Raw genomic sequence first — 144,179 nt, 5'->3', positions numbered from 1 at the left:
ATTGTGCAGTTGTGAATGCCAGATCTCTCCATGCCTACTAGCCAGATATGGCTTTGGGTGGTGGGTCACTTAACAGCTCTGTTCCTCAGTTCCTTCATCTGTAGAATGGGGATATTATTCATGCCTACTTCCTAAGGTTGTTGTAAGATTAAATGCTATTAAATTGTGACTGACATTTGTAACTATTCTCTTAACGTTAGCCGTTGATGTGACTGTGGTTGTAGTTGTGACCTGCCACCACAGCTGATCTCTAAGTTGTGGGTCTGGGCACCACATCCCCCACATCGTACTGTAGCTATAAACTGGCTCTCTGAGCAAACTTTCATGGGTGCCTTATACAGACTTCGCCAGTTCTGAGCACATTCTTTCTTTAGCCCAAGTCCCATGAAATATAAACAGTTTAAGCTTTCTCAGTTACACCCACAATTAAATTGGTTCTCTCGAAGTCACCCTCCACCCACCCCTAGGTTATTTTGATTGGATTTTGGGTGTGTGTTCACAAATTCTCTTGGTTTTTTTTTTTTTTTTTTAAGAGCAGTTTTGGGTTCACAACAAAACTAAGAGGAAAGTACAGAGAATCTCTATATATTCCCTACCCCCCACATGCACAGCCTTCCCCAATGTCAATATTCTACACCAGCCCCCAGAGTGGTGCTTTTGTTCCTAGTGATATATACATTGACACAATCACCTCAGTCCCTAGTTTGCATTATGGTTCGTCCTTGGTGGTGTACATCCCATGGGCTTGGGCAAGTGCGTGATGGTGTGCGTCCACCATTTTAGTATCCCACAGAGTATTTTCACTGGCCCCAAAGTCCTCTGTGCTCTGCCTCTTCATACCTCCTACCCTCTTGGAGGAGCATCTTAAAAACAGCAACTCTCATTCCTAAAAACTAGATCCAGTCCTTTTTCATTCTCAGAGTGTGAGTTTTGTTTTCATTCTCTGAGTACACATCCTCTCACCATCCCAGAGTCCTGGTTCATCCCCAGGGGACTGCGAGTCCCCCGACAGTTAAAGGTGTGAATTGAGTGTATGTGGGTTTGGACCCATAGACAATGTAAGGTATAGTTCGGGCCGAGGCAGAAAGAGGAAAGACGACCTCAACAGAAGTAGGTTACCTTTGTTTAGGCAAGGAGGGGCGAGGAGAGCGTGGAGAGGGATCAGGGAGGCTCCATATTTATAGGGAGGCTTGTGTAAGGGATAAGGGAAACATTAATCAGGCGGGATGTTTTGGGTATTCTTTAGTTGAGATGGCATTTGTAGTTGGGCAGGGGATGATACGTCTTCTGTACAGGTGTAGGGGGTGGAAGGTTTCTGGACAGGGGGTGAAAAGTCCCAGGTAGATGCAACCGGCCTGGAGCATCAGGGCGGGACCTAAAGTTCTGTTTTGTTTTCTCTGAAGTTAGATGATTCAGCAAGGGCCTTTGAAACTGTTGTTTTCTTTTCTAGGCCCCAAAGACTCCTTCAGATAACAGATGTGTACTTTTTGGCCATAGCCACTCAAAGGTTGGTCCACCTGGGCTCCAGGCGGGCGCTGGGACTGGTGAGACTAAGGTGTCCCTGGACAGGTAGGACCAGGCTCTCTGGTCTCCACGAGGGCCTGCCCTTGTCCTGGACTCTGACAACCGCAGTTCTCCCGGCGTGTCTGCAGCAGGACCCAGGTGTTGGGCTGAGTGTGGTCTGCGGCAGGCTTGTTGAGACTTGAAAGAGCTGGAGACTTGTCCCTTCCCTCACCTGGACCTCACTGTGGGCCTTGGAGGGCTTGATGTGGTGCTGTTTTCATTCCTGTCCTTTATTCCAAGACAATGGCTTTCTTGTCAACAAGAGAAATTCTTCGTTATTGGAAGACATGTCTCAGATAAGAATGTTTCCATGAAAGCCTTCTCGTCCACCTCTGACCTCCCAAACAAAGGACACTGTCCACCCCCTCCCACTGTACCCTCGGGGTACACCCAGGCTGCCATCACCATGTTGGCTATATCCAAGACCCATCCATTTCCTTAACATTTTGCTTTAAATGTGCTCTCTTTTTTCTTACGTAAATTAACTTTTCCAGGAACTTTATATCAGAAATGTCTGTGAAATTGCAGATTTAATGAGTTGTGTTTTTCTTAATATACATTAAAGTAAACACATAAGTATTAAATATTAATAATTTTTCCGTGGATCACCTAAAACTAACCCTCCCAACCCTGCCCTGGAAAACCCCAGCAGGGTCTGTGAACTCTTCAGGAGATCCCTTAGGTCTCCTGTGTTGGCACTGTTGACTTCCCTCCCTAGGACCCCTGGGTCTGTGCCCTCATGGGCAGGTGCCGCAGGAAGGAATGGGTCTGCTCCACTTGGATGCCCCACCTCAGAAGTGGTGAGTTCCACGGCCAGATGCCCTCCTCCACTCAAATTTGGATCTCCTTCCTGTCTGGTAGAGAGAGACTCATTCTTTTCTCCATCAGTGGTAAAAATAGGGTGTGGGTTCTAATCATCTCTCTTTTCTGGGGATAGATGAGGCCAGACACGGCCCTGGGAAAGGGGGCTTCAAAGGCAGGTGGAAGCTGGTGGCAGCTGTGGGTAGAGGATGGCAGCTGTGGGTAGAGGATGGCAGCTGTGGGTAGAGGATGGCAGCTGTGGAGGACTGGTGGACTGAGGACATTTGCCTCTTTTCACAAAGAATTTGAGGCGGCGGATGGATGTGGAAACAGGGCTGTGTGGGTCCTGACTCCGTCAATTACCAGATATATCTGTTGTTTAGTCATTAAGTCATGTCTGACTTTTTGAGACCCCATGGGTTGCAGCATGACAGGCTTTCCTGTCCTTCAGTATCTCCTGGAGTTTGCTCAAACTCATGTCCATTGAGTTAGTGATACTATCCAACATCTCATCCTCTGCCACCCATTTCTCCAGCTATATAACCTGGGGCAAATCCACATACCTTCCTGCACCTCAGTTACTTCCAGTAGAATGAGAGTGATGATGTTTAGTAACACTGTCTTATCTGCTGTCTAGGCTGTGATAAGAATTGAATGGAAAATATTGCTTCTCTGAAAACTTTAAGGCGAGGTCTTCAACGCTGGATGCACTTAGGAATAACCTAGGGGAACTTTAAAAAACAAGAGTAGGGACTTTCCTGGTGGTTCAGTGAGTAAGACTCTGCACTTCCATTGCAGAGGACATGGGTTCGATCCTTGGTCAGGGAGCTAAGATCTCGAATGCCATGTAGCATGGACAAAAGAAAAAAAAGAGTAAGAACTAATGCAGTGAGAGCCAAACCCAGAGCTACTGACTTAATTTAATTTAACTTGTCTTGGTTAGGTCTGGAACTTCTGTATTTTAAAATGCGTTTCTTGTGATTCTTATGTGTAGCCAAGATTGAGAACCACTTCCCTAGGGTTGTGATGTTCAAATAGGTGTACCATTTAAACTTAATTAGAACTGAGGAAAATTAAGTAAAATTTTTAATTAAGTGAAATTCCTTAGTGACACCAGCCACATTTTAAGTACTCCAAAACCACACGTGGCCAGTACCTGCCATATTGGAGAGTGTAGATTTCCATCATCACAGAGAATTCCACTGCCTCCTAAAGTGTGGTCTGTGAACCAGCAGCTTCAGCATCACTGAGAGCTTGTCAGAAATGCCAATCTCATGTCCATGCCCAGCCTACAGATTCACAATCTGGATTTTAACAAAATGGAACAAAATCTTTAGGGTTTCATTAAAGTTTGTGAAACACTGCTCTGAAGCATACATTCTACTTGTTCATTTATTCAATCAATATTTATTAAATGCTGAGCTTGTCCCAGGTACATTCAGGTGATGGCAAATGATTAGGGAAAAACACAGCAATGTCTCTTATTCTAGCTGAAAGAAACAGACATTAAGCAAGAAAACAATTAGGCAAACTCATTTGAAATAATACAGGGGAATATGCTAGAAAAGCACTATGTGGGGAGTGCAGCTAATCTGTATGAAAGGGGAGCATCAAAGAGTGTCACTTGAAGGAGGGGACACTTGAGTGGAACTTGAATGACATAGACCTAGCCAAGGAAAGATGTGGGGGTGGTGTATTCTGGACAGAGATGAAACAAATAAAAAATGCTTTGAAAATGGTAGCATTTAGCATATGAAAATATACAAACTCCTACTATAAAGCACAGGGAACTCTGCTCAGTGCTATGTGGCAGCCTGGATGGTAGGGGAGTTTGAGGGAGAATGGGTATATGTATACATGCTGCTGCTAAGTCGCTTCAGTCGTGTCCCACTCTGTGCAACCCTATAGACGGCAGCCCACCAGGCTCCGCTGCCCCTGGGATTCTCCAGGCAAGAACACTGGAGTGGGTTGCCATTTCCTTCTCCAGTGCATGAAAGTGAAAAGTGAAAGTGAAGTCACTCAGTCGTGTGTGACTCTTCTTGACCCTATGGACAGCAGCCCACCAGGCTCCTCCGTCCCTGGGATTTGCCAGGCAAGAGTATTGGAGTGGGGTGCCATTGCCTTCTCCAATATGTATACATACATAGGACCTAATCCCTTAGCTGAAACTATCACAACATTGTTAATTGGCTATGAGTGAATCAGTGACAGTCGCTCAGTTGTGTCCAACTCTTTGCGACCCCACAGACCATACAGCCCATGGAATTCTCCAGGCCAGAATATTGGAGTGGGCAGCCATCCCTTCTCCAAGGGATCTTCCCAACCCAAGGATCGAACCCAGGTCTCCCGCATTGCAAGCAGATTCTTTACCAGCTGAGCCGCAAAGAAAGCTATATCTTAATACAAAATAAAAGATTAAAAAAAAACCATAAATGCCTACTTATACTTAAATTTCAGTTAAACCATGGCTAGTTTTTAGTATGAGTATATCCCAAATATTCCATGGGACAAACTTACACTAAAAAAAAATTGTGATTTAGCTGAAATTATTTTTTTAAAAATAAAACTGCACTTTGGACTGCTGGTTGACCTGGTCTTTTGAATAATTTGTATTTAGTTAGTTACTTTTGGCTGTGCTGGCTCTTCTTTGCTGCGTGGGCTTTACTTGTGGTACGCTTGCTTCTCATTGCGGTGGCTTCTCTTATTGTGGAGCAGGGACTCTAGGGTACATGGGCTTCGGCTTAGTAGATGTGAGGGATGTAGGATCTTCCCAGCCCAGGGATTGAACCCGTGTCTCTTACATTACCACGGAGGCACCAGGGAAGCCCGGCATCCTGCATTTTACGGAGGCTCTTCCTGAGAGAGGACCAAGAGGGCAGCAGAGCCGGCGGGACGTGAGGAGGTGCAGGGTGATGAGTAGCTGGGGAGCAGGGCACCACGAGGCGGGGTAGGACAGACAGCAGGGCCAATTCTTGGGCTACACAAAGGCAAGTTTAAAAAAAATGGACACTGAAGGACGTACTGACCACTGCCGTTTCTTCCCCTCAGTGACGTCATTGGTTTTACCTTCCTGCGACCCTGTGGTTTCTGGGAAGGTTTCTTGGAAGATGAACAATTGTCTGGGCTGTTATACTTGGGTGGTGCCTGGGGAGACCTCAGACCACTGGTTGACCTGCCTGAGCATAGCGTGAGGTATATATATTGTTTGGTCTGAGCTGTTAAGTGCTCTTTCCCTGTTTGTTTGTTTAATTCCTGTGCTTTTGTATGTGATCTCCTATAAATCTCCCTCTCCTTAAGGGTTGTGTTTGACAACTTCATTTCCCCCCAACTGGAGACATTTCCCCTGCTAAGGGTCAAAAAGACTAATTACTCTAAACTGAGTATTGAAGACACCCTCAGGCTCACACATGACCCAGAAGTGCAGGATCTTGGACGTGTTAATAGAAGAATGTGATGAGAGCAGAATTGTGCACAGGAGCAGTGACGTTCTCCAAGTCCGACTCTGTTCCTATTTGAAAATAAACTCCTGACCTCTGTAGCCACAAATTTGTGGCACCTCATGGTAGAAGAGGCCGTGAGAGAGATTCTCTTCAGACAGAAATCTAGGCTCTGGGAAGAGCATGATTTGCCAAGTGACCCAAAATTGATGATGGAGCTTGGACCAGAACTTACAGCCCCTAATTCCCTATTCAGTGCTCCTTCCACCCAAGTTGGGCTTGATGTCAAAGGATGGGGGGTGGGAAAGGGAGAACTGTGGAAAGAGATAAGAAGGGCAGCACAGCATCAACTGAGTCTCATAAAGTTCTTCAATGCTTACAAAATACTTCCCTACGTGATCTCATTTGAGGTAGCTATCATTTCCATTTTGCAAGTGAGGCACCTGGAGCTCAGAGAGGTTAAGTGACTTCTCCAAGGTCACACAGCTTTTAAATGGCAGAACCAGGAATCAGACCCAGATCTTCAGGCTCTGTGGTCTGTTTCCACCATAACCTGGGAAAAATGGACGAGGAGAAAGTAACACACTAGGAACTGTTGCTTTCAGAGATGAAGGGCAGGCAGGTGGGAGGGGAAAGCATCCTAAGAAATTGGGAAGAAGACTGCCTGGAGCCAGATTGGGCATTTTCCATGCATAAGCTCCTTCCATCATCAGTCACCAAAAGCAGGGCACAGGGTCAAAATGTTGGCAGTTACTGGGTCTGACCATTCTTTAGCTTCAGCCTTGGGAACTTGGGAAGCACTCAGGGTAGCCAGTAGTGTAAAGCTAATCAAATTCACGAGAAGGTATCACCACCTGCACTTTACAGATGAGAAACTTAGATTCAGAGAGGTTAGTTAAGTGGCCATCCAGCTGGCTAGTGACAGAGTTAGTGACATGAATCCAGACCTGCCTGACCTCAGAGCCTCAGCAGGTCCCCTCTGGGGTTTTCAGTCAGTAGAAGTCTGCAGGATGAAACTGGACATGCGGGAGGCATGGGGAAGATGCAAGGAAAAAGGACGAAGAAGGCTTATAGGTCCAGTGAATGACCTGGGGGGTAAGGGTGCTCCCTGTGACTCTCCTCTCTGCTCTGTAGGCAGATATTGTCCCAGAAGCATTAGCCAAATCCTCTCATCTTTTTATAGCCTATAGGTTTGCTTGGGGACTCTACCTGTATTTCTCTGCCCTTAAAACTGCAGCATTTGGCCCCCTCCCTTCTCTGGCCACCTCTCATAGGGCCTGCCTCCCTCTGAGCTGCACCCCACCCTCAGCGCAGGACCACCAGCATTAGGCAGGAAGCAGAGCTGGATTACCTTGTTTTCATGCAGGAACTTGTCCCATCTTCTCTTGCCCCTCTCCCCCACCCCTAGTCTCCTAATTTTGTTTCCAAAATAATTTGAGGTTTTTCCCTAACTGAGGGTCCCTGATCGAATACCTGTGGGGAAATTCCTACCAAGGCTCCCCTGTCTTTTCTATTTAACCATCTCGTTTTTTTCTGAGGCAGCATCACTGACAAGGTTATCATTTTCCCCAGTACTTAATTCAGTGCCTGACACATAGTAGGTTCACAGTAAATCTTTCTGCCCTGAACTGACAGCAAAAGGAAGAGGTGGAATTATTACGAGGGGCCATCATTGCAAATGTTTCCCTTGTTTAGATATCTTTTGCGGCTAATGAATCTCTCAAGCGTGGCATCTGGGACATTCCTCAGGAGCCTCACCATTAGAAGAGTCACTGGATGACCCCGCTGTCCTCTGGGGGAATGCTGGGAGTCGGCGCATCTGTTCTGGGGGAATCAGGGTTCCCATGTGGTCAGTGCAGCGTCCTCCCCATCAGCCAGCTGCCACATTGCTTCTTCTCCTCACCTTCAGCCAGGATCTACAATCCCCACCGCCCCCCCCCCCAAATCGATGGAGGTTTAAGTCCAACGGGACATAAAAATGTACTCAGAAAATGAAAGCAATACTTACTCCTGGCAATAAAAGACCAACATTTAGGATGTGTGGGTGGTGGCTATGGGAGGATTATTTGTATTGTTTTTGCAAAATTTCTGTTCATCTGAAAATATATCAAGATAAAATGTTAAGGAGATAGGTAAACAAAATGATTTGCAACCCGGTTGAGTAAGTGAGTTGGAACATGGAGCCAATAGAGGCCAGAAGTGGGATGGTTAAGGTTAGAGCTTCGGGGTTGGGGACTTTCCCGATAGCTCAGTTGGTAAAGAATCCACCTGCCACGCAAGAGACACTGGCTGGATTCCTGGGTGGGGAAGATCCGCTGGAGAAGGGATAGTCTACCCACTCCAATATTCTTGGCTCAGCTGATAAAGAATCTGCCTGCAATGCGAGAGACCCGGGTTCGATCCCTGGGTCGGGAAGATCCCCTGGAGAAGGGAAAGGCTATCCACTCCAGTATTCTGGCCAGGAGAATTCCACGGTCTGTGTAGTCCACGGGGTTGCAGAGTCGCAACTTTCACTTTCGGGTCAGGGAGAGTTGGGTAGGTATCTTGCTTTCCCATTTAAGAGCTCTCATTCCTCGAATAGGTTACTTAACCTCTTTTAGTTCCAGTTTCTTCATCTGAAGAATGGGGATTGTTAATGTTGACCTCTGTAGACTATCAGAAGATTAAATGAGATAATACATGTACAGCATTTAAGATGATACCTGAGATTTAGTTGTGTTAGTCACACAGTCATGTCCGACTCTTTGCGACCCCATGGACTGTTACCTGCCAGGCTTCTCTGTCCATGGAATTTCCAGGCAAGAATACTGGAGTGGGTTGCCATTTCCTTCTCCAGGGGAATCTTCCTGACCCAGGGATGGAATGCCAGTCTTCTGCACTGCAGGCAGATTCTTTACAGTCTGAGCCACCAAGGAAGGCCTGAGACTTAATAAGGGGTCAATAAATGGTAGGAAGAGGGCAAATGAGACAGAAAGGATGAAGTATTCCCCTTATCCAATCTCAGATATTTCTCAGTCATTGCCATTTAAAGGCCCCACACCAGAGACCCACCATATCGTTGAAACCAGCCCCTGGCTTCAGCCAGCACTTTGCCCATGTGATGAAGTTGGCCAGGGCCTCCTCCCATAGAATGTTTCCTGACATTCCCAACTGGTCACCTTAAATGGCCAGCAGGAAGTTGCTTATAGACCCTCCTTAGCTTGTGACCTCTGCTAAGAAGTTGTTCACTTGTTCATTTAACAAAACTTCACTGGGTAAGGGTAGTGGGAACGATGGACTAGACCGTGTACTTGGCCTAAGGATATAGATGGAAGAAAACAGACCTGGTCCTTGCCCTCCAGCTGCTTACCTTCTGGGAACTAGCCTTTCCCTTTGATTTCCTCTGGCTCCTCTCCCTTGGCAGCGCCTAGACTCTGTCATTCCTTTGGAATGCAACCCCACCTATACTGTAGCCTGCAGACAACTCCGGCTCACACAGTCACCAAAAGCAGGGCACAGGGTCGAAATGTTGGCAGTTACTGGGTCTGACCATTCTTTAGCTTCAGTCCTTGAATATAATTCGGCCTTGGGAACTTGGGAAGCACCCCAGGTAGCCAGTGGTGTAAAGCTAAAACTGCCTATCTGTAAGTAGTTAAACTCCATTTGGCCTCCTCGACCCCATTCCCTGTCCACAGTATTTTTAAAAGTAGTCTCTGCGTTATGCTCTCTCTTCCTTCTCCGTCTGCAATCCTTCTCAGTCTGAAAAAACTTTTCCAAACAGCTTTCCTTCTGTAATCAAATATGCCCTCTGCCCCCTACCATCCTGCCTCACCCTCGCCCTGCCTTCCCAACTAGGGCTATGAAAGCCATCCAGCTCCACCAAAAGTTCACCCTCCTAGCATCTCAGATTCCAGTCAGTCACCAAATCAGCCTTAGCAAACCTGCCTACCCTGTCTATGAGGCAGTTCCCCATTCATTTGTTTTCTAGGTAAACCAGAGTGACGATTTGAAACACAATACAAATTGAAGGAGGAAGAATTTCCCCTTTCTTACCCTCTTTCACATTCACAACTATTTCAGTAGACATCTCACTTGTGAAAACTGTTTAACTTAAACGTTCTACAAAATTAATTGCTATTTTTCTCTATAGAACTTTACTTCAATATTATTTTTTGAGACCCACTTGTGTTTTACAACCTACAGAGAAAATCTTATATATTCTTCATGAATAAGACCTACAGTATAAAAACGTAGCTAACCTCATATGAAAGAAGGGGCTCCCGACAGTTCTGTGTGGTGAAATACAACTTCAGAGTCTATAAGACTCAATCTCTGAAATGAGAAGTGTGTGTGTTTGGTCAAGAAAAAAAATTATCAGACTTTCCTGGTGGTACAGTGGGTAAGAATCCTCCTGCCGATGCAGGGAACACAGCTTTGACCCCTGGTTCAGGAAGATTCCACATGCCTTGCATCAGCTAAGCCCGAGAGCCACAACTACTGAGCCTGCTGCTGCCACTACTGCAGCCCGCAAGCACGAGCTCTTGAGCCTGTGCTCCACAAGAAAGGAGGCCACCGCAGTGAGAAACCCAAGCACTGCCGACAGAGTAGCCCCTGTGCACCGCAACTAGAGAAAGCGCTCACACAGTAACGAAGACCATGCACAGTCAAAAAAAAATTATCCATTATTTTGTGATTTTTTAATATCATGAAACATAAATTTCCACGAAGCCTAAAAACATTTTCAAAAAAGAACCCAGGCTCTGGACTCAAACACAGTCCAGGTCTTACTCTCCTTTCCACTATGTACTTGCTCAGAGAAAATGTATAAAAATTAAAAGAGATGATAGATATAAATTTATTAGGCTAGTGCCATAATAGCTGGCAGCACAGGCTGCTAGCTGTATGCCCCCACATCCATTCTTCTCTTTGGTTAGTAATGTAATTCTGATTTTTACCTGGGCATATAGACTCCCTTACAGCTAGGTGAAGCCATGGGACTAGGCCAATGAGTTCTGAGCAAAAGCATTGCCTGTGACTTCCAGGAACTCTCCCTAAACAAAGCCACTCTTCATCATCTTTATGCCTGTTATTGTCTGGACTCTTGATGTGATGGTTGGTGCCCCAAATACTATATAGGAGCATGAGGAGGAGGGCCATACTCTAGGGAGGGCACTGCAGACAGCTAAAGAGTCCTTGATGAGCAGAGAGCTACCATTCCAGCAGTGGACTTCCTGAAGATTTCTTTCCATAAAATATAAATTAATTTTCTCATACTGACCATTATTTTTCAAAGCGAAGCTAATCCTAATTATGACCGTCATCATCATTTTATTAGCCCTAGCCCATAATCCTGTTCTCTCACAGATCCCCTCTTTAGGCCATTAGAAATGGCCTAAATGTCATCAGTACTACAAAGAATTTTGCCTTCATTCTGATCTCTGTTGCCAACCCATTCATTCATGACTTTAATGAGAGGGCGCTTGTGTCCTGGCCCCTGATGGCACACCTACCATCACCACTGCGTTCCTTCCCTTGATTCCCCCTCTTTCTGCATTCCTGATTCTAGGTCTTTCCCCACTTTCCATGACTTTTCTTGCAGAATTCTCACCTGACTGGGTGAGACTGAAAGCAGAGGATTTGAACTAGGTAGAAAGGATGGGGAAGCATTCCAGGTGGCAGAAAACATAAGCAAAAGGGGAAAGCAGATGGAGCATAATTGGGGGATTAGAAGGGGAGTGGCTAAAAGTTTCTGCTGAGGTTGGTAGGAGATCCGATTGAATTGGGAAGGGAGGTGGGACCCCAGGAGGGTCTTTAAGGCCCAATAGAAGAGTTTGGATTTGATCCTGGAGAAAATAGAGTCACTCCAAGTTATTGAGCAGGCAGTGACACAAGGCAAGTGATGTTTCCATAGGAATTAATCTGGCTGCCGTGAGCAAAACAGATTGAAGGCAGGAAGAGCCTGGAGACAGGGAGACCGCTATAAATCTTCCACCCAGTAATCAGTTGGTCAAACGCTGTCAACAAACTTTGAAAGGGGCCGTATGAAACAGCAAAATGAAAGTGTAGTGATTTCAGTTAAGCAGAATAAGAAATCTTAAACAAAATCTTTCCCCAGAACTTCCCACACAGAGAAAGTAGCCAGTTTCCAAGTAACAAAAGTGGGTTCAGTCCTTCTGGAAAACAATTAGGCACTATGGATCAAGAAGAGCCTTAAGAATGTTCACACCCTTTGACCTAATAATTCCACTTCTGGGAATGCTAGGGAAATAATCCAAATGAGAGAAAGGGGGAAAAAAATTCCTGGAGATCTTAATCACAGCACACTTGATATTAGCAAATAACTAGAAACGATCTAAATGTTCAGCCGTAGGGGGATGTTTAAGTAAACTGTGGCTCTCAATTAAATGTTACCTAGCAAAAAGACCAGGCAGATGACACAGAAAATGCCCGTGACATAATTTGAGGAAAGCAGGATACAAAATCCAAATGTATGTCACAAAACAGATGCAGAAAAAAACAAACATCAGACCAAAAAGTAATATTCTCATCACTCCCAGTTGCTTCATGAAAGTGGAGGGACTGTAGATTTTGTTTCTCTCTTCAAAAAATTTTTCTCCAATATGCTTTTGTGTTTATAGCTATTTAATTATAGGAATATCAGAGGATTCTTATTTTTTGGGCTTTCATGAGAATGTGTTAAATATGTATGACTTGTATTTTTAAAATAAGTGATTTTTCCAAAAAGACATATGCAGGAAGTATATGTAAATGCAGGAAAACCTTAAGAAATGATCATGTCATCACAGGCAGTTACTTATATTTATCTTCTGTATGATGTGGTTTTTAAAAAATACTATACTCTTTAGAAGGGGGGGCAGGTGCTGAGTTTAAATCCCCCCTAAGCTAGATTATGTGTGAAGTAGGGAATAATGCATTCTTTGCAAATTTATTGGAGAAATCAAGTGAGAAAATGTACAGAAGTCTCTGAGCACAGTGTTCTGCATTTAGGAAACACAGAGCCATGGTGGCTGTAACTATCCGTAGCTGTGATTTTCTCTGCTCTCTTGTGTTTTCTGCCTTTTGCAGGCAGGTAGCTGTGCATTTAAGGGGTGACCTCCAGAGGGAAGGACAGGATCCCTGAGCAGTTCCCTCAGCCTCAGCCACCTCCTGTCCCGTGCAGCCACTCTGGCTCCTCCCCACTCTCAACCCATGTGCAATTTCTGCTCCTTCCTCTGCATTTGCAATGCCTTCCCCTCTGCCTGGACCACACTTTTGTGATGGTATATAATGAACCGATTGTAGAAGACAAAGTTTATTTTCAGAAGGAAGTTTTATTCTCCATATACTCAGCCAGCATGTCTTAAGAATGGTTTTATGCTTTTAACACTTAGCTTGGAACATAAAATGGCCTTAGTTTGCTTAAATCATTCTGTTATAGCACCCTTGACCCCTGTTTTTATGCAAGTCCCAGTTTACAACCTTGTTCAAAGCTGCACACGTCCCTTTGAAGGGTCACTGGGATCAGGAAAGAGACAGAGGGGGGATACGACAAGTGTGGCTCAGAGACCACCTAGGGCAAAGCAAATCAATGCCAAAAATGATTTTGGGGGATGCTAAATGATACTGCTAATTTCCCCAACATCCTGCTTAATAAAACTTTCACACTGAGCCATATTTTCCAAGTTTCTCAAGGACTGCTTAAGTGGGAACCCATTCAAAATGTTATTAAAGTCCAAGGAGACTATGTTTATTGGCTCTGCATGGACTGCTAAGCCTGCTGATCTGTCAGGGGAGGCCTCGTACAGACTTCACTGTTTCCAGCACACGGGCACTGATGCTGTGGGACGGAGGAAGAGCCCCCTTCCTTCCCCACCCTGACTTCCGTTCTTGAACCCAGGATATAGCCGGTCTGGGACCAGAAACACCATATGTGAGTCTTGGACCACAGATTCTGTTGCTCCAACAAGAGGGAAGCCAAGGGGGATGGTCACAGGAGAGAACAAAGCTGGCCTGGGACCATGTTCTTTTTCCCTTGGGGCTGCCACTGGCCCTTTTGGCCAGCGCTTGCTCTTTAGTCTTCCGGTTTCATTTTCCAGTTCGAGTCTTGCTGTGACGTGAACTGAATTAGAACAAAGGCAGGGGCCCTGTCTTAGGGGCTGTTGTACTCCCAGCACCAGGCCCACCACTGGATGGGCAGTGATGGTTTGATGAATAAAGGATCAAATGCATAAGCCTGCTTTCCATTTGCTTCTACTCTGTCCATGTCTGAAGCCTTCCGGGCAGATGAAACATTATGTTCATTGCTATGTGTCAAACCATCTTTCCTCGTTACTGATTTTAGAAAGAATTAGGACTTTAAAAGAAAAAAACGCATGAGAAATCTGAATTGTATAACTAGGTGGGGAGCAAAGCTGCCCAGTGAACTGGAACCTCTGTGCTGACCTGTGCGTAGTAAAAGAGAAAAACTCTACAGTCTTGAAATAAAGGGAGACAAGAGGAAGGGAAGGAGGGAGGGAGGGGAAAGAGGAGAAAGAAGCAGAGAGAGATTGAGAAAGAAATTTGTATTCTGGTTGTATGGCTTTGTAATCATAAGCCTCAGTTTTCCCATCTGTAAATTGAGAGGTTGGACTGGATCAGTTTTCAGACTTTATGAGACATCATAATCACTTGGGGTGTGGCGAGTGATGGTGGATGCTGTTAAACGTGCAGATTCCTGAGCCATACCTCCAAAGGCTTTGACTGGGGCCCTGGGAACATGCATATGTAACAAGCCAAGCTGCAATTGTTTCAAGAGCTCACTTGGAAAACACAAGACCCGATCTCCTCAGAGAGCATGTGGTTCTGACACTTCAAGGTGGACTCTGGTAGGTGTACCAGTAACCCTCATCTCTTGTGGTAATAGGCGACCACTTTGGGGCATGCTCTGGTTTAGGTGGGAATGACTCAAGAGTAAGTGCTGGAGGTAAAGGGGATGGTACATTAGCATCTTAGAAACCAGACGATTCTCTCAAGGTGACCTTTGCCTTGGTTGTTAGACTTGTTAAACGGGACCAGAGTTAATGCAGGTGTACTGTCTCCCTGACTTAAAAAAAAAAAAAAAACATACAAAGTGAGAGTTGAGAGTTAGGTTTTATTTGGGGCAAAAGGAGGACTGTAGCCTGGGATATAGCATCTCAGATAGCTCTGAGAAGCTGCTCCAAAGAGGTAGAGGCGGAAGGTCAATATATATGTGATTTTGGTGAAGGGGAAGTGCATGTAATCAAACACATATTTTTTTGCAAAAGGTTTCTACTAGTCTCATGAAGGTTATTGCTAGTCACAAGCAATAGATGTCACCATGAAGGATTTTGGTGCTTTTCCAGATGTGAGGAGATACAAGAATTGGGTGCATAACATTGACTCCTGAAAGATTCTAGCTGTCCGAAGACTCATTCTGCTAGTTTTCCCAGAGCACAGAGTGCCTCATTTCTGCTCTCCACCCTGAACTCCTTCCAGGGGATGTTAAAAGTCAGCAGCTACAGAAGCACATGATTTAAGAGGTGCCCACAGCAAGTGCCCATGGTAACTGCATATTTGTAGTGAATACATGTGTGTGCCTTGCGCTTTCCCCACCCCCATCTCTGGTGTTGGGTCATAGTTGTCACTGCAATTTGTGGAAGGTGGTCTGAGAATCAGGTGAGCCAGGCAGAAGATAAAGCAGAGATTTCAGGATTTAGCCAGGTGCAAAATTAAATTCACATATTCCAAAGCAAGAACCATCTCAGTTCACAATTACTTATGTAATTATATAGGTTAGAAAAATTTCACTAAGCAGCTCATGGTCCTGAAAGAGAGAGGATTTGAGGGGAGGAGGGGAAGACACCTCAAACTCGAGAACTTGTTGCTTGTATGAGCTGCAATTGGCTGATGGCTGCAGGGCTGGGGAGTGGGAGTTGATTTTGAGGGACTGGCAGGAGTATCTGCTGGACGAGGGGTAGGACCATGCTTCCCCAGGGATCTCCTCCTTGCTTTTTCTGATCCTAAGCAAGCACCAGCATTTTGTTAGCTTTCCTAACACTCTACCCTGTCATGAAGATATAATGGTGACCTTGAGACCTTGCCCTCACTCTGTCCGAACTTTATCTTGTTGCACAAGCTGACCTAATGCAGATCGAATGTGTTGTCCACCTCCTGGAAAGCCAGGCCCTGTCTGAGTCAGGAGTGGGACAAACAGAGAGTGTTTAATGTCTTCTAAAAGATGGGGGAGGTGATGGGAGGGCTTGTCCCCTCGCCCTCCCCTCTACTTCCACTCCTTGGGCTCTTTGTCCCAGCAGACCAGACTTGGCTGAGTGACCCTGAACAAGCTGAATTACTGGTAAATTAATGCCAGGAATTAGTGTATTTAGCTGAAGTGGGCAGCAGATCTAGGCTAAAGTGTTGTTTTGGTGTTTTACACCAGAGGTCTCTGTTACACTGTACCTGTGAAATCAGGATCCAAAGGGCTGGCTGACAGTCCTTGGCTATGTGGCTGTGAGCAAATGCTTTTAACCTTTCTCAGCATCTGTTTTCTCACCTGCAAAATAGGGATAATCATTCCTGCACTTCTAACACACAGGATTCTTATGCGACTCACATTTGAGCAAGTCTACAACACATGGTATCAAGTGGTAGAAGGTACACGGCTTCTCCTATATTTCCCTCAGACGTGATTGTGAGGTTCACCTGAGCAGTTAACCCAATGGCTGTTTGAAAAATTCTGTATGCTTAAATGTGATCTTAGACCACAGAGCCATATAAAATGTAACTTCTTAATTTCATATTTTATCAATCTGCTAGGAGGTAGGGTGAACAGATGGTCCCACTGCCATCTGCCTGAACCTATGCAAATATCTCCCATCCAGGTGATTTCAGAAATCTCCTGCCATCCTCCTTGCATTTGGTGGGTCCCCAGTTCAGACCTGCACACAGCCTTTCCATAGAACATCTCTTTCATGGCATTGTCCCTTTTGAAGCACAATGCCTTTAATGGGCATATGACTTCAGCACCCTCCTATTTGGTCTTTGAAGCAACCTCCCTTCTCTGCCCTCAGGACCAGCCACCTCTTCTCCATACCTCGGCTTATTCCTTGAGCCATCACTGCTGGGTGGAAAACTCTTGTCTCTTCTTTCTTCAGACTCAGCCTTTCTTCAGACTCAGCCTTTCTTCAAAGTTTGTATCAACTCCTTCCTATAAAGGAATGTCCTCTGATGTCCCCACTCCATAGATCACTCAGCTTGTATGGGCTCAGTTTGTGTTGTGTGACTTTGCTTTTGCCTAAACATGACTTTCTAAACATTCTGTGAGCCACGTGGCAGGGACCAAGTTTTCTGTTTCTTTTGGATTCCTAGCCAGCACGTGGTGGGATGTGCTATGCGGAGGAGACCCTCCAGGGAGACTGTACTTGACCGTGAGGCCCTCACTTCACTATTGACCTTCTTAGGCTCCTCTTTAGGAGCAGAGGCTCCCTGAGGAGTGGTGCTGTCCTTCAATGACACATCCTGTGTCAGATGCCAGAGTAGGTTCCTACCTCCCAGGGAAAGCTTTCAGCTCCTGCTTGCAAGGGGCAAACCCTGCACAACACACAGCTTCCCTACTCAGGTGTAATAGCTCTGGTTCTCCACTTGTTCAGAGACCTTGTGGCCAAAAGAAACCCATGTAAGGAGAACATCAGAGTCTCGGGTCAGTGTCTCAGGAGCAAGCTAGATTTTCCTCCTAGTTTACCCTTCTTTGTACACCTGTAGACAAATGCTCAGGCTGTCTTTCCCCTGCACATACACATTTCCAGCATTGGTTTGTTTCTAGGCCTCCCTGGGAGTCCCAGAATCTAAGACATCTGACTTAATGCTATGCTGCCATAGGTGGGCAGGCCCTTAGGAGGAAAGAGCAACTCTGAGCTAGCCTCAGTGTGCAAACAGCCCATAGGCAAGTTCCCATGTGTGTGTATGCGTGCTCGGTAGCTCAGTTGTGTCTGATTTTTTGTGACTCCGTGGACTGTAGCCTGTCAGGTTCCTCTGTCCTTGGGATCATCCTGTCAAGAATACTGGAGTAGGAAGCCATGTCCTCCTCTAGGGGATCTTCTTGACCCAGGGATCAAACTTGCGTCTCCTGCATCGGCAGCTGGAGTCTTTACTACTTTACCAGTCTTTGCGACCTGGGAAGCCCTAAGTTCCCACATGATTGTCTAAACCATCATCAATCCTCTTTCATCTTCCAGTAACAATATTTTGGAGGGTCCCCTTTTCTAATGGTGACAACAGGCCCTCACCTGAAGTCCCTGTCTCTAGTGCCACCGCCCCCCCCCCCCACTCCAGGTCATCCCCTATCTGGACTGTTACTTGAAAGCACCCTGACATTGCTTTAGCCCTGTCCCTCCCTGCTTAAGAACCATGAGAACTCCTCATTAGCTGCCAAGTCAAGTCTAGACTCCTTCACCTCACTTTCAGGCTCTCCAGAATCTGACCCTCCCTGGGTGACATGACAGCTATCTTAATATTTTTGAGGGGCTGTCAGAGAGAATAAGGATTAGTCTGAATCTGTGCTGCTCCAGCAGTAGAGAGAGATCACAGGTAGAAATTACAGGAAGACCCAAGTGCCTCAATAGAAAGAATTGTTCTTCTTTCTTTTCAGTGTGTGAGTGTGGATGGTAGGGGTGGTCGTGGTAGAGAGCTTGCATTTATAGAGCCCCTGACAATGCAGGAATACTGTGTGTGATGCTCATAGACTGGTTCTCTGCTCACCAGTGTAAGGCAGCAGGAGGTAACAGGTACTGCACATCCAAGCTGAACAGTGATCATGTGAGGTTTCTGATAGTTTTAGACAGAATATTGTTTGTCTCCTAAATCCGTGACTGAAGACAACAGAAGGGATATTTTAGATTATCAGGAAAATATGTGTTTGTTTTGAATGTCTCGTGTTCAAGTTGTGGGTTTGGATTGGAGAGACAGGCAGAGGCCAAATTATGTAAAGCCCCGCTGGCCATGGTGAGGAATTTGGCCTCAAAAGCAGGAGAGTGACATGACTCTAGAATGGAAGCAGAAGAACAAAGAATGGACTTTCTAACCAATGAAATTTGCAGCAAGTGAACACGGTTGGCCTCGGGTAGCAGTGAGCACCCAAGCCCTGGAGTGGGTCTGCCAGGGGTGCTGTAGAGTGGGGCAGGGCTCCAGGAGGGATTACTTCTCAGAACCCTGTTACCTCTGACCTCACTGGTCAGCCTCACCCCCTCCAACCACTACCCTACGCCTGGTCTCCCTTTAGGATCTCTGAAGCTTCTGCTGGGAGGCAGCACCAAACTGTCTCACCACCCTGCACCTTCTCTCCATAGCTGCCCTGCTCCAATTTTGTTGTTCAGTTTTGACCTCCCGCAGCAATGCTCTTGAGAATAAATTATAAAGGTGCACCAAGAGACTGACCAGATAAGCTATTATACCTTTGAACAATGGGATATTATGTGGCCATTTACACTGAAGTGATGGAAGAAAATTTAATAACATAGAAGGATGGGCACCATATATGGTTATATGAAATAAGCTGTTGACAATGTGGTCTGATTTTTGAAAATTAACAAGAAATACACATAGAAAAAATACTAGATGATGTGCATATCAAAATGTTGCCATATTCTCTGAGTAAGAGGAATAGAGGTATTTTCTTTCCATGTTTTCTAAATTTTATAAAATTAGCACTTATTTGGCTTTTGCAAAAATTTTTTTTCACTTTACTGTTAATCAAAGCCACTTCTTTCTCATTAACTCTGGGCTACTGTAATCTTTTCTGTCTCTCAATCTCATTGTTGGTTTCATGTAGCCTAGTACATGACTATACACTGCTTTGTATTAATATAAGATTGTTTCATTCACACTGGTCATGCATGTCAGATTAAGACATTTTTCTCTGGCTAAATCGTGACTTATTTTCTCATTTTCCCCATCAGTAAACACTGTGCAGGAATTGACCCCTTGATGGTGGCTTGGTGCTGTGTCCTCACAGTGCCACATAACCTACCTGACTTTCCAGGCAGACTCTGAGCTGGGGGTTACCTTCAAAATCCACAGTTCCCACGGGTGTGGTGAGCCCCGTGAAAGTGAGGCTTAGTTTCTGACCCAGGTACCCAGTCACTGGCATCTAGACTCTCACCCCATCACCCTGTTCTGCCTCTGTCTTCTCTAGTGATTGGACCCAGAGACCTGGGAACCTGAGGCTGGGTCCAAACTCCAAACCAACTGTCCTCTAGTAGCTGAACACTGTTAAATACTGAAAGGTCACTTTGCTATCTTTTCTCATTATTTGTGAATGTCATTAGAACTGAGGGGGTCTTTAGTGTGGAGAAGGAAATGGCAACCCACTCCAGTATTCTTGCCTGGAGAATCCCATGGACGGAAGAGCCTGGTGGGCTACTGTCCATGGGGTCGCAGAGTTGGACACGACTGAGTGACTTCACTTCACTTAGTGACTTCCATTCTTTCTGAAGTTATCCCATGTCCTTTTCTTGAAGAGTGGATCTTATTGCCCCGTGTCTGCTGTGGTCTGGGTACCGTGCCAGGCAGTAGCTTGGAAAGCTGACAACAGGGCCCAGGTTTGGGAGACATCCCTTCGTTCTTGTGCTTAGCTGGTGCTGGGAAGCAGCTGTTCTCTTGCGCTTGAAAAGCGAACCCCCTGAAATGACCTCTGCAATGACTTCATCATGCTCTTTTCACTCCACAGGCCATTCAGGCTTCAGCGATCACTGTGTGTGTGGCTCTGTTAACATCTCTCTCCCATCACTAAATCAGAGGGGCGGCAGAGCTTACTTAAGGCTCAGAACAGGAGACCCTGCTGTTTCCTTGACAGTTTGTTTCAAGTGCATTCAGACAGGATTCTCCATAGATCCTTGAAGGGCTGTCAGGTGGAAGGAGAACAAGATTTACTCTGTAACCAAATCCTGCTGATCTGCAGCCCTAACTCTGCTCCAGTCTGCCACTTTCCTGTCTCCCTCACCACAGTCCCTGCGCAGACCTCAGTGCAGCCTTGCCCAGATGATTTCGGCAGCCTTTTCCCAGGTCTGCCTGCCTGTCCAGTCTTGCTCCTCTAATTCCTCCTTAGAGAGCCTAAGTGATCTGTTTCAGTTGCAGATCTCATCACACCATTCCTCTGCTTAAAACCCTGTAATACTTCTGCACTGCCTGCGGGATAAACTCTAAACTCCTTAGTGTTGCTTTTAAGACCCAGTCCCTGCTTGGCTCTCCAGCTGCATGCCTTACCCAGGCTGTCTGCCACCATGGAACCCCTTGCAAACTGAACCCCAGATGCTCCAGGTCTTTGCTGAGAACATTTCCCCTTGTCACAGCTGGGGCCTCCCTTGTGGCTCAGTGGTAAAGAATCTGCCTGCTAGGCAGGAGATGCAGGTTCAATCCCTGGGTCAGGAAGATTCCCTGGAGAAGAAAATGGCAACCCACTCCAGTATTCTTGCTTGGGAAATCCCATGGACAGAGGAGCCTGATGGGCTACAGTCCATGGGGTTGCAAAAAAGTTGGACACGACTTAGCGACTAAACAAAACAACCTCACAGCTCATTTGCCTTCCAGGTATTCCTTCAGATATCACTTCCTTCTACCCCATCACCCAAGACCAGGTTTGGTATTCTGTCCCCTCAAGTGTCTAGTTTTACTTATCACATTTCTTGTCATCTTCTCTTATAATCACCTGTTTACATGTATCTGCCTCTCCAGACAAGCTCCTTGAGGGCTGGGATAATTTTTTAATCTTTTTTTTTTGGAGGGGGGGATGGTTTTATTTATCATCATGTCCCCAACACCAGTGCCCAACACAGATGCTCAATAGTTAATGAACGAATGACAGACGACATAGCAAAGATGACAGATGGAAGTTTTAGGGGGTTAAATCTCCACTTTGTGTACTGAACAACTTGCTAACAACTGGTTCAGGTTCAAAAAAAAAAAAAAAAAAAGGAACAGACTGGCCCACCAAACCCACCAGTGAAAATCCTGTCCCTCAAGTCTCCCAGAGCCCTAGTGGTCCTGGGCAGGGAGCTCCTTCAGGTGGAGGTGGAGGACATCCCCTCTGCTCTTTCCCTATCTGTAGGAGGGCACAATTAGATTCACTTCTAAGGATAAATGCTCTGAGTTGGGGTCCCAGTTCTACAGTTACTATGAGACCTCGAGCAAGTCACACCCTCTCTGAGCTTTCCTTGCCTGTAAAACAGAGATGATACCTGCACTGCCTACTTCAGACTTTAGGAGAATCAAATGAGATCACCTATGCTAAAGTACCTTGTAAAAGCCTTAACATCAAATGAAAAGTATTACTATTTACCATGTAATCTTCAGGACTTGAAGCTTCACTGACTAATTTTAGCTTTGCAACCACATAAAAAACCAGCGCCATGTGGAAAGGTGTACTGCTGCAGGCAGAGCTGAGAACCAGAGCAGAGATCTACCTGCCTGAGCCACGCCACTGCCCTAGGGGAGAGGCGACAGTGAGGATCAAGAGCACCTTTTTAGTTAGGGTCTACACTTTTACTTTCACAAAGACACACTGTTCCTGCCATCAGAGATTCCTTCGAGCCTATTACTAACCCAGGGGGAGTATGACCCCAGAGTCTTAAATCACCACGAAAACAGCAGAAACAAAAACTACAAATGCAATCGACCTTCCCTCTGGGCCCCTTAATTCACGCTTCAAGTCAAGAACAGTTGATAGCATTTCACTTCCCCTTTGGCAATACAAACCCAATGAAACCATTTCATTTAAAGGCTTTTTATTAGGAACCAGGGGAATGAGCTGCGTATCCCTCTGTAACAGTCTAGAGCAGGTCATCAGGCCCAGGAAGGAGAGTGTCAGAGATGCTGTGGTGTGACTCACTGCACTTGCTTAAGGCCCGGAAGGAAAGGCGGTGGCGACAGAGGGCGGCAGGAACTGGTGTCAGCCAGACACCCAGAGCCTGGGGAGAGCGAGCCCTCTGCCTTCCTTCCTCCACTCGAGGCTGGGGTGCGTCCCAAGGCGGAGAACATGGCTGGGGTGGGCAGGGCATCAGTGCTGGCTGAACCCTGGTTCCACTTGGTGCTGCTTCACTTGCCTGCCCTCCACTCTTCTTGCCTTTTAGTGATCAGGTATTTGAAGAACTCATACACAGACCAAGCGATGGCTGTGGAGGGGATCTGGTAAATGACCCTAGCCTGCACCCCTCGGAAGTAGGCAGTCACCCCGCCTACTTGATACACCGTCCTGAAGGCACTAGCCATGCCTGTGATATGTCCTGTAAGGTTGGAGTTCAAGGCCAGGGATTCCTGGGTGTTGAGCAGTGTTTTGCAAACGTCCAGTGGGGTTGTGGCAGCGGCAGCTACAGCTCCTGCACAGGCTCCGGAGAGGACGTGGGAGCTGGGGTTGTACCGTCTCTGGGGGTTAAAGTGCTCCTGCAGGAACTCGTAGGTCATGAAGTGGATGGCTTGGAAGGGCACGTTCATAGTGAGCTGGGTGGTGTAGCTGCGGTAGAAGGCCCCGGCCCCCTCGTTCCGCCACACTGCCCGGACACAGTCTGCCACCCGGCGGTAGGGAGAGTTGTACACTTGCATCCTCTGTTTGACCACTGGCGGCGCCGTCGGTGAGCAGGGAATGGCGACAGCGTTCAGCCGGCGAGCAGGAGCGTCCAGGAGCAGAGCCCCAAGTCAGCGGATCAGCCAATGGATTGGAGAGAGACAAAAGTATGTGAGTCGTCAGTCGGCCTGCTCAGTGAAAGTTCCCCTTTCTGAGAGGAGGGGATAGGAGAGAGTTGATAAAGGGCTAAAAAATAATGGAACCACTGCCAGTAGGATTTCTTTAAGACCAACCAATTAATATACAAGATATATCTACCATTGAGACTCCATAGGGTTTCCTTGAAATAAGTACCTATTATTACTACCATCTTACTCTTTCATTAAGTCCCAAGGCAAGAAAAGATTCAGTGGCAGTAAACATAATAACAAACACACAGCCCTAACAATCCCAATCCTTGGTACACAGAATGCCAACTCTTACAATATGAGGACACCATCCTTCCACAGGAGGAAGAGCTGGAGAAGGGCGACCAAACCAAAAGTCTTAGCCAAGAAGAGTGTGACTTTAGTTTCCAAACATCTCCCACCCCCTCAAGTGGATTCATGGTATGAGTTCGAGATCTTCAGCTTAGCTTTGGCCCTTTCCTTGCCATGGTCTTGCCCAGACAGGTAAAGAACTGGAACTTTAAGGAACATGGCAACTGTGCTATCCTTTCATATTTGTTTGGGGACCTCATTCTACAACTGAAAAGCCAAGATCCAAGCAGCACTGCAGGGACTAAGCTCTGCTAACATTACCCTTTCATTTCTATCTCAACCATTATTCATTCCAATAAGAAAGGCAGTATTTTCAAATGGCAAAATCCATTTTCATCTCTTTGAAGAGAACTGAAATAATCTGCTAAATTTTTTAGATCAAATCCACTACAAAGTGGACTTTCAGGAAGGCCCAGGAAAAGGCCACAGACAGTCTGATGTTTTTCTAGGGAACCCCCAGATGAATTAAATCTCAGTGAATATGCTTCCGGCCTAAGGGAATCTTCCTAAGCACTGACAGCATGGAGGGAGTGCCCTCTACTGGTAAGACAATATAACACAGCAGGGTTTCCCACCAAAACTGATGGGGTGCTCCCTGGCTCTCTTCTGCAAACCCCAAATTAAGGAAAAGCCTAGAGATGTAGATGAAGCTACCCAGAGGGAAAGGGTGAGGAATCATTACCTTCCACTGGATTCATGGCAGCATCATGAAGTAATGTTGCCACACACCCAGCTGCACCTGCAAAGGAAAAAACAACTGCCACATGTAAGGCCAGGAGGGGGTGAATGACTCAGGGAGACCCGAGTGAAGGGGAGTGGCTGTGATAAACCACAGCAGGGACAGGGGATACTAATAGCCAGTTTAAAAGATGGGAACCCACTGCTTCTAGATGCCTGTTGAGAGAAACGAGGCTATTTGTTCCCCCTAACTTACTATGGCCATCAGTCTGCCTTCCACAGCTACCATATGAAGGCCAGGAAGAGTCTGAGAGAACAGCCCAGATTTCATCAACAAAGATGGCTCTAAGGACAGATGCAGCTCATGCCCCATATAGGAAGCTAGTTCACTGTGGCCAGGGGATGCCAGCAGATCAGCCCCCTGGAGGGAGCACATGAGGGGCAGGTGGCTGGGTCTCCACCACAGAGCCCCACCTTCTGCCCTGCTGCCCCATGCTGCCCGCCTGTCTCCAGAGCCTAACAGCTGTCCATCTAGACTTTCCTCTCTGGGCCTGAACTACCCTGTCCCTCCTCCTCTCCTCTCCCCTTTCACTTTGGTTTTCTCCAGGCTGCTATCCCTTCCCTCACTCCCACACAACCATCAACCTCCGGTTTCTTAGGACAAAAGACCCAGGCCCCACCCCCATTCTCTTGTCAAGCTCCTGTTTTGTCCTCTGTGACACAAACTGCCTCCGGGCAATTGGGATCCTGAAAATGTGAGGCGAAGAATTGAGGCTCCAGGATTAACACCTGACTACCAAGAAATACATAGAGTGGGCAGCTCAGTGTGTGTCTCTACATTGTCAGGGCATTAGAAGTTGACGCCAGGGAGAAGATAAAGGAGTCAAGCAGGTACATAAGGAAGGATACTGTAACCATTTGCTGAGGCGCCTGGAAGAAGGCGTGAGATGGAAGCAGCTCATTCTTAGAACATCAGGTTTGGAAGTCCCCCCTCTATAATCTGGCCTACCCCAGCCCAAAGCTGCAGCTTCAAACCATGCTGAGACTGGAAAGCACTGACAGCAGCAAAGCCCAAAGAGCTGGGAAAGTGGGAGAACCAGCACAGGAAGGCTCAATACCATTGGCAATATGGCTATTGCCCCCAGGGTGGATTACATCACTCAGTGTCTTTTTTAACTTTTCATAGCAGGCAAAATAGAGGGCGTGGGCAGGCCCTGCGCCTGTTGCTGTGACGTTCAGGCCGCGCATGGGCCTCCACAGGCCCTCCGTTCTTATAATCCTCCAGAGGGCCTCCAACACATTGCGGTAGCGGGCGGCTGGATCCGGCTGTAGGCTCTGCATCCGGGTCTGAAAGTACAGAAGGGGGAAGTGCAGTGTCAGGGATCTGACGTCTCCCAGTCTCAGCACCCAAGCCTGAGCTCTGGGCAGACCTTCTATGTGAAACCGCGTCAATATGCAGAAGTGATACCTGGCATCCAGTTTTACTGCCTTCCAAATCTACATCCAATCTTTCCAAGCCTTGGATGTTTTGTTGTTTTTTTTTTCCCCTGGTCATCTATGACTCTACAGGCTTCCTTGGTGGCTCAGCAGTAAAGAACCCACCTGCCAATGCAGGAGAGGTGGGTTCAGTCCTTAGGTTGGAAAAGATCCCTGGAGAAGGAAATGGCAACCCACTCCAGTATTCTTGCCTGGGAAATCCCATGGACAGAAGGAACCTTCAGGCAACAGTCCACAGGGCTTCAAAAGAGTTGAACATAACTTAATGACTAAACAATAACACATGACTCTATGAGTAGAACACCATTATTTTCCCTCAAAAAATTACTCCTTGGTAAGTGTTCTTGAACTCCAAAGTGATTCACAGCCTCAGCAACAAATATTAAGCCTGTGTTTCAGGAGAAGTTGCTTTGGTATCTTAATAAACTCAGGCTAAGAGCTCTTTACAAGTGGATTCTAAAGTTAGCTATTTACAATATACTTTATTATTACTGAAAAGTGATCCTGGGCCTGCTTCCTGATCACATACTAATGAAATGAGGACTCAACCTCTGATATAAGCTTGATGATAATCTGACTTCTTCAGAATATTTGGCATTGGCAGCTGGGCCTGTATATTACACTTTTGGCAGAAATAACATTCCTAATAGATACTGGTCCAGTTTCCTGGGAAAGAAAGTTTACCCTCAAACTATGAAGGTGGAAACCAATCTTGTCTCTAAAAGTGAGGGAGATTCCAAATTTCTAATCTAAACTGACTCAATTCCAAAACTGGCATCAATGAATAAAAATTAGTGAAACATAACCCTTGGAATCTCCAGAGGATTCAATGACTGGAATGAATGTATATAGTAGATATTCTGTATGACGTTCCTGGACAAAGTTTTATTGAAATTTGGGAAATTAATCTTATAGTTCACAAATCACTGACGACCTTCTCTGAAAGATGAGTCTACAGGGCAGATCTCTTATTTACAGACCCATTTCAAGGCTAAGGTGGCTTGGACACTATCAGATAGTATAAAATCAATATCCAGCGCCTGCAATACAGTAGGCACTTGAGATTTGTTTGTTGAATGAATGAATGGAAGAATGAAGAATCTTAGCTTTGTCTACACCACTTCAAAAACACCATTAGTGAATCAATAGGGGCAACTAATGCCCAAGTACAGTTTAAATTCCTACTTCATTCCTGTCACTGATTCAATCTGGATTGAACAGCTGGAACCTTCCTGTTGTCCATCTGGAATCCAAGACTAATGTCTCTCCTCAAAAGTATGGGAGAAAACACTCTAACCATATTAACAAGTCCTAGTTAGCCGCAAGCAATCCACATTCCTCTACAGTTATTTTCTCCTTCCTGCTACCAATAAAGAACTGGATAAAAGGTTAATTATTTGAAGTTCAATCAGAAATACACAGGATCACTTACCACAATGTGATACATTCTCTTTTACTTCTCAATAAAAAACACAAACCAAAACAACCAAAAAACGTCAATTTCCAATAAAGAATGTGTTTACTGATCTTTCACATCACCTGGGAGGATAAGACAGGCCTTGGCTGGGTAGGGACACTAATAGATAAACTGGTAGCTTAACAACTGTGTGTTTCCATAGGTTTGTTCAAAAACTAATCTTGTACTGAGGGAATGTTTAGAAATCCCAGTGTTCTGCTGGAGTCAATGTCATATTTGGGTAACCAGACTTGAAGGTCTGGCCTCAGAGGCCTGGAACCGTTTACCCACAAGAGAAACAAGAGATGGTGGTAAGTTACACTGAACATTTTACACACACGTCTAAACCTAACTCACAATTCTAACTCAATGAAGATGCACCCTCATGGAGAGGACCCAGGCCTAAGCCACACCAAATATAAAAACAAATATGGCTTCCCGAAGAGAAAGATGAAATCTCTAAAGTATTAATGAATAGTCTTCGATATTAAAAAAAACCACTGCCTGGCTTTGAAGAAGTCATACTAATAGGGAAGGAAGCAATGCGGTACACCAAGCCACATTTCAGTATGAAAGCCTGAGTAGGAGCCCCAGCTTTGCTGGCTGTGTAGTCTCAGGTATGTCACTTAACCTCTGAGCTTCAGGCCATCATCTATAACATGAGACCAAGGATGGCTAGTGGGGATTCAGAGTTAAAGCATGCAAAAGCCATTGCTAATTTATGAGGTGTCAGAAATACAAGGCTTTTTATTGTATTCAAATATGGTTCTCAGAAATATTAGTTCATACCTTAGAGTTTACAGATCATGGCAGCATTGTCTTGTGTTACCAGTTTTTGAAGATATGGATAGGCAACTAACTGCTCTTTAACCACTAATAGATCAGGTCTGATTTTTCATTTTTTGTTTTCACTCTAAAGTTCCTCTGTGGCTGCAATGATCGATATGTCCAGCTGTTCATCTGCAGGTCATATTTAGGAAGAAGCACTATTGTGAAATTCTGTGCCTCGCTTGGTTCTGGAAATCTGCTTTTCGGAGGCTGTATGGAAGGCTGGGGAGTCAGACTTGGTTTAAATCATGGCTCTGCCACTAACTGTGTGACTGTGGAAAGTTACTTAACTTGCCTCTTTCTTCATCTATAAAATAATGAAAATGGTGTTTACTTCATGAAGCTGTTCCAAGGATTAAATCAATAACTGCAAAGCACATCAAACAGGGCATGACAAACATGAGCAATTGCCATTTACTGAATACTTATTATTAGATACAAGAAAATCAAAGAAGCCAATGTTTCCATCTCCTAATCTTCCATTGGTTTGAAAATATCTATTTCCCTTTGTTCTTTTTCTCCTTAACTTATAGATGTATTTGCTTCACCATTGCAAAGCCAAAAAGCAGCACCTTGGTGACAGGTGCTTAACAAGATATTGAGAAGAGTTCTGACTGCTTTAGGCTGCAGAACCCACCCTTTTAAATAAAGTCTGGTGCTTGCCTCTGAAGCACAGAAAAGGAAAACTGGACTTCCAAACTGGACTTCACTTGCACTTCCAAACCTATTATGACCATGGAAATAGCTGGTTGAATAACTGTAGCCTAGCCAGGCTATGCTGACTTCCCATGGTCCCTCCCAAGGATATTTAACTCGACTAACTAAGATCATGGCATCCAGTCCCATCACTCCATGGCAAATAGATGCAGCAACAGTGGAAAAAGTGTCTGACTTTATTTTTCTGGGCTCCAAAATCACTGCAGATGGTGACTGAAGCCATGAAATTAAAAGATGCTTACTCCTTGGAAGAAAAGTTATGACCAACCTAGACAGCATATTAAAAAGCAAAAAAAAAAAAAAAAGGCAGAGACATTATTTTGCCAACAAAGGCCCATCTAGTCAAGGCTATGGTTTTTCCAGTGGTCATGTATGGATGTGAAAGTTGGACTGTGAAGAAAGCTGAGCACCGAACAACCGATGCTTTTGAACTTTGGTGTTGGAGAAGACTCTTGAGAGTTCCTTGGACTGCAAAGAGATCCAACCAGTCCATCCTAAAGGAGATCAGTCCTGGGTGTTCGTTGGAAGGACTGATGTTGAAGCTGAAACTCCAATACTTTGGCCACCTGATATGAAGAGCTGACTCACTGGAAAAGACCCTGATGCTGGGAAAGATTGAGGGCAGGGGGAAAAGGGGATGACAGAGGATGAGATGGTTGGATGGCATCACCTACTCGATGGACATGGGTTTGGGTGGACTCCGGGAGTTGGTGATGGACAGGGAGGCCTGGCATGCTGCGGTTCATGAGGTTGCAAAAGAGTCAGACATAACTGAGTGACTGAACTGAACTGACCCTGATAAGTGGCCTGGGGATGCACAGTCCTGCATGCCAGAGGCACTGTCAGCTTTCACTAGCAAACACTGTGATTGGCCTTTAGGCTCCAACACAGATACCTGCCTCTAGTCTTAGGGACTTTGGGCTGCTCTTCCTCTCTGCCACCTATTTATGGTAAAAGAGGAAGAAGGGCTGCCTAGGGACAAGTAAACTGGGACGCCCCTTCTGAAGAAAGAGATCTGAATGTTACTTTCAAATCTGTACAACAGTATCTACTGCTGTAAACCCTTCTGAAGGAAGAGATTTGAATTTTACTTTCAAGTCTGCACAACAGTATCTACTGCTATAATCAGTATTAACTGACCCTGAGTCGTAATGGTCTCACAGAGTTTTTTCCTCTAGTCATTTAAATCCCAGCATCTATGGCAAATGAAAATGATTCTTCTAAAATACGCTTTTGTATTTTTGAAAACTCCTGAGCATTTTTTTCCCTCCAGATGAAATAATTATTTAATGGAGTGCTTTGAGGCATGACTGTAATGTTGTATTACTAATCAAAAAAAAAAAAATTTCAACGCTTATGTAAATGAATAAGAACTGTTCTTCAAAACAGTTACCTCGGAAGGCTGCAAGTGACTTATTTCAGCAATTCTGCTGCATTTATGCAAAACATTTCTGGAACTTCTCTTTCCAAGTGTTCCCTCAGTGGGTTTATCAGCTCAGGAGGAAATCAGTCTCCCTGCTTTCCTGTCCTACCTTATCTTTGACCCCCATCAGCATTACCCATTTTATTCTCCCACCTGAACTACCACATTTGATTCTGAATGGCTTCAATGACTAAAACATCAACTCCATCTTGTCAGAGGACAAAGACTTGCCCCATTTAAGGATATGCAGCCAAGTATTCTAGAGCAGCAGTCCCCAACCTTTTTGGCACCAGGGACCAGTTTCATGGAAGGCAGTTTTTTGTTTTTTTTTTTTTTTTTTCACAGACGGCACAGAGGAAGGGTGTTTTGGGATGATATGAGCACATTCCATTTATTGCGTACTTTATTTCTAATCTAATGCCGCCGCTGATCCAACAGGATCAGTACCAGTCCATGGCCTGGAAGTTAGGGACCCCTCTTCTAGAAGCATTTCTAACAGAGGAAGTTACAGATTGTTTACAACAAAAACAGTATTTATGTAAATATATGGAGTAAGGAGATAGCTGCCCAAGGTAGTGGGACAACACTTAAATTGAATAGCTGTGGTAATATTTCTAAGTCAGTCACATTATTACCTTGTATTTTTCAAGCCATTACTCTCCTTGATCCAGTTTTCATTTGCTACCCATCCTGAAAGACAGCACCCTAGACTATCTACTCTTAGACTCTACTCACAGTTCAAGTATAGTGAGGTTTACTTTGCAGTTAGATGTTAACTTTTGGATACACAGCATCAACAACTCATAGTCATTCAATCTAGATTCTATATAAATGTCTGAGGAATCTTTTTAATTTGTACTTATCTGACATTTCAATGTTGTTAGAGCACTAGCCATCCTCTTACTCCTCTCTCATGGATTTTACTATTTATTTCTATTCCTCCCAAGTTAATACTCTCCTCCTGAACATGTAACCTTTCCCTAGTTTGAGAAGAAGACATCCATTCAAGAGCTGTGAGAATATTTTTCGACTCTTACTCTTAACATGTAAAGGAAGAACCAGTCTCTGTCAGTATATTTATTTCAACAGTCCCCTTGAGTTTACTTCTCACTCAGCTTATTTAGTGGTGGCTCCTTTGCCAATGCACAAGAATAAGAACTGTAAAGAACAATGCATTCCCCCTCGTTACCCAGCTTTCTTCAGAAACACCTAGTCACCACCTAGTCTTGTCCCCACTCAAGAGCCTGCTTGGTGTGGATGAAATTACTTTCACTTTCCCAGGAATCATGCCCTCAGGTTGGTCCCGTTTCATTTTCTTTACACTAACATCTACTTTCTTCACACTAACATCTATTTTCCAATACTGTCATGCCTCCCTTATATGCAACTTTTCCCTTTTTTGTCAACTTCAAGTGGCTAAAGATACACACTATGAGGTCCATCCCTCCTAGGAGGGGTGATGTGCTCCCTGCACACACACAACCCCAATCCCAGCTAAATTTTCATGTTCAGGAAATAGGTGGGGTATCAGGCCTGCTGCACTGAGAAACCGAAACTTTTCCCTGGTCTTTCTCGTATTATTTCCAGTCAGGAACTGTGAATTCTGACTGTACAAAGATTTCCACTCACTCATTGATTAAGATTTAAGAAGTAAATCTTTCATCTAGCTGAGAGATCCCAGACTCTGGTTCCCGCCCTGTCACTTGTAAACACACAAGATTAGTTTGTAAAAGCAATCGGAACATCTCTAACTTTTAAGATCCTGTTCTGGGTCTTCAATAAGCGTTACCTTAATGAAGTTAGTGGCACTTACCTGTTCCTTTCCCATCCCACCCTATTCCTGTTTAGTCCCAGATGGGATCCAGGGTTTTGGCTGACAGATTTTCTTCCCAGAGTCCCGATTCAGATCTCACTGACGGTTAGAAATGGGTCCCGATTCCTGACTGGGATCAATTCCCGGCTGGGACCTTGCTTGCATGGAGTATCGGTCGAATAGTGTGGTGGTGGTAGGAGCCAAGAAAGGAAACCCTGTCGGCTCCGGCTCTCGGCTGGGATCCTGGCTCCAGGCATGACCCAGGGGGTCGGGTCAGCCCCAGGTCGGGTTCGGAGCAGGTCCAGGTCTCACCTTGACGCAGTCGACGGGGTACATCACGCAGTGCTCCAGGATCCCTGCCACGGCGCCCGCCACCATGTGCGTGGTGACAGTGGTTCCAGCCGGCAGCGCCTCGTAGTCCGGGCCGGAGTCCGGATCCTGTCGTACAGGGGGCCTGCAGGCCCCGGCCTCCCCGCCGCTGGCCCCCCGGCCCACGCCCCGCTGCAGCCACCCGTCCAGCAGCGCCGACTCCCCGGGGCTCCGCCCCGGCCCAGCCGCCGGCCCCCCCGCCACACCGCCAGCACCCCGCCCCTCCAACTCCATCCACCCGGGCCAGCTGCGGCGCCCACCCTCGCCACCGCCGCCACTGCCGCCGCCGCCCCCCAACCCCGTCGCGTCTGCCTCAGGCGCGGCCCAGAGAGCCCGGGGCCTCCGGCTCCCGCTTGGCCCCGAGGACACGCCCCTCAGTCAGCCATTGGTGCAGCCGCCAAGTTAGCTCCGCCCCTTAGTTTACGTAAAAAAATATGTCTGTGGTATTAGTGAAGTTGCCTGTCATTCCTTCGCCCCGCGGCGTTGCTACCGCTTAGATCCCACCCCTTCCCCTTTGATCTTGGAAGCTTCTTGTTTATTGGCCATTTGATTGGCTAGCATGTAAGATCAACCCGCCTTCCGACTTTTCTGGAGGGCGGGAGAAACTTAAGGCCGAACTTTGATAGGCTCAACCACCCTTGATGCTTTGACCCCGGCCATTGGCTAGCATCACGTCGGGATCTGATTGGCTACAGGAAGAGGGTGAAGCGCCCAGGGGCTATGGAGGCGGCATTTGGGCCCCAGACTGGCGCCGGTGGAGCTGTGTGCGCTGAAGGCGACATCGCTTTGGGGGGTAGGGAGGGGGAGGGGGAGAGGGGGAGGGCGGTACTCGGCCTTCAAGGTCAAACCGCTGACTGGTGCCGTTAAGATCCGCGCTCAAGCGCCTGCCCCGAACCCCTAGACTCGCAGGTTGCGTGCGGGCTGGTGGCCCTGGCGCGAGAGCTCTATTCCCGCGGGATGTCGGGCTGACGTGGGGCGGAGCCGGCCTGGGCTTGGCATCCCCTGGCGTGGCCCACCGGCCTGTCACGAAAGCTGTTGCGACATGCAGGCGGCGGCCGGTTAAACTCTTGTCAGGTCGGGAGTGTTGTTCCCTGTGGGCCATGTGCGGGCACACTCCTGAGGGCTCGGTGCTCCTCAGGCCCCAGAGTCACCCAGTAAACCCCCCAGTTCTTGAGTGAATGAGTTGGGAGACCTGCTGACGTTAGACCCTGAGCCTAGCCGAGAACTGAGGCCGGGAAGAGAGCTGTCGACGTCGGGGCGGGAAGATTCAGAGACAATGACAGCTGGGGAGGCTGGGCAGGAGGCAGCTGCTGCCCAAACACAGCAGGAAAGTGCGTCAAATAGGGGAAGCTTGTCCCTAAACTGACTCACTGATGAGCCCCCTTCCCGGTGACGATTCCTTTGTTTTAAGACGGCTCTCCCTCGCAGACAGGTGGGCTGGAGTCTCAGAGGGACGCTTATGGTTAAAGAACAATGTCAGCAGCCCCCAGCCTGAGCATCACCTGGGCCGTGAGGGTACACAGGTGGTGCTTTGCTATGGCTTCAGGCTGGGGTGATGAACACAGGCTTTCCGCACTCCGTCTGCCCGGCTTCAGTAACCCTTCACTGGATCGTGTTTGCACAAGTTTCTCCAGCGTTTCCAGATAGGTCTCTAGTCCCACGTTTACTGAAATGATGACGTAATTGTGAACTTAAAAAAAAAAAAAATCTGTTTCTAGCTTTTGCTTAGATAAGCAGTTTTTCTTTTTCTCTTTAAAGCTTAGCCCTTTTCTGGGCCTCCGAGTTTTTCATTTTTTAATTAACAAACTCACTTATTTTCTTCCTATTCAGCAATAGCTGTTTACCGTTTGGGTCTTGACCTTTTGAAAAATAATGAAACTACAAATCCTCATCCCCGCACCTCTGACCCTGTGCACACAAAATTTTGCCTATAATTTCTGAGTTTGCAGAGTCCCTAAAAGTGACTTGTGGACCCCCTAGGGGTCCATTAACTTCCAGTTAAGAAGCCTGGGTTTCGGAAAAAAGAAACTCACTCAATCCTGCTAGAGTACTAATTTCCCTTAACTGCCAAACTGCTCTACTAATGAGCTATACCTGCCAAGTCCTTTCTCTTAAGCCCTACATTTTTGCTCTTTTAATCTGTGGTCACAAATGACCTTTCCAAATCCAATGGTCTTTTTCTTATTCCCATTTTTCACTAAGAGGTAACACTTGCCCATCATTGACCCATCACTCACTGAAACCTTGTCCTTGTTTCAGGAGACACTACCCTTTAGACTTCTGAATCTCCTACACTTTTCTACCCACTAAGGGGGAACATTCCTGAAGGTTTAAATACTTCCTGTTCATCTAATAGTTTACAGAACTTCACTATTCCAAGTCTGTTTTTCTCATTGGAGACCTATCTATAGTTCCCTTATTGCATATCTTGTAAGTGAAAGTTCCATGTGAACATTCAGTAAATATTTATTGGGTACCAACTCTGCCTGGCACTGTATTTGAAACTGGTGATACAAGATAGAGTCCATGCCTTCATGGAGCTTACTTTTTAATGGAGAGGGAGGGATAAGCCGTTAAAAATATTGGTTAGCCCTAGATACTACGCTGATAACTAAAGTAGGGAATTAGGATAATGTGTGACTGGGTGGCTACATTTGTATGACTAGGAAAGGCCTTTCTGAGGAGGTAACACTATGGCATTCCCTGATGGCTCAGTGGTAAAGAATATGCCTGCAATGCAGGAGATCCAGGTTCTATCCTTGGGTCAGGAAGATTCCCTGGAGAAGGGAATGGCAACCCACTCCAGTATTCTTGCCTGGAGAATCCCATGGACAGAAGAGCCTAGCAGGCTACAGTCCATAGGGTCGCAAAGAGTTGGACATGACTGAGTGACTAACACTGTGGTAAGTTCTGAATAACAGGCAGGAGCTCATGATGGGCTCAGAGAAGGGCATTCCAGAAGAAACTATAGGTGCAACAATCCTAAGGTGAGAACAAGGTTGGTATACAAAGGAACAGAAAGGTCAGTGTGGCTGGAGCATGGTTGGGGATGGGAGAGAGTGATAGAAGATGAGGTTGGAAAGATAGGTGGAGGGTGAATATCCACTTTAATTTCTGATTTAACATATCCAAAGAATTGATGCTTTTGAACTGTGGTGTTGGAGAAGACTCTTGAGAGTCCTTTGGACTACAAGGAGATCCAACCAGTCCATCCTAAAGGAAATCAGTCCTGAATATTCATTGGAAGGACTGATGCTGAAGCTGAAACTCTAATACTTTGGCCACCTGATGCAAAGAACTGACTCATTTGAAAAGACCCTGATGCTGGGAAAGATTGAAGGCGGGAGGAGAAGGGGATGACAGAGGATGAGATGGTTGAATGGCATCACTGATTCGATGGACATGAGTTTGAGTAGGCCCCAGGGTTTGGTGATGGACAGGGAAGCCTAGAGTGCTGCAGTCCCTGGGGTCACAGAGAGTCCGACACGACTGAGCGATTGAACTGACTGACTGATTCCAAACTCAGCCTTTCTGCTCCCCACAACAACCAATTCCTCCACAGTTTTTCACTTCTACCCTATCAGACTCTAAAGCTGGGAGTCCTTGATTGCTTCAGAATAATTATTCTGAAATGTCTTTGTTGTTCATACTCTCCTTTTCCTTCCAAATGATACTATATTTTCCCAGTGTCTGATCACTTTACATGTACATTGTGATAACCTTTGAAAGACCTCCCTACCTCTGGTGTCTCCTGGCTTCACCGGTATTTTGATTCCTCTCCTCCTAGGAACATGGTAAAATTGTTTTTCCTACCTCCTTGAAGACAGGCATTGCTATGGGGTTTGCTTGACAAAGGAAATGTGAGAGAAGTGTAAGAACCACACATTACCTCCCCTTGCCACCTGACTGGTGATGTTCAGATGGTAGAGGCACCGTCAGGCTGGGGTCCAGGTGAGGATGATGAAGCAGTCACTTACTTGCCACCCTCTTCCTTCCAGATGAACTTTCAGCATGAGCAAGAAATATCTGTGATTGTAAAGTATAGATTTTAGGACTATTACATACCATAGCATAAGCTAGCCCAGCACTTCTCAGACTTTAGTATTATTCACTAAAGAATTTGTAGAAATGCCACATTATAATTCTGTAGGTCTGGGTGGGGCCTAAGATTCTGCATTTCTGACAAGCTCCCAAGTGATTCTGATGCTGTTTGAGACCCTGGGCCACACTTCAAATAACAAGGACCTTATCCATCCTAACTCTGATATACCCTCTCATCACATCTCTACATACTATATCTTACATCTCACCAGCACTAAACTCTCCTAGAAAACAAATTAGCAAACAGACAACTTTCTTGGTGATATTCTTTATAAACCCTCAATAACTTCCCACACCTGCAACTCTTCAGTCGAGCACTGTAGAATCTTATATTCTTAGGACACTTGTTTTTCCTATGCTTTCTTCTACCTCCTGTCATTTTCTGTGTTAATCTGTGAGACCACTTGTTTTCTTTAGTAACAGATATTTCAAGTTTTAGCTTGGGCACGTGGCTTCTCAGCAGCTTTTCCCCAGTTTCTCTTGCAGCTAGCTTTGTATGTGTGACTAATTTCTGGCGAGTGGGATGTGAGTGTAATTGATTTGAAACATCTGGGTTCTGCCTTTAAAAGGAAAGAGTCTGTCCCCTTTGAATATTTTCCTCATTTTCTCCCTTCCAGTCATAGAATACAGACCCAGAAGATGTCAACCATTTTTGGTCATGAGGACAAGGCCTACCTTAGCAGGTGGCAGAGCAAGAGGCAGAGAAAACCTGCTGCCTTAGTGCTCTGGACTACATGCTCTGTTACAGGAGAGAGCTTGTTCATGAAGTTGCTGTTAGCCTGAGTCTTCATTACAACTGATTTATATCTTCCCTAGAAAGCATTTTGCTCTTTGTTCTTATAAAAATCTCATCTTGAAGTTCTAAAACAGGTCCTACTACTACTTACATTACTCTCTTTCCCTGAATTTCTGTTGTTCATGACCAGACATGAAGTAAGAGAATAATATAGAACGGGATTGATTCTGGCAGCCACACTTGAAAATAAGACTGATTTCTCTACAGTTACTGAAAGGGAAATTGATTCTTAAATTATCAAGAATAGACCATAAGAGCTATAGGAATTCAGAGAGGGGGCAATCAGTAAGGACTGAAGGGATGAGAAGATAGAGTTATATATTTTATCAGTTTCCAACTGGGGAATGTGTACAGGAAGACTTTCCAAAGGGTATGTGGGGAACAGTATAAGGGAATCGATTTGTTGTTCCACATCTCTCTTAAAACTAACCCTCCTGAGAAAGCAGATAAGGCAGTTCTCCTTTCCTTCTTCCCGTTTCTCAGTCTGTCCTTCCACCATATGAAAGACAAGAGTGCCTTTGCCCACCATCCTTCATCTTGTTAGAATTCATTGCCCTGGTGCATAAAAACCTCCATGTAGCCAACAACTAAGAGTGTCTTCTTTTGGAACTTTAGTTACATCATCCTTTAAGCAATAAACTGTCTCTGCACATTTTTTTTTTTTCAGATGGTGGTAGTTACTATCACAACATTTTTTTAAATGTTTTCTCCTAAATGATCTTATTTATAAAAGAAAAAAAAGGCAAAACAAAATCACTTATTTTGATCAGTCTAAGAAACAAACCTAATATGCCTGGCTCACAGGCAAAGCACCCCCAAATTACTTTAGCTTCATTGGTTCTTATCCAGTAGGAAGTTTTAGTTCATTTTGTACTGAAGATGAAATAGACACCAGAAAAAAATTTTATTTGATACAGTAAATACATATTATTATTTGGGCACAAATCTTCTCACTGCCACTCATTTTTTGCCTTCATTTATGAATTTATATTATATCCTTATTATTTTGACAGAAACATGTTGTAAATTGTGTAAATAATTCCCCTAAACAATTATTTTTACACCATTTTGTAAACTGTACCTACTAGTCATGTAATACCTTCTCTTCTTTTTGCTGTTTATTTTCACAAAGTAGATAAAACTGCATTCTTAAAAGCATCTACTTATGTACTTGGTAAAACAAAAGTGTCCCCAAAATAATATAATCTAAGATATAATACCCTGAACTTTTGGAAACCATTTCATTTAATTACAAGTAATATCTCCATCTCAGACTGTGACATGTTCTTTTAATTCTGTCAAATGTATAATTTTAAACTTGTTTAAGTCTTGAAATAACAAACCTGTATATAATATTTTTATTATACCAATTTCTGCCTATCTGAAATGTCTTCTTATAGCACTTTAACATGACCTAAATAATAGAAGTAGGTCTTTATTCACAACAAGAAAAATCATGAAACACATTTTTAAGGGGTTTTCAGCTCCAACACCAAAATGCCTCTAAGTAAAAGAGAAATAAGAACAGTTAGTAGTCACTTGATAAACCTTTTTATTTCCAGAAATTGAAAAAGTGATTACTCAAATGAGTAACACATCCTTTTTCAAATGAGATGGTTTGTAATCCTTTAACAAATTTTAAGGATATAGAAAAATGTGACAAGTATTTGGCAAAATCCCATTTATTTATTTGTATAAAAATGTTCTTTGGTACTACCTATAATAACAAAATATAGGGATAGAATTGGTGATGACCTCTATCTCACTTTACCAAAAAAATAACAGCCATCTAGTGATCCAGGATGTAGTTTAAAACGTTTTTAAACCCCCATTCATCTATTATTAAGTGGTACAGGCCAATAAACTTTTACTTTTTATGTAGTTATTTATCAGTAGATGGGAAGCCCCATCAGGAGGAATATCTTTCTTTTTTCTGCTGTAACATAATATTTTCAGAATAGCTTAGTACCTGAAACACTGTAAGAATTTGGCGGAATTTATTTAAAATAATAATGAATAAGACACTCACAGGTCTTGGGCCTCGGCTGCTATTTCTCCCCTTAGGTGGTAGCAATGACGCATCCAGTAAGTTCCAGTTCCTTTACTCCTCAGCCCTACTAGGTGTCCTGCAGTTATAGCCAGAGACACCACACAACAGGGTGCTAGTAAAGCTCATCCTTTTCCTAATCATGACCTTAATTCTAGGAAGATGCCTTGTAAGCAACAAGCTCAAAAGAGAGTACAGAAATCAGGACTGGAAAATGAGCCCTGCCATTACTTTGTAAGAGTTTACTAAAAGATAGATTGTGAGTTCTTCCTACCTTTCCATTCCTTCCTTTCCTCTCTTACCAGTGGTCACCCTGAGGACTTATCAGACATGCAAATTTCTAGACCCTATCCTGGACCTGTCAGCTCACATCTCTGGGAATGAAGCAGGGATGTCTGCATTTTCCCTGCAGGTTATTCATACTGAGAAATACTCCTTTGTTATCACCAGGGCACAAAGAGTCACACAACTGAAGTGACTAAGCATATCACCCTACTAGTTTTAAACATCCAGATGATGCTTGTTTTGTAGACTAATGTTATAGTCTCAGCAGGGTCAGTAAAGCTTAATAGTGCTAGCCAGTTCACATATTCTTTCAAATGATACATGTCAGGCCCTGAACTAGGTGCTTAGGGTACAAAGATAAATAACCCTAGACATGGTCTCTTTTCTGGTGGAGTCTATGAAAGAGTTGACTCATTGGAAAAGACTGATGCTGGGAGGGATTGCAAGCAGGAGGAAAAGGGGACGACAGAGAATGAGATGGCTGGATGGCATCACTGACTCGATGGACGTGAGTCTGAGTGAACTCCGGGAGTTGGTGATGGACAGGGAGGCCTGGCGTGCTGCGATTCATGGGGTCACAAAGAGTCTGACACAACTGAGCGACTGAACTGAACTGAACTGAACTTAGGGTCTAGTGAAGAACACAGGCATTAACCAGACGCTCACAAATGTAAAATTACAACTGGGTTGTATGTTGTGAAGGGAAAACACATGATGCACTGAAAGTGTATGTTAGAGGGACTCGAATAGAGTTATGTTACACAGGGAAAGTGGCATTTAAAATAAGATCATAAAAATAAGAGTTAAGCCGAATCAGATGGGGAGCAGTAGAAGAGGTAAAGGAGGCAGAACTTTCTGGACAAAAAGACTATTGTTTGCAGAAGTCCTGTAGTGAGAGGTTTAGGCCAGTATTTGAGGACTAGAGGAAGCATAAACTGAGATGCAGCCTGGGAGGTAAATTAGGGGCCAGATCATGAGAGGCTTTGAAAGTCATTTTAAAGGTATCAGTTTATATCTTTAGAACTGTAGGATCTCATTTTGAGTTTAAATTAGATAACATCAAATTTTGCATTTTGAAAAGGTCATTTTGGCTGCTGTGGAGAAAGATTGAGGGCAGCAACCCTAGAAGTGTTGTTACTGTTATTTTATGGATAAGAAAATGAAAATTGGTCAACCACTTGTAAAAGAATGAAACTAGATCACTTTCTAACACCCCACACAAAAATAAACTCAAAACGGATTAAAGATCTAAATGTAAGACCAGAAACTATAAAACTCCTAGAGGAGAATATAGGCAAAACACTCTCAGACATAAATCACAGCAGGATCCTCTATGATCCACCTCCCAGAATACTGGAAATAAAAGCAAAAATAAACAAATGGGATCTAATTAAAACTAAAAGCTTCTGCACAACAAAGGAAAATATAAGCAAGGTGAAAAGACAGCCTTCTGAATGGGAAAAAATAATAGCAAATGAAGCAACTGACAAACAACTAATCTCAAAAATATACAAGCAACTTATGCAGCTCAATTCCAGAAAAATAAACGACCCAATCAAAAAATGGGCCAAAGAACTAAATAGACATTTCTCCAAAGAAGACATACGGATGGCTAACAAACACATGAAAAGATGCTCAACATCACTCATTATTAGAGAAATGCAAATCAAAACCACAATGAGGTACCACTTCACACCAGTCAGAATGGCTGTGATCCAAAAATCTGCAAGCAATAAATGCTGGAGAGGGTGTGGAGAAAAGGGAACCCTCCTACACTGTTGGTGGGAATGCAAACTAGTACAGCCACTATGGAGAACAGTGTGGAGATTCCTTAAAAAATTGCAAATAGAATTACCTTATGACCCAGCAATCCCACTTCTGGGCATACACACCGAGGAAACCAGAATTGAAAGAGACTCATGTACCCCAATGTTCATCGCAGCACTGTTTATAATAGCTAGGACATGGAAACAACCTAGATGTCCATCAGCAGATGAATGGATAAGAAATCTGTGGTACATATACACAATGGAGTATTACTCAGCCGTTAAAAAGAATTCATTTGAATCAGTTCTGATGAGATGGATGAAACTGGAGCCGATTATACAGAGTGAAGTAAGCCAGAAAGAAAAACACCAATACAGTATACTAACACATATATATGGAATTTAGGAAGATGGCAATGACGACCCTGTATGCAAGACAGGGAAAGAGACACAGATGTGTATAATGGACTTTTGGACTCAGAGGGAGGGAGAGGGTGGGATGATTTGGGAGAATGACATTCTAACATGTATACTATCATGTAAGAATTGAATCGCCAGTCTATGTCTGATGCAGGATACAGCATGCTTGGAGCTGGTGCATGGGGATGACCCAGAGAGATGTTATGGGGAGGGAGGTGGGAGGGGGGTTCATGTTTGGGAACGCATGTAAGAATTAAAGATTTTAAAATTTAAAAAATAAAAAAATAAATAAAATTTAAAAAAAATCTGCAAGCAATAAATGCTGGAGAGGGTGTGGAGAAAAGGGAACCCTCCTACACTGTTGGTGGGTATGCAAACTAGTACAGCCACTATGGAGAACAGTGTGGAGATTCCTTCAAAAACTGGAACTAGAACTGCCTTATGACCCAGCAATCCCACTGCTGGGCATACACACCGAGGAAACCAGAATTGAAAGAGACACATGTACCCCAATGTTCATCGCAGCACTGTTTATAATAGCCAGGACATGGAAACAACCTAGATGTCCATCAGCAGATGAATGGATAAGAAAGCTGTGGTACATGTACACAATGGAGTATTACTCAGCCGTTAAAAAGAATTCATTTGAATCAGTTCTGATGAGATGGATGAAACTGGAGCCTATTATACAGAGTGAAGTAAGCCTGAAAGAAAAACACCAATACAGTATATTAACACATATATATGGAATTTAGAAAGATAGCAATGATGACCCTGTATGCAAGACAGCAAAAATGACACAGATGTGTATAACGGACTTTTGGACTCTGTGGGAGAGGGAGAGGGTGGGATGATTTGAGAGAATGGCATTGTAACATGTATACTAACATGTAAGAATCGAATCGCCAGTCTATGTCCGACGCAGGATATAGCATGCTTGGGGCTGGTGCACGGTGATGACCCAGAGAGATGTTATGGGGAGGGAGGTGGGAGGGGGCCTCATGTTTGGGAACGCATGTGCACCCGTGGTGGATTCATGTCAATGTATGGCAAAACCAATACAGTATAAAAATAAAAATTAAAAATAAAATTGCATTCAAAAAAAAAAGAAAATGAGCTTTAACGAACATAACTTCCTCAGGGTCACACAGCTAGGAAAGTTGTGAAACCAGCTTTCAAACACTTACCTGCCTGACATCAGAGTATAAACTTAGGCACACAGTGCTGCCTTTCTAGATTAAGGTAATAAATCCCAAAATAGTTAATTACAATCATTTAAAAAAGGAAGAAACCAAGAGACTTCTCTCTGACTCATCCTGACATTGCCTTGGTCATGAATGTCAGAGATGAAGGAGGGAGCATAGGGTAGCTGAAGTTCCATGACTTAATCCAGACTTCAGTTACCTTATCTGTAAAATGGTAATAGTAATAATCCGTACTTAATTGTTTCAGGATTCAATCAAAAAAGAATGTTAAATTCTTACTATACTATCAACTAGTTAGAACCCAACAAATATTATTATTATTATTATTATTACTTACTTTTCTTTATGACTGCCCATTCACCCATTGCAGAAATCGATGGCATCATGTTACCTAACTACCAATCAAGAAATCAAGATGCCCACAACTAGTTACTGTCCTTTGCTTCTTTGCACAATCAACTTGTTTCTAGACTGCTGCTGCTGCTGCTGCTAAGTTGCTTCAGTCGTGTCTGACACTGTGCGACCCCATAGACGGCAGCCCACCAGGCTCAGCCGCCCCTGGGATTTTCCAGGCAAGAGTACTGGAGTGGGGTGCCACTGCCTTCTCCATGTTTCTAGACTAGAGCACCAAATTTGGGATATCTCACAAATAAGCCTGATAATAACATGCTGACTTCAGGTCTGTGTCATGTGTGACCTCAACTAATATAGGAAATTTGTATCATAAAGACTAGATTTAAATATTTTTAATTTCTTAAGTAAAATGGCTAAAATTGCAAAACTTTCCTTGAATATTATCAGAGAATGTAAACTGTCTGTTGTCCTTGACATACAAAGAAGATAAACTATCAGCAGGAAATGACACTTGGGTTATTTATCTAAGTAGATGTGATATATTTTTAATGCTCTGTGGTGCTGAATCCTTTATAAATATGGGGCATCTTTTCAAAGCAAGCAACTAGCCACAGTTATGGAGGCAACAAACATTATCAACAATATAAATATCATCATTAGCAGAAAACAGCAGATATGGGCCTCAACCCATGAACCTTAAAGCCCTGAATTATGTGTCATCTTCCTGGCTGTTTTCCAGGTTCTATTTTCCTTTTTTACTCTTTTTACCAAAGATACATTCCTGACCTTGTTACCTGGTCCATGTTTGCCTTATCCAATGTGCATTTCCTCATTGCCTTAGTAGTTTAGACCAGGGTGGTAACAATGAGGTTAGTGAGAAATGGCTGCTCCTGAATACATTCTTAAGGTAGCACCAACAGGCTTTTCTTATGGACTGAGTGGGGAGTGGGTATGAGAGTAAGAAAAAGATTAAGAATAACTCCAAAATTTGGGGCCTGAGTGTATGGAAGAATGGAGTGTTTTTTATGCCTTTACTAACATAGTATATCATCAAACATTTTAATCTTTCCCAGATTGGTAGCTGAGAAAATGGTATTTAATGTAATTTTTCCCTACATTTTAATTGTGAAAATTGTCAAACATACAGCACATTGAAAGAAGAGTGCTGCTGCTGCTGCTAAGTCGCTTCAGTCGTGTCCGACTCTGTGCGACCCCATAGACGGCAGCCCACCAGGCTCAGCCGCCCCTGGGATTATCCAGGCAAGAACACTGGAGTGGGTTGCCATTTCCTTCTCCAATGCATGAAAGTGAAAAGTGAAAGTGAAGTCGCTCAGTCGTGCCCGACTCTTACCGACCCCATGGACTGCAGCCTACCAGGCTCCTCTGTCCCTGGGATTTTCCAGGCAAGAGTATTGGAGTGGGGTGCCATTGCCTTCTCCGTGAAAGAAGAGTAACCCCTTTCATACTGATTTTAACAATGAAGGATATTTTTTAGCTCAAATAATTGGCTATCCAGAGATAGAATGGAATTCAGGTTTCACTGGACTCAGTAACTTAACCATGTCATCAAGAATTTGGGGGGGTGCTCCCTCAAACACTCCCTAAGAAAAGCAAATAAACTTTTTATTTGACCACTCCTGAAAGCAACTGCTGCTGCTAAGTCGCGTCAGTTGTGTCCGACCCTGTGCGACCCCATAGACAGCAGCCCACGAGGCTCTACCCGTCCCTGGGATTCTCCAGGCAAGAACACTAGAGTGGGTTGCCATTTCCTTCTCCAGTGCATTAAAGTGAAAAGTGAAAGTGAAGTCGCTCAGTCATGTCCGACTCTTAGCGACCCCATGGACTGTAGCCTACCAGGCTCCTCCATCCATGGGATTCTCCAGGCAAGAGTACTGGAGTGGGGTGCCATCACCTTCTCCACCTGAAAGCAACAGCTGTAGCCAAAGAATGGGACTTTGCCTATTACCTTAGGCCTGGCTTGCATGTCCCACTCCTAGAGCCAGGATGGAGTCAAAATCTTCAAATTCACATGGCCTATTGAAGGTGCCCACACTTAAATAAAATCAGAATGGAAACCAAGAGAAGGAGATTAATATCCTTCTCCCCATCCCTTCACCCCAAGTACTGTGGGCATTTTCAACTGCATCCCACCTCCCCAGCTGATATTTCTGAAGAGCCTTTCATTTCTGTGAATGACTTGTGGCACTGATTTCCTGTGTTTGTTAAATTTTCAATCATCCTACTTGTTAATTCACTTCCTACAGTTGCTGTCCTCTTTTTGCACTGCTATGCCATCGTTTTTCGAAGTACTCCAACACATGGCTATTGTGTTATTAGACTTTTACTGAAGGTTCAGGGTTGTGGAGAGGATTATAATGTATCACAGAACTCAAAGATGAGTTCTAGATGTCAATGCTATTATTTGAAATTTCCCTGACCACCTTGTCTTGAAGACTAGTGATTTTAAAATATGTCTGCAAATTGTTTGATACTTCCCCCTTCAAAAAGTGAAGTGCCCCACCTCTGAATGTGGACTGAGAGTTAGTGACTGGCTTTTAACAAATAACATGTGGCATAAGTGAAGATATGTGATTTCTGAGGCTAGGTCATAAAAAGAAAAAGCTTCTACCTGGCACTCACATTATCCTTCTCTCTCAGATCACTCTGGGAGAAGCCAGCTGCCACATCATGAAGACACCCAAGGATCCCAGGAAAGGGTCCATGTGAGAAGACACAGAGGCCTCCCACCAACAGACAGCATCAACTTGCCAGCCATGTAAGTATGCCATTTTAGCAGCATATAGGTCAGTGCCAGTTAAGATGTCAGATGACTAGAACCCCAGCTGACATCTTGATTGCAGCCTCTGAGACCCTGAGCCAAACTGCTTGTAAATTCCTGATCCACAGAAACTGGAAGAGATAATTTATTATACAACTATAAGTAAACAATATAGGGACTCTCTTGGGCTGCTCTCTCCTGTCTTGTCTGCCATCACCTTGCACAGGTCCCTCATCTTTCTTTTATTTCATTTTTTTTTCTTTACCAGAGCTCCCCAAACTGAGTCTCTAGAGGGAATGCTCAAAATTTCTGTGTTTTATTTGGAGAGTAACTGAAGTCTTCTTGGTCTAAACCTCTCCCATCTACAGTAAGCCCAGGGGATCCTACTTTCCCTGACCAAACATACCCATTATCATCCAAAACCTATATATTCTGTCTTCCTACCAGGCCAGCTGATACCAGGCCCACTCAAACAGCTGCCAGCTTTTAAAACAATTATTCTTGCCCTAATAGAAGTATGTGTGAGCATAGTGCTACATGAGCAGACAGGAAGCACATGAGCTCCCTGGGGGAGCTCACAGAGAGAAGGTGACACTGAGCTGAGCTTTGCGGAGTTCATTTGGTAGAGAAGTGAAAGAAAGTCATTTACACAGAAGTAATAACAAGTGCAAAGGCTCAGAGGTAAGAAAAGGCATAATTCTGAGAACTGTAAAAATGTCAGGGTTGTATGTGAGAATACCTGTTGAGTAGCCTGGATGATACTGGTGGTTAGATCATGTCAGGCATTTTAAGCCAAGACAAGAGGAGCCTGGCAGCCTACAGTCCATGGGGTCGCAAAGAATCGGACACGACTTAAGCACACATCAGTTAGGAGACCACAGCTAACAGAATCCCCTGATTCAACTGATTTAAAACAAGAACAATAATGAATTTAGTACCTTAAAATATTAAGTCCGTAAATAGGGCTTCTCCCATGTTTTTTCTATATTTCTATTCTGTTATTCCCAGGCTTGCCCCCTACCCTGATGGTTGTAGTCATCTTATGATGACTACAGCGGCTCCAGGTATCCTTAAGATTATTTCTGGAGGTAGAAAAGGGCCGTTTTCTTCTCTCTCTCATTATGTAAACTTTTAATTTCTTTTAAGATGGAGGAAATCTTTCCCCAAAATGTCTTTCATCCTCCTCCCATTCCTCCCAACACCTGACTTCCCTTTAGCTAGAACTGTACCATATGCCCGGGCTCAATACTTGGTAAAGGAATAGGCCACTATGATTGATACGGACCAGTCACAGTTTACTCTCTAGGGCTGAGGTGGGAGCTAGCACTCTTGAAACACAGAGTCAAGCATAGCAGTGTGGTTACTAGAGTAAAATTGGGATTCTGTTTAACAAGGTGGAAGAAAGGTCATTGGTGTTTTGGGTAGGGAGTCAGCAGAATCTGCCACACTATGCCAAGGAATTTGGGCGGGAAACCACAGAAGGATTTAAAAACAGCAAATAGCATAGATTATATTTCACTATGTCAGAATAGAAGGGTACTCAAGTGGGGCATGGGTCTTTGGAGGTAGGGTGACCAGTTAGAAGATTTCAGCAGATGATATTAGAGAGAATTTTAGGTCTTTGAATTAGGAACACCCAGTGACTAACTGGATGGAATGGGAAAAGGAAGTAGAAGGAATAGATTTAAGAATGACTTGCAGATTTCTGCTTGGGTGAATCACAGGGTATTTCTTCAAAGTTGGGAATATGCATGGAGGAAGTTTGGGTGGATAAGGTGATGAGTGGAGCGACAGTAAATTTGGTCTTGGACAATAAAGTACCTACAGGACACATCAGGAGAGATCAGTAAATTTGGAGGGGATAGCGAAGACCACATTAAACTCCATTAGAGGTTAGGGCAGCATGAAGTGTGGAATGAAGGAGAATTGATGAGAAATTAAGCTAAGCATACAACTAACACATAGTGTGGGGCTGGTTTGACTGATTTTGCTCAGGGCTGGGTAGAGTCAAAGACATCTTGAGAAAATTGCAAATTTAATTGTAGACAAGCCTTTAAAAAGCAGTTAAAACCCTGTTTTGAAATGCGTATTTCTGTAATTTGTTTCAACATGTTGAATTACAGCAAATGAGATGGAGAAATGATCTCAACCCATTTTTTTGGCCTCCTGACTGGAAACCTCAGAACTCAGCCCTGTAAGCTGTTAATCAAATAAGCACTGCAGGCTTTTGTAAAGAATCATGCTTTACAAATGCTTGAAGGCAGTATTGGGATTAAAATGTAGGTTTCTTTTCTGCTTTTTAAATTGTATTTATTTATTTTGGGGTGCACTGGGTCTTCGTTGCTGTGCATAGGCTTTCTCTAGTTGCGGTGAGTGGTAAGCAGGCTTCTCACTGAGATGGCTTCTGTTGTTGCAGAGCATGGGCTCTAGAGCCCGAGGGCTCAGTAACTGTGGCACACAGGCTCAGTTGTCTTGCGGCATGTGGAAACTTCCCAGACCAGAGTCAAAGCCCTGTCCCCTGTACTGGTAGGCAGACTCTTAACCACTGGACCACCAGGGAAGTCCTCTTTTCTGTTTTGTAACAGTAGTTATGAAATGTAAATTTAGAAGATGTTTGAATGTACCATCAAGTTCTAATAGTTCATCAACCATGTACATTAAGTACAGTTTAAAACATAAATAAGCATTTTATTTCTGCTCAAAAACACTCACTCCACTTTAGTGGAACACTGGAATTTTACATAAATTAGATTTATAACTGCATAGTTAGTAGGCAACTTCAAGAATTAAAAAAAAAAAGCCAAAACATTTGTTGAATTTTTCCCACATCTATCTTTTTCCAGGCACTAAACTGGGCTCTAGAACAATAAAAACCACTTGACATTTGTATTTTTTGTGATTAATCCTAACTTTATGCAACTTTTCTACTCAATGTAGTTTCTGGGGGCCTGGATAAAATATAACACTTGAAGCAGAGTAAGGCTTGAGAGACAAAGAAGAAAGGTGAGGATTGAAGCAAGCTAGGAAACTCAACCAGGTTGGGAGGGTAATGGAAGAAAAAAGAAACAATCACAAGAGACTGAATATACAAACTGGATAATGGTCAGACCACAAATGACAATTAACACTCTGACCCACAATCAGCAATCAGCTCAGCAATCAATCTCTGCAGCAATCAGCCCAGAATTCTTATGACTGGTCAATGACCAGTCAGCTTTCCCGATTTTTGCCCTGCTCTTCCAACTCAGGACCAACTGGAGAAAATCAAATATGCTCCACTAAAACAATCACATAAGATGCCATACTTCTAGTGAGCCTGCCTCCAGCTTCCCCATGCCAGTACTCTCAAATCAGCGCATACTTGAAATCATCCCTTTTTGTTTTTCTACCTTAAACTTTCCCACTCCCCTGACAGTCTTTGGTTCTCTGCCAGGTGCCAAGTGATACTGAATGACTGCCTTGTTTTATTAGGCATAGAATAGCCTCTTTGTTCTCATTTGGGTGGTCTTCCTTTATTCCCACAGTCATTCATTCACTTATTTGTCATATATGAATCATATTTTGTGTGCCAGGGAGTGTCCAACATTGCTGTGGAAGCAGATAGTCCTTGCCCTCAAGGATATCCTGTCTATTGGGATAGATACATACATAATATAACTAACTCAACGTGGTAAGTGAAACAGTAGGCATCTATAAACGAGGTGTAGATAAGTAAGGCTTTTAGGGAAAGTGACCCTGAAATCGAAGGTAAGGGACGACGCTGAGTTATCTGGCAAGGAGGATCAAGACAGGTGGAGGCGAGAGGTGGAGGAGGCAGAAACCAGAGGTGTGCGACTGGAGCATAAAAAGGGAGGTGAACAGTGGAAGAGCTGCATGGGCAAGTCGTGGACGGCCATGTGTGTGCCACGTTTGTAAGGACTTGGACTTCATTCTGTCCAAGCGGTTCCTTCCTGGAAATGAGAGGAACCCCTGATATAACCAAGGCAGAAAAGCAACATTCAAGAAACATCCTTGTGTGTATCACCGTAACGTCCGGGACGGCAGGGACACAGCCGCTCGTAATGTCTGGCTCGCAGTAGACATTCACTGAATGTTGGATGAACGGATATAAGTGCTTCGGTGTAGTCGTCATTGTCCCCAGTTTATGTTTTTTTTTCTCACGGGACAAGACAGGGAATCCGGGGCATGTTTGAGAGACTGTAGGGAGAACTGCCGTTCTGGAGGGCAGGGTTTGTGGACACAAAACCTCCGATTGGCTGTAGGCAAGGAACGCACTTCTGTCGCGAACCCCCAGCTCCTAACCTTCCCCCATCCACCCCCACTCCCCCCAAAGGCAATTGGCTCTGTCCCGAAAACAGCCTCAGAAAGAGGCCAGCAGAGAACCCGCGCCACCGAGAGGGCAGCAGCCGCTGGGTACCTGGGCACGGTTTGGTACCTCTCCCCTTGCGCACCCCTGCCGGCCCATCCAGGCGGAGCCACATACGACACACTTCTGGATTGGACGCGCAGGAAATCCCGGGGCGGGCATTAAGGCCGAGCGCTCTAGGGGATTGGCCACCCTGGCGGACCGACGTGCGGACGACGGAGCTGGTTTGCCCTTCGCTCAGGAGGGCGGATCCCTCTCCGCGGGTCCCCTGTCAGTCATTGGCTCTCTGCGGTTTCCTTGGGGACGTGGCGCCGCCGGCTGCCCGGGCCTCCTTCCGGCTCGGTTAGAAGCTGTTTGGAGCGCTACTGGACCTAGAAGAACGGTGCTGAGGGAGCCGGCTGGCCGTTCGACCGGTGAGTGTGAGCATGGGAACGCTGTGGGGCCCGAAGGGGTGTCCAGGGAAAGAGGAACTCGCATCCCCGCCACCTGGGGACTGCGGGTTCCTCGAGGACGTCGCCGGCCCTCTAGAACACCCGGCTGCCAGGGAGCCGGGGTAGGGTCCACTGAGCCCCAGGAACGAGAGCAAACGCATCTGGAGTGGGAGCCCGGGGAGTGGGTGGGCTCCGTGGCTTCTCGTGAGGGGGAATGGGGGCATAGTCTCGTGGGCACTGCTGGAGATGAACCTGAAACCCAACCAACTCTTTCCAGGCTGCAGACTTAGGAGATGCCGAGAACGAGGAGACTACCTTTTCAAGGCAAAAGGAAAAGGAGGTGACAGGCATTGAGACCACTGAAGGGAACCCATGGCTAGGTAAGACTGCACACTTTATCCTCTGCTGGAAGCTCAGTTGGGGGCTGGCAGGCAGGTTGAGAGGCCTTGGGAGATTGTTACAAGTGTGGTTTACTCTAATGCTGCATGTGGACTTTGCAGCCTGGTCAAATGGATGCAAAGATCAGAGTTGCATTCTTTTGAAGGCAGGTACCTCAGTACTTTTCAGCGGTGTCCCAGGGGTGATTGAGTGAGTGCTTGCTCTGTTCTAATAAGTGCTACTAGGTTGTAATGTTCTTTCAGATTTCCATTTGAGTGAGGCTAGGTGCCCCTTGAGGAAGTTAAACAAAAACACAAACAAAAAAATTTTTTTGTTTTGTAATGAGCTTTGAAAACAGACTGAGGTCCTTTTGAATTAGTATGAAAAGTGAACTTCACAGTTGAATACACTTATTCATACATTATAATACTCTGAAGGTTTCAGAGAAGATTTATGTGGATATGTGGGTCAACTTGTACCAAATGAGACAGTTGTCAAATAGAATAAATGGAGAAAGATGCAGGACAGTATACCTACCGGTGTAAAACCAAAGGAGTGGAGATACACACACCCAGACACACATACACAGATATATTACCTTGATGGTATGTATTTATTCTTGTGTATGCATAAAGTCCATGAGATTGCAAAGAGTCAGACACGACTTGAGTGAGCGACACACACACACATAGAATGTCCCTGGGTAACAGTGGGATTGCAAAGAGTCAGACATGACTGAATGAAAGACACACACATACACACAAACACTGAGTGAGACACACACACACACACACACACAGAATATCCCTGGGTAATAGTGGTTGCCTCTGAGAGGGAAAGGAGGGGTTAAGGCACAAGACTCAATCTCCACTATATATCCTTTAAACTGATTTTTTTTTTTTACTGTGTGTATATGTTACCCATTAAAATAGTTTTAAAAATCAGTTAATAAATTTTCTGTCTCTTCTGTTTTTTTTTGACAGTATTCTTGGTGGGACTGTTGCAAGTGCTCTGGTTTTTCAATGTTATATGAGTTTGCACAGGGAGACTGGTGATCTTTTCATTAACATGAAGTTAGTTCTTTGAATTTCACCCTGAAGTGCAGACTCTGGAAAAAGAGCAGAGAAGGCTTTTTTAGTTTATATAGTAAAAGCTCCATGAACCATATAGGTCCTTTTCTAAACTTTGAGACCGAATGAACATTTAGACTTCTGGTGGCATAAATTTTTTGTCTTTATTAGGAAGGGCTTTAATCTAGTTTTAAAACCATTTTTAGCACTCAGTTGTAGAGACTTTTCTTACTAATGTTTGTCTTATTTCAGGATCAGTTTTTCCTTCCTCTGCCCAGCCTCCTGGTACTTCACTGTGCCCACAGTGAGCCCATTTCCCCGGCAGCGGGTGGCATTTCTAGGACTCTTCTTCATATCCTGTCTCCTTTTACTTATGTTAATCATGGACTTTCGACATTGGGGTGCTTCATCACCACGAGATAGGCAATATGAAAGGTGAGTCAGCTTTACATTGCTTTGACCAGCTTTGGTAGTGAAGTCATAAATATTTTGATAAGCTGTTTAACATACTGCTACCTTAGGATGAGATGGTTAGATGGCATTACTGACTCAAGGGACACGAATTTGAGTGAACTCCAGGAGATAGAGAAAGACAGGGAAGCCTGGGGTGCTGCAGTCCATGGGGTCACAAAGAGTTGGACACAATTTGGCGACTGAACAACAGCCACCTTTGACTCTTTTGGGGAATACTGGGGAATACTGCACTTTTAGTTAAAACTGCATGCCACTTACTACATTAAAAAGATCTTAATCCCTATTTTGGCAATGTTCAGTTCTGATTGAGAAATGCTGATGCTACCTTTCAACCATGAAAGGCATGTTTCTCTTTCCTTGTTTTGGTGGGCTGACTTACTGGGTGCATAAATGTTTACAGTTGTTACCTACTCTTGATGAATTGACCCTCTTATGGTTGTTAAATGACTCTTTATCTTTGATTGTATTCTTTGCTCTGAAATCTACGAGCCTGGTATTTCTGTGGCAGTTTCAGCTTTCTTGTGATTAGTGTTAGCATGATAGATGTTTTTCCATTCTTTTAGTTTTAGCCTTTTAGTTTCTTTGTGTTTCAAGTGTGCTTCTGGTAGACAGAGTTTAGGTGAGTCTTTTTACCCAGTCTGACAGTGTGTGCCTTTTATGTGGGCTGTTCAGGTTTTTCCATTAATCAGTTATCTTCAGGGTTTGATCTGTCTTGCTATTTGTTTTCTGCTTGTCACATCTGTTCTTTGTTTGTCTTTCCTCTTTACCCCCCCCTTTTCTTGAATACATTTTTTTATGATTCCATTTTATCTCCTTTGTTGTTTTGTTAGATATAATTCTGTTTTTTAGTTTTTCAGTAGTTGCTTTATGGTTTAAGGCTTAGAGTATACATTTTTAACTTACTACTTCAAGTAATATACCTCTTCACACAGTGTAGAAACTTAACCACAGTGTACTTTCAGTCTTCTCTTTCTCCTTGACCTTGGTGCTGTTGTTTTCCTACTTCTTGCTTCTTCTACATATGTTGTAGGCTCTACCATACATTATTATTTTTGCCTTAAGCATTCAATTATTTTTTAAAGAGGTTTTTAAAAATAAGAAAAAAAAGGTTGTATATTTACCATTTCTGGGCCTCTTCGTGCCTTTGTGTAGATTTCATATTTCCACGTATCATTTTCCTTTTGCCTAATGGTCTTCCTTTAACATTTCTAGTAGTATGAATCTGTGGTTGGTGAATTCTTTCAACTTTTATATGACTGGAAAAGTCTTTATTTTGCTTTCCATTTAAAAGAAATGTCCATCGAGTATGGAAGTCTAGGTTGATCTTTTTTTTTTCTCTTTACTTTACAGATGATGCGTCACTGTCTTCTGGCTTGTCTTAGGAGAGCTCTGTTGTCATTTTTTTCTTTGTTCTCTCTGTATGTATTGTGTCTTCCTCTGGCTGCTTTTAAGGTTTTCTCTTTATCACTGGTTTTGAACAATTTGATTGTAATGGGCTTTGGTGTAGTTTTCTTCATGATTCTTATGTTTGTGATTTCTTTATTCTTGGGACTATGGATTTATAATTTTTAATCAGATTTGGGAAAATGTTAATATTATTTCTTCAAATATTTTTCTATACTCTCCCACTTTTCCTTTGGTGTCTCCAGTGACATATGTTGAGTCATACCCACTTATGTTCCGCTCACTTTTTTTTTTCCCCAGTCTTTTTCTCTCTGTGTTTTTCTGAATATTTTATATTGTTGTGCCTTCCAATTCATTAGTATTTTCTTCTGTGAGTCTAACCTATTGTTAGTTCCATGAGAGCTGAATACCTTTTTTCACAGAAAATACATTTGGAATTATTTAATATAGCTTTTATTTGATATAGCTTACCAGTGCATAGAAGATCTGTGTTCCTTTAAAACAGTTATTTTGCTATTTATTATTTTTTAAATTTATTTTATTCTATTCAGCTACACTGGGTCTTAATTTCAGCATGTGGGATCCAGTTCCCTGACCAGGGATCGAACTCTGCTCCCCTGCATTGGGGTGCAGAATCTAAGCCACTGGACTATCAGGAAAATCCAAGTTTTGCTATTTTTTAAAGATTAGTTTCTGGTTAGGTTACAGAATGAAGTGGTAATATGTTGTGTTCATCATCTGCAACATGATTTTCTCCTTACGGCTTCCCAGAAAGTATCAATTGGGAGGCTTTGGGCTACAAGTAATAGTCAGACTGACTTACATAATAAGAATGTTTATTGGCTCACAGAATGAGAAGTCCAGGGGTAGAAGGACCACAAGTTCAACACTGGCTCTCAGGATGGGAGTCTCTGTCTCAGTTGCCCATTTTGTCAGCATACTAAGTCGTTGTACAATAGCAGCCAGGGCTACCTCCATTCTCACTCGTGTCCTGTAGGAGAGAAACAGGTCTTTCCATGCTCTCTTGAAAGAATGAAGACCCTTCCTGGAAACCTCCAGCAACTCTTTCCTTGAGTCTTTTTTTGGTCAGAATTGGGACACATGCATCCTCCCCTTAATATTTCTGGGTTGTTCTGTCCTCAGAATTTCTCATTTCCTATTCACTTTGGTCATTCATTCATTAAAACTTTCAACAAACATTTATTGACTGGCCACTATGTGCTGAGTGATAGGAACTATGGCATGGAGACCTTGGTGCTTTTTTTCAAGAAGTTTGTTTTCAACTTTCCTCCTCTAGTAACAGTATTGTTTTGTATTTTTCTTTCTTCCTTTTCAAAGAGGAAACACTTCTTTAGATCGATGACAGAGTTATTAACAATTGGTCTTGAGAAACCTGTTAGCTTTAGAAAACTCAGTCCATAATTTGAGTGTTTTAAATGCTTATTGAGATTTTCTCGACATATTTGAGCAGAGTTTCTCATTGGAACATAGCATGGTCTAATTATGGACTTATTTGTAGGATAATATGGCTAGAGTAAAGACTACTAGGCAGTGAGTGGTGATCTGTACAGCTAGAGGGACAGATCAGACTGGGCCTGTTAAACTATCTCAGGGGGTTTGATGCTACTGCTAAGTCACTTCAGTCATGTCTGACTCTGTGCGACCCCATAGACAGCAGCCCACCAGGCTCCCCCGTCCCTGGGATTCTCCAGGCAAGAACACTGGAGTGGGTTGCCATTTCCTTCTCCAATGCATGAAAGTGAAAAGTGAAAGTGAAGTTGCTCAGTCGTGTCTGACAATTAGCAACCCCATAGACTGCAGCCTACCAGGCTCCTCTGCCCATGGGATTTTCCAGGCAAGAGTACTGGAGTGGGGTGTCACTGCCTTCTCCATTTAGGGGGTTTAGACACTATCTTAAGGGTAGAGGGAAGACTTTGAAAAACTTTGAAGAGTGATGTGATCAGAACTGCTTTTTAAGAAAAGGCCACTTTGGTGGCATTATGGAGAATAAATTGGAATACTCCAATAGAGAGATGATGGAGAGAAGAAAATGCATTTCCCAATGAGGGACTCATTGGAGGTAGAGTGATCTGATAGTTCTCATCTACTACTAAACTCAGGTGGCCAGATTCAATAAATACTTGTGCTGAATTAACTGAAACAAGTTAGCCCCAGAGCTAAGGAACACTCAGACTGTGCTTGTATAGTGACTTAAAATCCTCACACCCCTGACAAAATCTTTACACCCTGTAATGCTCTGGCTAAGCAGCCAGTAGTCGTATAGCCTTAGAGCTCCTTGTTCTTTATTGAAAGGTTGTTTGCATATGGCCACAAATTACCACGTGTCCTTAAACTTCACTCATGGCTGCCTATATGAGGCATTTAGGAAACAAGCATCTGTTGAGAGCTTGCAGTATGTGAGACACTGAGCTAGATGCTAGAGTACAAAGGTGAATAAAACGTGGCCCCTGAACTCAAGGAGTTTGTAATCTAGGTAGGAAGGCAGATGTGAAGGAATAATTGTTTCCCAATGAGATAATAGTTTAACTGTGTAGAATCAGGAACAAAGAATCAGGGACTGTACATAGTCAAGAATCAGGAATAAAATTAAAAAGCAGAAATTAACCAGAAGAGGCTTATGAGTAACCATATTTGATGTCACTAAATTCATGTACTAGGAGCTTGTGTACTGTAGTGATGTTAGACTCTCAAATAGAGCCTCTTTGCTTTTGTTCTACAAACTATATTTTTGTTTTTTTAAGTTTTTATTTTTAGAGTGTAGTTGATTAACAATATTGTGTTAGTTTCAGGTGTACAGTAAAGTCATTCAATTATACATATACATGCATCTATTCTTTTCAAGTTATTTTTCCATTTAGGTTGTTACATATTATGGAGCAGAGTTTTCTGTCCTATACAGTGGGTCCTTTTTGGTTATCCATTTAAAATATACTACTGTGTACATGTACATACTGTTTTAATTAGCGTGGTTCTCTCTTGTCTCAGACATAGCAGGTAATAGCCAGTTAGAATGGTGGTAGTGGGAAGGGTATGGTGGTCATTAGATGTGGACACACTGATGACGGTAATTAATAATATGCTGATATCTTGACAGTAGGCAGGAGAGAGGAAATTTATTAAAAGTAGACTCAATAACTCAGATTTTCTACAGACCATTTCTATAGTGGTATTCAATTCTATGAGAAAAGCGTGTTAGTCACTCAGCCATGTCCCACTCTTTTTGACCCCATGGACTGTAGACCACCAGGCTCCTCTGTCCATGGAATTCTCCAGGCAAGAATACTGGAGTGGGTAGCCATTTCCTTCTCCAGGGGATCTTCCCAACCTATGGACTGAACCCAGTCTCCTTCATTGCTGGTGGATTCTTTACCATCTGAGCCAACAGGGAAGCCCCTGAATCATTTGGGGACCTTTAAAAAATACAAATAACTGGACCTTTTCTCAAGGAGATTCTAATATGCAGCCTAAGTTGGGAAGCACTGTTCTACAGTTCAGTTATATTTATCTGGGAACATGGCATTGTGGTATAGGAAAAGAGGGTTGATTTTAGAGTTAATCAGCCCATCCTTTTCTAGTTGAGTGATCTTAGACAGGTGTTGTACTCTGGTATCTCATTTCTTTAAATATAAAGTAGAGGTAAAAAATGCTTGCCTTGTCATTTGGATTAAAAAAGAAAAGCATCTAGGACTGCCTGGTGTGCACTGCGGATGTTAGGCTTATTAGTATTATTTGAAATAATCTTGATTTTTTTCTGTTCTCTGTTTTCTGCCCTGCAAATATACAATGAAGGTAAATGAAGGTAAGGGGCAGCACTAACTCCATTTAAAATTTTTCTTCCAGAATTTGTTTTTTGTGGTGGCTGTTACTGTTAGGCACCAGTGAGCATTAGCTGATGATAAAATGATTAAGCAAATAACTAGGAATTGAGGGAAATACCCATCACTAAGTTCAATACCTTATAAAAAATTAGGACAAGGACTTGTAGTTGTGATTTTTATATCACATACATTTAATAGTCATTTTTCTTTCTGATTTAAATTGTGAAAAATATTTTAGTTTGAATTTTTTCAAATTGTATTGAAAACTATTTTAATTTGAATTTTTTCAGTCATTGGTGGAACCTATCATATCACTTTGGTGATGATATGGCCCCAAATTTTAGAAGCATGAATGGGGGTTTTCCCTCAATATCAAAACCAAGGAATTGTTATATAAACATGTATTCACATTGCTACTGAAGGAGAAGGCAGGTTTACCTGAGAACTAGAATTTAGAAAAAGGTGAATTTAGAGATTGATGAATGTCAGTAAGGTTTGAATCCAGAACCATTTTTTTGATTTATGCTCCTAAAATAAACTTTATTTTTTAGACCAGTTTTAGGTTCACAGCTAAGTTGAGCAGAATTGCAGAGATTTCTCATATACCCTTTGTCCTCCCCTGACATGCACAGCAAAGCTATCTTTGAGAATGTTTTTTGTTAGATGTGTTTTAGTCAACTGTTTATCTAGCATGTGCCATATACTATGTGCTCCAACAACTTCATCACACTTACTTGGTATTGTTCACCCATTTATTCATTCATTTATTCACTTACTTAACAAATACTGTCTGCACAGTTCCTTCTTTGTGCTTGTCACATTTTAGGTTTCATTGGCCATGTGTGGCTAGTAGCTATCCTATCAGGCAGTTCAGATGGGAAATATTTCCTCCAGGTCAGAAAGTTCTGGAATGTGCTAGCCCTGGATGCTGGTAAATTGTTAAACTATATTACTAATTTTTAGTTTAAGGGATTCTTTTTAGCATGTATACATGTATATTGTACAAGACAAACAGTGTACTGTAGTGATAAGTTGTATTCAGTACATTTCTTTTTCACCTTAATGTTTGATGATGTTCGCTTTTTGGTAGGGCTTCCCAGGTGGCTAAAGAATCTGCCTGCCAAGCAGGAGACCCAGGTTCAATCCCTGGGTTGGGAAGATCCCCTGTAGAAGGAAATGGCAATCCACTCCAGTATTCTTGCCAGGAGAACCCCATGGACAGAGGAGCCTGGCAGGCTACAGTCCATAGAGTCATAAAAGAGTTGGACATGACTTAACAACTAAGCATCACCACCAACAAAAACTTTGTCTGGCTTATTGTTCTGAAGAATGCCGTTGGTAGCTACTGAAAGGTGCCTTCATCTTCCTTTGCTACCTGGGAATAACTGAGTGAGAGCTTCTGTGTCAGTGATTGGCTCAATAGTGGCCTTCTTTAGGAGTTTTAATTCTGTTTAAAGCAAGTGAAAAGGAGCCATGACTTATGGTTAGAATAAAAATGATAAACAAATATACAGATGAAGTTAAGGGTTCTAATGTATAGTGGAGCAATTCAGAGATTTTGCTGGTGAAATGGAAGACATTTTTTTGCATTTATTCATTTGCTTGTCCTTAATGGTGTTCATAGTGTTTATAAGCAGAGCTTTAAATTATAAATGTTTCTGACTGCTCTGATTAATCTTGTTAGGAACTAAGGAGTAACCTCACAAGGTGCTCTTCTGGGCATGTAGTACTATCATCAGTCATGCACAGCTACTTTGGCTATAATGTCATTATATTTGGTTTTGAGCCTTGAACAGAGTTGGGATGATGACAATTCATCAAAGAGGTGGTAGCTCCATGCTAATGGGGGCCACTTTAGTGGACTTTTGGCATGTTACTGAGTTCTTTTTGAACTCTAGAAGTGGTATAATGTGTTGATTTTGTACACTAATGGCTTGGTCAGTTATTGCTCTAATGCTGTTAATGTTTTGAGGATAATGGCAGTGAAAAGCCAGTTGTCTTCCAGTTCTACCTTGGGTGATGTATATGTGGGTATCTTTCTTTTCACTGACTCAGCAGTGACTAGAGGGAAATCATGCTTCTCATATAGAAGGGATTTGTGGGTTTGAGGCAGGGGTAAGTGCATGTGATGGTAAATTGGATGTCTCCTGGAACAGTGGGTATGAGGGATTCCAAAGCTTTTGGAGTTTTTCTCTTGGGCTTTAAGTCCTTTTTAGGGATTGACTTAGTGCAGTGTCAGCAAAGCAGGAGGATTCAGCAATGCAAGTAATTAATCATGATAGCTAAGTCTAGGATTGCAAATCAGAAATGAAACTATCCAAGAAAGGACCAGTGATGCATCTTTGTTAAGAGCCTAGATGAGGAAGGGCTTCTAAGAAGCCTGAATAGGTCATAAGAAGTCAGAATTCCAAAAAAAGATGATACTATTACTTCAAGCAAAAGGGAAGAATTTTTCTTCAGTTATTCATCTGTATGGAAGATGAGAAACACAGAGACTTCTGCAGCCTGCAGCTACTGATTAGAGATTCAAGTGGAAAGTATAACATAAATGCCCTCTGGCCCTATCTTTCTCTCTTTTTTTAAAAATATAAATTTATTTATTTTAATTGGAGGTTAATTACTTTACAGTATTGTGTTGGTTTTGCCATACATCGACATGAATCTGCCACAGGTATACACGTGTTCCCCATCCTGAACCCCCCTCCCTCCTCCCTCCCTGTACGATCCCTCTGAATCATCTCAGTGCACCAGCCCCAAACATCCAGTATCATGCATCAAACCTGGACTGGCGATTCATTTCATATATGATCTTATACATGTTTCAATGCCATTCTCCCAAATCATCCCACCCTCTCCCTCTCCCACAGAGTCCAAAAGACTGTTCTATACACCTGTGTCTCTTTTGCTGTCTCGCATACAGGGTTATCATTACCATCTTTCTAAATTCCATATATATGCATTAGTATACTGTATTGGTGTTTTTCTTTCTGGCTTACTTCACTCTATATAATAGGCTCCAGTTTCATCCACCTCATTAGAACTGATTCAAATGTATTCTTTTTAATGGCTGAGTAATACTCCATTGTGTATATATACCACAGCTTTCTTATCCATTCATCTGCTGATGGACATCTAGGTTGCTTCCATGTCCTGGCTATTATTACTTTTTTTAAAAAAAAAATATTTATTTATTTATTTATTTAGCTGTACTGGGTCTTCATTGCTGCACCTTGGCTTTCTCTAGTTGCAGTGAGCGGGGGATACTCTCTATTCACAGTGCATGAGCTTCTCACTGTGGTAATTTCTTCTGTTGTGGGGCATGGACTCCAGGGTGCATGAGCTCACCAGTTGAGGCACAGGGGCTTAGTTGCCTTGCAGCATGTGGGATCTTCCAAGTCTAGGGTTCGAACCGGTGTTCCCTGCATTACAAGGCGGATTCTTAACCACTGAGCCACCAGGGAAGCCCCTGTCCTGGCTATTATAAACAGTGTTGCGATGAACATTCGGGTACACGTGTCTCTTTCAATTCTGGTTTCCTCAGTGTGTATGCCCAGCAGTGGGATTGCTGGGTCATAAGGCAGTTCTAGTTCCAGTTTTTGAAGGAATCTCCACACTGTTCTCCATAGTGGCTGTACTAGTTTGCATACCCACCAACAGTGTAAGAGGGTTCCCTTTTCTCCATACCCTCTCTAGGATTTATTACTTGTAGGCTTTTGGATCGCAGCCATTCTGACTGCCATGAAATGGTTCCTCACTGTGGTTTTGATTTGTATTTCTCTGATAATGACTGATATTGAGCGTATTTTCATGTGATAGCCATTTGTATGTCTTCTTTGGAGAAATGTCTATTTAGTTCTTTGGCCCATTTTTTGATTGGGTCATTTATTTTTCTGGAATTGAGCTGCATAAGTTGCTTGTATATTTTTGAGATTAGTTGTTTGTCAGTTGCTTCATTTGCTATTATTTTCTCCCATTCTGAAGACTGTCTTTTCACCTTGCTTATAGTTTCCTTTGTTGTGCAGAAGCTTTTAAGTTTAATTAGGTATATAGTAAAATTGCAGGATATAAAATCAACACACAGAAATCCCTTGCATTCCTATACACTAATAATGAGAAAATAGAGAAATTAAGGAAACAATTCCATTCACCATTGCAACGAAAAGAATAAAATACTTAAGAATATATCTACCTAAAGAAACTAAAGACCTATATATAGACAACTATAAAACACTGGTGAAAGAAATCAAAGAAGACACTAATAGATGGAGAAATATACCATGTTCATGGATTGGAAGAATCAATATAGTAAAAATGAGTATTCTATCCAAAGCAATTTATAGATTCAATGCAATCCCTATCAAGCTACTGGCAGTATTTTTCACAGAGCTAGAACAAATAATTTCACAATTTGTATGGAAATACAAAAAACCTCGAATAGCCAAAGCAATCTTGAGAAAGAAGAATGGAACTGGAAGAATCAACCTCCTGACTTCAGGCTCTACTACAAAGCCACAGTCATCAAGACAGTATGGTACTGGCACAAAGACAGAAATATAAATCAATGGAACAAAATAGAAAGCCCAGAGATAAATCCACGCACCAATGGACACCTTATCTTTGACAAAGGAGGCAAGAATATACAATGGATTGAAGACAATCTCTTTAACAAGTGGTGCTGGGAAAACTGGTCAACCACTTGTAAAAGAATGAAACTAGATCACTTTCTAACACCGTACACAAAAATAAACTCAAAATGGATTAAAGATCTAAATGTAAGACCAGAAACTATAAAACTCCTAGAGGAGAACATAGGCAACACTCTCTGACATACATCACAGCAGGATCCTCTGTGACCCACCTCCCGGAATATTGGAAATAAAAGCAAAAATAAACAAATGGGACCTAATTAAACTATCTTTCTTTCTTGTATTGTAGTGTCAGCTGACCTTTTTCTGCCAATGCACACATGGCGACTTTAAGAGAAAAGAAAGCAAAGTTGAGTTGTACCCAAATTAGAGTTTTAAGGTTTCTTATTGTGACAGGAACCAAAGAGGATGACAGGATGCTTTGGAAAGCCACTGAAATTTTCTAAGAAAGAGACCAACTGATTTTGAATATAGCTATACAAAGACTTAGGTGAATTGTTAACAGACCAGCAGCTTCATATTGTGAGCTCTAGGCCCAACCCAGTCAGTATTGATTGATACATATTGGAGAAATGTGAGGAACATTCTGACTGTATTGGGGCATGCAGTTAATGTACTCACTCTTGAGAAACTGAGAACCTAAATGGAGAGGTGGAGCAAACAAATACGAAAGAAATCTTAAGGCTCAGCCTGAAATACAAGCAAACTGCTTAAAGAGAATGACGACACTCCAGGTAATTGTGAATATTACAAGCGTCGGCATTGTTGATTGGAGGCTTCTTAAGAACTGGAAAACCATGTCAAAGAAGGGAAAGGGGAAGGAATAGGAAGAAAAACAGACAGATGTTTGTTAGAAACAAGATTGTGTTCAAGTAGCGGCTCTCAAAGTAACCCTTGGAAGTCTCTGAGACCCTTTTAGGGGATCTGTAAGGCCAAAACTATTTCAATAAAAATACTAACACATTTTGTGTTTAAAAAATTCATAACACAATTTATCATCTTAATTGTTTTTAAGTGTTAAGTATCTTCACATTGTTATGCAGCCAGTCTCCAGAACTTTTTCATCTTGCAAATCTGAAACTCCATACTCATTAGACAACAACCCTAATTTTTTCCCTACCCCAGCCCCTGGTAACCACTATTCTATTTTCTGATTCTGTGAATTTGCTTTTTTTTTCATATTTTCATAAGTGGAATTATATAGTGTTTGTCTTTTGTGACTGACATATTTCACTTAGCCTGATGTCCTCAAGGTTCACCCGTGTTGTAGCACGTGACAGGATATCCTTTTTTTTTTAAGGCTGAATCATATTCCATTGTATGTATATAACACATGTTGTTTATTCATCTATCATGGACATCTAAGTTGCTTCTACCTTTTGGCTGAGGTGATAGTATTTGTTTTTTTCACTGAGTTGACATTTACACTGATGATACAAAAGCAATGTTGGGTAAAACTGCTAGTGCTGTAGCACAAATCAAGACAGAGCGCCAAATTAATGCAGTAATTATGGTGTCTTCACTGTTGCACAGTTGCAATGGGAAGGAAAGTCAAGTTCCACTTAAGAATATCATTTTAATGTTCTGTGTGACAAAATGGGAAATATGCATTAAGCACTTTGCTATATACACAGGTTGTCTCAAGGAAAAGCACTTAGGCAGTTGTTTGAGTTGTGAGCTGAATACAGCCCTGCTTTTATCATACTATTTTTCACTTGAAAGAATAACTGTCAGAACAACTATGTATTTCGTAAGACATTTGCTTGAAAATGAATGAAGTAAAAACCTATTGCTTCACAGAAAATTACTATCAGTATTTATTGCCAATGATAAAATTTGAACTTCTAAGTGAAAAGTAGAAGTTTGGGATATTTGTTTCTGCCACTGTGAGTGTGCTTCCCAGTATCTCAGAAGTTTTGCTTTCCAATACTTCAAAGACTTTTTTGATAAAATTGGTGGTGATATTAATCAAAGTATGTGGTTTTTGGTAGAATGAAATATGTCAGTGTTAAGATTTGCATAGCTCAATGAACCAGTAGTCTTCAGTATATGATGTGACAACGTCATGTGTGAATAAAAGCAATTTAAAGTGAAAGATAGACCAGTGCATTTTAATGTAACAGTATGAAAAGTTCTCAGAGTTTAGATTCCACATTGCCACCAACCTGTAAGAAACTCCACTTGTCAACTTTCAGTGTAGTGTCAAAGGAGAATATCCACAGTAATCTAAAAAGGCTGTTGAAGTACTATTCCCTTTTCAAGCAACATTATGTGAAGCTTGATTTTCCTCATATCTGTCAGCTCAGTTCATTCGCTCAGTCATGTCCGACTCTTTGCAACCCCATGGACTGCAGCATGCCAGGCTTCCCTGTTCATCACCAACTCCCGGAGCTTGTTCAAACTCATGTCCATCAAGTTGGTGATGCCATCCAACCATCTCATCCTCTGTCGTTCTTCACGTGCTTCAGTCAAAACAACTTATTATAACAGGTTGAGTACAGAAGTAAATATGAGAATCTAGCTATCTTCTATTAATTCAGACACTGAAGAGATTTGCAAAACTCTAAAACACCACCACACTCCTAACATTTTTGTTTTAGAAAATAGTTATTTTTCATAAAATTTGTTAATATGTATTGAATTTACTATTGTGTCTAAATTAATAAATATTTTAAATGTTCTATTTTCTAACATGGTAAATGTAGATGGATGTAACCCATGTATACAAAAGCTGTTTGGAGTTCACTAATTTTAAGACTGTAAAAAGGAGTCCTGAGCCCACAAATTTTGAGAACCAATGTACTGGGAAAAGTTATTCATTAAGTAGGAGGGGACAGGATACAGAATCTTGTCAAAGAGAGATAGAAAGAGTGGTTTTCAGAGATGGAAAGCAGATAAAGATCTGTGAAGTAGAATTGCTGATGAGAAATGAAAAGTCACTTCAGGCATGGATTATCTTGCCTGTTTCTTTTCTGTCTGTGGCACCCAGATGTCTGCCTAACTTTCCTGTGATAGAAGTGACCTGTTAAGAGTTGTTTGGTGGATTGTGAGCCCATTGCAGCCCAGTAATTTGATTAGAATGGGCAAGTTTGTGGTGGAACGGAATCTTTAAGACTGTAAACTTTCTAGTGTGAAACAGATTTTTACCATCTGCTTCACTTACCACAACTCTCATATCCTATCCTATCCTATCCTGTCCTATCCTATCTCATCTCCTTGACCCTATCCGATGCAGTAATTTACAGGGTTATGTGCGTTTGTGCTAAGTTGCTTCAGTCATGTCCGACTCTTTGTGACCCTATGGAGTCAGACACAGCTGAAGCAACTTAGCACACAAGCTCAAATGTATGTTCCTCTCTTTTTTAAAAAAATGCATTTTGTGTTTTAGAATAGGAAAGGTACTCAGCCCTACTTTTTGATTTTAGAACTGTTTTTATATGGTCTTCTTTTCATCAAGTTTGCTTTCTGTCCAAAATAAGGAACTTTGTGTAGCAATGTGAAATCACCAGTGAACACAAACAAGATTGTTCTGGGGGAGGGGGCAGTATTACTTGGAAAAATTCACAGTATTCCTTTGAAGGTATTCATTCAATTATTAGCTCAATCTATAGTAATATTTATTCAAATTTCAAAGAATCTAGAAGACAAAATTTTAGTCTGCCTACCATGCATTGTATAATAGCACCAAGAAAGAGCTCTCTTTTTTTTGAGTAATGAGCTAAAAGCCATTCTCGCCGGTCTCCTCTTCAGGTGAAACCTTTGAAAGAAGTCATCAGTGATGTTTGTACTTTTCAGGCCCTCACACTCTGAGGAAACTTTAATATTTATTTAATTTTTTAACTTTAATATTTATTGAAGTCTCATCACTCAGAAGAAGGATTTTACCAGCTTTTAGCCTTCTTTTCTTTCTGAACTTTTCAGCCCTTTCCCCCAGAGCATCTTCTGCTAGTTCTCCCTATCCTTACCATGTAACCGTAAGAGCAGGGATAGTGGCACAGCACCTATCTGTTAGCACTGCAGCTGCGGACTGCTTAATACCCATCGCCTCTCTGAGGGTAGAGACTCCCAACTACCCTGATTTCCCAGATGAGGAAATTACCTGAGAGAAGTTAAGTAATTTCCTGACAGTCTCAAAGCATAGAAAGTGCTATAGCTGAGACTCAAACCTTGGGGTTTCGATGATAGCATCTTTACTTGTTCCATCTTCCTGCTGTCAGGCATCATTCTGCCATATTCTTCATGTTTATATAAAAAAAGTATAGATAAATAGAAATGAAATTAGGATTGCCTTAGTTATCTAGTGTGCGTAGCAAACCACCCTTAGTGGCTCAGTATTTATTCAGGCCTAGAAACCCTTTGCTGCTGTTGCTGCTGCGTCGCTTCAGTCGTGTCCAACTCTGTGCGACCCCATAGACGGCAGCCCACCAGGCTCCCCCATCCCTGGGATTCTCCAGGCAAGAATACTGGAGTGGGTTGCCATTTCCTTCTCCAATGCATAAAAGTGAAAAGTGAAAGTGAAGTCGCTCAGTCGTGTCCGACTCTTAGCGACCCCATGGACTGCAGCCCACCAGGCTCCTCCATCCATGGGATTTGCCAGGCAAGAGTACTGGAGTGGGGTGCCATTGCCTTCTCCAAGAAACCCTTTAATGCTTAGTAAAAGATTTGCTACCCTGGCCAGTTTCAGAACTACTCCCAAACTTCTAGTTATGTAATTTCAGTGTAAACCAGCTGTTGCGTCATGTATGTCAGTAAATATGGTCAATATTATTTCATTCCTTTGTTAGGATGTGTAGTCCCATGTGCTTGGCACATGTAGCCACTTAATGAAGACTCGTGAACAGAAAAATTAAGTGGTGGTGCTATTAGCTTAACACTAGTTCCTCTTTCTGCCCGGCTTAGGTATTTGGCTCGAGTAGGAGATCTTGAAGCTACTGACACTGAAGACCCAGATCTGAATTATGGACTTGTTGTGGACTGTGGCAGCAGTGGCTCTCGGATTTTTGTTTATTTCTGGCCAAGACATAATGGGAATCCTCATGACTTATTGGACATCAAACAGATGAGAGACCGAAACAGCCAACCAGTGGTTAAAAAAATCAAGCCAGGTACTAAATAGAATTTAAATCATTGTTGATCTCTTTTATCTGCTGCAGAAATGAGACGAGAGAAGACAAGAGGGAGAAAGCAAGCTACCCTTTTCTTCTGGAGATTCTGGATAAAAGGAGGGATTCATTGTTGCCCTACTGTTATGAAATAAATAAATGATTAGGACCTAGACAGAACCTTATGGGATATCAGTCTTCTGAGTCTCTGTGATCTGCTCTTTAATGAAAGTATTTTATCTTATTTAAGGAATCTCTGCAATGGCAGACACTCCAGAACATGCCAGCGATTACCTTCGTCCTCTGCTGAGCTTTGCTGCTGCTCATGTGCCTGTGAGGAAGCACAAGGAGACCCCCCTTTACATCCTCTGCACGGCAGGCATGAGGCTTCTTCCCGAGAGGTGAGACACAGGAGGGTGGGTGCCACGAGAGTTGGAAGTGCGGTTTCATGCATTATTCTCTGTGGTTCCTAATCTGAAGGCGGGATGTGGGTGCATCACACAGAGTTGGCAGGTGGCACTAAAAGACTTCCTGCTCAAAATAGAGCAGAGCCAACCTACAACCCGTTATTTCACAGTCGCTTGCCACACGTCCATGGCATTTGCTTCTTTGGGATCAATATCTATTTGAGATGGCTGTAATGATTTTTAGTTTTGATTAAGGGTTAGGAGCAGCGGTGATGGTGATAACTTTGGATCATTATCTAGCACCTAGAAAGTGAAAGTGTTAGTCACTCAGTCATGTCCAACTCTTTGTGACCCCATGGACTGTAGCCCAGCAGGCTCCTCTGTCCATGGGATTTCCTAGGCAAGAATACTGGAGTAGGTTGCCATTTCCTTTTCCAGGGGATTTTCCTGACCTGGGGTTCGAACATGGGTCTCCTGCACTGCAGGCTGATTCTTCACTAGGCAGATTCTTCACTGTCTGAGGCACCAGGGAATCCCAGAGGGGAAGCATAATTTCACAAGGTTGGTAAGAAGGTCACCTGAGGGACTGGGTACCTGGGGGCTAGTAGGAGGGCTCTGGTAAGATTTGAGTTTTCTCTGTAACTTTGCCTGGCTTCCTGGTAACAGCTGGTGCTGCCTGCAAACTCGGTCTCCATGGCTTGAGACCAGGTTTTTCATCACTTGTCAGGTAAGTTTTTTCCATATGACCTTGGCAGTTTAGCCTGGCATTTTTGTCACCTAATCCTAGAGGAGGAGGAAAAGGAAGAGGCAGCGGCTATACTTAGGTCTGATCCCTCCTTGTTTGTGATTTCTCCCCTTTGACACCTCCCTGACCCCGCTACACTTACTGTGGTCTTGGGGTAGGTAGAAATGAGCCCCCTTAACTTGAGCATCCATCCTTCTGGAATGTCCACAGTCTCATAGTCATCAGTATTTTTTATCAGCTCAAATATTTTTCCTTGATAATTAGGAGTTCCCTTTGCACAGAACTTCATTTTGTGTGTTTGGCCAACAGCAGTGAAAACCTCTGTCATGTGTATAGGGCCCCATTCAGCTTGTGCCAGACAGGCCACACAGTACAGTCTGTGCCAGTGCGTCTTTCAGTGCACTGCTTTCCTGCTGCTCAGATACAGACGTACTGGTTTCCTCTCTGGTTTACTGTTGAGAAGCCATTTGTCATCCTTGAAGGCCTTCTAGCTCCTTATTTTCACAAACATTTTGGTTTTAATTTTTTTGTTGTTTTTTTACTTATTTTTAAAACTGAAATTTATGATGTAGAACTTTACATCATTAAATTTTAAAAGCAAAACAAAAAAGTCATTATTCTACTGTCTCATCAAAGCTCTTTCATTTTGTTCTATTCCTTTCTATCTGTACACCTATATGTAACTTCTACAAAATCGTTCTCATACTACACATGCGGTTTAGAATTTTTGTTTTTGACGAAAGTAATACATCATTCTTCCCACGTGATTTTCCAGGTGGCTCAGTGGTAAAGAACTCATCTGCCAATGCAGGAGATGTGGGTTTGATTCCTGGGTTGGGGAAATTCCCTGGAGGAGGATATGGCAACCCACTGCAGTATTCTTGCCTGGGAATTCCCATAGACAGAGGAGCCTGGCAGTCCATGGGCTTGCAAAATAATTGGATACAACTGAGCGACTAAACACCACCACCACCACTGTCATTCAGAATTTTGCAAACCCTTGGGAGAGTGTGGATGACACACGTGGTGCCATATCATGGGTTCCGTGAATGGACTGAGGTCTCACAAACCAGGAAGGAGGTTGGAGGGCCAGAGGAAAAGCTGACTCAGAGGTCAGAAAGGCAGAGCCAACCCAACAGGGCAAAGATTTGGCCACATTTTGTGAGCAAAGTGGAGCAAAGGAGAGGATTGCCCCATCTGCTGGCACTGCCCATCCTTTCCTCAGTCAGAGAAGTTTCTATTTAAACAAAACCACCCCATTAGCTCCACCCCATTTGTCTAAGATGTTCTTTGTCATCATGGAGCTCTGAATATTAATATTTATTTTATCTTAAGAATTTGTAAAGAACTTGCCTTTAACTTCTTTTTTGATCACCTCTTTTAATAATACCTAGATCTATCCTGGGCTTATGAAACCTCTAAGGTAGCTATAGTTGTTGACATAAGTGTAACAATCCCTGGAAGAACCTGTTTTATATAATTAATACTTTGTTACTTATTCATATTTGTGAGAAATATTCAAAATGGGGGTGGATCACCTGTACTGTATTTTGGATTTATTAGCAGGATGTTTTATTTCTTTGCCAAAGGCCTAAACTAATAGGATTTATTCTACTGCCTTTTTATTTTGTAATAGAAATAGCTTTAAAGAACTACAAAGTGATATTATAAGAAAATTGTAAAGTGATAAGGAAAAAAACTTAATTATGGGAAATTTCAAATATATATAGAAGTAGAGGGAACGGTGTAGTGACTCCCCATTTACTTACCACCCAGCTTGAGCAGTTGTCAACATTTTGCCACAGACATTTTTTTTTAAGTAAAGAAGCAATATTGAATTTTAGAAAACCAATGTTCCGTCCTATCCTGTGAAATACATGAAGAGCGTTTTGTTTATTAACATAAATTGGGATAATATTATATATACTGTTTTCTAACCTGTTGGAACTCGAAATCTTTTCATGTCAATACAGGTAGATAGAAATTGACCTCATTTCTTTCAACATCTGTATGCTATAACATTGTATGAATATACCATAAATTACTTAGCCAGTCACTACTGATGTACATACAGTTAGATTATTTCCAGTTTTTCACTGTTACAAGTAATGCTGCAGTATTTTTCTCCTTTGTATTCTTGTCTGATGACTTTCATGCAATAGCTGTCTTACAATACAGTTAATAGGTCAAAGGTTTAAACACATTAACAATTTTGATACGTAGTCCCAGATCACCCTTTAGAAAGATTCTACCAGTAATGTACATTTCAAACAGCAGAGTGTGTTGGTGCCCATTCTTCAACATCATCACCAGATCAGCAAGCCTTTGGATATTTGGGTGTTCTTTGGTATCGTCTTTGGGTATGCTTACTGAAGCATATTCAGTAAGAATGGCAAAAATAGCACTTCTTGTTCCCTCTATGGAGTTTTTATCTTTAAAATTTATTGTATATAACAACGAGCTTTTTAGAAACTATACTTGACATTATCTTGGGAAGTTATTACTTTAAATATAATTTTCATTTTCAAGGGCTAATAACATTCTTTACCAAGTCATGGTGACAACCAGTATAACCAGCAGAATATTTCTGTAATGAGTAATTTTTTAAATCCAAGATAATTACTCTTATTTTCAACCAGCATTGTCTCTAGATTCATATTACTACTTCTAGCTTTGTTTCTTTGCTTGTCCTTACCCGATCATACTAATAACATAAAACTTTAGAGGACAGAATGGCCCTGTAGATACTAAGCTTCAAGCATCATCTCCAAATTATGACCTTTGGATTTTGATCCTGCTCTGGCTTTTCCAAATGATAAGATTTTTATGAAGATGAAATCAACCCTTGAAATATGGAAAAGGAAATTTAAGAGTTTATGTAAAGCATCATATAAAAACTTGTGGGCCAAAGTCTTCTTCCTGTGTGGTGATGTGTTTCTGTGTTGTGTAAGATCTGAGGATGAGAGTGTGTTCCTCAGTTTAGCAGCCTCCTTTCATGGTGGTTAGGAATAGTGTAATTACGTTTATTTTATAGATTATGAAACTGGGCTCCAGTTTCCTGCAGCTTATCCATACTTAGCCTGTGAGAGGCATAGAACCATAGTCTTATTTTTTAATACTTTTTGAATTGTAGCATTATATAAAAGATAAGTATTACTGTTACCATATTGCCTTTTAAGAGGGAGGCTATGCTTTTGAGTAATTTTAAGACTTTGAAATTGAAGGGGATACCAAACCGAAGCAAGGATCAAGTGGCTTGGGTCGGTGAACAGTGGGGTCTAATAAGGCTAAGTAGAAGGTCAAGTCGAGGCTGTTTGTGAGAAGAGGGTTTAAACATTAACTCTTAGGGCTTTTTTTTTTTTTTGGTTCTTTCTTACAGGAAGCAGTTGGCTATCTTGGCTGATCTAGTGAAAGATTTACCTCTGGAGTTTGACTTCCTCTTTTCTCAGTCTCAGGCAGAAGTGATCTCTGGGAAGCAAGAAGGTACTGGGCCTTGAGCAGTGAAAGCTTGCGCTTGGGGTTTGTAGCTTTGGTGGGGGAGTTGCATGCGTGGTGTCAAGTTGCCCAAATGTGCCCTCTATGATGAATTATATTTCCGTTTCTTGAAAAACAGAAAATTGTTTGTCTTCTAGTTGCAGTTCACATTGAGGAACAGATTCACCTTTTTCAATCTCAGTTTTACATTTTTCAGTCCTAAAATTCCCATTAGGTTTTACTCCGTTTTTTTGCTGAGACTCTTTCTATTCACTGGAAGACTGCTCTTATGTCCTGGCTGTATAGCTGCCTTGGGGCTTCCCTGGTGGCTCAGACAGTAAAGAGTCCGCCTGCAGTGCAGGAAACCCAGGTTCAATCCCTGGGTCGGGAAGATCCCCTGGAGAAGGAAATGCCAACCCGCTCTAGTATTCTTGCCTGGAGAATCCCGTAGACAGAGAGGAACCTGGTAGGCTACAGTCCAAACGGTCACAAAAAGTCAGACGCAATAGAGTGACTGAACATTTTTCATAGCTGCCTTGTTTGATAATTCCAACACCTGTGTCATCTCAGGGTTGGCATTTTTTCCCTTATGGGTTGAGATTTTCCTAGTTCTTTGTCAAGTCGTTTTATATTGTATCCTAGATATTTTGAATATTACATTGTTAGACCGTGGGTTTTGTTTCAGTCATAAAGGGAATGTTAATTTTTTTGTCTTAGCAGACTGGTTAGGTTCAGGTCTGAACTTCTGACCTGCTTTCTGTGGACGGTGATTCTTTTCATTCTGGCACTGAGATTAGGATTTGCCCTGTGTGTGTGCCAGCCAGTGACCAATCTGCACCTAGGCACAGCCCATACAAATGGATTGACTAGCCAGTAGGTCAGTTCTCAGAACCTTTGATATGTTTAGAGTCAGATCACATATGTGAGCCCAGGAATTCCTACACCACCTCATTCCCAACTCTCCACTATCTCCCCAAGACTGTCTGGTTCCCTGCAGCTCGCTTTCATGGTCCTTCGGTAGGAAGTCAGGGGTTTACTTTGCCCAGTGTGCCATGCATTTCCCATGACTGCATCTGTATCCAGGGCTAAATGGTAGAGGACAGAGGGAGAAAAGTGAGCGATAGGACTTTGCCTCAACTCTTGAGGCCGTGGCTCCTCTGGCCAGAAAGGGTTCACACTCCTCAGAGATGGGCATCTCCCCAGTCTCTCCCTGTGCCGATGCAGGATCGCCTGGGGTAGCAGAGAACCACCTTTTTCAGAAAGCAAGGGACTCCCCCCGGCCCTCCCTTCTGAACCTTTGGAGTCCCCTTTTCTGGTCCTTGGACCCCAAAACAGGGCCTTGTAGTTCTTTCTGTGCATATCTGGTTTTGTATTTCAAGCTGGTTTTCAGTCCAGGCCAGACAGTATCTGAGGGGGGAAAATGGGAAACTTGCTGCAATTTTGGTGGTACTTTAAAGTCTCATGTCTACCCCAGCGTGCCTTCTGTCATTTACTTTCAGAGTCCTCAGACAGCTGCTCTGTACATTCTGTCCAGAGTTTATACCATATTCAGTGGGGGGACAGGGTGAGTGTGGTTAATTAATTCTGTCTTGCCCAGAGCTAGAACTCCCAAGATTTACATCTTTTATTTATTTTTACACATTAATTCCTATTCATTATTGGAAATTTAGAAAATGCAAATAATTTTAAAAGGGAAAAACATCACCAGATAAAAAATTTTAAATTCATACACTAAGAGTGTGGAATAAAATACTATGATCACTTTTTTTCCAGGAAAAGGGGGAAAGAGCAGCTGTGGAGAGGTGTACACATGCTATTACAGTAGAGAATTAAGCAAGGGCTTTTATGTTTCTTACTTAGGGGTTTATGCATGGATTGGAATCAACTTTGTTTTGGGAAGATTTGACCATGAAGATGGTGAGTGATACTGTCTTCTTAAGACAGTTCTAAGGGCTGAAGATTTATGTCATAACCAATCACTAGCATGTAAGTGCTAATTCTGATTTCTTTTTTCCTTCTTTTTTCAAAACTTAACATGCTTCTTTTATTGCTTTTTAACTTTCCTCATTTATTTCAGTCCCAATTTGCTTTCTTTTATTGCTTTTTAACTCACCTCACTTGTTTCAGAAGCTGATGCTGAGGCTCCCCAGGAATTGGTGACAGGACGCAGAAGGACAGTAGGGATACTGGATATGGGAGGAGCCTCTCTCCAAATTGCTTATGAAGTTCCTACCTCAACTTCTGTCCTTTCTCCACAAGAGGTATTTTACTTTTTGGGGAAATTCCGTTGCTAGGAATGCCCATCTTTGAGAAGGAAGGGCACTATGTTTTGACTTAGACCAACTGTCCTAGGTCGATATATTGCTTCAGATTATTGCTGGCTTATGTAATCTTGGGTCAGTTACCTCTCTGAGCCTCAGTTTCCTCATGTGTAAAAAGAGAATAGTAGTTATCTATTTCATAAAGTTGTGAGTATGAAATAATACCACTTGTATAAAGTACTTAACAAGCTGCCCAACATGTAATAAAAGCTTAATACATTTTAGCTATTATAATTATACTACTTATCTGGAAGAGTTGCCTGAGGATTAAACATGATAATATAAATCCCAGAGTACAGTATTTGAAAAATACTTATTCATTAGATGTTATTCCCTTTCTTTTAGATGGAATTCCATCTTGTGCTTGTTATTCCTTGCCTTACTAGAATGTAAAGAATGCATTTTGAGGGAGAAGTTTTATCATTCAGAAGAAAAAGAAATAAAACATTTTTCAGCACCTAGTATGTGCAAGACATAAGACATGTTACACTGCCCCCAAAGCTTGTGATCTATCAGTGGAGACAGCCTGTGATAACAGGCAGACCACGACAGTTCTATAATTTGATCTAAACTGGGGTTTCTCATCATTGGCACAATTGGCATTTTGGGCTGAATAAGTCTTTGTTGTAGAAGGTTGTCTGGTGCATTGTATGATATTTCACAACATCCTTGGCCTCTATCAGATGTCATAATGCCCCTATATCCCCCAAACTCTCAGTTTTGACAAGTAAAAGTGTCTTCAGACACTGCCAGTTGCCCCTGGCGGTGCAAAATCACCTCTGGTTGAGCATCTTGGGTCTAAACAGAGAGCCACAGCAGTGTGGGCACTGACAGGGTGAACCACATTCACAAAGGCTTGAGTAGGTACCTTCCATGCTGTCTTCATGGAAAGGAAGGTATTTACCTGGTCCTTGGATGATAGCAGCCCTTTGCATAGTGGAGGTTAAGGGAAGGCCATCTGTACGGAGGTGACAGTATGCACAAAAGCACAGAAAAAACAGCAAAGAGCCCAGAATGTCCAGGGAATTATGAATAGCTGGTTGTAGTATGGGGTTTTTAAGTGTGGTAATAGGGAGTGCTGGGAAGTGATAAGATAAAGTTAAATCATGAGGAGTTTTGGGAGCCATGCTAGGGGATTTGGCTTTTTTATCTGTAGATAGTAAGGAACAAGCAAACTTTTTTGAGTACGGCGGTCATACGGGTTTAAGTTTCATCATCTGTGTAATAATTAAACTCTAAAAGTCACCAGCTCTGAATTTCGTGACTGTGTTAATCGTGTGACAAGGTTAGGGTCATTTTATGTCTTTGTTTAAAATAGCTCTATGAAGATGAAAGAATGCTATTAACACAAAATGTCTTAAAGAGTAGTCATAGCAAATGAAACCTGATGTATTAGCAATGTCATACCTTTCTAGAAATCAAAACTAAAATTTCTTTTACATCATATCGCAGGAAGAAGCTGCGAAGATCTTGCTAGCTGAGTTCAACCTGGGCTGTGATGTGCAACACACTGAACACGTGTATAGGGTTTATGTCACGACCTTTCTGGGTTTTGGGGGCAACTTTGCCCGGCAGCGCTATGAAGATCTTGTATTGAATGAAACTCTTAACAAGAACAGGTATGCTTGACATGGGATCTGTGATTCTGAAATAGAATGTTGGCAGGCTGCAGATATTTGGGAGAAATGGTTATATCCTACCAAGATATTAATAGATATGTCTTTGCTTCCTCCTTCCTCGCCACCCCTGCCAGTGGGGTAGCTTTGTGTTGTTCAGTCGCTCAGTTGTGCCCAACTCTTTGCGACCCCATGGACTGCAGCACACCAGGCTCCCTGTCCATCACTGTCTCTCGGAGCATGTCTATTAGTAGTCCCATTTGATCTTCATCGGAGTGCCTTCTAATCTTTGTTATTAGGACTTAGAAAAGCACAGTGGCTTATTGCAGTGACTTCTTGCTATGCCCATCTTCAGACATGGCATCACAGGATAAGTGAGATCAATTAAGTCATTAATTTAAATTGTGTAGTATAACATAACTTCCAGAAGTTTCTTCCACATGGAAGTGCTCAGAATCTGTTTGCCGAATTACAGTAGAGTTGCCTTTTACGTGGGACTTAAAGATTCCATAGCGTGCATAAAATATTCTCTAAGTCCAGAGTAGACACTTTTTCCTCCAGCACTGGACCGATCACTGATTCTTCATTTGTGTGCCAGATGAAGTATTTAAACCGTAGAATAATATAGTTGTGGGGTTTTTAGTATTTAAAATTCTTTGTATCATCATGCCCATTAAAGGACAGCATAATAGAGAACAGAGTTCTTTTCCACCATGAAACTATTCACCCCCATTTGTTTAGCTGGAAACAACAGCTTGAAAAGGTACTGGTGTATCCCATTTGTAATCGTTTCTCTACAGCAGTCAATTGTCTTATACAGGGAGTGTGTTAGACAAAATATTGTCTCAAGTCTTTTTTGTTTTTCTGAGTCTCAGCTCCTAAGAGTTCAGGGTGCTTTGGGAGAAGTCTGTTATTCGGATGATTGATGAATGCATTAAAATCAAGCAGCGTGTGTGTGTTCTGAAGATACTCTTACGTATCCAGGCCTCCATACAAATGTTACTTGGCCTAGAGCTCAGATGGCTCCCATTAGCACCGTGGTATCTGAAGAAAAATTACGGTGGAAGTTTCACACCAATTTTGTTTTGGTCCTTCTTCATTAGCTCCTGTGCTTCCTTTTCCGTTTTCTTCCTTTGTTGTTTTGCTCCTCCTTTATATCTGCCTGCTGTTTTCTGCTGCTTCAGAACAGGCCTGCATCATCTTCTTCTCATGCGTCAGTTTTTTCTCATTATGTATCTAAGTTAGCTAATTCAGAAGACTGATTACTCATCTTGTGAAGCTGCTAATGTATAGAGAAACCTGTGCTTCCTACGATGTTAAAACTTAATGTTTCTCTCTTTTTGATAATTTTCTGAGCTTTCCTTACAGGTAGTGTCACGTCCTCAAAACAGGCTCCGCTTGTTCCAGAGCATTTTGTCGTGTTGCCACATTCCGTCCTTCAGCCTTTACACGTGTGTGTGCATCTTCATCCACAGTTGTCTTAGGAGTTGATGAATAGTTCATTGTATTTGGCAAACTACAGTTGTATTTGGTCTGCACTTAATTTCCCCCTTTGGCCAGATCTGCATATTAATCTCTTATTGCTGGACAAGTACAGACTTGAAATAACCAGAGCTGTGTGATGGCCATTGTGGGAATCAAAACTTGGCCCGCCCTCCCCCTCAGAGCTGGGCATGTCCTGGGTCACTGTTGCCATCCATCACCACTGCACCACTGCCAGGGACTATCCTCAGGACAGTCCTCAGCCCTTCCCACTTCACCTCCTCCCAGTTGTCTCTTGAAACATTAGAACTGTGATCAGCATGGTGAAATCTTTTCACTTTTAAGAGGCAAGTGGTAATGAAGCCCCGATGGGGAATAGCAGATTCGCATCTCCAGTTTCACTATATATTGGGAAATATGTGTGTTGACTAAAAGACTGAACAAAATCGCTCCCATATTTCTCTTTCTTTTTCTAAATTGAATTTGCATAATTTAAAAGTTCGTGTGATGCAACTAAGTGATAATGCTCATCCTTGTGTTTAGGGCTGTCATGTAGAAGAATAACAAGACCTCTGGGAAGCATCTTTGAGGAAGCTGGGTGCAGTAGTGATGTGTTTTGTTTGTTTCTGTTATTGTGACAGGTTGCTGGGCCACAAGACAGGTCTGAGTCCCGACAATCCTTTTCTGGATCCCTGCCTGCCTGTGGGACTCACAGATGTGGTGGAAAGGAACAGTCAGGTCCTGCATGTCCGAGGACGAGGGGACTGGGCGGCTTGTGGGGCCATGCTGAGCCCGCTGCTGGCTCGCTCCAATACCAGCCAGGCCTCACTGAATGGCATCTACCAGTCGCCCATTGACTTCAACAACAGCGAGTTCTATGGTTTCTCTGAGTTCTTTTACTGTACAGAGGATGTGTTGCGCATCGGTGGCCGCTACCATGGGCCAACATTTGCCAAGGCTGCTCAGGTACATTATTAATAATAAAATGACTCATGCTGGCAGCAGCCATTTATTGGATGCCTAACTTTGTACCAGACGCCGTGCAAACGGCTTTGCATGTGTGAGCTCACTGGCTTCTTGGCAGGAGCCCTGTGAGCCCTTATTTTACAGACGAGGAGGTGAACTTAGAGAAGTAACCTGCTATGCTCTACTGCCTGCTAGTTAATTAATCTTAGGTCTCCATGAGTGTCCAGTTACCAAAATTACCACCCAGATCTAATGTCATGGTGGCTAATGGTTTTTCCTCCAGCTTGCCAATAGTCTTGTTTAATGTTTGTGGACAAAGTGTGATCTCCAGATATTTTCCCCTTACTGGGTGTTCCCAGGTGTAAATGCTTTTGGAGATGATGTCACACAGGTGGGCAAGTCCACTTTTGTTTTCTTACCTTGAGCTTTTAAGAGGCCAAGTATGGACAGGTAAAAGTTTAGCTAGTATTCCACAGTTCCTGTTCCTGTTCAATTTGGACTCGTCTCTTTTTCATTTTTGAATATTTTTCTCTTTTAGCAGAAAAACTTATGGGGAGATCTGTCCCCTCCCTCTGTCTTCTTCAATTTCTCTTAGTATAAGGGCTTTCAGAAGAAATAATATATGTAGTATATGTACTGTTCTGTTCCCTAAAGGCAGTCCCTAAGAAATATTGAGGAAAGCCTGGTTTGTGTTTGCCCTTTCCTCTCCAGCCTCCAGGAATACTGTCATATTTCCTTTCCTTTCCAACGTTCCCTAACTGTCCATGGCCTGAATCTTACTCTCATTTTAAAATTTCTTCAAATCCTTTTCCCTTGAACACCATAGGACTCAAGTTATTACTTGCCCAAACTGCTAGTGGCTTAATATGTTCTCTTTGTCAGGGTAAAGATGATTTTGTTCTTCTTTTTTTTTAACCTTGACTCAACTGTTATATTCCCAGTGACATCTTCCTTGGCCATCCTATGCCGAATTGCAGCCCTCCCCAATAGTACCCTTTTCCCTTTCCTGCTTTATTATCTTTCCCATGAGCACTTATGTTATCTAACACACTCTTTGTCTATATGTGTGTATATGTATGTATGTATGCATGTATATTTGGTTATTGTCTGCCCCCCCCACTAGAAGGTAAGCTTCATAAAAATAGCGATTTTTGTTTTATTCACTGCTAGAGCCACAAAGTAGACATTCAGGAAATACTAGTTTATTAAACAAACCAAAAGGAGTGATTCCTTTGGTGAGAATTAGGAGACAGGCCAGTGATAGATGTTTGACCATTCTGTTCCATCCGTTTGACTTGTTCATGTCAGTCGTACATAGGGTAGAATGAAGCTGTCTTTGGCTTTTGATGTTGCTACTCCCGGTCCTAACCTTACTCATCTCTAAAGCTTAAGAGGCTCAGGAGCCATGTCAGGCTGGCTTTGTATGGACATGGAGGCAATAGGAATAAAAAGGAGTATTCCTACGCCACTCAGGTCACCTAGTGGCCTGAGTTCAAGGACTTGCCTTGCCCAGGACCTGGCACAGTGTTAAAGGACTGAATATACCATTTCTGTTTTCCTGTTAACTAATAACCCACAAGTAACTTTGGAATGGGAAAACTGACTGTAGGGGAATTACAGAGTTTACCTCTCATTTCATGTTGCATCATTTCTCTGTTTGTTCCAGGATTACTGTGGCATGGCTTGGTCAGTACTCACTCAGAGATTCAAGAATGGCCTCTTTTCATCACATGCAGATGAGCATCGACTCAAGTAAGTAACTTCCTTTTCTCCTTTAGGTGTGGCCTTAAAATGTATGAACAATGAGTGAGAGAGAGTGAGTGATAGTACAGATTGGATTTACACTGAAAGAGGATTTGGTTATTTTAGATTTTGATTTTCTGAAGGGTAGAGGCCAAAATAGTAAACTTTACTGAAGCCAAGGGAGACAGACTGGTGGTGACCAAAAAGTGTTCTCTCCAAGTGGTTTGGAATCAAAAGTGGTGGTCTTTTTAGTTTTACATTTTTATTAAAATGTCAAACATGCAGAAAAGTAGAACAGTAACAGAAACACGCGTGTAACTATCACCTAGTTTCAATAAATATCAATATTTTGCCAGTTTGGCTCATCAGTCCTCCCATTTTGTAAATGTTTTAGTTAAAAATTTTAAACGAAAATAGAACAGTATCATGAACTCCTGAGTACCTATCACCCAGCTTCTCTTCTATCAGCTGTCAACTCCCAGCCCTTCTTATTTCATCTATTTTCCTGCCCCACAAATTGGTTCTTTTGAAACAAATCCCAAACATCATATAATTACATTTGTAGATATTTCAGTGTGCTCTCTGAAGGTAAAGGTTGTTAGGGGAAAAAAAGAAAGCAAAAGAAAAACATAGTCAGTAGCGTTGTTGCCTTGCTTGGAGGTGTGCCTCACTTTTGCAGTCAGCTTGAAGATAAGGTAGGCTCAGATTTGGCTCCACCTAGAGGTGAGGAAGGTGAAATGGGGAGAGAGGGGTCTTTTTGACAGTGAGAATATGCATAAAGCATTAGGTTTTTTTTTTTCTTTTTCTTCCTTTAAAAAATTATTTTTTTCACACAGATATCAGTGTTTTAAGTCGGCTTGGATGTACCAAGTTCTTCATGAAGGATTCCACTTTCCCTATGACTATCCAAATCTGCAGACAGCACAGCTGGTCTATGACCGAGAGGTTCAGTGGACGCTGGGAGCCATTCTGTATAAGACACGCTTCTTACCACTCAGGTAAGTGGACTGACCAAGAATCTTGAGCTTAGAGGATGGTAGTTGGTGCCTCAAAATAAGTTCCTTAAGTTACCGCTCCCTCAAAAAGAGAAACAAAAACCATCCAAATTCCCCTTATTACTGCCATGTGAAACTGCTGTTACTTACCACATATGTTGAAACAGAAGGAAGTCTTGAGAATTATTGGTCTGGAGTCTGTTCTTTGTAATGTCGGGAATTCAGTAATTTTTTACTTTTTCCCCTGCTGTGCTGCATGACTTGTGGGATCTTAGTAACCATGGATCCAACCCACGCCCTGTCCTTGGCAGTGAAAGCGCCAAGTCCTAACCACTGGACTGCCAGGGAATTCCCAGGAATTCAATTTTCTTTATCTACAACAAATCAGTCTTTATAATTGAGCTCTCATAAACAACTTCTAAGATACTGACTGATGAACTAAAGTTACTCTGAAACTATCTCTGACTCGTTGTTCAGTTGTGTCTGGCTGTTTGTGACGCCATGGACTGCAGTACGCCAGACTACTCTGTCTTTCACCATCTCCCAGAACTTGCTCAAACTCATGTCCATTGAGTCAGCGATGCCATCTAACCATCTTGTCCTGTGTTATCCTCTTCTCCTCCTGCCTTCTCTTATTTCCCCGCATCAGGGTCTTTTCCAATGAGTTGGCTCTTCGCATCAGGTGGCCAAAGTACTGGAGCTTCTGCATCAGCATCAGTCCTTCCAATGAATATTCAGGACTGATTTCCTTTAGGATTGACTGATTTGATCTCACATCTGACTAAAGAACCAGTGTATGCTGTTCCTATACAGCAGTCTTTCTTGGTGGCCAAAATCACTCTCGAGATCATGTCATTGACTTGGATGGCTTTTGGGTGAGCCAGAACAAAGGACATGAGATGCATTTCGGGGATGTCTTGCTCTTAGGTACCATAAGATATTTGGGATCATTTTTAGGTGCTCTCTCTTCTGGACTATTTCAGATGAACTCTTAATCTTTGGTGCCTGTTTCTTTAAACTCAGTACTGTCACAAGCCAGGTGAGTGAGAGAAGTGGGAAACTGGAGAGCATGTGCCCCAAACAAAAGGCTGATAACTGTCGTGCAGAAGTGCTGTCCCAGCATCTCCCGGCTCTCCTTGATCAATAGAAGCCAGAAGTCCACATTTTATATGTAGTCTTTCTGTTTGGAGATTCACAGTTTTAAAAAAAAACACTGCAGGTCAAACAGAATGAAAATGGATTGGGTGTTTGGACTACAAGAGAAGAGCTTCTCTTTTAGATAGACAGACCATTGCATTTAGGTTTACATGTCTCTATTTTTTCTTCAGATTACAATTAGTTAAGTGACATCTTTCTCTGGATATATCCTAAACTCAAAGGGAGCATAGCAACTTTTTTTTTTTTAATACTTAGATATACTCTGATTTCTTGACTAGTTTCAGGGGCCACCCTATTCTCATTAGTACCGTATTGACCAACTGTGTAGGCTGAGGTGGTATGGGGTCACTGTTAAGACGTTTTACAGATGACCAGTCTTGGTCTTAACTATTAACTATTTGGCTTCTCATTTTGTCTCCTGATTTTAGAAGGGGTAGAGGCTCCCTGTAGGCCAGGGAAAGGAAGATACAGGAGGAATCTGGGCCTGGGGACATGTGTCAGCTTTGCTTGCTCTGTGGAGCTGGTATTATAGCATGTTTGCATGGATGGAATAAATGGGATAAAACCACTGGACCTTTTAAATTGGCATAAATATTTCTCTCTGAAATTAACAATCCTTTCCACCTTCAACTTCTTGTTTAGGGATCTACGGCAGGAAGGTGTCCGACAGGCCCATGGTAACTGGTTCCGTCTCTCCTTCGTCTACAACCACTATCTCTTCTTCGCCTGTATCCTGGTGGTGCTACTGGCCATCATCCTGTACCTTCTGCGGCTACGTCGGATTCACCACCGACAAACTCGAGCCTCAGCCCCAATGAACTTGCTGTGGATCGAGGAGGTGGTGCCCATGATTGGGGTACAGGTCGGGCCATGAGGCTGGGCAGGTTCAAGGAAAGCTCAAATACCCCAGAACTGCTGCCCATCGAATTCCACCGCTTTCTGGTACTGGCCTCAGATGCTGCTTTGCCTGACTTTGTGGATATTTGGCCTTGGAATTTCTACTTCAATATCTACTTTAATTCCTTCTCAATATCCAGGTCCTCTTCTCTGAAGAGAAGCTGCAATTTAGTCTGTGAAGAACTAAATGAGAGATTGGTGCTAACAAAGGGGACCAACTTTAGTCCAATTGAAGCATGCTTCTACTTCTTTATCTGAGAGATCTGGTGTGCTCCTGGGATCGAGACTTTTCTCCCCTTGCTTTCAGCATGAGGTTCAGCATTGGGCACACTGAAAGCCTAGCTGAAACCAAACTTGGAGCATCTGATTCAAAGCCGAAGACATTCTACCAAGTGCAGCAGCCCCTTCTTTCTCTGTAACAGAGATATCATTTATGTGGAGATCCACAGCCTTTAATAGGGATCCAAGATTTTTGCAGATCAGCGGAACAGATAAGAATTTCCAGGCAACCAAAATAACACAACTTCTCTGCTTACTCGACAAAGAAGCCACTGTGGATGTGGCTCAAGATCCCTGACATCCTGTTGCTGATACTAGATTTTAAAAGGTTAGAACCCTTTCTAAACGAATGGTCCAGTGAAGATTTTAACAATATATTTTCTGATGCCTCGTATGACCAGAATTGAAAATTTTTCCATGTCTCTGTGGCTCTGAGGCTGTTTGGGCATTAATTTTTCTTTTTGAGCCTTAAGGGTGCTTATAGGGAAGAAGAAACTGGGATGGGGAGTGGGGACCTGGATTTGTCTGGTCACTGTCCTCTTGGCTTGTTTTTACAAGTCCTTACGTGGGAAGATTCAAGAAAAGTTCTTTTATTTCACTGCTAAGATCAATATGTTTGGGAAGGGATGCATTTGGGTTGTTTTTAAAGAAGGAAAGAACAGTATCAGGAGAGCGGGCCAAGGCAATAAAATCCAAGCTCTTATTTATTAATGTTTTTCTGAGAAATAATAGTTTTCTCAGTTGGGCTCTTGGAATATTTGAAAAGAAGCAAATCACAAACTTTGGAATAGACAGATAAATCTGTTAATAATCCACCTGGCAACTTTCAGGATATTTCCTAAGCGATTTCTCAGTCATAAACAGCATTTCCATTAATGGGGACAGGGGAAAAGCCATAGTAATTCCATTTTTATCCACTACCCTTCAGGATCTTTGCTTCCTCTCTGCATTTAGCCTTTAAATTGCACAAGGATTTCTTTCTCATCCCCCATGGAACCTTCTTTATACTTTAATCTTTCCTCTGTGTAGCCTTAAATGTCCTGCTTAAGAATATGCTCCCAAAGTTAAAATAGTTTTTTTTTTTGTCAGCTTTGAGTTCTAGGATTACAAGAGTAAGGGAAAAGTCCTTGACTTATAGGAAAAAAAGTGGAATTCTTAAAAAATAAATTTCATACTGAGAGTAGAAAGGAGTTAAGTGCTTCATAAAAGAAAAATAAATCCAGATCCTCCTGGAAATAAACTGAGATGAAAGTAAGTATACTTAAAGTAGGTGAAAAGATGATGAGTCTTGAATCATTTTCAAATTAGATAAAAATGAATCCAGCAGAGTCTTACAGGTTCCTTTGGAAGAACTTTTAACGTTTCATTAGGGCTTATGTCTCAGCAGTTGAATTTTTAAGGTTTCTAAGTTGCCTTGATTTTTTTTGACTCATCTTTGTGTCTGTACTGTGAGCGAGCCCTTGCCTTATGAATGCTGCTTATAAATAACATCATAGTATGTTTTTGCTAGCCATTGCCTACTCAGGTAACTTTTCCCTCACCTTCGTTTCCAAATACTATTTTTGGATTTCTTATTTTCTTGTGTGATCTACTCAATGATCTTCTCCAAAGCTACCTAGCTGGCTAACAGTGATCACATTTGTGTGCTCAGAATGAAATTGAAGCATGGAGGAGGCAGTGATCAGTCCAATTTGAAAGCTCTTATTAAGTTATTCTTCATCCTGGTTATGATGATAATAACTACCATTTGCAAAGCACTGATTATGTACCAGACACTCCATTAATAATTTTATGTATGTTATTTTAATCATGATAACAACCTTTCAGATTGGTATTGTTCTTTTTATAATTGAGAAACTCAGGATACTTGTTTATCTTTCCATATAAATGTATTTCTTATTCATAATTTAGTTAGTCTGGTTTTTTTAGTGTATTTTATCATGTTTATTATTTTATCTAGGCTTTATTATAATGAATAAGGCATCTGAGTTCCATGGTATAAAAATGAGGACAAATTTTTGTCATACCCCTCAGAAAAAGATAATTTGTTGTTGGTTCTGGCTCCTGTGCTGCTTCCACTGGTCCCAGTTAAAAAATTTTAAAGGAAATCTTATTCACTAGAAACAGAAGCCATTTATCCCTTGCTGAGGATAAATGGTGAGGGCCAATAACTTCTATATATTGCTTTCTCAAAATGAGATACTCTTGGATATAGAATCACACAGCCTTATCTTTTAACCCTCTTTTTGCCCTCAGTTTTTCAAGGTATCTATTTGCATTTCTGCATTCTGAGTAGTTTTCATGTGAAAATGATCATGATTTCATAAAATTCACATTCCACTAGTTTCTCTGAATCTTGCCAAGCAATCTTCCTTACAACAGTAACAGCAAACCTAAACTATTTCACTGTTTTAATAGGTCGGTCAGAAGTGTCAAAATTTAGTCAGTGGTTTATAGGAGCAAGGGTTATTATTCTTTATGCAGGCACAACCCATCACTTTTCTGAATTCTTATCATGAATTATTCTTATCACCTAATTGGCATTACATTCACTTAAGTTGCAGTTAATTCTAATCCAAATTTTATTGGGTTGGTGCAAAAGTAATTGCAGTTTTGCATTTTTGAAATTTGCTGTTTGATATTGGAATACATTCTTAAATATGGTTATGTTATATATCATTTTAATGCACATTTTTTGCTTTCTTTTTTTTGATAATGACTTATTACTTGCTGTTTATATTTATTTTAAACTAGGGAAATGATGTTAATTAGTCAAAAAAGCAAATTGGAGCAATTCTTTATTCAGGTTGAAAATGAGTTGTAAAACAGCAGAGACAACTTGCACCGTCAGCAATGCATTTGGCCCAGGAACTGCTAACAAATGTAGAGTGCAGTGGTGGTTCAAGAAATTCTGCAAAGGAGACCAGAGTCTTAAAGATGAGGAGCGCAGCAGCCAGCTACTGGAAATTGACAGCGACCAGTTGAGAGGAGCGTCGAAGCTGACCCTCTTACAGCTACATGAGAAGTTACTTTGGAATTCAGTGCCAGCCATTCTGTGGTTTGGCATTTGGGACTGGCAGCAAACGGGAAAGGTGAAAAAGCTCAGTAAGTGGGTGCCTCATCAGCTGGCCACAAATCAAAAACTGTCGTTTAAAAGTGTTGTCTTCTCTTATTCTGTGCAACAACAAACCATTTCTCAATCGTACTGTGATGGGCGACAAAAAGTGGATTTTATATGACAACTGGCGATGACCAGCTAAGTGGTTGGACTAGAAGAAGCTTCAAAGCACTTCCCAAAGCCAAACTTGCACCAAAAAAAGGTGGTCTGCTGCCAGTCTGATCCACTACAGCTTTCTGAATCCCAGAGAAACCATTTCCTCTGGAAAGTATGCTCAGCAAATCGGTGAGATGCATCAAAAACCGCCAACAGCTGCAGCAGGCATTGCTCAACAGAAAGGGCCCAATTCTTCTGCATAACAATGCCTGACTGCACATCGCACAACCAACACTTCAGAAGTTGAACGAATTGGGCTACAAAGTTTTGCCTCATCTCACCATATTCACCTGACCTCTCACCAAGCACTTCTTCAAGCATCTCAGCCACTTTTTGCAGGGAAAATGCTTCCACAACCAGCAGGAGGCAGAAAATGCTTTCCAAGAGTTTGTCAAATCCTGAAGCATGGATTTTTATGCTACAGGAATAAACAAATTACTTCTCATTGGCACAATTTGTTGATTATAATGGTTCCTATTTTGATTAATAAAGAGCTGTTTGAGCTTATAATGATTTAAAATTCACAGTCCAAAACCGCAAATTAAGTTTGCACCAAATTAATACCACCTCTCTATACTTTGGCTCCTTGAATTGATTTTCCTTGGTCTAGGAAATTTTAATCACTTTCCACCAACCTTCTATTTATTCTTCCAATATTATCCAAAGTATTCTGCCTTTGTCCTCCTTAGCCCAAGTGCTTTCTTTGACTTCAAAGGCCTTGTTGTTCAGTCGCTAAGTCATGTCTGACTCTTTGCGCCCCACGGACTGTGGCACACTAGGCTCCTCTGTCCTCCACCATCTCCCCAGTTTGCTCAAATTCATGACCAAAGGCTTTAGGCAATGATTATCAAAATGTGGTTGACTGAGTCTGTCATGCACTTGCTAAGCTAGTCATTTTAGGCATTAACATTTATTATCATGTCCATATTTATGAGGTACAGTAACTTCTCACTGGTTATGGATTCTTGCCCTGGTTTTGTCATTATGTAGCTCAGGAACCCCAGGCAAGTCACCTGCCCTCTCTGGTTCTTTTTTCATCTATGACTAGCCAAGATGATTGGCGGCCAGTTCCAAAGGGAGAACAGTTGGCATAAGGAACTAAAGGCAGAGAAGTGATAGAGTAGTTTCAGGAAGAGGGCTGTGGCCCTTGGTTTAGAAGACCAGCCTGCCCAAAGAACCAGTGGTCAGGTCATCTCTTACTTTACTCGTAACCCGTGAAATAAAGGTTGGTGGGAATGGAGTTTCCAAAAGCAATCACAATCAGAGAATGAGATTTTTTTAATTGAAACTTAAGATTTGTTAACCCCAGTGATTTTATGGATAATGAAACTGACACTCAGAATGTAGTAATACATGCAAAAGAAATGCTCATTGATACAATCTTCTTGCAAGACTGTTTTAACAATATATATAATATAGCTGACTGCAGCTCATCATGCTCAATCTTTATAATTGTCTCTGATACTCATTTGTGGTTGCTCACATTTAGGAATAAAATATGAAATACTTTGTCAAAAATAGTATCAGGTTTTCAGTACATCCATTCTGGCTTCTTTAGTTAATATATCCAAGCAACTCATGGTTTTACCATGTAAGGTATAAATGTTTATTAGAGCTACTTTAAGGAACTTGGTTGTATTTATGGGGCAGTTCCTAGACTCCCTTACCCAGTGTGTCATTTCTTTTTGCTGTTTTTAAACTTCTTTCAAACCAGTTCAGAACTAGTATCTAATTTTCCTTTTGGCTGTGGTATGCAATGAAACTTCAATTGGAATTAAGAATTAAGGTATAAGTAGTAGCAGATGTTTCAGATTCTCCCAGACTAGTCTCAGGTTATGCTAATTTCATAGTCCTACACTAGGGCCATATGGTCTGTCAAACTTGCAAGGATTTGTTGGTATTACAAAAAATATTTGTTAAAAAGACTTAAAAAAAATATCCGCATAGACTTCATTTATATTAGTACATTAGTATATATTACTAATGTAATACTAGTATATATATACTAATATATTAGTATATTAGTTTCCTTTCCCCTCTAATATTTCACTATTTCTCAGTACCATTATTAGAGGGACAGAGGAGGAATACATTTGTTGACTTTCTCTGCAAGTCTGAGCAATAATATCATTTTATTTGGAAAACTGAATCATTACTCATACTACAAGGGCTTTCTACTTTTAAAATGTATTCAATCATTGCTTGCCATTTTTATGAAGACCAAAGCTGAAAAAAAAATTGAGAATCCCAGCATGAGTGTAGCCACGCATGCACGATGACTTCAGGCAAGCTGAGGCTCTCCTTTTTAGGCAGTGCAGCCACTCATAGGTCTTCTGGCAGCTGATCACCCCTCTCCGCTTCTCCAGGTAAGGCAGCCCTGCGACTCTCTGAAGCAGCCCCTTCTACAGAGCCACCTGCCAGTTGAGCCTGTTAGAACTGCTGGTGGTGAAGGCACTGCCCCCTAACTAGCTTCATAAAAGTCTTTCTCTGCAAGCAAGAATCGCAGCCACTCTGATTTCTGGAATTTGTTGTGTTTGAAATTTTTATTCTACAATCCCCCTTTAGCTGAACCCTTCAAGTATACACCTTGTCTCCTCCATGATTTCCGCCTTGAGCATGGGATCCTGCAGTGCTGAAAGGCATCTTTTTATTACGACCCTCAATGAAAAACTCCCTCTTGCTTTCAAAAACCAAAGGCTGCCTATATGGCATTACTTTGGGTGGGTGGGGGGTTGCTAAGTTTGTATGTTTTTCTAACACTTAACATTAAATAATAGTTTTGCTGAACAGTTATTGAAATTCTGATACTGTTAAGTAAGTCAGTGTTGAACAAAATACACAATGCATGTTAGAGAGGGGATGCATTGTCCCTTATGCAGGGACATGGGTATATATGTTACATATACCAGTATACAACCCACCATCATGCCAGGACCATAAGAATTGCTGCAGATAAACTGGTTATCCTACTATTGTGACCATCAGTGTTGGTCTTTGCAGCCAGCATCACTTTTTGTTGTTAAGTTGTTGGACTCTTGCAAACCTCATGGTCTGTAGCCTGCCACACTCTTCTGTCCATGGGATTTCCCAGGCAAGAATCCTGGAGTGAGTTACCATTTCCTCCTCCAGGGGAGCTTCCTGACCCAGGGACTGAACCCAAGTCTCCTGCGTTGGCAGGCAGATTCTTTACCACTGAGCCACCCGGGAAGCCCAGCATCACTTTAGGCAGTGGCTAATAATGACCCTTGCCACAATGGACAGCATTTGTCAAAGTAAGTTAGACAAAAGATATTCTGTATTAATTAAGAAAGTGAGGTATTTTAATTGCCTTTGGTATTTTAAAACCAACCGACAGGATTGTTGGCTTCTGAAAATATTAAAGGAAATTCATTTCATCTTCTGGGTATGATGACTTAATTTGAAAGCAGTGTCTGGGACATCAGTCTGTAATCATCCATTTTCCATTTATTCATACAATATTTGGTGGTATGTGTCTGGTTCTGGGAATAATGCAAACAAAATAATTCAGATAATATCCACTCACCAGGAGCTCAGAGATGGGCATTAATAAAGTCATCTTTAATAAAAGAAAAAAAATGAAGTAAAACATCTGCAACTTGAAATTATTTAATTCATTTGGTACTTTTTTTTTTTGGAGGGAACAGTAGCAGCATTAGCATATGGTTCTTTGAGTTGGATCAGACTGCCCTCTCCAGACTCAATTATTAACTAAGAACAACCTTAATTTGGGGATCAGGAGATGATAGTTTGGGAACCTGCCCAGTGACTGCCGCTCTCATTCTTTAGAGAATTCTATCTGGAAGAGGTGATACCCCACTGGCACACTAACCAGTATCAACACAGTGGATTAAATGAGATAGGGTGAGAGGAAATTTGGAGGGAATGGGAATAAGCTGGTCAGAACTTTCTAAGGTAAGTAGACTACTAGGGCTAGTAGTGGTTCCCAAACTTGTCAGCACATCAGAATCACCCAAGGAATTTGCTAATTATGGCTTTCAGAGATTATGATTTAACTGATCATTGCTAAGGCTGAGGTCAGGATTCTGAAAGATTCTAATGTGAGAGAAGCTGGGAACCACTGCTGGCAACAGCAAAAGCTGTTTCCTGGCCAGGATTTTTATTAACAAAAAAATCAAAGACAAACTGCTACTTCTATTTTGCTAAGAACCATTTGAGGATGATACACTGTTGGTCACACTGAAACCCAGAGGATACTGGAGTTGAAAGGGAGCTGTGATCATTAGTCCAGCAGCTGTACGGGGGCACACCTTAACGTCATTTATGGCTCCCAGATCTGTTTAGCCTGCATAATGTTCTAAAAAACTTGAGACCATTCACATAAAAATCTGGATATTTGGTTTGTCTGAAAAGTTGGATCTCACAACTGGACCTGCAGAGCAGCAACAGGTTAGCACTCAGCAGAGGTTTAGCCCCTTGATGGGCACCTGCTCTCTGGGTTCACCTGTTTGCACCAGTCTGCCCTAGCAGGCATCTGATTTGGTCCAGGTGGCTCCTACCTTCTACAAAACTAAAAACTAACTTTCTACAACTTTTACCCACTGCTCCCAGCTCTTCCTTCTGCAAGAAGGGGCTTCAACTTGTCAAGGGCAGGATTCTTGCTGCCTCTAAATGTTCTCCAGCTGAATACTCCTACTTCTTCCAAGTATTTCCGGTGTGAAACGGGTTCTGGACTCCTTGCTGTCCTGGTTCCTGCCTCTTGATACATACGTACCATTGAGTATCCTCCTTAAAACATGCAGTACCCAGAATAAAATGCAGCACTTGCAGTGTGGTGTTCTGACAATGGCTGTGGCACTTCTATTCACAGAATCTCAAACACCACTAGTTTTTACCATCGTCATCACATGGTTGGTTCATACTGAGCCTGTGTCCAACTGAAGTCCCTAAGTCCTTTTTTATATGAAGATGATAAGCTAGTTTTCTCTATCCCAAACTTACATAACCTATTCAAATGAAGATGTTACATTTATGACTGGTTTAATTTCATCTTGATGATGTCACTCTGGAACTGTTTTGTGATCGTCATCTATTCTATCAGCAATGTTGGGTTGCTCCATCCTCAAATATGGTCTTTGTGATGCCTTCATCCAAATTGCTGATTTAAAAATGTTGAATAAGACAGAGCCCTGTGAAATATCAACAGAGGCCAAAATCACACCAATTCACTAGTCAGTAATTTGTTTAAATAACCAAAGAGATGTCCATGTACTACACCATCAAGGCTGTATTTTTCATATCCCTAAGGCTCTTAGGAAACCCTTCCAGGAACTGATTTATACTATTCTCCATTCATCTCATGTAGTGACGTAACAGCCCTATCACAGGAGGAACTAGGTTAGTGCTTTCCCCCATTTTGAAAATCAAGACACTAGAAGAAAACAGCTATTTCTTGCTGAAGGCTATCTGAGTACTTTAGGATATTGCTAATACATCCAATTTGAATCTCTACCTGATCGAAGTACAGTTGAGATCATAAGAATTTCTACTCAGGCAGAATCGAGGACTCAGGAGGTCAAGGAAACAGATTATACATGTAGAACCAACAGCTTGTCAACATTTAAGAAAACTGACACAGAACCTGTTAAGTAGAAAATGAGAGACAATTCTTTCTCTACATTAAATCTGATTTTCAACAGATTTAAAAAGGAACCTTGAGCAAAACCACACTTAATGACTTGCTTGATCCAGTGATTGTCCCAAAAACAGGCAAAGAATTTAAATAACTTGACCAATTTGGAAACCACCTGGTATGCCAAGGTCCTCCTCTCAGAAAAGCTCAAATTCTTGTGCTCTCTGATGCTCTCTCAAAAGCACAGTTTCAGTCCTAGGAAGCTGATCTTCTGAGAATTATTTTGGGACTCTTCGGAGTTCATTCATGAGCCAAAGGGCAACGCTGAGCAGAGCCAGGGAGCCTGACTGGTGAGTGGCAGCCAAAGGAGTTGGGACGTACATCAGCAGAGTACTAATACCCAAGCCCACCTGTCACAAAGAAAAGCAAGCAGTAAGCCAAGGGGGAGACACACATTCAGAACTGAAATGACTGGCATGGATAATCAGACACATAAACCCTCCACACTTTCCCATCAGAACTTTACAGAATATATTTTAAAATTTCACAAGCGAATAGACTTACAACAAAAGAAATTCAAATTAGATAAAACTAAGATTCCCCCTAATTATCCTTCATCTAGCCCTGTTCTCTTCCCCAAAGGTAGCCACTATTACCAGTTTCTCACACTTGTATTTTTATATACATGCTTAAAGAAAAACGTAACAGCTTTTAAAAAATGTATTGCTTTGTCATTTTTTTTCACATAATAATGTATGTCTTGAGATCTTATTATTTTAAACTGCTGTACAGTATTCCACAGTATGGCTATATCACAGGTGTTTATTTAGGTGGTTTCTAATTTTCACTTATCACAGTAATTCCATCATGAATTCCCTGGGAACAGCTCTTTGTGCATTAGAGTATCTCCAGGGCAGGCAAAAATAAGCCAATGTGCTTGATCAAAGGACTAAACATTTTAACACTTCAAAAAATATTGCCAAGTGTCCTCAAAAAAAGAAACTATAACAAATCATGCTCTCACCAAGAATATACAACTGTATGTTTTCCTATACCCATGCCAATGCCTGATTTTTTTTTTCATTTTTTTCCAATCTGACAGGTACAAAATGGCACACAGTGCTTTAATCTGTTCCTCTCTGATCCTGAGTGAGGCTAAAGGAGTTTTTCATATTTACTGGCCATTCATCATTTCTCTTGTGAGAATTGTGTCTTAATATCCTTTACTTATTTTGTTTTCTGGTTGTTCATCTTTTAGTCTACTATGAATATTTTCTCCTAGCCTGTCACCTTTCTTTTTAAATTTTGTTTTGGGGACACCTTCAGAATCAAAAGAAGTGGCTTATACCTGTGTATACGCCAAAGCTAGCAGAGTGGTGGCTGCTATCTTGGTCCTTCGAGGAAGGGGAATTCTTCGGGAGAGGAAGTAGAGTACCGTAATGGCAGTAACTGAAGTGATGCCCTGTAGGGTAGAAAAAGTCTTAGCAGGTGCCAAAAGAATGTCCTACCCCCTGGTTTCTGCTCACCTTACAGCTAATTCCCCCAGATCCACTGAGAAACTACTCAACACTTTCCCCTCCCAGGCAGAGAACAACCTGATGACTCCTCAAGCTCTTCCCTGCTCCTCTTCTGCTCGCCACTTCAATGCAGTGGAGGCGTGGCTCCGCTTAAAGTTTCTGCACTTTATACACACTGACTGTCTCCCAGCAATCTTACCTACCTTCCAATGTGGGTGTCTGTCCGGTGTGGCCCTCAGGTTTTAAATTACTCTTTGCATCAATTCAGTTCAATTCAGTCGCTCAGTCGTGTCTGACTCTTTGCGACCCCATGAACCGCAGCACGCCAGGCCTCCCTGTCCATCACCAACTCCCAGAGTTTACCCAAATTCATGTCCATTGAGTAGGTGATGCCACCCAACCATCTCATCCTCTTACTTACCCTAATTTTATCTCTATTCTAATCCTGTATTTTTAAAACAAGGATGACCCCAGCACATGACAGTTACTATTTTCCTGGGCTATGAGTAGAGGAGGTGGTGGTTCTTCCAGCTAGTGTTAAAAAGATCTAAAGTCTCCTTTTCATTACCACTTTAGAAAGAGAGTGTGGAGCTGGCAGTAGGATTTCCCACCTTCCATGGTATCAAGGAAAATGTTTTCTATCATTTTCTATACCAATTTCACATTTTTCTCTTCATAGCCATCCAATTTCAACCAGACTTTACTTATTCCAAAATGCTGTGTGGCAGTGGGGACTGACCCCACACAAGGTAACTTGCCCTAGCCCTAGCATTCCCTCTGGAAATGAGGCCCCTGGGCCCCCCTCTCTGGGTGCTCTACTGTCATCTCACGCTCAACGTACCTCAGTCTGCTGACATCCTCTGTCCCTAGCTCAACACTCATTTCAACAGTCCCATTCCTGCTGGTGTGTTTTAAACATGTCACAGAAGAAACTCTAGGATCGCCTTTGATCTTTCTTCACTTCTGTTCCTGCAGCCAGTCTTCTAAGCACAACAGCCTTTCAGGTTCGTCTTCTCAAGTCTGGGTCCTACCATGAAGCCCTGAACCTTATCACTCTCACAGCATTACTACAATAGCACTACTGCTTCTCCCAGGTCTCCTTGCCACTGACCTTTCCCTGAGCTCTGATTTATCATGCTCAGGCCACCAAGCAATCTTAACACGACTCAGAGTAGGTCCGTAACAAATATTAGCTTAAATAAGATGAGGAGTATTTATGATGCTCTTAGCTCCTTGGGGTCTTGGTGCAGTCCTGATGACTATGTGTTCAGCAACCACTGTCTTTACACTCTCTTCTCTACTTGGCCTCATTTCTGCTAAAATGACTCTTCTTTGCATGTGCAGGATTGAGGAGAATTAACTTTAAAAAGCTGGCAGTATCCCGCACGTCAGAATTTGGCTAGAAGCATGTGGATAGTTAAGACAGAAACATCACATCAGAAAACTGGTACTAAATTTCTTCTAAAAAGAATTGTAGTACCCAATCTACCATCTCAATGTTGCTAGCAGTGCTTGAGACACCCATAGCCTGTGAGAGGTTCCTTGTGTGTAGTAGCCAGTAACCGCCAGCCAGACTTACCAGAACCCGGTGATCAAACTGCACCATGGTGGGATTCTCGAAAACATTCCTCAGGAGAGGGGAGAAGGTAAAGAGATCCTCTGGGATCCAAGATTCTCCCATCTTGGGGAAGGAGTTGTAAACAAGTCCAGCATCCAGCCCTGCCACAAAAGCCCCTGGGTTCCAAGGTAAATAGTATTTATTAAAATGAGAGAAAGAAGAGAGAAAATACTAGTTCTGACATGAAAGTGAAAGTTCCCTTTGTGACCCCATGGACTGTAGCCCGCCAGGCTCCTCTGTCCATGGAATTCTGCAGGCAAGAATACTGGAATGGGTAACCATTCCCTTCTCCATGGGATCTTCCTAACCTAGGGATTGAACCCAGGTTTTGATCTGCACTGTAGGCAGATTCTTTACCCTCTGATCCACCAGGGAAGTTCTGACATAGAAAATGTTTATTATGTCAGAGTTAGACAAAAGGAATAGTCAGAGAATAGAAAGATCTACAGCAGGGGTTCTCAAACTGTGCTGTATTCACCAAGGAATACACCATGGAAACTTAAAACTTGCATCCTCACCTACTTCCACCCCAAGATTCTGGCATGCCTCCCCTAGAGGGGTCGATGAGAAGCTCTAAAGAGAGGAATATTTGGAAAAGTTCCTTTACTGACTGTGATATGAGTTCTCTTTACTGCCTCGCCTCCCTACTGCCAACTGATCTATTCTGGAACTAGTTAATTTACTCTTTCATGTCCTCAAGTTTCCATTTAAATGTCACTTTATCAAAGAGATCTCTCCAATAATCCTCTATAAGATAGCACTCCCCAACCCCATGTCTACCCCCTTATCTTGCTTTACTTTCTTCGCAGCACTCAACATCATCTGGCATGTTATGGGTTTTATTTATCTGTCTTCCCCAACTGCTCAAAAAAATCTTATAAACTAAACCCTGGATAAACATACGAGGAAGGTATCCATGAATGGATAACTGATCCATTATTTATGATCACAGAAGATTTAGGTATGTTAAATCATATTCTTTATTTTTCTAAATTGCATTTATAAAGTCAAAATTCATGTTCTTCCATCAAAAAAAGGGGGAGGGAGATTTGGGTGGGATCACTGGTTTGATGGTTTTATTTAGAGCTGTGCTATCCAATCAAACTTCCTGCGATGATGGAAATGTTCTATATCTGTCATCCATCCATACAACAGCTGCAAGCCACCCACTGTGGTTACTGAGCACTTGAAATGTGGCTACTGTGACTGAGAAACTAAATTTTATTTGCTTTTAAGTAATTTAAGCTTAAATAGTCACATGAAGCTAGTGGTTATTGTGCAGGGCAGGTCTAGAGTAAGAAAGGTAGAGCTGTGATTTAAAGAATGAGAGAGATCTGTTTTAGTCTCTGCCCCAATAAACTCCCCACCTAAAGGCCATCTTTGAGGGCAGGCTTTTGTCTGACCTATCTTGGTATAATGTAATAACAATAATGTTTATATGATAACAACAGCTAACACTTACATAGCCTTTGCTACATGTGAGGTGCTAAATACTTCACATATATTACTTAAACTATTACCATCTTCCCCATTTTATAGATGAGGTCACTGAGGCCCAGACAGGTTACACAGCTTGTCCAAGGTCATATAGTTTATAGATGGTAAAGCCAGGATCTGAACCTAGACAGTCTGGATCCAAGTAGATGTTCAATATATTTGTTCAACTAGCTGAAAAGCAGGATTTGGGGAAGGAAGGAATAGAAAACAAGAGGGTGAAGATGAGAGGGTGGGTATGAGAGAGGCAGGTGTGAGAAGGAGATATAAAGATGCAGGAGGAAAGCATGAGGCAAGAGATCCCACCTGAAGAGCAAAAAGAAGTTAGGCCGCCTTTGATAAGAAGAGTCCTACCTGAGAGAGCCGTAAGGAACACCAGGCCTGCAGTTCCATGAGCAAATCGTCTCAACCGCAGGAGTTGACGCGTTTCAGGCAACTAAATGAGAAAATTGCCAGAGACACTGACTGCAGGAATTGGGAAAGGCAGCCAGATCTCCAAGGACAAACTCCAGAGACAATCTGAGGCCAGATCTTCTCTGACTCCTAGACTAGGTTACGCGCTCCCAGATTTTATTAAATGTATACATTTACTATTTGTCTTTCCTGCTACCTTATAAGTTTTGTGAAGACAGGAACTGCCATCTCACTTGCTTACTACAGTAATCCGAGCCCAGTAGATGGCATATAAGTATTCAATATACATCTGTTCAGGAATGGAATGATTTGCATCGTTCAGGGAAAACCATTTCACCATGGTTAAAATGATGTGGCTTAAGGTAAAGAACTGGATTTTCATGTCATGTGTAATATTTAGTGTTTAGCAAATATAATTAGAATCAAAACTGTAGAGAGAGTAGAGTAGGGATTCTTGCATTTAGTGTTTCAGGTAAATTGTTTTTATTTTACTGTAGCCAGCAGCCAGCTTGTGATAATAATCAGGAAATCAACAAATGTTTAGCAAGAACTTTACACACAGGCAAAATGAGCACACATGCCAGCATAAAGGAAAGATACAAAGGAAAGCCAGAGTGCTGCCCTCCAGCGATTTACAATCCAGTATGTGAGGAGTTAGGGACCATTACTAAGATTTCATAGGACAGTGCATCAGCACTGGCCATTAGAATTTTCTGTGATGACAGAAAAGTTCTATTATCTGTGCGGCCCAATATGTGGCTATGGAGGATCTAAAAAGAGGCTAGAGCAAGTGAAAAAAAAAATTTAAGTTAATTTTATTTAAAGTTTAAGTAGATAACAAGTTTGTTTATACAAAGTTATTTTTACTTAATTTTAATTAGAATTTAAATAGCAATAGTGGCTAGGACCTATTGTGCTGGACAGCACAGTTCTATATGGTTGACTATCATCTCAAATCCTTTCTGTAATTAGTGGAATATAAATAAACAAAAAGAGAAAAACAATTAATAATTCAAAAGTCATTGGTAACCTTTAAGAGTACCATTCAGTCAGGAGTACTTAGGAGACTGTCCTAAGCACTGTACACTTGATATGTGCAAGTGTAGGAGTGAATGTGTAGACGGATACAGATGGGGTGAATGGGGAAGCCAGATGACAAGAAGTGGAAAAAAGAATGGGTTGTTAGGATGTACAGCTATAGATGTAGATTAGTTTTAGAAGTCTGGCTTTGAAAGTAAGGATAGGAACTAGTCAGATGTGAATTACCTACTATACCAATGTTTCAACCCCATCTGGCTTCCCTGTGGGATGAGTGCCAAGTCAACAACTCCTGTTCTTACTGGAATCCAGACCTCTGGCTCCAGATACCTACGAGATGATTCTACTTAAAAGTCCTACTATCTACCTAAACCTCACTCCATGAACAGCTTATTCAGGCCAACCATGACTTTGACACCTAAAATAATTAGCATTTTAAAATGTATTTCCTTTTAATCAGCATACAGAGAAAATACTTTAAGGTGACATCACTATGGTTTACTATATTGTCAGATCTGCTGAATGGTAGGGTCCCCATGGGAAAAATAAACAACTTAACATGGCTTTTGTACGCCACTAAGGTCCACAAGCAACTCTCATTCTGGTCTTCCTCACCTCTCCACCCATCATCCCGCTGGGAATCAGAAGTCAAGTGGTCAACTTCCAGTCCCCTATAATGAAAAGAACATCTTTTTGGGGTGTTAGTTCTAGAAGGTCTTGTAGGCTTTCACAGAACTGCTCAGCTTCAGCTTCTTCAGCATTACTGGTGGGGACATAGACTTGGATTACTGTGATAGTGACTGGTTTGCCTCGGAAATGAACAGAGATCATTCTGTCATTGCTGGTATTCATTCCTTCTTGTTGCTGGTATTCATTCCTGCTTTTACTAAAACTCATGTTTTCTTGATAGGCAATGCTGACAAAATATTTGGCTCCTATACTAATTATCCTTTGAATAAGCCACTCCTGCCCAAAAGCATAAGTGCAGGTTTTACTTTGCCATCGTGACGCTATCCAGAGTCTCAGAGTTGATTGTTTCTCTAAACTTTGGTTATATCCAGCTTCTAGTAAACTGATCGATGTTGCTAAGGCAATGTACGTATTTTGACATGGAACTTCCATTTAGGACCAGAATTTCCATCTCTGACCCTGTCCACATGTGTGGTAAACAATACAGACTGACTTTACCTTGTGCTGAGGAAGCAGCAAGGAGAGCGAGGTCCATAAGCTGGCACAGTAGAGCACAAGGGCTGATCCCAGATGAGCAGCAAGGCGGTACTGACTGACTCGAGGGATGTCATGGGAATCTGGTTTTTCTTCTAATCCACTTTTTACCATATACCATCCCAACAGGCCCTACAATCACAAAGAAAAAGGGTAAACAAAACAAGATTGAAGCTATCTATACAACTTGACTCCCTGAGAAAATGAGTATCCTCTGACCCCTCCTTTCCATATGTTCCCATATCCCTAGGAATAAAGGAATTGAGACCTACCCAATTTCCACATACAGCACCATAAATACTTAACCACTGTTTAGATTAACATTTTACTGAAGCCTATAGTCAAAGCTGTGGTTTTTCCAGTAGACAGGTATGGATCTGAGAGTTGGATCATAAAGAAGCTGAGAGCCGAAGAATTGATGCTTTTGAACTGTGGTGTTGGGTAAGACTCTAGAGAGTCCCTTGGACTCAAGAAGACCAAACCAGTCAATCCTAAAGGAAATCAGTCCTGAATATTCATTGGAAGGACTGATGCTGAAGCTGAAGTTCCAATACTTTGGGCACCTGACGCGAAGAATTCATTGGTAAAGATCCTGATGCTGGGAAAGACTGAAGTCAGGAGGAGAAGGGAAGATAGAAGATGAGATGGTTGGATAGCATCACCAACTCAGTGGACACGAGTTAGAACAAGTTCTGGGAGTTGGTGATGGACAGGAAAGCTTGGCGTGCTGCAGTCCATGGGGTCACAAAGAGTCAGACACAACTGAGTGAATTTAATTGAACTGAAGTAGAGCCAATATGATGGCTACTCCATTTCTTCTAAGGAAATGTTGCCCACAGTAGTAGATATAACGGTCATTTGAGTTAAATTCACCTATTCCCATCCATTTTAGTTCGCTGATGCCTAGTCAATGTTCACTCTTGCCATCATAGTCAACAAGAGTCCGAAATGCAGTACTTGGATGCAATCTCAAAAACGACAGAATGATCTGTTCATTTCCAAGGCAAACCATTCACAGTAATTCACAGTAATCCAAGTCTATGTTCCCACTACTACTGTTGAAGAAGCTGAAGTTGAACGATTCTATGAAGACCTACAAGACCTTCTAGAACTAACATCCAAAAAAGATGTCTTTTTCATTATTGGGTACTAGAATGCTAAAGTAGGAAGTCAAGAAACACCTGGAATAACAGGCAAATTTGGCCTTGGAGAACAGAATGAAGCAGGGCAAAGGCTAATAGAGTTTTGCCAAGAGAATGCACTGGTCATAGCAAACACCCTCTTCCAACAACACAAGAGAAGACTCTACACATGGATATCACCATATGGTCAATACCAAAATCAGACTGATTATATTCTTTGCAGCCAAAGATGGAGAAGCTCTATACAGTCAACAAAAACAAGACCAGGAGCTGACTGTGGCTCAGATGATGAACTCCTTATTACCAAATTCAGACTTAAATTGAAGAAAGGAGGGGAAACCGCTAGACCATTCAGGTATGACCTAAATCAAATCCCTTATGATTATACTGAGGAAGTGAGAAATAGATTCAAGGGATTAGATCTGATAGAGTGCCTGAAGAAATATGGATGAAGGTTTGTGACACTGTAGAGGAGGCAGTGATCAAGACCATCCCCAAGAAAAAGAAATGCAAAACGGCAAAATGGCTGTCTGAGGAGGCCTTACAAAGAGCTGTGAAAAGAAGAGAAATGAAAGGCAAAGGAGAAAAGGAAAGATATAAGCATCTGAATGCAGAGTTCCAAAGAATAGCAAGGAGAGATAAGAAAGCCTTCCTCAGCAATCAATGCAAAGAAATAGAGGAAAACAACAGAATGGGAAAGACTAGAGATTTCTTCAAGAAAATTAGAGATACCAAGGGAACATTTCATGCAAAGATGGGCACAATAAAGGACAGAAATGATATGGACCTAACAGAAGCAGAAGATATTAAGAAGGGGTACAAGAATACAAAGAAGAGCTATATAAGAAATATCTTCACAACCCAGATAATCATGATGGTATGATCACTCGCCTAGAGCCAGACATTCTGGAGTGTGAAGTCAAGTGGGCCTTAGGAAGCATCACTATGAAGAAAGCTAGTGGAGGTGATGGAATTCCAGTTGAGCTATTTCAAATCCTAAATGATGATGCTGTGAAGGGCTGCACTCAATATGCCAGCAAATTTGGAAAACTCAGCAGTGGCCACAGGACTGGAAGAGGTCAGTTTTCATTCCAATCCCAAAGAAAGGCAATGCCAAAGAATGCTCAAACTACCACACAGTTGCACCCATCTCACACACTAGTAAAGTAATGCTCAAAATTCTCCAAGCCTGGCTGCAATAGTACATGAACCATGAACTTCCAGATGTTCAAGCTGGATTTAGAAAAGGTAGAGGAACCAGAGATCAAATTGCCAAAATCCGCTGGATCACTGAAAGAGCAAGAGAGCTCCAGAAAAACATCTACTTCTGCTTTACTGACTATGCCAAAGCCTTCGACTGTGTGGATCACAACAAATTGTGGAAAGTTCTGAAAGAGATGGGAATATCAGACCACCTGACCTGCCTCTTGAGAAATCTGTATGCAGATCAGGAAGCAACAATTAGAACTGGACATGGAACAACAGACTGGTTCCAAATCGGGAAAGGAGTACGCCAAGGCTGTATACTGTCACCCTGCTTATTTAACTTATATGCAGAGTACATCATAAGAAATGCTGGGCTGGATGGAGCACAAGCTGGAATCAAGATTGCTGGGAGAAATATCAATAACCTCAGATAGCAGATGGCACCACCCTTATGGCAGAAAGCGAAGAAGAACTAAAGAGCCTCTTCGTGCAAGTGAAAGAGGATAGTGAAAAAGTTGGCTTAAAACTCAAAATTCAGAAAACTAAGATCATGGCATCCAGTCCCATCACTTCCTGGCAAATAGATGGAGAAACAGTGGAAACAGTGACAGACTTTACTTTTTTGGGCTCCAAAATCACTGCAGATGGTGACTACAGCCATGAAATTAAAAAACGCTTGCTCTTTGGAAGAGAAGTTATGACCAATCTAGACAGCATATAAAGCAGAGACATTACTTTGCCAACAAAGGTCCGTCTAGTCAAATCTATGATTTTTCCAGTAGTCATGTATGGATGTGAGAGTTGGACTATCAAGAAAGCTGAGTGCCGAAGAATTGATGCTTTGAACTGTGGTGCTGGAGCAGACTCTTGAGAGTCCCTTGGACTGCAAGGAGATCCAACCGGTCCATCCTAAAGGAAATCAGTCCTGAATATTCATTGGAAGGACTAATTCCTGAAGCTGAAACTCCAGTACTTTGGCTACCTGATGGGAAGAACTGACTCATCTGAAAAGACCCTGATGCTGGGAAAGATTGAAGGCAGGAGGAGAAGGGGACGACAGAGGATGAAATGGTTGGATGGCATCACTGACTCGATGGACATGAGTTTGAGTAAACTCCCAGAGTTGGTGATGGACAGGGAGGCAAGGAGTCAGACACAACTGAGTAACTGAACTGACCTGAAGAGCCAAATACAGAAAAGTACACAAACGTGTATTTTGGACAAAACCTTTTGGACAAATTCTGGACATAATTTAACATTACGTAAATAGTGAAATATGAAAGTAAAAAGACAGGTGATTTGACAAAAACTAGACTGTGAAAGCTCTGGAGAAGCTTGACAAAGACAACTGCTTAGAAACAATTATTCTCATGTTAGGTGGGAACAGACAATTATCAAAGTTTGTGGGAGGGCAAGTCATAAAAATCTGTAAAGTTTTTCAGGCAAATTGGTTCGCCAGTGTCTAAATTTCTACTCCTTTTTAAAAAAAATTATAATGAAAGTACATGCTTAAGTGCAAAAGTTTAAGGTACATATTATTATTCTATGATTCTCTGTTTAACTGACTTTTCATTTAACAAAACTGTCAGTTCTAGTCATATCGGATAAGGTACAGCCCTTTCACGCCAACCCTCACCAGCTAACAGAATCATGTTAATATAAATATATGCGCCTCAAGGTCTCTGGCTATTTCTTTCCCCCTTCACTATTACCCTAGATGTTCTCATTATCTTGATTTTATCTGCAGAGCGTGCTGGAAGATGAGGGCATTCACAGTGTGATCTGCCAGCCCCCACTTTCTTCCTCCCAAAACCCTATCTGCCATCTTCAAATTTTTGCCTCCCTGAAAGTCTGACTTGTGTTTTGTTTTTTTTTAATTTTAAAACAAACATTTGTTTCACCAACTATCCCCAGTTTCTATTAGATTTTTATTATGTCTAACTCTTTATCATCTGTTTCTATCCCTTCTATTTTGTCTCTTCCATCTCCCTCCTTTTTTTCTAATCATGAGTTGGTATTCTTACCACTTTGATTTAAATCAACCAATTAGCTTCCTCCTGACCAAATCTTGATATTTCTTCAATGCTCTGAGACGCTTTGTTAGAGCCTGTATATCTTGCCCCACATACTCCCATGTGTCCTCTCTAACATCCCTTTACTTGGCTCTCAGGCTTCCCTAACCCCAGAACTGCAGAAATCATTCTTTTCCTTAAGAGAAGTTCAACTTACACAACTTTAGTCACCATTTACACTTGACCATCTCTCAGTTACCTCTGTATTCAAAGATCCTTCATCCCACAAAATGGTTCTCTCTGGAAATTTCCCTATTTGTTTCTACAGCCATTCTAGCATAGGGATCCCACTTCCCTATAGAGCAGGCAAGTTAGAAAAAGGGAGGAGACCAAGGACTCAGAAAGAGCGCCAGGATGGGAAAGAAACTCTAATTCTTGTGACACAAAAACATATTTACTGAGCGCTTACTGATTCCAGACACTAAGTACTTTACATGCACGATCTTTTTAAATATTCATACAACCTAAGCATTAGGGTCTATTATTTTCCCCATTTACGGGTAAGACAAGCACAACCTACAGAGGTTAGACAACATGCCCTATTAGGTGACAGAGCTGGGCCTTGAAGCCAGGCCTATGACACTAAAATCCATGTTCTTACCCCCTTTGTTATACTATTTCAAAGATTACTTTACTAAAAACATGCCCACTAGGAAGCTCCTGAGAACATTTCTGCTTTCCCAAACTTGAGTAAATCTCACCTGGAAGCAAACTAAACCACAGAGGGCAAGAACACGTCCTTTCAGGCCACGGGTGAGCCAGCCCTTTTTCCAAAAGTAGGCAGCAGGCAGGATGTATGCGAGGCCTACAAGGCGACCCCACATTCGGTGTGAGTACTCCATGTACCAGATGAACTTGAATTCCGCCAGCGTCATATCATGATTCAAGCTGGGTGAAAAGGGAAGTCAAAAACAGAAAGATCCATCTGATTTTTATTTTCTGATAGAATGCAGGAACATTCTTGGTTTTGAAACTTGACCAGTCTGCCATCTTCCTCATCAGCCACCTCAGAATCACTTTGGAAATGGAGGTTTAGAGTAGGAAGCTTGCTAAACATACCTAAATCACATATCAAAGAAGAATAGAACCTACTGTTCTGAAATGTTTTAAATAAGAAAAAGATTGAGTGGATCTACTGGGATGTCTACCCAATTTTCTATAATACTTACATTTTAAATTCTGGAAATTGCTGATATTTTTGGAATTCTGCTTCCCATTCCTCTTTGCTTGTGGGTGGCTTCATCTCCTTTATTAAATGCCAATCTACCATTGAGAGGCCAGACTCTGTCAACCTTAAGATAGGGAAGAAATTTGAGTGTATGTGTTAAATTTCAGTGTGTATATGGGTGTGCACCACACTCGATTACTCATAAATGGTTTACAGTAGCAAGCAGATCTGAACTTGACTCCTATAAAAGTAAATGTATCATTTCATTGTTTCCTCTTTTGACAACTTGCTCTCTTCTTACTGCTTAGAATTTTGTCAGAAAGAGCTGCTATCAGGTACAAATTTCTTTACTCCTTGTTCTATTTCATTAAACTCTCCTTATTTCTTTCACTAGCATTCCCTGACAGATAAAATCAACCCTTAGACCAAAGAAATGTGCCCTAAGTGCGTAGCCAGTATTATTTACACAAGGGGAAGAGACTGCTACAGATATAAATCAGTTGAGGTTACTAAGTGAATTTAAAGACAATAAAAATCAAAACTTATTGATTATCCTACATAACACATAAGGTAAGGGCACAGGGAATGCAGAGAGAATTTGAGGAAGACATACTTTAATAACACTAGAAAGTATTTTCACCAAACGGGGTCAGGGTTCCAAAAGTAAAAAAGCCGACTTCAGGTCTGAGGCAGGATGTGTACAAGACAAACCTGGAACATCTTACCCAGAAAGCAAGGGATCAAAGTTTACCAGGTTCCTGTCAGAAAGACTGGAGTTAATCTGAAGAGGTTCCCACTGACTAAAGACAGGACAACTGGAGCAAACCATCACCACTGCAATGGACTGAAACAAATCAAATATATTTAAACCTATCAGCTCATTAATACTTAAAAACTCACTTTATTGGTCACTTTTGGAAAATGCTTGGAACCAACTTATTACTTTGAAGATTGATAAATAAAGGGAAAGGAATTAAGTGTTTATCCTGCCTTTCCTAACATGTTGTACCTCAGCATAACCAAATCATTGACGAGAGAAAGTTTTTCTTTATAGTTGAGCTAATAAAATACCTATTACAATTTTGCAAATCTAATGAAGTAATAGATTTAGGCAATGATCATCAAGGGCTGTTGACATCTTTAACAGACACCAGATATTTATGAATGATCTAGTCACCTATGAAGTAGTTTGCTCCCTGTCCCCAACCTGAACCCGATCAAGCAACAAGTTTGTCTACAGGAAATACAGGGGACAATGTTGTTGTTGTTGTTGTTGAGTTGCTCAGTCATGTCTGACTCTTTGCAATCCCAGGGACTACAGCATGCCAGGCTTCCCTGTCCTTCACTACCTCCCAGAGTTAGCTCAAACTCATGTCCATTCAGTCGATGATACCATCCAACCATCTCATCCTCTGTCATCCCCTTCTCCTCCTGTCTTCAATCTTTCCCAGCATCAGGGTCTTTTCCAGTAAGTCAGCTCTTTCCATCAGGTGGCCAGAGTATTACAGTTTCAGCTTCAGCATCAGTCCTTCCAATGAATATTCAGGGTTGATTTCCTTTAGGTTGGACTGGTTTGATTTCCTTGTTGTCCAAGGGACTCTTCAAGAGTCTTCAGCACCACAGTTCAAAAGCATCAATGCTTCGGCGCTCAGCCTTCATTAGGGCCCAACTCTCATATCCATATATGACTACTGGAAAAACCATAGCTTTGACTATATGGGACTTTGTCGGCAAAGTGATGTCTCTGCTTTTTAATAGGCTGTCTAGGTTTGTCATAGCTTTTGGAACATGTTAAATACCATAAATGCTATTAGCAAAATCCAGACCGTGAGAAACTACAAAGCACAAATGACTTGGGTTTTTTCAACAATAGCAAAAAACTGCAAAGGGTGTAGGGGAGGTGGAGGGAGTAGAATCCAAATCTATAACATCTCTCTATAGATTTAAAGAGACCTGGTCGCTAAGAGTCGGACATGATTGAGCGACTTCACTTTCACTTTCATGCATTGGAGAAGGAAATGGCAACCCACTCCAATGTTCTTGCCTGGAGAATCCCAGGGACGGGGGAGCCTGGTGGGCTGCCATCGATGGGGTTGCACAGAGTTGGACACGACTGAAGCGACTTAGCAGCAGTAGCAGAAGCAAGAAGCATGCATGGGCTTCCCAGGTGGCGCTAGTGATAAAGAATCTGCCTGCCAATATATGAGATGTAAGAGACACAGGTTCAATCCCTGGGTCAGGAAGATCCCCTGGAGGAGGGCATAGCAATCCACTGCAATATTCTTGCCTGGAGAATCCCATGGACAGAGGAGCCTGGTAGGCTACAGTCCAAGGGTCGCAAAGCATTGGACATGACTGAAGCACCCAAGCATGAAGCATGCACAAGAACCAACAGTGAGATGTGGAACTTATTTGTATGTAATTCAAACAAACTGTACAGAAATTTTTGTGACAAATCTGAACTCTGATTGTAGGGGGAAATATACACAAACAATGCACAGCTAACAGTTAAGACCTGAACCAGTCTTTATGAAGGGCTTCTACAGCATGCATGCATTAATAAAATCCTAAACTGTTCTATGGTGGGGCAAGCCATCACACATGTTCCTTCTATAGGCCTCAGTTTCTGCATACTAAAATGTGGGAGCTAGGTTAGATGATTTCTAAGGTCCCTTCCCCCTCCGTCATCCTGCATGTCTACTGATGATCCAAACAGCTGACTATGAACAAATTACTCACCTCGTTACTCCACCAAGAATAACTGCTCCAGCCACTGTCCCGCTGCAGACCAGGAGCCATCGGCCCACCACCCGCTCCGCAGCCTTTGAAGGGAGGGACACTGTACCCCTTCCAGGTTGCAAAGCTACATCGGAGATAGTGCTGTATTGCCCTGGCCTCAAGGGGCGCCTGATCCCACAACTGCAACCACACTAAGGATCAAGACAGACAAATTACAACTGGAGAAAGAGGAAAAGGCTTCACTCCACTGCTACTCACACAGTCTCATTGTGTCTGGTATGAAGTACCCTGGTCATATTTCCACTGCTACTGTCCAGGTAAAACATCATCTCTTATCTGGGCTGCATCTACCCCCAACTGGTTTGCCTGCCTCCAATCCATCCCCACACTACATGAACCTTCTGTCTCTCATATTTCTCCCAGACTTAACTCTACACCTAAATATGGATTAAATAAGGATTATTTCCTTTCTTTTATATGATTTTTCTCTAACTGAGGTTCTACTTGTCCCCTGACTGACCTACCACAGATCTCAGCTGGGATGTCACCTCCTCTAGGAAGTATTCCCAGACCCCCCTACATATGTGCTGGGTTACTCTCCCAGCACACTATACCTGTCCATCACACAGCAATGTATCATTTAGTACACAGAGGTTGTCTCTATCTCCCACTAAGCTATGAGCTATAGGACAGCAGTGTCTGATCAGTCTGGCTTCTACAAACTTCGTTTCATACACAGTTCCTTTACATAACAAGACCTTAATAAAGATTTGACAAATGAGTTACAAACAAATGAACTGTGACTTCCTCTAGGGCAGAAGACTTGATATTTTATCTTGCTTCCCTGACCCAGGGATCAAATCCGAGTCTCCTGAGTCTTCTGCATTGGCAGGTGTATTCTTTACCACTGAGCCACCTGCGAAGCCCAGTTAACTAAGTAACTTTAGACAAATTAAGCCTCAAGTTACTTCTCTGTAGAATGGAGTTACAGTCCCTAACCTGACTACCCAGTAGCTTTGAGCAGAAATCAAACATACGGGTAAAAATCACTGAGCTTTCACTATGTGCTAAACCTCTGTGTATATTAACACAACACTTATGAAGTGCTATTATTCCCATATTGCAGACGAGTAAATTGAGGCACAGAAAGGTTACTCAACTTGGCTAAGAGCACACAGCTAGTAAGTGGTGGGTCCGGATCCGAACTCAGAAGCCCCAGACACAGTGAAATGCCTTGTAAACTTCAAGGAGCTAGAGAAACGTGATATGTGAGGATATCTCTTGGCCCTTTCACCCCATGCTCGCCTGCGCGACTCGGCGCTCTGCCCTACCTGTGTTCTAGGCACCACCCTAGGAACCAGAAGCCGGAGACACGGGCTCCCCAGCAAGGCCGTCAAGGGCGTAAAGAGTAATCGCTGCATACTATAAACAGTGCCCAACGACCACCTTCAAGCTCCTGCGCTCTCTTGTCTCTTTTCTCCGCCACCAACGGAAGAAGCACTTCCGGGTCACACAAACGAGCTCCTCCTCTTCGGAAGGTCGGAGCGAGCAGTGACTGCGCCTGCGCCAGTTTCTGGGCTTTCGCGGGGGCTGCTGGGGCGTGGACGTCGGGGACGCGCAGGGATGCGCGCAGCTGGGAGGGCGCGCCTGTCTGGTCGCGCGCGTTGGAACCCGGACTCTTTGAGTGGAAACCGAAGAAGCACGAGGGACGAACGCGTGGAGCATGAAGAGGCAGGGGGCCTCCTCCGAGCGGAAGCGGGCGCGGATACCATCCGGGAAGGCGGGTGCGGAAGGTGGCGGGGTGGGGCGGTGGCCGACTGTGCCGCGGGGTGCGGGCCGGGCCGGGTCGGGTCGGGCGGGGGTTCTGGCCCGTGGATTAATCGCGATTTCCCTGGAAGTACTTTCTCCTGCTCCTCACAAACACCCCACTGTGAGGCGTAATCTGTTATTGGGGTTTAAACATGTGAAATCTGAGGGGCTGATGGCGAGAGTGGCCCGGCTCTGGAGCCAGATAGGTGTGTAGGTTCGAATCCCGGCGTCCCAACCTCTCGTCGTGCGACCGTGTTCAAGTTGGTTAACTTCTTTCAGCCTCGCGTTTCCCATTGCCACACGAGGATACTGGTACCCTCTCGCGGCAGCGCTGGATCAGTGTCTGACCTGGAGGGACCGCTTAATAACCTATAGCTGCTGCGGCGGGGATAGGGGTTGTCCCTAAAGCCACACCGCTCCGAAGTGGCTAAGCTTGGCTGCCCCAAGCTGCAACAGGATCGGCTGGCATGGCAGGTGCTAGGGAATTTGCCAGGTCCCTCCTCCGGAAACTTGGTTCCTTCAAACTAGCGGTTCTGAAGCTTTGATCGCAGGACGCCTTGACTTTCCTAAAATTATTGAGAACCTCAAAGGACTTTTATTTATATAGGTTAAATTTATTGATATTGGACATGTTAGAAATTAAAACAGGACTTTTAAAAAGAAAGGGCTTCCCTTGTGGTTCAGCAGGTAAAGAATCCTCCTGCAGTGCGAGAGACCTGGGTTCGACATCTGGGTTGGGAAGATCCCCTGGCAAAGGGAACGGCTACCCACTCAGGTATTCTGGCCTGGAAAAGTCCATGGGGGTCGCAAAGCGTCAGATAACGACTGAGTGACTTTCTTTCTTTCACAAACAAAAGCCCATTACATGTTGACACTTTATGAAAAAAAAAAAAAAAAACACTATTTTCCTAAGCAAACAAAGAATAGTACCAAATGTTTTATATTTTTGCAGATATCTTTAATGTCTGGCGTAATGGAATTCTCATTAGGAATGGAGTGCTTTTGCATTCAGTGTGACAGGTAGCCTCTCAAAAACTCCACTCTGCCTGTGAAAGAATGAGAGTGAAAAAGGCAACTAAAATCTTGGTATTGTTACGAAAATAATTTTCACTGTACAGACTCTGAAAGTGTCTTAGAGGCCCTTAGTCCAGACTTAACTGGACAGCTACACTGAGAACTGCTGCTCCAAACAAATCTCTTTGATCCCTTCAAATAACTTCCTATTTTAGGACAACTGCCTTACTCTTTTCTTTTTGTCATAGCCTTTTATGTGCATCCTTACTCTCTTCTGGCCAAGATCTTTTTTTTTTTTTGGCCCCAGCCTGCAGCTTGTGGGATTTTAGTCTCCTAACCAGGGATCCAACTTGAGGCCCTGGCGTTGAAAGCCCAGAGTCTCAACCACTGGTACATGCTCAGTCGCTCAATGGTGTCTGACCCTATCCACTCCACGGGCTGTGCCCCACCAGGCTCCTCTGTCCATGGGATTTCCTGGCAAGAATACTGGTGTGGGTTGCCATTTCCTATTGTGGGGATCTTCCCTACCCAGGGATTGAACCCACATCTTCTGCATTGGCAGGCGGGTTTTTTACCACTGAGCCTCCTGGGAAGCCCCTTAACTACTCGAGTGCTGGGGAATTCCCGCCAAGATCTTGTCTTGTGTGAGGGAAATGGTACCCCTACAGCACTGTTCAGTTAGATTGATCTAACAGCTGATGTGGGTGAACTGTCAGGAAACCCATGGAATTAATGCAGTGCCCTTGGCTAAGAGCATAGCCAACATTTGGCCCTTTCAGAGTTTGAGGCTGATAGTCTCTTAAATAAATGAGACATTTGCAGTTTGGTGTTAGGGAATGATAGATTTTTGTTTTTCAAATTGAAAGTTGATTTTAAAAAACTATAAAAGCAGCATTAGGTAAAAAAAAAAAAAAAACAAGCAATAAAGAAAAGTAAAAAGAAGAAAGTAAAAGTAATTTTAAATACTACCACGTAGAAGTAACAATTACGAGCATATGCTGAACATTCCTCTAGATATTATTGCATGAAGTATGCATTCATTATTCTTAATTTTTTTAAGAAAAGTATGTGCTTACAGAAAACATTCAAAACTGTTTTCATCAGACTCTTTAGTGTAAATACATGAATGTTTATGAATTTATAATCATTCAGTTCAGTTCACTGGCTTAGTTGTGTCTGACTCTGCAACCACATGGACTGCAGCAGGCTAGACTTCCCTGCCTAGCACCGACTCCCTGAGCTTGCTCAAACTCATATCCATTGAGTCAGTGATGCCATCCAACCATCTCATCCTCTGTCATCCCCTTCTCCTGCCTTCAGTCTTTCACCATCAGGGTCTTTTCAAATGAGTCAGTTCTTTGCATCAGGTGGTCAAAGTACTGGAGCTTCAGCTTCAGCATCAGTCCTTCCAATGAATATTCAGTACTGCTTTCCTTTAGGATTGACTGGTTGGATCTCCTTGCAGTCCAACGGACTCTCAGGAGTCTTCTCCAACACCACAGTTCAAAAGCATTAATTTTTGGCACTTAGCTTTCTTTATGGTCCAACTCTCACATCCATGTAATCATTCAGCCTTTAGTAAATTTTTGTGTGTCTATTCTGTACTATGAGCTATGTACTATAAGCACACTAGACAGTGTGCTTACTGTAATAAAGATTTCTCTCATAAAGACCTTACTTAGGAACTTTAGTTCAAGTAAGAATGATCAAGCACCTATGTACATAAATAATGATAAGAGAAAACAACGTTTTAAAGAGGAACGTTTCGATTATAAAGAGTTATCTGAACTCAAAAAAGGGAGACACAGTTTTCTACCTGGGGAGAGAGAAGTATCATGGAAATGTGATATGACTTGAACCTTGGAAGATTTTAGTGTTCAAAGATAGAGCTGGAAACACTGTGGATTGAAGAGCTAACTAGGAGCAGGAATGGGGATCAGGGAGAACTGGAGACATGTAGAGGAAATAATGTATAGTTAATTAATGACAACTAATACTTCCTGTACAATTAGTAGGTACTATTTACTTTACATGAATTATCTCATCCTCTTTACTCTGATGTAAGTATTAAAACCTACTTTGGGGCTTCCCTGTTAGTTCAGTTGGTAAAGAATCCACCTGCAAGGCAGGAGACCGCAGTTCGATTCTTGGGTCAGGAAGATCCACTGGAGAAGGTATAGGCTACCCACTCCAGTATTCTTGGGCTTCCCTTGTGGCTCAGCTGGTAAAGAATTTGCCTGCAGGGCAGAAGACCTGGGTTCAGTCCCTGGGTTGAGAAGATCCGCTGAAGAAGGGAAAGGCTACCTACTCCAGTATTCTGGCCTGGAGAATTCCATGGACTGTATAGTCCATGGGGCCACAGAGAGTCGGACATGACTGAGCAGCTTTCAACCAAAAAAACTCAGTTTTGGGGAAAACTTAGGCTAAGTAACTGGTCTAGAATCACATATTAACAAATTTGTTAATATCCCTGCTCTTAAGCATATATACCTTATAAAGAAATTTAAATGGATTCTGTAGGCATTGATATATTTCATTGCATGCATGGACCCTAGTGTACTTAACCTAGTTACCCATTACTGGACATTTGGATTTTGGCAACAAAATGTAAAATATTTGTGTTTGGCTTGGTCTGGATGGAAAGTACCCTCATGCAGTTTCATCGTTCTCCATGTATTTTAGGAGCAGCAAATGGGTTTCTCATGGAAGTGTGTGTTGATTCAGTGGAATCAGCTGTAAATGCAGAAAGAGGAGGTAAGAGAAATTACGGAATGAATGGCAGTTGGCAGTCCATTAAGAGTTTGAAAATGAATCCTGTGAACTGAACTTGAGAACCTTTGTGATCTCTAAAGAAAACAACCAACCAACTAGAAAACCTACTGATCTTCTAGTCTTACTTCCCCAGTAGATTACATTTTGACCTAAGTGTCCATGATAGTGATTATGAACCTACTTTTTAAAAAAATTGAATTTAGCAAAGATACAATTTTTTCCAAGCCATTAATTTTAGAGATTTGATGTTTTTTTCATTGTCAAGACTTATCATTACCTCTTTTTTTTTTTGAATGTTATATATTTTACCTCAAGGATTCTTTTGCACCCTAACTTGCTTTAATAAGAAGCATAGAAATTCCCATCATCTCAGCATCAGAAAAATTTTTAGACTTCATTATGCAAAATTTCAAACATATACAAAAATAGAATATTATAATGAATCACCACGTACCCATCAGCTTTAATTATTTTCAGTACCTGGCCAATCTTTCAGTTGTATCAGAGGTGAGCAGACTTTTTTGTAAAGAGCAAGACGGTATATATTTCGACCTTGCTGGCTACATTGGTCATTGGTCTCTGTCATATATACTTTTTTCTGGTCACGCTACAGGGTTTACAGAGTCTTCGTTTTCCTTGCAAGGGATGGAACCTGTGCCCTCAGCAGTAAAAGAGTGGGAGTCCTGACCAAAGGAACACCAGAGAATTCCCACTTCTTAGTTTTTTTAAATAATCCTTTGAAAGGGTAAAAACCATTCTTAATTTGTCAATTAAAAAGAATGAAGTACTGGTCAGTCTGCAACACAGATAAATCTTGAAACACTATTCTAAATGGAAAAAAGTCAAAAAATACCACATATTATATGATTCAACTTATATGAAATGTCCAGAATAGGCTAATTTTTTATAGACTGAAAGATTTTTGGTTGCCAAGGATTGAGGAGCCCTGGGGAGAAGAGAAAATGACTGCTTAAAGGGTATGAGGTTTCTTTTGGGGGTGATGAAAATGTTCTAAAATTGCATAATGGTGATAGTTGCCAAATATTGTGAGCATGATAAAAACCGTTGAATTATACACTTTAAGGGCAAACTGTATGATATGTGTGTTTTTCTTAAATACATAAAAAATTTTAAACTTGTATGCTTTAACAAAAACAAGCTTGTAAGCCTTTGGCCTCCAGACCATCTGATCTATATTCCTACCTTTCTTACCCCATCCCCAAATTGTTTTGAAGCAAATCCCAGACATTATGTCATTTCATAATCAGTATCCCTAAAAGATAAAGTATCCCTGAAAACCACAATCACAGAAAACTAACCAGTCTGATCACATGGACCACAGCCTTGTCTAACTCAGTGAAACTATGACCCATGCCATGTAGGACCACCTAAGAAGGACAGGTCATAGTGGAGAGTTCTGACAAAACGTGGTCCACTGAAGAAGGGAATGGCAAACCACTTCAATATTCTTGTCTTGAGAACCCCATGAACAGTATGAAGAGGCAAAAAGATAGGACACTGAAAGATGGACTCCCCAGGTCGGTAGGTGCCCAGTAAAATACTGGAGATCAGTGGAAATAACTCCAGAAAGAATGAAGAGATGTAGCCAAAGCAACACCACCCAGTTATGGATGTGACCGGTGATGGAAGTAAAGTCCAATGCTGTAAAGAGCAATATTGCATAGGAACCTAAAATGCTAGATCCACGAATCAAGGCAAATTGGAAGTGGTTAAACAGGAGATGGAAAGAGTAAAAATCGACGTTTTAGGAATGAGCAAACTAAAATGGACTGGAATGAGTGAATTTAACTCAGATGACCATTATACCTACTACTGTGGATAAGAATCTCTTAGAAGAAATGGAGTAGCCATCATGGTCAACAAAAAGGTCCAAAATGAGTACTTGGATGCAGTCTCAAAAACAACAGAATTATCTCTGTTCATTTCCAAGACAAACCATTCAGTATCACAGTAATCCAAGTCTATGCCCCAACCAGTAATGCTGAAGAAGCTGAAGCTGAAAGGTTCTATGAAGACCTACAAGACCTTCTAGAACTAACACCCAAAAAAGATGTCCTTTTCATTATAGGGATCTGGAATGCAAAAGTAGGAAGTCAAGAAATACCTGGAATAACAGGCAAATTTGGCCTTGGAGTACAGATTGAGCAGGGCAGAGGCTAGTAGAGTTTTGCCAAGAGAATGCACTGGTCATAGCAAACACCCTCTTCCAACAACACAAGAGAAGACTCTACACATGGACATCACCAGATGGTTAATACCGAAATCAGGTTGATTATATTCTTTGCAGCCGAAGATGGAGAAGCTCTATACGGTCAGCAAAAACAAGACTGGGACCTAACTGTGGCTCGGATCACAAACTCCTGATTGCCAAATTCAGATGTAAAATGAATAAAGGAGGGAAAACGAGTAGACCATTCAAGTATGACCTAAATTAAATCCCTTACGGTTATACAAATAGATTCAAGGGATTAGATCTGATAGAGTGCCTGAAGAACTATGGACGGAGGTTCATGACATTGTACAGGAGGCAGGGATCAAGACCATTCCCAAGAAAAAGAAATACAAAAAGGCAAAATGGTTGTCTGAGGAGGCCTTAAAAATAGCTGTGAAAAGAAGAGAAATGAAAGGCAAAGGAGAAAAGGAAAGATACGCTCATTTGAATGCAGAGTTCCGAAGAATAGCAAGGAGAGATAAGAAAGGCTTCCTCAGTGATCAATGCAAAGAAATAGAGGAAAAGAACAGAATAGGAAAGACTAGCAATCTCTTCAAGAAAATTAGAGATACCAAGGGAACATTTCATGCAAAGATGGGCACAATAAAGGACAGAAATGGTATGGACCTAACAGAAACAGAAGATATTAAGAAGAGGTGGCAAGAATACACAGAAGAGCTATGCAAGAAAGATCTTCACAACCCAGATAATCACGATGGTATGATCACTCGCCTAGAGCCAGACATTCTGGAATGTGAGGTCAAGTGGGCTTTAGGAAGCATCACTACAAAGAAAGCTAGTGGAGGTGATGGAATTCCAGTTGAGCTATTTCGAATCCTAAATGATGATGCTGTGAAAGTGCTGCACTCAATATGCCAGCAAATTTGGAAAACTCAGCAGTTGCCACAGGACTGGAAAAGGTCAGTTTTCATTCCAATCCCAAAGAAAGGCAATGCCAAAGAATGCTCAAACTACCACACAGTTGTACCCATCTCACACGCTAGTAAAGTAATGCTCAAAATTCTCCAGGCCAGGCTGGAATAGTATGTGAACTATGAACTTCCAGATGTTCAAGCTGGATTTAGAAAAGGTAGAGGAACCAGAGATCAAATTGCCAACATCTGTTGGATCATCAAAAAAGCAAGAGAGTTCCAGAAAAACATCTGCTTTATTGACTATGCCAAAGCCTTTGACTGTGTGGATCACAACAAACTGGAAAATTCTGAAAGAGATGGGAATGTCAGACCACCTGACCTGCCTCCTGAAAAATCTGTATCCAGGTCAGGAAGCAACAGTTAGAACTGGACATGGAAAAACAGACTGGTTCCAAATCAGCAAAGGAGTACATCAGGGCTGTATATTGCTTATTTAACAATAAGCAATTTAACTTATATGCAGAGTACATCATGAGAAATGCTGGGCTGGATGAAGCACAAGGTGGAATCAAGATTGCTGGGAGAAATATCAATACCCTCAGATATGCAGATGACACCACCCTTATGGCAGAAAGCAAAGAACTAAAGAGCCTCTTGATGAAAGTGAAGGAGGAGAGTTTTTAAAAGTTGGCTTAAAACTCAACATTCAGAAAACTAAGATCATGGCATCTGGTCCCATCACTTCATGTCAAATAGATGGAGAAGCAATGGAGACAGTGAGAGAGTTTATTTTGGGGGGCTCCAGAATCACTGCAGATGGTGACTGCAGCCATGAGATTAAAAGATGCTTGTTCCTTGGAAGAAAAGTTATGACCAACCTAATCAGCATATTAAAAAGCAGAGATATTACTTTGCCAACAAAGGTCCATCTAGTCAAATCTATGATTTTTCCAGTAGTCACGTATGGATGTGAGAATTGGACTATAAAGAAAGCTGAGCACTGAAGAATTGATGCTTTTGAACTGTGGTATTGGAGAAGACTCTTAAGAGTCCCTTGGACTGCAAGGAGATCCAATCAGTCCATCCTAAAGGAAATCAGTCTTGAATATTCATTGGAAGGACTGATGCTGAAGCTGAAACTCCAATACTTTGGCCACCTCATGCGAAGAACTGCCTCACTGGAAAAGACCCTGATGCTGGAAAGGATTGAAGACGGTTGGAGAAGGGGACGACAGAGGATGAGATGATTGGATGGCATCACCAACTCGATGGACAGGAGTTCAAGTAAACTCTGGGAGTTGGTGATGGACAGGGAGGGCTGGCATGCTGCAGTTCATGGGATTGCAAAGAGTTTGACCCAACTGAGTGAACTGAACTGAAAAGGTAAAGGCCTTTTAAAAAAATAGAATAATAACCACAATATCAGTAACATATCTCTAAAAATAATATTTCTTAATAGCATCTAAAATACCCAATTAGTTTTCAGATTTCCCCAACTGGCTCACTGCCGGCGACGGAATGAAACACCAACACTGCAGAGTGGTTTAAATCTTTATATTTTAACACTTGCTTCTTACAGCTGCTTTATTTTATATCCCTTGCACAACAACCTACAGGGCAAGCTGCCAAGCACTACGATTCAGAGACTATACAGTGCGCAGGCGCAGGGCGAGATAACCTTTACCTTGACTTATTTACTGCAGCTAAGACTTTGTTTTGGGGAACTTCCTTATCAACTTAGAATCCGTTTTGTCCCAAGGTCTGTTCCTTTTGAGGAATCAGAGAAACATCCTTGTGTGCAAGAAATGTTCTTTTCCCATGGGAACAAACAGGATTCTTAGCTGAACATCTCGTTTGCAAGAATGTTCAGCCCTGGTTGAGAGTCTCGTTTGCAAGCACTTCTCAACCTTCCTTAAAGCTAGTTCCCTACACTGGGTAGAACATCTCGTTTGCAAGAATGTTCAGCCCTGGTTGAGAGTCTCGTTTGCAAGCACTTCTCAACCTTCTTTAAACCTAGTTCCCTACACTGGGCAGAACATCTCGTTTGCAAGAATGTTCAGCCCTGGTTGAGAGTCTCGTTTGCAAGCACTTCTCAACCTTCTTTAAACCTAGTTCCCTACAGCTCACACAGTTTTATTTTGTTTTATTTTACAGTTCTTGGAATCAAGATAGAAACATGTCATTTGTTTATGTCTGTTTCAATCTGTTTCCCTTTTTGCTTTCTTTAATTCTTCTTTCTACAGTTTGTTAAACTGATTTTCATCTTTTTTTTTCATCTTATGAAGTATTCCATATTCTACATTTTGCTGACTGTATATGTAGTGTTATTTATTATATTCCTCTGACCCCTGAATTTCCTGTAAAATTTTAGTTAACCTAAAGGCTTAATTAGATTCAGATTTGAGTTTTTTATAACACTACTTTATAGATGGGCTTTTCTGTTGACTCATTGGTAAAGAACTCACCTGCCAATGGAAAAGACCCTGGTTCAATCCCTGGATCAGGAAGATCCCTTGGAGAAGAAAGCGGCAACACACTCCAGTATTCTTTCCTGGAGAATTCCATGGACGGAGAAGCCTGGAGAGCTACAGTCCATGGGGTCTCAAAAGAGTGAAACACAATTTAGCGGCTGAAAATAACAGACTTAATAGATAATGGCATATTCCCTGTTGTATCTCATCAGGGGATATAACATCCTAGTTTTTTCGGTTTTTATGATACTAAGGTTGATCAGTGGATTCAGATATTATCAGCCTGATCCACCTGGTTTTCCTACCAGCTTTCACCTAATAATTTTAGCAATGCTTATTTTAGTAGGGTTTGTAAAATAGTGCTATGTTATGTCTAACATTTATTTTTCATTTATTAGCAGTATGCTTCTATAAGGAACTTTCCCTCACCAACTGCTTTGTTATACTGAGGTTCAGTTTGTATAAGAAAGGATAAGTGCTTGCTGCTTTTTCCTTGTTCACTGATTTTGGGGATGATGTGTTCTCTATCCTCCAGTGTATTCTTGTTTTATCATTACAAGCCTAGATGTAGACATATTTGACGTGTTTGAATCCAGTATAGTTGTTGTTCTTGTTGATGCTCAAAATGTCTTTGTGATGATGCTTATTAGCCAGTAGGAGCCTCTTCAAGCTGGCTTCTGAGACCTTTTGACGTGATGCTGCTATAGTCTGATAGTTCTTTTGCTTTCAGCATTTTCTTTTTCTTAAAATTATCCTGATTTAAGCTACTTAAAAGTAACTTGTGCTGTTTTAAAGCTTAGAATAATAAAGACTCTCTTGGAAAAGATCACTGTTTTTTATAATCAATGAAGAATTAGCATTCCACTGTAGTCAGTCCAGAAATTTCTTTATTCTAAGTCACTTTCTTATATGTAGAGAGGCCACCCTATAATAAAAAAAGAAACCTAGCTTAACTTGAATTAACTGTTAAATTTGACTTATCAGTAACATAATGTGGGTTGGAGAATATAGTTGGGTTTAAAAGTAGAATTTTAGTGTAGTTCTATAATTTGATTTCTTTCACTTTCTAAGACCCTTTGTTCCTCTATTTAGAAAAAAAAATTTCTGCTTAATACTTTTGAGCAATGCTTTTCAAAATTTTTCTTAGTTTTTTAATTAAAAAAAATTATTGTGCTGAGCAGTGCTTTTTTATTACAGGCGCTGGTCGCATAGAGTTATGTTCTGGCTTGTTGGAAGGAGGAACCACACCCAGCATGGGTAAGTGTCCATTTTTTAGGATTTCCTCATAGGAGTTTACAGAGCCTAGAGACAATTGATAATCTGTTATTGGGATCTTTTACTCAAGTTACTAACATGTTAACTGTGCCATGAATATTGTATCAGAAATGTTTCTAGTTGCAGATAAACCTGTCAGTTGTAAATGTGATCAAATAGATATTTTCTTCCTTTTAGGTATCAAAAAATTGAGATTAAATTACTATTAGTATTGGATCATAAGGGACCCTGATTTTCTTACCTTTTCCATTCTGGCATCCTTGGTATCCTGGCTTTTGTCTTCATTTCTCCCCTCCTACTTGTGCTGTTGTCATACATTTTGCTTTTGCATATGTTAAAACTCCACACTTCATTGTGATTATTTTTGTTTAAAGAGTCAGTTATACTATAAAGAGTAAAAAAATAACAGAGTCATATATTTAGTCATGTGTAGTCACCATTTCTGGTGCTCTTCCTTTGTATAGATCTGGATTTCTGTCTGGTTTCATTTTCTTTCTGCCTGAAGTAATTCTTTTGACATTTTTTGTAGTACAAGTGTGCTAGTAATGAATTCTTTCAGCTTTTGTATATCTGAAAACATCTTTCCCCATTTTTTGAAAGATATTTTTGCTGAGTGTAGAATTCTAGGTTGATAGTTTTATTCTTTCAGGACTTTAGAGATGCTTCTCCAACTGTCTTCTTGCCTATATGGAAATCTATCATCCAAACCTTTGTTCTTTTCTGTGTAATTTGTCTCTTTTCTCTGGTTGCTTTTAAGGTTTTTTCCCTTTATTCTTGGTTTTGAACATTTGATTGTGATGTCCCTGAGTGTAATTTTCTTCATGTTTCTTGGACATGTGCATTTATACTTTTCATCACACTTGGAAATTTTTCAACATTTAATGTCCTCTGTTCCCTTCTTCAAAGACTTCAACTAACTTAAATAAGGCTGCTTAAAGTTGTTCCACAACTACTCTTAAAAAATTTTTTTTCCTCTGTTTCATTTTCTATAAATCTTCTTCCTTTGTTTTCAAGTGTACTGATCTTTTCTCTGCGGTATTTAATTGCTGTTAATCCTAGCTACTATATTTTTCATCTCACATATCATAGTTCTTATCACTATATATTTGACTTTATTGTTATATCTCTTGTCCCTTTTAAACTTTTTTGAACATATAGAATAAGGTTGCTGCTGCTGCTGCTGCTAAGTTGTGTCAGTCGTGTCCGACTCTGTGCGACCCCATAGACGGCAGCCCACCAGGCTCTACTGTTCCTGGGATTCTCCAGGCAAGAACACTGGAGTGGGTTGCCATTTCCTTCTCCAGTGCATGAAAGTGAAAAGTGAAAGTGAAGTTGCTCAATTGTGTCCAACTCAGCGACCCCATGGACTGCAGCCTACCAGGCTCCTCCATCCATGGGATTTTCCAGGCAAGAGTACTGGAGTATAGACTAAGGTTACAATAGCTATTTTAATGCCATGGCTACTAATTCTAACATATGTATCAGTTTTGATTGGTTTTGTTTGATTGATTTTTACCTCATGATCCATCTTGTTTTCCTACCTGATATTTTTCATTGTGTGTAAGACATTATGAATTTTACTTTGTTGGCTACTAGATATTTTTGTATTCCTATGAATATTCTTGAGCAGTTAGGTTACTTGGAAACAGTTTGTTCCTTTTGGGTAATGTTTTTAAAATTTGTTAAGTGGGTCTGGAACAGTGGTCAGTCTAGAGTTCATTATTCCCCACTACTGAAGCAAGACCCTTTCTGCACTCTACCCAGTGCCCCATGAATCTGAAAATTTTCTTGTATGGCTGGTGGGAGCAGGCATTATTCCTGGTCTAGTATGAACAACAGGCAGTATTGCTTCTGATTTTTTTCAGTGGATCTTTCCCTGGCTTTGTGTAGTTTCCTTGCATGCATACATCAGTTGGTACTCAGCTGAGTATGAGAGAGAAGTGGGGTCAGGTGGGGAGGGTCTCTCCTGACCTCCCTATGTTGTGGCCTGGAAAAATCTCAAGGTAGTAATCCGGGTAATTAGGAGAGCTTACCTCATTTGTTTTCCATCTTTAAGGGATCATTATCCTTTGTTGCAAACCATTGTTTGATGTTTTGTCTTTTTTTTTTTTTTTTAATAAGTAGAAGGGTAAATCCAGTTCCTTTTGCTCTATCTTGGTCAAAAGCAGAAGTCCCTATATGAATTTTTGACCTCTTTATTTTATTCTGAGATGGATGATAGCATTATTTTTTATAAAAGGTTTATGTATGCAATGGCCTTTTAGTGACTCTTCTCACGAAAATAAAGGAGGGCAGTCCCTGGCCATTCTATGAAATACCTAGAACATATCTGTAATTTGAGTGCAATCTGTTTTTTGCAACAGCAGTCATGCATGATGGACTTGGTGAATGGGCCAAGCCAGCAATAATATGCCCATCACCAGTCATTGCTTGGTGTCCCATACAGAATTGGGGTTCTTATAGCAAGGAAAAAGAAGTAAATTCATATTAGGTAAACACTCATGGTGCCTGCCACAGATCTTATACCATTGAGAGTTTCTGAACTAGTCACAAATCATGTCAGATTTGGTTATTTTTATTCATGAATTTCCCAAGCAAGAATACTGGAGTGGATTGCCATTTCCTACTCCAGCGGATCATCCTGACCCAGGGATTGAAGCTTCATCTCCTGTGTCTCCTACATTGCAGGTGGATTCTTTACCCAGTGAGCCAACAGGGAAGCTGTCATTTTTGTTCATAGATTGCCTGTTAGCATCACAAATAAGTGCAGCATTGCTCCCTTTTACATATCTCTTATTTAAAAAGGCTTTACTAAATATCTTCGTCTAGTAGGAATCATAAACTTTAAAACTATGTAACCATCTGTATAGCAGGTTTTAAATAGAGATGTAATCATTAGGAAGGAGAAACCAGATCTTAGGGAATACGTTGGCAGAACATAGAGCCTGGTAGCTGTTACACTTTTAAATGTCACATTCCAGTAAAAGAATTTTTGTTAAGCACAACAAAAAAATTTTTAAAGCATAACTGAACAGTGCTTTTAAAATGCAGTAACTTCTGTTTTCTAAATTGCTGTTTTTACCCTTGACTTTTTTATTATGCAAATTTCTACTATAGGTACATTTTTCTTAGTGTCTCCTTTTTCCTTTAGGTCATCTTTCTATGGTTTTTACTCCATCAACTCTTCTGTTCCTTGTAGAAGTGATAACACCAGAGCAAATGTAAAAGACCAGTACCGTAATATTTTATTGACTTCCTTAAGCTTTTAGCTTACATTTGAATTTTAATTAGTCTGTTCCCTCTCTTATAGGTGTCCTTCAAGTAGTGAAGCAGTATGTCCAGATCCCAGTTTTTGTGATGATTCGGCCACGTGGAGGTGATTTTTTATATTCAGATCGTGAAGTTGAGGTGATGAAGGCTGACATTCGTCTTGCCAAGCTTTATGGTGCTGATGGTTTGGTATTTGGGGCATTGACTGAAGATGGACACATTGACAAAGAACTGTGCATGTCCCTTGTGGGTAAGAATTTGTATCAGAGACCAAAAAGCCCCTAATGATGATTGCATTGAATAGTCCCTATACAGAAAAATGCAATCACAAAGCTGGCTTTTCATTCACACCTGCAGGCACTGATACTCACCTGTTTTTAAACACTATTATTTAGATGTTTTAGGTAGACAGTATGTGCTACAGAAACCCCCTGACTCAGCTCCAATAGATTGGATTATGCTACTGTTCCTATAGGGCTTAAGGGGAATTTACCTTGATTTCTTTAATCATAGCAGCAAAAACTTTAAAACCTGTTACAGTTGGTAAGGATGAGGAGACATGGAGAACACAGAGGCAAAGTATTTATATTACTAGGCCAGAGTATTTCTTAAAGATTTTCAGAAGAGTAAGTGATAGATGTAGTGCTATCCTTACAGTTGCCAGATTGTATAATTTTCATTTGGTGCCTCTAAGGGGTGGGTGACAGTTTTTTTAAATATGAAAGTTAGAGATTAATGGGAACACAGGATTATTAAATTTGGAAGACTACCAATTTTTAAATTATTATTATTTTAGCTCACTGTCTTCACTTAGGAAAAGAAAGTATAAAAAAAGTCCTGTCTAACATGGAGCGTTCTATAAATAGTAATCAGTGATTATCTCTTCATTCATGTTGTTATGTTATTTTCTTTTTATAGCTCTTTGCCGTCCTCTGCCAGTCACTTTCCACCGAGGTGAGTCATTTCCATTTTAGAAGTTCTGTTGAACAGTGTCAGTTTTCTCATCTCACCAAATGCCACAACCTTTTCATGAAACACAATTCTGTAGTGTTACCAATTGGTTTTTTTTATACCTGTCGTGGAACTAACAGTTGTAAATTTAGAAATGCACAATTTCTAGAAAATATGAAGCCTTAGTTATGAAAAGTTGTTAAAGGTAGAAGGTGCTGGTGGTGGAATATAATAGAGGGAAAGAGTAAACATTGCCTGCAAGTGTGTGTACTTGTCACAGAATTCCAAGCAAGAATCTTGAGATTTATTTTTGTTGCATCGCCTCAGGTCATGTGCAGTCTCAAAAAGAATAAGTCACTGTGGCCAATGGAAATAAAATGTGCTGCCTGGCTTAAACCAGATAAGACCATTCTGGAGGTCGGAGTGAGGTCAACTTTCCCAAATTCATGGGCAGAAAGGGGCTGGATTTCCAATGAAGAATTGGATAATATTAGGAAGAGGAGAGAAAAAAAGAGGTGCTGGATAGTCAGTGAACAGACGTTCACCATAGTGCACAAAACTATTTTACATTATTGATAGCTTGTCTACTTGAGAATGATTTCTAAAAAGTGTCTAATAATTTTATATAAAAATACTTCCTATCTCTAAATCAGGCAGTTACAGTTCCCATACATTTTTGCCTAGCATTGGTAAAATGGAGGAACAAGTGCGAATTTTGCCTGTAAGGCACTGCTATTGCACATGAAAAGGAAAGAAAAATCTTCAGTCAATTTTCTTTTTATTTGATTATATGCATGAGAAATTACTGAATGTCTTTCTGTCCTTTTGAGTAATTGTCCAAAGATTAAGATGAGAGTGGACACCACCATTTGTATCCATTTATAGAAATTAGACATGAAACATTTGTCATCCTTGTTAATTTGTGAAATGAATGATAACACCAGAAAACTGTTTTCTTGACTTACTGTTTAGCAATGTTTCTTATAAACTAGCAATAACTAAAACATGTTAGATTGCTTAAAAGTCAGAACTTTGAAGCTAGCCAAAAACAAAAAGTTTTAAAATATGAAGTCATTTAAATAAGTAAATATTTATCTGAAAAGTATAGAATTTAAAATTTGGTATGATAAATAATTCAAAATAAACCCACCATATAGAATATATTTTTCTTTTCTTAAACTAAGAAAATCATTTTAGAGTTCTGTTCTTTTCCTCCTTCAATAAATTTAATGAAAATACTTCCATATTTTTTAATTGTTATATTGTCCTGGATTCCACATTTTTCTCACTTGTGTGTTTAGTACAATAAGTCTCCTACATATGAACCTTCAAGTTATGAACTTTCAAAGATGGGACCAAGCATTTTGCATGTCTAATCATGTCAGTTAATCCACATGTCTAGCGTACATTGTCACCTGTGTGCATCCTCTGTAGGTGACTGTGCCTTTGTGTACTTTACTGTACAGTACTGTATAGAGTACAGTGATACAGTATCTTTATTTCAAGCCCACGGTGTCTGGAAGTACGTGTAAAGGCAGCAGTGATAGGTATTATAAACCTGTTACAGTATAGTCCAATATAGCTGGTTATGTTTGTTAGTTGGGTACTGAGACTAACTTTGTTAGATATAGGAACAAAGTGGACTGACTTACACTCTTGGAATGGAACTCATTCGTATGTAGGGGCTTACTATAATATGATAGTGTAATCACTGTGAGAGAAGGTACTGCCACCAAAAAAACGAAAATCCTCTGTGGTAGATTTCGGTACCTACATAAATTAAAGGGCGAAAGGAAGGGGTTTACCACCTAATCCACCGTAGACCAGCACTTGGTATCAGGTAGCAGCACAGAGTCAAAGCAGAAGTCGTTTTGTTTGGGGTTCCTAGTGCCAGTTTCCTTAATGAAGAGGAGAGAGGTCTCTTAGAAAGTAGGATGGAATTGAAATGGATAGAGTCTGTCGTAAACAACTATCTTTATACCATGAATCTTGAAAACATGGGGTAAAACGGATTAGAATAAAATATTAGTCAATAAAGAGAATATGAACCAAGGCTTTTCTAGAACTGATGAGTGTGAAGTTTTCATTCTGCTTGTGCAGTTTCTTTGAACCCTTAGAACAGACTTTCCCAAATGTGAGTCACTTGTCTGTCACATTTACAATTTGACCATATCCAAGGGCAACTTGTGCAAATTTATTTTTAAAATCTTAAGTAAATTTATTTTAAAGAGAAACTAATGAAAAAAATGGAAGCTTTTCACTTCTAATCTGCGTTTAAGTAAATGCATCTGGTCATATGTGTACCATCTAAAATGATCCTACAGGGACTTCACTGGTGGTCCAGTGGCTAAAAGTCCATGCTCCCGATGCAGGGTACCTGGGTTCTATCCCTGGTCAGGGAACTAGATCCAATATACTGTAGCTAAGACCCAGCACAGCCAAATAAGTAAATTAAATAAATACGTTTTAAAAATAAAATGATCCTGGTACCACTAGTGGCATGCTGACTGTGATATATTGGTAAACTGTTTCTCAGGAAAAAAGAGCCTTGATTTATAACATTTGTTGATTTCTGTGATTTGAATACTTCCACCTTGATTGATTTCAAGCTGGCAATGGGTTCATAATCATGCTTGCAAAAGCCAGGACAAGCTAGGTCTAGCATACCACTATGGGTATACTGTATTTTGGAAAGCACTGTATTAGAGAGATCTGTTCAAAATTCAAGTCAGTTTTATTTATTTCAGCCTTTGACATGGTTCATGATCCAGTGGCAGCTCTAGAGACCCTCTTAACTTTGGGATTTGAACGAGTATTAACCAGTGGATGTGACAGTTCAGCCCTAGAAGGACTACCCCTAATAAAGCGACTCATAGATCAGGTACACATGATTTCTTTCCTTTCTTCCTAAGAGTCTGTTGTGGTTACTTCTGATATTCTATTGTTCGGAGAGGTTGTGAAACTACATATTAACTAACTTTGTGGGTTACTCTGTAGCAAGCAGGCAGTAACATAACTTTCATTTCTTTCACATAGCATTTTTAGTAACCAATTCTCTTAACATCAAATTATAGACAGTGATTAAACAGCTGATCTACTTTGGATAACTGCTGCGAATTTTACCTTTTTCTGCCATCATCATTGCATAATTTAAGCTTCTTATTGTCGATCTGTGTATACTCAGGGGTTCTTGCATGAAATTTGAGAAAATTATCATTTGGAGGTGAATTCTAAAACTAAAACTAGGACTTCCTTGGTAGTCCAGTGGTTAAGACTCCACACTAATAATACAGGGAGCATGGGTTCCATCCCTGGTCAGGGAACTAAGATCCTCCATGCCGCAGAGTACAGCCAAAAAGAAAAATTCTAGAGCTATTCTGTCATCCCTCCCCAACTATCAAAATAGGAAATATGTTTATCTCTATGTGATTTCCTCTTGTGAGTTTGGATCATTTGTAGAACAGTTAGAAGATGGCTTTGTAATTGTATTAATAGTATGTCTGCTTTCTCACACCAGTCCAGAGACATCTAAATGAGTGAACATGGACTTGAGATGAGAATGTTCTGGATTTGAGAGTTTTGATGTTTGCTGTGTAATGTTGAGTAGGTTACTAGCATTTAAGCCGCTGTTCCCTCATGTGTGAAATTGAGATAATCTTAATATCTTCTTTATAGGGTTGCTCTGAGGGTTTATAGAGATAAGGTAGAATTGGTAGAGTTAAAACATAATGTGAAAGATAAGAAATGCTCTTGGTAAGAGCCTTGGTTTCCATGGTGGCTCAGTTGGTAAAGAGTCTGTCTGCAGTGTAAGAGACCCAGATTCGATCCCTAGGGATGATTCCTTGGAGAAAGAAATGGCAACCAACTCCAGTATTCTTGCCTGGATAATTCCATGGACAGAGAAGCCTGGTGGGCTACAGTCCATGTGGTCACAAAGAGTCAGACACAGCTCAGTGACTAACACTTTCACTTTTACTTTCAAGAAATAATGTGAAAGATAAGAAATGCTCTTGGTAAAAGCCTTAGCAGAGTGCTTGATATATGATACATGCTAGGAGAAGGCAATGGCACCCCACTCCAGTACTCTTGCCTGGCAAATCCCATGGGCAGAGGAGCCTGGTAGGCTGCAGTCCAAGGAGTCGCTAAGAGTCAGACACGACTGAGCGACTTCTGTTTCTTTTTTCACTTTCATGCATTGGAGAAGGAAATGGCAACCCACTCCAGTGTTCTTGCCTGGAGAATCCCAGGGACGGGGGAGCCTGGTGGGCTGCTGTCTCTGGGGTCGCACAGAGTCGGACACGACTGAAGCGACTTAGCAGCAGCAGCAGCAGTGTTGTTCAGCTGCGAAGTCACGTCCAACTCTTTGTGACCCCAGGGACAGCAGTACACCAGGCTCCCCTGTCCTTCACTATCTCCTGGAGTTTGCTCAAATTCATGTTCATTGAATCGGTAATTCTAACTATCTCGTCTTCTGCCCCCTTCTCCTTTTATCTTTTCCCAGTATCAGGGTCTTTTCCAATGAGTTGGCTCTTCGCATCAGGTGGCCAAAATATTGGAACTTCCCAGCTTTCAGTGAATATTCAGGGTTGATTTCCTTTAATACTGACTTTCTTGTAGTCCAAGGGACTATTATTATTACTGCTATTGTTAATAATAATATTTAGTGTTTTTGTGTAGACATCTGCTAATGTTTACTTTTTTATAGTCATGAAAATAATTTTCAGAAATTTCACATGAGAATCAGATTAACTTTTCTAGGCAGCTTACTGGCTTTATAAATATTTATTAAGTATATATTAAGGTGCAAGGGGTCTTCCCAGGTGGCACTAGTGGTAAAGAATCTGCCTGCCAATGCTGGAGACATTAGAGATCAGGGTTTGGTCCCTGGGTTGGGAAAATCCCCTGGAAGAGGGCATGGCAACCCACTCCAGTATTCTTGCCTAGAGAATCCTTTGGACAGAGAGGCCTGGCAGACTACAGTCCATAGGGTCGCAAAGAGTTGGACATGACTGAAGCAACTTAGCACACACGCAAGGTGCAAGGCATATGCAGGCAACTCATTGGAAAAGACCCTGATGCTGGGAAAGATTGAAGGCAAAAGGAGAAGGGGGCTATAGAGGATAAGATAGATAGCTTCACCAACTCAATGGACATGAATCTGAGCAAACTCTGGGAGTTAGTGGTAGACAGAGGAGCCTGGCCTGCTGCAGTCCAAGGGATCGAAAACACTCAGACACAACTTATGGACTGAACAACAGGGCATTTGTACTATGCTGGTGACCAGGGTGTGTGTGTATGTGTAGTCACTAGCCTTGCAAACTAGTGCACAACAGGCACTTCCAATAGAGTGCTATATTTTTTAAAAAGTACTGTAGGAGCATACTGAAGAGGAATTAACCCCAGGTTTGAGGGGTTGGGATTCACAGCAGTTAGCTTCCCAGAAGAAAAGACATCCACACTGTAGTGTCTGTTTTTATTGAACATGCTGGATCTTTGTTGCTTCAAAGCCTTTGCTCTAGATGTGAAGAAAGGGAGCTCTTCTCTTGTTTCTGTGCTCATGCTTCTCACCACAGTGGCTTTTCTTGTTATGGAACACAGGCTCTAGAGTGCTTGGGCTTCAGTAGTCGCAGCCCCTGGGCTCCATTGAGCACAGGCTCTATATTTGTGGCACATGGACTTAGTTGCTCTGCAGCATGTGGGATCTTCCCAGATCAGGGATCAAACCCATGTCTCCTGCATTGACAGGTGGATTCTGTACCACTGAGCCACCAGGAAAGCCCCACACTACAATGCCTTACTCATTTAAAAGATGATTAGTAGCCATCAGTCTAAACTGGAATGGAGAGAGGGAAAGTCAGGGGGATTCTCCTTATAGACAAAATAGTATATGCAAAGGCCTGGAAACAAAAGTGAGCATAACTTATTATGATATTAAAGAATGACTATAAAGTTGAATGTAAAGAGAAGAATACTGTCCAGAGCCTTTTAAACTGTTTAAGAGTTTGCATTTTATCCTTGGTTCACTGGGGAAGCCTGAAGGGTTTTGAAATAGAAGAACTGATGAGTCAGGTTTCCATTTTTTAATAGTTACTCAGTATGGAATAGAGAATAATTGTCATAGTAATATGTTGCATTTCAAAATGTTGTATGTGAGAAAGAGAGAGACAGATTTGTAGTTTAGTCATTTGGTAGGAAGAGCTAAGTTAAATATTCTTATACACTAAATTTACTTTTTTTAAGTAAAAATTGTATGTATTTAAGATGTACAATGTGATATTTGATTTTCATTCTGTATATGAACAGAATAATACACTAGTGGTAAAGAATGGCAGACTACAGTCTGCCATTTATAAGTGTATAAGAATGTATAAGTGTATAAGAATGTCTTATACACTTATTATAAATAATTTTACTTTTTAAAGTAAAAATTATATGTATTCAAGGTGTACAATGTGATGTTTTGGTTTACATATACAGAATATGTATTACTGTGTACAACATGGAGAAGGCAATGGCACCCTACTCCAGTACTCTTGCCTGGAGAATCCCATGGACGGAGGAGCCTGGTAGGCTGCAGTCCATGAGGTCGCTAAGAGTCGGACACGACTGAGCGACTTCACTTTCACTTTTCACTTTCATGCATTGGAGAAGGAAATGGCAACCCACTCCAGTGTTCTTGCCTGGAGAATCCCAGGGACGGGGGAGCCTGGTAGGAGGCCGTCTATGGGGTTGCACAGAGTTGGACACGGCTGAAGCAACTTAGCAGCAGCAGCAGCATACAGAATGAAGGGGCTTCCCTAGTGGCTCAGTGGTAAAGAATCCACCAACCAATGCAAGAGTTAATAGTTCGATCCCTGAGTCGGGAAGATCCCCTGGAGGAGGAAATGGCAACCCACTCCAGTATTCTTGCCTGAGAAATTCCATGGACAGAAGACCCTAGCGGACTATAGTCCATGGAGTCACAAAGAGCTGGACACTACTCAGCATGCAGGCATACAGAATGAAATGGTTCCAGTCAAGCTCATGTTCAACTGCTCATATAGTACAGTTGTGTGGTATGTGTGTGTGCGTTCATGTCTGGTGAAAGTACCTGACATCTACTCTCTTACCAAATTATTAGTATTCGGTACAGTTATATTGACTGTAGTCATCATGCTATTCATTTGATCTCTAGACTTAATTCATCCTGTGTAGCAGCTTTGTACCCTTTTACCAACATCTTCCCATTTCCATCACCTCACCACCCCTGGTAACCACCATTCTGTTCTCTGCTTCATATATTTTACTTTTCTAGATTACACATAGAAGTAAGAGCATACTAACCTTGCTTTTTTATTTTTCAGTTTTCACTCTGCTGGGTCTTTGGTGCTGAGCAGGATTTTGTCTAGTTGGGGCAAGCAGAGGCTACTCTGTAATTGTGGGGTGTGGGCTTCTCATTGTAGTGGCTTCCTTTGTTGCAGAACACGGACTTTAGGGTGCACAGGCTTCAGAAGTTGCAGTGTGTGGGCTTCAGTTGTTGAGGTTCCTGGGCTGTAGAGCACACACTCCGTTGTTGTGACTCGCAGGCTTAGTTGCTCTGCAGCATGTTGGATCTTCCTGGACCGGGGATCTAACCTGTGTCTCCTGCATCGGCAGGCAGATTCTTCACTACTAAGCCATCAGGGAAGCCCATCTTTACTTCTTGAAGCCATTTTGTAGCTGTGTAATATACTGGTGAAAGCATAGAATTTGGGATTAGAAAGGTTTATGTTTAAATCCTAGTTTTGCTGTTTATTGGGCAAAAAACAATAGACTTGGGCAGTTTACCTAACCATCCTAAACTTTCTGTTTATTAACAGTGACCTTGGGGAGTTTACCTAACCATCCTAAACTTGTTTCTTTACCTACAGAGTTGCATACTGAGTGCCAGTTAGCATAGTAAAAGTGTCTACCTCCTAGAATAGTTGTGGATTACTTCAGCGTACATCTGACACTTAGTAAGTGCTCTATTTTGGCAAGTCATTTTGATAGCCCAAGATAAGCATATAGTTCTAAATAATGTTTTTTGAAAGGACCCCCAAAAAGCGATAGGAATCATCTCTTCAAACATTTGTCCATATTTTGGAAAGCTTTCAGTTGGAAGAAACAGTTACAGTAAATATGACTTTTTTTACTCCTAAACTCATTTCAGCTTTCTATGTAGTAAATATTTAGTTTTGTGGCTATTTTGCTGTAGTATGCTTGAGGACACTAAACAGCCTTGTTTCACTTATTTCTCTAACAATTATTAAATTTTATGAAATAGCCTCCTCTCCTTTTTATTCTCTGTTTCTTTGGTTAGTTTTTTTTCATTGTATGTTTAAGTATTTCAGTTCAGTTCAGTCGCTCAGTCGTGTCCAAATCTTTGCGACCCCATGAATGGCAGCACTCCAGGCCTCCCTGTCCATCACCAACACTCGGAGTTCACTCAGACTCACATCCATCGAGTCAGTGATGCCATCCAGCCATCTCATCCTCTGTCGTCCCCTTTTCCTCCTGCCCCCAATCCCTCCCAGCATCAGAGTCTTTTCCAATGAGTCAACTCTTTGCATGAGGTGGCCAAAGTATTGGAGTTTCAGCTTCAGCATCAGTCCTTCCAATGAACACCCAGGACTGATCTCCTTTAGGATGGACTGGCTGGATCTCCTTGTAGTCCAAGGGATTCTTAAGAGTCTTCTCCAACACCACAGTTCAAAAGCATCAATTCTTCGGCACTCAGCCTTCCTCACAGTCCAACTCTCACATCCATACATGACCACTGGAAAAACCATAGCCTTGACTAGACGGACCTTTGTTGGCAAAATAATGTCTCTGTTTTTAATATGCTATCTAAGTTGGTCATAACTTTCCTTCCAAGGAGTAAGCATCTTTTAAGTGCATGGCTGCAATCACCATCTGCCCTGATTTTGGAACCCAAAAAAATAAAGTCAGCCACTGTTTCCCTGTCTATTTCCCATGAAGTGATGCGACCAGATGTCATGATCTTAGTTTTCTGAATGTTGAGCTTTAAGCCAACTTTTTCATTCTCTCTTTCACTTTCAACAAAAGGCTTTTTAGTTCCTCTTCACTTTCTGCCATAAGAATGATGTCATCTGCATATTTGAGGTTATTGATATTTCTCCCGGCAATCTTGATTCTAGCTTGTGCTTCTTCCAGCCCCAGGTTTCTCATGATGTACTCTGCATAGAAGTTAACATAGCAGGGTGACAATATACAGCCTTGACGTACTCCTTTTCCTATTTGGAACCACTCTGTTGTTCCATGTCCAGTTCTAACTGTTGCTTCCTGACCTGCATATAGGTTCCTCAAGAGGCAGGTCAGGTGGTCTGGTATTCCCATCTCTTTCAGAATTTTCCATAGTTTATTGTGATCCACACAGTCAAAGGCTTTGGCATAGTCAATAAAGCAGAAGTAGATGTTTATCTGGAACTCTCTTGCTTTTTCGATGATCCAGTGGATGTTGGTAATTTAATCTCTGGTTCCTCTACCTTTTCTAAAACCAGCTTGAACATCTGAAAGTTCACAGTTCACATATTGCTAAAGCCTGGCTTGGAGAATTTTGAGCATTACTTTACTAGCGTGTGAGATGAGTGCAGTTGTGCGGTAGTTTGAGCATTCTTTGGCATTGCCTTTCTTTGGGATTGGAATGAAAACTGACCTTTTCCAGTCCTGTGGCCACTGCTGAGTTTTCCAAATTTGCTGGCGTATTGAGTGCAGCACTTTCACAGCATCATCTTCCAGGATTTGAAATAGCTCAACTGGAATTCCATCACCTCCACTAACTTTGTTCGTAGTGATGCTTTCTAAGGCCCACTTGACTTCACATTCCAGGAATCTGGCTCTAGGTGAGTGATCACACCATCGTGATTATCTGGGTCGTGAAGATCTTTTTTGTACAGTTCTTCTGTGTATTCTTGCCACCTCTTCTTAATATCTTCTGCTTCTGTTAGGTCCATACCATTTCTGTCCTTTATTGAGCCCATCTTGCATGAAATGTTTCCTTGGTATCTCTAATTTTCTTGAAGAAATCTCTAGTCTTTCCCATTCTGTTGTTTTCCTCTATTTCTTTGCATTGATTGCTGAGGAAGGCTTTCTTATCTCTCCTTGCTATTCTTTGGAATTCTGCATTCAAATGGGAATATCTTTCCTTTTCTTCTTTGCTTTTTGCTTCTCTTCTTTTCACAGCTATTTGTAAGGCCTCCTCAGACAGCCATTCTACTTTTTTGCATTTCCTTTTCTTGGGGAAGGGCTTGATCCCTGTCTCCTGTACAATGTCACGAACCTCCATCCGTAGTTCATCAGGCACTCTGTCTATCAGATCTAGTCCCTTAAATCTATTTCTCACTTCCACTGTATAATCATAAGGGATTTGATTTAGGTCATACCTGAATGGTCTAGTGGTTTTCCCTCCTTTCTTCAATTTAAGTCTGAATTTGGCAATCAGGAGATCATGATCTGAGCCATAGTCAGGTCCCAGTCTTGTTTTTGCTGACTGTATAGAGCATCTCCATCTTTGGCTGCAAAGAATACAATCAGTCTGATTTCAGTGTTGACCATCTGGTGATGTCCATGTGTAGAGTCTTCTCTTGTGTTGTTGGAACAGGGTGTTTGCTATGACCAATGCTTTCTCTTGGCAAACTCTATTAGCCTTTGCCCTGCTTCATTCCATACTCCAAGGCCAAATTTGCATGTTACTCCAGGTGTTTCTTGACTTTCTACTTTTGCATTCCAGTCCCCTATGATGAAAAGGGCATCTTGTTTTGGGTGTTTGTTCTAAAAGGTCTTGTAGGTCTTCATAAAACCATTCTGCTTCAGCTTCCTCAGTGTTACTGGTTGGGGCATAGGCTTGGATTACCGTGATATTGAATAGTTTGCCTTGGAAATGAACAGAGATAATTCTGTTGTTTTTGAGATTGCATCCAAGTACTGCATTTCGGACTCTTTTGTTGACCATGATGGCTACTTTAAGTATTTAGATTTTATAAATATACCTACTTGTTATCTGTTTTTGTTGAACATGAATGCCCCATGAGAGTGGGAACTTACTCTTGCTCATCATGTCAGGGAGGAAAAACTTTTTCTTTACCCTCTTTTTTTTTAAAGGTGAACATTCTTAGGTTCAGTTTTTGAGATTCAAAAATAAACGAAAAAAAGATTGTGATCACATGTGTATGTATATTTGGGCATTCACAAAGAAATGTGACTCAAAGAGGTGCTTAGAATTTGGGGCTTATAAACCATCTTAATAGATGAAGAGGAGGGGATAGAGTGCACTTAGGGACTCAGAAGTGAAAGGAGAAAGTACATTTATGGAAAAACAAATGACTTTTTTGGAAAGATAATTGGATCCTTAGAAGAATATATGGGAGACAGAATGGTGTTTTGATAGTGTCTGTTTGGCTGTGGTGCTGATGAGTTGCTCCCGGTGGGGGGATTTATGACAGTGTAGGGTTTTTTTGTTTGTTTGTTTCAGTTCTTTTGGGAGTCTCTGCTTTTAGGCAAGTAAGGAATTTGAGCCTTCAGCTCTAAATCCTTTTTATACCATAGAGGCATGTTTTGGACCCCTCAATCACAGTAGTCCCCATACCTACAACAGTGTCTGGTACATGGTAGGCACTTAAATGTATTTGTTGGATGGATGGAGGAGTGAATCAAGTGACATTTAATAAATTCTTTCATAATAGAGCAATGTGATCAGGGTTTTATTCTGCAAATGAGTGAGCTTGCTGTAGCATGTTATTTTTATTCTGTCATTATTACCTACCTGCTACTAATATTTTCACTGAGTATACATTTGTAAAAAGGGTGATTTCCATTTTGATTTTGAGTGATACTGAGTATATATCACCTAAATTTATTCAGGAAATATGATAAAAATTAGAATGAAAGTAAGGAGATTTCAATACCTATCTTCTGGAATTATCAGAAATTAAATTAATTCCTATAGTTCATTTTATTCTTTAGTATCCAATAAAATGGACCTCTGGTGTTTTTTAATTGGTATAATATGGTAGGGAATTTATAGGCTGTAAATTCCTATATTTAGGATGTGAGGATATAGGATTTGAACAGATTCCCCACCCCCACCCCCACCCCCCACCTCCGGTAATTTACAGTTATGCTATACTCTTTCTTTTATACTGAAATCTTGTTTAAATTCAACTACTTTCATTCCATGAAATTAAAAGACGCTTACTCCTTGGAAGGAAAGTTATGACCAACCTAGATAGCATATTCAAAAGCAGAGACATTACGTTGCCAACAAAGGTTCCGTCTAGTCAAGGCTATGGTTTTTCCAGTGGTCATGTATGGATGTGAGAGTTGGACTGTGAAGAAAGCTGAGCGCCGAAGTATTGATGCTTTTGAACTGTGGTGTTGGAGAAGACTCTTGAGAGTCCCTTGGACTGCAAGGAGATCCAACCAGTCCATTCTGAAGGAGATCAGCCCTGGGATTTCTTTGGAAGGAATAATGCTAAAGCTGACACTCCAGTACTTTGGCCACCTCATGTGAAGAGTTGACTCATTGGAAAAGACTCTGATGCTGGGAGGGATTGGGGGCAGGAGGAGAAGGGGACGACAGAGGATGAGATGGCTGGATGGCATCACCAACTCAATGGACATGAGTTTGAGTGAACTCCGGGAGTTGGTGATAGACAGGGAGGCCTGGAGTGCTGTGATTCATGGGGTCGCAAAGAGTTGGACACAACTGAGCGACTGAACTGAACTGAACTGAACTTTCACTCCATTGCATACCAAGAATTCAGAATGAGTGTTATTTTTCAGTAATAGCTTTTCTTAAGGTGATGTGATTATTTAATATTTATATTTAGTTCTCCTATTCTTATGTTCATAACAGTACAAGTCTTTAAAGCAATATAATAACCTTTCTGGATAGAAGGAATTAGTATGCTGAGCATTTTATTATGCATGATTCCAAAGAATTAGATCTATTGAAATTAGATATTAGTAGTAATTTAGTATAGTTATTTTTCTGTTTCGCTGCCTTACTATCCCTTGTAAGAGAAAGATATTAAAATTAACTTGTTTAATTTTTTTTATTTTTTCAGGCCAAAGGCAGGATTGTGGTAATGCCAGGTATGTATCTATCCATTTACTAGTGTAACACTGAAAATGGGAAGGAAGAGCAAAAGAGGCAGGACAATGTGGGGAGAAGTATTAGCACATAGTGTTTAATTTTATTAAAATGTTTAAGATTGGGAGATCCTGACTGCAATTTAGAACTTTTTGTGAGGTTTAGCTTAGAGAAGAGCAGATAAGGATTGAGATTTTTCCACATTTGCTTTCCCATAGTATACAATCTTGTGAATGTAGATGTTCATTTCTGGTGATGCTTACTTACCAAGTTTGATGCTGCTACACTGGATTAGGGCCACATGTCCTAGTTGGTGACAAAGTATAAGTAAACATTTAGGTAATATCCCTGAATAATATAATACTCAATCTTTAAAAAATCTCGATGAGCAAATTCTTGTAGTCAGAACAGTTGGATCACATACTCCTAATGATAACTGTAAGATCAATTAAGTACATAATGGCTCATTAGAAGTCAGTAGTTTTGAAAAAATTAGATAAGCAGACCTAGATCCAGAATGAGATGAATATAAAGACAGTCTTAAATTTTTCTTACTAAATTTCTCAAACAGATAAAAAAACGTAGAAAAGAGCCTATAAATACTCATGTACTCAATTTCTGTATTTAACATCTTGTCACATTTGTCTCATCTTTTTTTATCCTGAGGCATCTTAAAGTAAACTAAAGGCATTGTGACACTTCATACTTCTCTTAAAAGGTGGGGGGGGGGGTGCATTTTAACCACATATGGGCATCTAACCACAATATCATTATCACATCTATCAAAATAAACACTAATTCCCTAGAATACCATTTAATACTCAGCCAATACTAATGGTACCCAGAATGTTTTTTATAGCTGATATGTTCAAACCAGGATCCAATCAAGGAACAAGAATTGCACTTGGTTGTTATCTTTCTTAATATCTTTTAATATAGAAGTTTTCTTTTTCTGCTTAAAAAAAAAGACATTTAAAAAGTTTGAACCACTTATGCTATAAAATGTCCTTATTTCTGGTTTTATTGGATTGTTTCCTTTCAATATTGTTTAGCATGTATTTCCTAGTCTCTGTATTTCCTATAAACTGGTAGTTAGATCATAAGGCTTGGTTAGATTCTGGTTAAATATTTTTGGTAGAAATAGTTCACAATAATTCTGTATACTTCACATTTCATCACATCAGAAGGCATATAATGTCTGGTTGTCTTAATACCAGTAATGCCAAGACTGAGCAGGAGTCAAAATGGTGATAGTTAGATATAAGAAAACTTTTTTAAAGAGGCCAAATATAAGTATAGTATCAGAATTTTAGGAAAGCTTTGACTTGTAGCAAGTTCCTGAAACATAAGCAGATAGAAAGCATACATTATCTGTTAAATTGAGACCCTTAAGAGATTAATCAGGGAATCTTAAAGAGACTTAATTGTGTCTGATGCATTTCCATTAAGACTAAATGTATTTAGTCTTGACTAATACCCACACTTAGACAGTTGTTAACTTGCTTTTGCATTATATGTAATTATTAAGTTATCTGCTATGTGCAAGGCACTACTTGGGATACAGAGTTACACAAAAAACGACTTCCTCAAGAGGTTTATAGTCTTAAGTGAGATGACGTTATATCCAAAAGTATTTGTGATTATTTAACAAACCTTACCAAGAAAATGCTGATTATATGCCAGGTTCTGTGGTAGATGTAAAAACACAGAAATGTATATGAAGTAATCCTTCTACTTGAGGAGCTTACCAAGTAGACCTATAAACAAATTATAATAATTTCATGTAAATAAATACCAGCAAGTAAAAATTCCTGGGTAAATCAGCCTGAATGCCTAATATGTGTCCATCACTGGGAAATATAAAGATAAAATATAGCAGTTTCCCTCTAGAAGATTTTCATAATGAAGCTTATAATTTAGGCTCCAGTTCCCTTATCTTTATAAAGAGAAGGTATTGAACTAGTTTTCTTTCAAGTCCCAACTGTTAATCTATGTTTGGGAAATGTATTACTTACGTTCTGATAACTGAGTAACATGTATTTCAGTGACCAGATATTCTGTTATTTGTTAGCAAGAAATGACAAATATTTGTCTTTTAATCCTTACAACAAGTTTGTGAAGTAAGCAATACTATCCCTCTTTAATGAAAAAAATTGAGGCTCAGTGGACTTGAGTAGTTTATCCAAGGCCACATAGCTGTGAAGGGCCACAGTGGTAAAGCCAGGATTCTCATAAATCTGACCTCTCAGTCTGTGTTCTTTCTTAGGGCTCAGTGGTATTTGTTGTTGTTGTACTATATGACTAAAAAAAAAAAAAGTTAATGAGTCTGAAAAAGTGTGTAAGTCAAGTTATTTCAGCAACTTTAATCAGTCAGTTCAGTTCAGTTCCACAGTCGTGTCCTTCAGTTCAGTTCCTCAGTCGTGTCCGACTCTTTGCAACCCCATGGACTGCAGCACACTAGGCTTCCCTGTCCATCACCAACTCCCGGAGCTTACTCAAACTCATGTCCATCGAGTCGGTGATACCATCCAACCATTTCATTCTCTGTCATCTCCTTCTCCTCCTGCCTTCAATCTTTCCCAGCATCAGGGTCTTTTCCAGTGAGTCAGTTCTTTGCATCAGGTAGCCAATGTATTGGAGTTTCAACTTCAACATCAGTCCTTCTAATGAATATTCAGGACTGATTTTCTTTAGGATTGACTGGTTGGATCTCCTTGCAGTCCAAGGGACTCTTAAGAGTCTTCTCCAACACCATAGTTCAAAAGCATCAGTTCTTTGGCACTCAGCTTTTTTATTGTCCAACTCTCACATCCATACATGACCACTGGAAAAACCATAGCCTTGACTAGATGGACCTTTGTTGGCAAAGTAATGTCCCTGCTTTTTAATATGCTGTCTAGGTTGGTCATAATAAAGTTGATCTCAAGCAACTTTAATAGCTTGAGGTAAAAAATACATATTTTAACAGTCATCTAATCTGATATCAGTTCAGAATGTAATTCTTTATTTTTTTATTTTTTTTTTTTTAGAATGTAATTCTTTATATACAGACATTTAAAAGATTGTTCCTCAAAACAAATGAGTCATAAAATCCTTGATTATGCAATTTTAATAAACTAGAATAAAATTCTTCTGTGAAATGAAAATTTTAAATTGGCATTATAATAAAGAAACTGTGTAACACTTTTCATTGTTCCCATTTCCAGTGAAATCCATGTGTTATGGGCCAGAGAAAGAACCTTGGAGATATTCTGTTTTTGTTTTTTATTTTGTTTTGAGGTTTTCTCTTTGAGATACGTTTCTGAGTCTTCACTTTTAATTTGATTTTACTTTAATTAAGGGGAAGCAGGGCTGGAGTATTCAATGATTTTCCTTGCCCCAGAGTAATCTTTTTAGATTTAAAATCAGTAACATAGATCATTGTTATACAAACCAGTGGGCATGTAGTTCTGTCATAAAGGTTCTTTGATCTTATCTTTTGTTCTCCAGAGTCTGCAGTCTTGTCTTTCATCATTTGTTTCTAAATTCATTTTAGCTGAGTAAGGAGAGAATATCAAAGAGGAATTTCAGTATGAAGATTCCAGGTAGAGTCACTAAATTTTATGTGAAAATCTGTTCTATTTACTATATTACTTATTCTTTCCAACAGGGGGTGGCATAACAGATAGAAATCTGCAAAGGATCCTTGAGGGTTCAGGTGCTACAGAATTCCACTGTTCTGCTCGGTCGGCTAGAGATTCAGGAATGAAGTTTCGGTAAAAATGACTCCTTTGACTCCTACAAAAAGGAATGGGATTAATTTTTACTTCTCCAAATAGGGAAACCTTAGTTGATGGCATGATTAATGAATAGAATGTTGTGATTAGCATGTAAGTATTAGTCATTTTTAAAGTTTTTTAACTGCAGAGTGGCAGCTCTTCTGAACATAGGCTAACCTCCAAATCTTTAAGGCTTTGCTGAACTTAGACCAGTTAATGCTGCTGCTGCTGCTGCTAAGTCATGTCAGTTGTGTCCGACTCTGTGCAACCCCATAGACAGCAGCCCACCAGGCTCCTCCATCTCTGGGATTCTCCAGGCAAGAACACTGGAGTGGGTTGCCATTTCTTTCTCCAGTGAATGAAAGTGAAAAGTGAAAGTGAAGTCGCTCAGTCATGTCTGCGACCCCATGAACTGTAGCCTACCAGGCTCCTCCATCCATGGGATTTCCCAGGCAAGAGTACTGGAGTGGGTTGCCATCGTCTTCTCCGAGACCAGTTAATAGTAAACTCTAATTCAGCAACTAAGCTTCAGATGAAGTAGATATGTATGTGTGCCCATTCACCTATGATTTCCTTTAGCTAAGTTAATAACTATGGTAATAAGGATGGAAGAGCTATAGTCCTTTTTATCTTTCCTACTGTTAATACTTAAATATTTCCTCACCTTTACCCTCTCTTTTTTTTAAATTTTATTGTTTTTGACCATGCCTCACAGCTTGTGGAATCTTAGTTCCCTGACCAAGGATTCAACCTGCACCCTTGGCAATGAAAGCAGAGTCCTAACCACTGGACCACCAAGGAATTCCCTACTTTTAGTCATTTTGAAATTTTATCACTTGTAAGGAATTTAAGCTATTATGTGTTTTCTATCATACTTGAGAGGATTCCTATAATTTAATAGTTAATTGATTATTTCTGTTTATAAGCTGGGGAAAATGAGATATAAAAGAACCAAGAGCCTTAGATTTACAATTCCACGTATAAAATCAAATATACTATCTGGTATATTTAGATACTAGGTATTTCAAGTAACTAATAAAAATTATGAAATATGTTAGTTCAGTGTCCTTGTTCTTGAGCTATGAAATCTACCCTAAAATGAAGTGCCAGTAGGGAGGGTTCATTTAACAACTTATGTAAATATCTGTTTCTTTATTATTTCCATTGCAGAAATTCCTCTGTTGCTATGGGAGCCTCTCTTTCTAACTCAGAATATTCTCTAAAGGTTACAGATGTGACCCAAGTAAGGACTTTGAATGCTATTGCAAAGAATATTCTCGTTTAGCCAGACCTCTCTGAGAGACATGGATATCACCAGACAAAGATAGAAGAATAGTCTACAGTTCTCTATGACAGCTTTAACCTTCTCTGGCCAGGACAGTCCGTCTTTATTTGGAGTCTTATATTACCATGGAGAATGTTTCCAAGAAGAAAAAGAACTTGAAACAGAGTACAGTCATTTTCTTTGCTTAATCTTGTCAGCCATCTCCATCATCGTGGTTAAATCTGGCCTACACTTCTGCAGACAGAGGTTTAAGTCTGTTTTCAGTGGGATTAATTGAACTGGGAATGTTCAGCTGCAAGGTATGAACTCAAATGTGACTTCATGGTCAACTCAGTATCAGTTATTTTGCCTTGTCATTGTAAAATAAAAATTGCAATTCTATTATGGTAGCATCTCTTATTCTTACCCTGAATACAATCTGTGATTAGAGGGAAGATTTTTTTGTTGTTTTTAAATTTTATTTTCTCTTTTTATTATGTACTTTTTGGATGTGTTACCCTCGGCAAGATGCAAAGGATATAAAGTATATGGCATAGCATAAAAATTTTCAGCCTTGGGAAGTAGGATGTAAAAGTTCCGACACTTATAAAGGCCAGAAGTGATCTTTTTGTTTATCAGGTTACTTCTGTCTCTGTCACCAG

At 41.5% G+C, this 144,179-nt stretch overlaps 4 protein-coding genes across 9 annotated transcripts; 2 read left to right on the top strand and 2 right to left on the bottom strand.

The window, feature by feature from the left end:
• SLC25A28 (solute carrier family 25 member 28) lies at positions 22,539 to 33,006 on the bottom strand. Its single transcript, XM_005698317.3, has 4 exons — positions 32,595 to 33,006; positions 25,667 to 25,895; positions 24,553 to 24,609; positions 22,539 to 23,383 (listed from the first exon to the last, which is right to left on the bottom strand). Exons 1-4 carry the CDS (start codon positions 32,883 to 32,885, stop codon positions 22,866 to 22,868), a joined length of 1,095 nt encoding a protein of 364 aa, XP_005698374.2. The 5' UTR covers positions 32,886 to 33,006; the 3' UTR covers positions 22,539 to 22,865.
• Positions 51,041 to 93,079, top strand: ENTPD7 (ectonucleoside triphosphate diphosphohydrolase 7). 4 transcript variants are annotated; one of them, XR_001917308.1, is made up of 14 exons: positions 51,043 to 51,183; positions 51,479 to 51,581; positions 52,902 to 53,084; positions 67,912 to 68,117; positions 68,365 to 68,515; positions 72,646 to 72,749; positions 74,601 to 74,657; positions 74,868 to 75,001; positions 76,514 to 76,680; positions 78,801 to 79,125; positions 80,792 to 80,877; positions 81,705 to 81,866; positions 83,664 to 84,525; positions 87,004 to 93,079. XR_001917308.1 is itself a non-coding variant. In XM_013975120.2 (13 exons), exons 2-13 carry the CDS (start codon positions 51,574 to 51,576, stop codon positions 83,893 to 83,895), a joined length of 1,812 nt encoding a protein of 603 aa, XP_013830574.1. In that variant the 5' UTR covers positions 51,041 to 51,183; positions 51,479 to 51,573; the 3' UTR covers positions 83,896 to 93,079. The 4 variants fall into 4 exon arrangements, 3 of the variants coding, with proteins under 3 accessions (XP_013830574.1, XP_005698375.1, XP_013830575.1); XM_013975120.2 differs by having other exon boundaries at positions 51,041 to 51,183; positions 74,871 to 75,001; positions 83,664 to 93,079; XM_005698318.3 differs by having other exon boundaries at positions 83,664 to 93,079.
• LOC102179346 (cytochrome c oxidase assembly protein COX15 homolog) lies at positions 92,720 to 110,234 on the bottom strand. The gene is made up of 9 exons (XM_005698319.3): positions 110,046 to 110,234; positions 108,715 to 108,905; positions 105,977 to 106,099; positions 105,509 to 105,695; positions 100,352 to 100,519; positions 98,066 to 98,147; positions 96,179 to 96,333; positions 94,431 to 94,544; positions 92,720 to 93,492 (listed from the first exon to the last, which is right to left on the bottom strand). Exons 1-9 carry the CDS (start codon positions 110,133 to 110,135, stop codon positions 93,361 to 93,363), a joined length of 1,242 nt encoding a protein of 413 aa, XP_005698376.1. The 5' UTR covers positions 110,136 to 110,234; the 3' UTR covers positions 92,720 to 93,360.
• Positions 110,272 to 143,922, top strand: CUTC (cutC copper transporter). 3 transcript variants are annotated; one of them, XM_018041289.1, is made up of 9 exons: positions 110,272 to 110,498; positions 114,220 to 114,291; positions 121,086 to 121,145; positions 124,474 to 124,683; positions 125,352 to 125,387; positions 128,132 to 128,265; positions 138,470 to 138,497; positions 142,145 to 142,250; positions 143,424 to 143,922. In XM_018041289.1, the coding sequence occupies exons 1-9, from the start codon at positions 110,438 to 110,440 to the stop codon at positions 143,536 to 143,538; spliced, it is 822 nt and encodes a 273-aa protein (XP_017896778.1). In that variant the 5' UTR covers positions 110,272 to 110,437; the 3' UTR covers positions 143,539 to 143,922. The 3 variants fall into 3 exon arrangements, with proteins under 3 accessions (XP_017896778.1, XP_017896780.1, XP_017896779.1); XM_018041291.1 differs by having other exon boundaries at positions 124,474 to 124,539; positions 143,424 to 143,919; XM_018041290.1 differs by having other exon boundaries at positions 143,479 to 143,919.

The sequence above is a fragment of the Capra hircus genome, chromosome 26 (assembly GCF_001704415.2).
Source record: "Capra hircus breed San Clemente chromosome 26, ASM170441v1, whole genome shotgun sequence".
In the NCBI taxonomy this organism is placed as follows: Eukaryota; Metazoa; Chordata; class Mammalia; order Artiodactyla; family Bovidae; genus Capra; species Capra hircus.
This window is presented reverse-complemented; position numbering and strand designations above follow the sequence as displayed.

Bases quoted from the DNA above. Each gene is read 5' to 3' on its own strand.
- SLC25A28 (XM_005698317.3), bottom strand. From the start codon at position 32,885: ATGGAGTTGGAGGGGCGGGGTGCTGGCGGTGTGGCGGGGGGGCCGGCG. The intron at 25,896-32,594 runs GTGAGACCTGGA...CTGTACTTTCAG, and splicing joins ACCCCGTCGACTGCGTCAAG to ACCCGGATGCAGAGCCTACA. The intron at 24,610-25,666 runs GTATTGAGCCTT...TTTCCTTTGCAG, and splicing joins CAATAGCCATATTGCCAATG to GTGCAGCTGGGTGTGTGGCA.
- ENTPD7 (XM_005698318.3), top strand. The intron at 68,118-68,364 runs GTACTAAATAGA...ATCTTATTTAAG, and splicing joins GGTTAAAAAAATCAAGCCAG to GAATCTCTGCAATGGCAGAC. The intron at 76,681-78,800 runs GTATGCTTGACA...TTATTGTGACAG, and splicing joins GAAACTCTTAACAAGAACAG to GTTGCTGGGCCACAAGACAG.
- LOC102179346 (XM_005698319.3), bottom strand. From the start codon at position 110,135: ATGCAGCGATTACTCTTTACGCCCTTGACGGCCTTGCTGGGGAGCCCG. The intron at 100,520-105,508 runs GTGAGATTTACT...TTGTGATTGTAG, and splicing joins GTGGTTTAGTTTGCTTCCAG to GGCCTGTTGGGATGGTATAT. The intron at 98,148-100,351 runs GTAAAGTCAGTC...TTTCTCATTTAG, and splicing joins TGCTGCTTCCTCAGCACAAG to TTGCCTGAAACGCGTCAACT.
- CUTC (XM_018041289.1), top strand. From the start codon at position 110,438: ATGAAGAGGCAGGGGGCCTCCTCCGAGCGGAAGCGGGCGCGGATACCA. The intron at 114,292-121,085 runs GTAAGAGAAATT...TTTTTATTACAG, and splicing joins TGTAAATGCAGAAAGAGGAG to GCGCTGGTCGCATAGAGTTA. The intron at 121,146-124,473 runs GTAAGTGTCCAT...CCTCTCTTATAG, and splicing joins AGGAACCACACCCAGCATGG to GTGTCCTTCAAGTAGTGAAG.